This window comes from Xenopus tropicalis, chromosome 1 (genome assembly GCF_000004195.4).
Source record: "Xenopus tropicalis strain Nigerian chromosome 1, UCB_Xtro_10.0, whole genome shotgun sequence".
NCBI lineage: Eukaryota > Metazoa > Chordata > Amphibia > Anura > Pipidae > Xenopus > Xenopus tropicalis.
Window position 1 is genome coordinate 106,659,194 of NC_030677.2, and position 144,179 is coordinate 106,803,372.

At 37.3% G+C, this 144,179-nt stretch overlaps 1 protein-coding gene across 4 annotated transcripts; it reads left to right on the plus strand.

The window, feature by feature from the left end:
• The first annotated feature begins 10,438 nt into the window (after positions 1 to 10,438).
• On the plus strand, positions 10,439 to 99,921 carry crlf1 (cytokine receptor-like factor 1). 4 transcript variants are annotated; one of them, XM_031906295.1, is made up of 8 exons: positions 10,439 to 10,751; positions 59,336 to 59,614; positions 67,432 to 67,561; positions 68,530 to 68,699; positions 76,136 to 76,293; positions 77,986 to 78,154; positions 82,854 to 83,036; positions 98,794 to 99,921. In XM_031906295.1, the coding sequence occupies exons 1-8, from the start codon at positions 10,697 to 10,699 to the stop codon at positions 98,832 to 98,834; spliced, it is 1,185 nt and encodes a 394-aa protein (XP_031762155.1). In that variant the 5' UTR covers positions 10,439 to 10,696; the 3' UTR covers positions 98,835 to 99,921. The 4 variants fall into 4 exon arrangements, with proteins under 4 accessions (XP_031762155.1, XP_004915545.1, XP_002940253.2 ...); XM_004915488.3 differs by having other exon boundaries at positions 10,440 to 10,751; positions 98,757 to 99,921; XM_002940207.4 differs by having other exon boundaries at positions 10,440 to 10,751; positions 82,854 to 83,032; positions 98,757 to 99,921.
• The last annotated feature ends 44,258 nt before the right edge of the window (positions 99,922 to 144,179 follow it).

Here is a 144,179-nt window from a genome sequence, read left to right on the forward strand (position 1 = left end):
ATACAATGCAATACAAGAGCTGGTTGTCAGAATATACATATGAATGACTTGGCTTTATTATTACTGTTTGGAGAAAAAGTCCCTTTCGAAACTGAATTAAAATTTATCCACTGTCAGCACACTACTGACAGCAGAATCAAAATAAATAAGGCTGGAGCCAGAGAGAAGGGTTTCTTGAGGCACTGAAACACTGTAAGTATGTTTCCAAAAAGTACCCTAAGCGAGTGTCAACAGATGCCAAATAACTGCAAATGGTTTTCCCTGATGTAATCTTATTACTGACGCAATGCTGATGTTATAATGTTCATTGCTGAGTTATGCTTACAGTTGGGCCTCAAACTGATTTGAGATGGATTGCACCACAATGCTCTATCACTGTGATAAGGCCCATCAGCACTGACATCAATATTACGGACATGTAGGCACAATCACTTGGGTGGTAATTTTAGGAGGCAGGGGTTAGGGGGAAGCTGGTAGGAAGTGGGTTCGATAAATAACATAAACACATGTACTATGGAACATAACTGGATCAGCTATAATGGAGCTGGTTCTAGGCAGGGCAAGGGTTTAACAAAGGGTCTGATTAAATTAGTCAGGTTTTAATAATCACCTCAACCTTAGCCCTTCAGCTAGGAACCTTCCTATCAGCTAGGAACTTATTTGTTAGTACTGATAGGTAAAATAGAAATGTCTCACTTTTTGTGAATTACTTATGAAGAAAAAATGATAATGTAGGAGATGGCTAAGACATAAAAGAGGTATAGTACAATATATAGTCATCAGGACAATACATTGTGCAAATGCTGCATTGTGTGTATACTTGCAGTATTTGTTGCAATTTGTTGGTCTGTTCAAACTGGTACAAAAATAGAACCAAAACTTAAACTGTTAATGCATTCTTCTACTACTTTAGTTAGGTGATAAAACTAATTTACAAGAAATGGAACAGTCTTCCAATTCCCCACTACTCTCAATGTAGCAAGGTAGTAGAAATTTCAAGGTAATTGTAGTGAATATACATAAATTATAATATGCCCTTGGGGAAAACTGTTTATAACAACAAATTGCTTATACAGTGAACAAATTACTTATGAGGTGAAAAATGTCTCTGCCTACTTTCTCTACCCCTAGAACTAGATCCCCTTTTGTATTTTCCAAAAAGTTTTATTGCCCGCTGTGCCCTCTTCCAGGTTGTACTGATCATGGAACTCCAAGATGATTTCTAATATCCTCATATTTTACAATAGAATGCATTTTTTTTTATAATGCACAGGTTTCTGTGAATCATAGTTCATAAATTACATCACTAGGCATTGATTATAACTTATGATATCACTAAGCACAATTTATAAGGATATATTTATGAAATGCTGTATTATCAGCTCTTGTGTTACAATAATTATAATATTTTTTTTATTGCATTGAAAAATGCCTTTCTTGCAGATAATCAGACTCACTTAGGGCTAATCATCAATGCAGGAACCCTAAAGCCAGCACAATCACTTGTAACAGATGCAAGAATGCCCTGTAATTTACACTGGCCTTGAGCAAGTGATAAGTACTTGGCTCCCCAGTTCCTTGCTTCCTCCAGTGCTTCGGGTTGCTCTACCCTAATGTTCTCCCAACATGGAGGTAATATGATAGTCTGAACCCACCTGACCCTCAGGTTTTGTGCCTGTTTTCCACCCTTTGCATATTTCTGCCTGTTTCTAAATGAGGCTGCATATATTATATAAACGCATGTGGTATGTGGAAAAGTGCCTTTTGGTCTTGTTACTAAAACTGCAAAGCATTTCCTCCTTCAGTGTCTACTATGTAATTGTGACCATGCACCCATTTTGTAATGAAAGTCTGGAGTACAGAATCACCCTCGGGAGACCCTGAAGGTCACGTTAACAACATGAAAAGACGTGGCTTGTTCCCTGCAGGCTGGCAGTCAGCATAATGCTATCAAGTGAGTCCATATTTTAGCGCAAGGATTGTTACTGTGCTGTTGACCAGATCTGGCTGCTCCAAATCTTTGCATCTGCTGATGGGAATCATGCAACTTAGTTGTAACAGCTGTAAAACTGCAAAATGAACACCAGCATGTGGCTAGAAGTGGATAATTGTTCATTGCAGAGCTTCCCTTTATTGCCTGATAGTAACTAGCCTGATTGCCTCTGCAGCAGAGAATTTACTACAACTTATTCATGCTGTAAATGTGTATAACACTGAGTACATACACCTTGGGAAGATTTGGGTAGTATTCCACATAACCCCTGTAGTATTTAGGCCCCTGCTGTTTAGTTATGTCATACATCGCAATTTCATGGAGACATCTGAAAGTGCTCATAACTTTTTTTTTTAACTATCATTATTAATCAAAAAGAAAAGAATCACATGTAAAGTATTTGGAATTTTCCCTTTGATAGGGTTTACAGAAAGACTCCAAGATTGTGATATGCATTGAAATCATTAAATTGCCATTGAAACGTTAAAGGAGGAATGAATTTGAAAAGACCTCTGCCATTTCCTGACATCTTTTTAAAAAATTATTTTAGTAGTCCGTCTAAAATCAACTCAAGAATAAACAGACACAAATTGCAATGTCCCCCCCCCCCCACAAAGCAGTGTGTGTTTTCCAAAATGTCAGCATAATTTTGGGTGCACAATTACTAATGCAGACACAAATTAGCACCTTATGAATTAAAGCAGGTTCTACTTCTATATTATGCTTTAGCTAGAAAATATATTTGTAGGACACCAGTTATATTACTCTGTCTTCCCTGTGAGTCATGAATGACATGCAGGGAAGTTGCATGCCAGGGGATGGCCACATCCTCTCCATGTGCTGCCCAGGGCTGGAACTAGGTGTAGGCAGAAGAAACCTGTGCCACCTGCCAACCCTAAGTTACAGCTCTTCTTTAATTGTTTCCCCTACCACTCCTGCTTCTACTCCGACACCCCTGATTGTTATGGAAATAGTGGGACTGTATTGCTTGTGGGAATGCTCTAGAGCGAGAGAGATGGCGAGCACGGAGGGGCGTTGCAATCGGGTGCTTCATTGACAGGTTAGCCCACCATTGCTTCTGCCCCCCATTTCCTAATGCTATTTAGAACTTCTTACCCATAGGCAAGGGGGCAAAGTACCAACATATGGTGGCATTGCAATCTGCCATGAGAAAAATAAAGGGTGTCTCAGGACCAGCTTTTATATGGTTTATGAAAGTGTCCATATTCTCTTTAGTGTGATGTAAGATGAGAAAACAGGAATCTAGCTGTATGGCAGTTACTTTCATGGCAGCACTGCTCACCTTGCACCAGATATTTAATCCAGCTGAGGTGCAGAGTGCAGCTAGGATCCACAGGCAAGAGGTGGATAAATGAGCACTCAGGGGCATGGTTGCACCCCTTACTGCTCTCATGCTTGTGCCTGGGACTTTTGTAAAAGACCCTTCATGTTTGTATTTCTTCAGAATGCAAAACTTTTTGCCAGTGTCCAGTAGTAATTGCTTCTGCTGGCCCATTCTAGACATTCTAGAGATTATAGGTAAAATTTTAGGAAGATCTTAGCTGCCCTTAAAAAAAGACCTACTTCAAAAGTATAGTTTATAGTTTATAATGTCTCCTATGAGGAGCCATCTATTGGCAGCCTCTCTAAACACATGTTTTACCTGTCACCCCTGCAAAGATCTTTGGCAGATAGTAAATAGTGTACAGCAACTTGAGAGGTTGTAGGTATGTCCCTTAGCTGCTTGTCATTGCAGTAGGAGGCTAGGTATATTATATTTTTTTTTTGCATGAGATGCCCTACCATGGTTGCAGCCATTATATGACATCATAGCTGCAGTGGTAGGCTCAAGTGCTTGGTGAATGGTGCACTAGAGGTGGCATTTGTGCCTATTATTACAGCTAGCATTTTAGCCTTCTGCTTGATGCCTTAATGGTTAGAGATCTAATGAAACCCATTATCTATCATGGGGAGGCCATTTAAGGTGATATTTGGTCACTATTATTAAGGGGTAATGTATTTGGCTTCCAATTCTGCTTTGCACTAAGTGACCCTAGATCACCAGGTAGTTTGTGTGTCATGGTACATTGTATTAATGTTATAGGCCCAACCTCCAGAACCTTCAGGTGAAGCAAGATTCTAGTCAACTAAAGCATCAACATTAGCTGACTTGATTGGATGAACAGGGCCAAATGATGCTCATTAAAAAAAAAAAACACCCAAAAGTGGTATTATCATATTGTGTGGTATTATTGGTAGAAATGGGCAGCAAAATGGTTAATCACCAAAGATTAGAATGAATAAGATTTTCTACAAGCAGAATAGGGAATCCTGGACAGCACAAATAGGACAGGAGAGCATTAATCGCTAGGACACAGTAGTCTGACCCCTTGTTAGTTCCAGTCCTGACCTAATCCAGATCTTGTTATGTTTCTGAATATTCACCTACCTCTGGCAACATGTAGTTTGTTCCTAGGTTGTTTGTGCTATAATAGCCACAAATGGTACAACTAGCCATATTTGTTGATGAACTACTACTCCCGGCATGCCCTAACAATCCAATTCTGACATTTTTAAAATCATAATGTGTGTGTGTGGGGGGAAGGAGGGGCTGTGGTACCACTACTGTTCCAGGCAGCTTAATACTCTAAAACAGGTCACTATGGGCAAAATAATACATTAATAAGGTATGTGGTTACACGAGAGATAACAAGTAAAGGTGTCATCCAGACAAATTTCAACAGGAAGGATAAGAAGAAAGATTAGGGAGGAGGATTTTACCAGCTCTGTCATGTTACTTAACAGTCCTTAAGTCCCCCAAAAATTCCACTTATACATTCCAACTATCTGAGGAAAATCTTTCTCTTTCTCTCTTTAAAGGCGCTGTAAGCCTGCTTTTCTTACTGGTTGGTAAAGCATCAGAAAGATTTTCCAGAATACACTGCACTATATTATGCCCTAGATGTCGATCCAAACTTTTATTTAAATGGCACATTGGTATTTTAAAGAATAATTCGTCAAAATGTCAGACATTATAATGCACACGGTTCCAAAGGGTTTACTGCAAGGTAATCCCATCTGTACATCTTCATTAGTGCTTCGGGCTAGGATTACTTAACAGGAAAATACAACTTTCTGTAACTCGCTGCCAAAACAAAATGTAACCTGTATTTTGTACTTTATAGGTATTTGATCCTAACTAATGCTAAGGTATACAGCAGGGGTGTTGAACATAAAGCCTGCAGCCATACATTGCAGGCCCTCCCATTTTTTAATATTAAAATGCCCCTCCCCCATCAAGTGTGTTTGATGCCATAGTATATAAGATTTGCTTTGTAATTCTTATCGATTTGCCTCCCAGCAGGGGTGGTAGGGGGTTAACAACAGTTAACTAGAAAATGCTTGTGTTTTATTAGCTATAGTCTATAGCAAACTGATTATACACGGGCTAATATTGTCAGCTTGATTGGCCAACTCTGACCATGTTGGCAAATTGTTTTGTCATCACCAGATCATTCATGCCCTATGCACAATTAATCAGAACCAGAAAAGGCAATTATATCAGGTGTGACCCATTTTTCCTCCCTCCGTTCTAGCTTTAGGCCGATAAGTATGAGAGTATATCTGATTGGCCTATGTATGGCTACCATTACAAATAAATGGTTATTTCTTCCTTCATATATCATATCTAAATCTATGTATAAGCTGCATGGTCAGCAACCACCACACTTTCTGGCACACCACAGAAAAATTCAACAGCTCTCTGGTTCCAATTTATTTTAGGGCATATTTACAAACAACTGAAAGTTAGAATTCATCCCTTGATAACTATGCCCTTAAATACCGATACCCAAGTGAACAGAGGCTGTGGAATTTCCCTTGGTGGACTATGGTGAGCTCTGTTTTCACTCTTTGATAAGTAATAGAATAGAGAATAAATACAGAATAAAAGCAATAGGCACTGATACAAAAATAAGTCAATAGTAAATATTCTATTTTTTACTACTTTATAACCTGGTCTTTGCTGCAATAACCTTTTTTTAGCCATGAACATTGTTCTGCACAAGTATTCATTAATTAGTCATCCTATTCAAGGACATGCTTGTGTAATAAGGCATAATTGGCTGTACTGGACAGTAATAGTTTATAAGTGATTTCCAGTATTCAGTCAGCTGATTGTGGGAAGGGACAATGCCAAAGAATGTATCTGACATGAATCACAGGAAGCCAGGTCTGTAAATGCCACCCAAGCTCTGTTTTATCATGAGACAGCCAGACAATTTGGATGCCATTCTATGAATATATGCCCTATGCCATGTTCACTTAATCACACCATTTGTAATATTAAAAACATTTTAATTTCTTTACAAGAAGCCTACAGATGATATAGTCACCTAATTGTGTGTCCCCATAAGTGTGGCTGGTTATTTTCACCAATGGGCTTTAGCACTGAAACAATTTCTATGAAGACTACAAACACTCTTATCTTTTTACCCCCACTGATAAGGCTTTTTGAAGACTACTGGTGTCTGGTGTGTTTGAGATTACAGATTTTGTTTGGGAAATGAATGCTGGTTGTAACAACAGGAGTAAATGTATTTACAAGATCAGACTTGGAATTTGCAACGGGCTACTTTGTGCAGCCTCTGGGAACATATTAAACAACTTTGGAGGTCACAAGTTGTGTAACGTGTCTGCCATATGTTGACAATGAGATCATGACTGGAAGTCTTGTTTCACACCAAGAAGTACCTGTGTATTTTTGGACTGTTACATTGCTTTCTGTTCTTTGTAATAGCTGTTGGGTAAAGTCATTGTCATCCACTGGCATTAGACTTCTCCTACACGAGCAAATATACTTTATACAAAATACTCTATGATTTTGTCTCTTTATCCTAATAATTTGATTGTCATTACTTTTCAGTAAGTGAAACCTATCTGGTTAGGCATGTGAAGAATGTGTGTTTTAATGCCCAGACACAATTCCCTTTCCGACTGTATGTATGTATGTATGTATGTATAACTTTATTTATAAAGCGCCACAAGGGTACACAGCGCTGTACAATCTTACAGAATACAAAATTACACACAGGGAGGACAAGTGATATAATAAATAAATACAATAAATATATATATATATAAGTGCCATGTGGTATGAGACACAGTAGGAAGGAGGTCCCTGCCCCGTAGAGCTTACAATCTAAGTGGAAATATTTATTAATTATTTTGCTGAATGCAAACCCCATTACCTATTGATCCACAGACTGTGAGTGCTTTGGAACTTTAAGACCCATATAGTCTAAAATTCACCCCAGAATAGCAGATTTCCCTTGCTTGTTTACTTTAGGGTACCCCCACCCCAAGAAAAGTAAGAGAATGAGAATAAGTTAGAAAAGGATCCCATATTTTTTTTAATCACTCACAAATCATATACAGCGTTTTCCTCTGGCTAAGGAAAAGGGCCTGGGAGTTAGATCTAACTCAGGGTGTACAGGTATGGGATCCCCTATTTTTTTTCCCTGTAATAATAAAACAGTACCTTGTACTTGATCCCAAATAAGATATAATTAATTCTTATTGGAGGCAAAAGAAGCCTATTGGGTTTATACAATATTTAAATAATTTTTATCAGACTTAAGTGATGGGGATCCAAATTACGGAAAGATCCCTTATCCGGAGAACCCCAGGTCCCGAGCATTCTGGATAGCAGGTCCCATACCTGTATTTGCGTGAGATGACAGTGGTTCTTATTAATCTATCTGGATGAGTGAACCCAAACTCCTGAATTTCTTGAGGATTGTGCCTTTTGGGAAACAGCAATTTTCTTATATATTTCCTTCTAATCTTAAGCCTAGCAGATAGGGGATGTGGATCTGATTAACACAATAGTTATTGGGACATGGAGGTGTGGGTGCGATGCAAACACAAGATGGTACAAAGACCAACAATTTGCTGGTTTCTGCATGACTTCCTACTGCCTCAGGGGAACTGAACCAAATTATCTGAGCTAAAGAGGGAGGTGGGGTGTGAAGTATATAAGCAACAGGAATTTGCTGCTTAATAAACAGGCCCCCTAATCTCCCAATATCCTATAGCATATTACTATTAAACTGAACAACCTGAAATATTTTATTGCTTTGGGTTATAAGGATACAACCCACAAGAAAAAAATATGCCTTTTCTCTATTTCCTTGCTCTTTATTAATGGAAGCCCACATTTGATAATCTGGATCATTAGCTTGTAATGGCCCACAGAGCAAAGAGATTTAAATGGACACTTCCACTGTATTTTTATTGAAAGACACGCCTAGTGAAAAGTTACATACATGCCTTCTGCTACAGGTAAAACAGATAAGTCATGAATGAAAAGGGTAGTGGTGTATATTGTAGTTTTCCATTTAAAATTTAGACACACACACAAAAGAAATCACACAAAGAAAAAGTTATTTTCTTTATTTTAGGTAAGTGTTTGCTATTTTGTTTATGTTTTGTGAATTTTCATGATTTTACCATGAATTGTATACTCTCAAAATCCTATGGAAAGACACGTAAATATTGCATTTGGCAGTTTCTGAGAGGCAGAAAAGCACCCCAACTAAGCAAAAATAGTTTTTTTTATTTAAAAAGACTGATGGCAACACAAGAGAGCATAGCACATAACAACATTCAGTACTAATACCCAAAAAAATATTTTTTTATTTTTCCCAGAAACGAGAGCCTCAGTGTATGACTTAGAACCACAAGTAATAAAAAGTCATGAGCAGGGAGAATTTCAGTGTTTTGCCTTGTATTGATATTTTCTGCTTGGTATACACCACCTGGTGGTCACTGGCATTAGGTACTTTTGTTACTTTGAAGATTACTTTACTTTCCTATTCGGTTTATCATGGTCTTTCGAATACTGCAGCCCACTGCTGGATTGCTTGTTACGAGCAGATTATATAACCGACATTATGCTAATTTAAAGGGGCAGCAATACCAAAACAGAGGTTACTAGGAAAAGGGATCCTATAAATGTTAACAGATGTGTATGTAAATTTCTTATTACAACAGAATCTGAGAAACATTGTAGTTTACAAAAAGCAGAAGAAACACAAACATGATATACTAAGTTGCTCTATCTATCTATCTATCTATCTCTCGCGCTCTCTCTCTCTCTCTCTCTCTCTCTCTCTATCTATCTATCATCTATCTGTCTGTCTGTCTGTTTGTCTATCTATCTATCTATCTATCTATCTATCTATCATCTATCTATCTATCTCTCTCTCTATCAGATTAGGTCATACCTTGCAGAATTACAAAGTTTACCAAGTAGCTAATTTAATTTGTCGCAGCTCCAGTGGCAACAGTTAATACCTCTTTGCATTCAAGTTTAAATATCTCTGGCTTCTCTGCCTAATACCTAAACATTTTGCACTGTCACTTTATGCCAGGAATGTCTGTGCTGCTTTATTCCAGCCACTACACTTTCAGTGGCTGACTGAGGATTATGGGATCTCTAGCTCAACAGCAGCTGGGAGAGCACAAACGGCACACGTGTGCTCTGCATTATGTGCGTTGGTCGTTAAAGAGGTATAATAAAGTAGGTGTGACAGGTCTTCTCACTTACATTTCCTACAGGCTGGTGGCATTTCTATATCTACTAGTGGATACATGTGCAGGATTTTATTACGCAGAAATAGCAAATAAAAAAAAAAAGCTCATTATGGCTATATTTTTCAAGATATTATGCTAACGGCCACAAATGACTGTTTTTACTTCATGGTGGTGCTAACAGCATCTGTCTGCTATTTTTTGTTTAACTTTAGCAAAAATCAGATTGCAAATAAACTTCATGAATTGTACAGTAAAGGCCTAATAAGTGCTTTTTTCCCCTGGAGGTAAAAGTGCCTGAGCAGCGCTGAACTGACAGACCTGTTTCCAAAAAGCCCTTTTTGCTTTCTTATATTTAAGACTGGATAACACATTTCAAGTATTATTTTTCCTGGCTGAAAATGATGAATATTGGGGACTGCTTTTAACAAAGCAAACATCTTTTTTTTATTGATATTGAACAGGGTGCTAATATTACAAGCAAATTGGTAATGCATTTTAGGTAATGGCACATTACATTTTATATCAATAGTTTTTACATTAGGTCCTACTTTAATTTGAATGACATCACAGACCAAACTTTTGCCGGACTGGTAATATAGCAAGTGACCTCATTTTAACAAGTCTGATAATTTCTCACCATGACTCACATCTGTATGTTTTTTATGAAGCATGAGTAAAAGAAAAGCAAAAAAAAAAAAGAATAAAGCATTTGCAGGAAATGCAAACAGACAAAATGTGAAATAAAGGGGGTGTTATAAAGGGGCAGAGGAGGAAAAAGTGAAGGATCCCTTCTCAAGCTGTGTAGGGCTTGGTAATTTTGGTAACCCATGTGGGCGGGGAAATGAATCGGGCTACAGGCATATTTAGCTTGTCAGTTTTCAGTTGCTCAGACTTGCAAAAGGGTTTTCCTTAACCTGCAAGTTGTCTGTTTCCTTTATGCATGCTTGAGTTATTTCTCTTGTACGTATTAAAGGGGAAAAAAAGCCATATAGACAAGAGACACCCCTGCAGCAGTACCAGTGGAAAAAAATTCTAGAATTTACAAGAAACCAAGGTGGAATTTTTAAAAGTGCTCAAGTGGATTTAAAAAAAAAAAAAACCTGAAATATGATCGGTTTACTGCTCCTATGGATATGCACATTAATTGTGAACTCCTTGACTCGTAAGTAATCTTTAGTTTTCTCTTAGGTAATGCATGTGCAAGTTTGCCAGTAGTCTAAAAAGCAGTGGTACTGCCTGCTGCCTGCACACTCGTGTGAGACTCTCAGAGAGAAAGTTGATTGCTTTATGCTGCTGAGAGTTCCATAAAGATTTGGTCAGCATTTAGGCAGTGAAATAAAGAAGTTATGTGCGTGCAAATATGTTGAAGGACTCTCTCTCTTGTTTTTTTTTTTTCAAAGTAACTGCTTAAATCTGTTTGTTAAAATGCCTGCACTCATTTAACCAGCAATGCAAGCTCAGTGAAGAAAGCTGTTTTTCAACTTTATTTAGACTGTTAGAAAAATAAATAGGTTCACATACTGTCATCCTCCATTCTTCAAGGACTATAGCGCAGAAATCTCCAAATGTAAACATGAGCGGTTCTTCATTCAGTTGATTCTTTTCAACAAAAGCCTCCAAAAACAGAAAAGTTTGCAGGTATGTGGATTCAATCAGAAATCAAACAGCCACAAGCAGAAATCCTTCTGCAGGATGAATGAGACTTACAGATGCGAACGTCTTGCCTTTAAAGTAAAGCTGAAATAGATGCTGCCTAGTGTAGGAAAACATCAGAGGGCTAATGCTATGACTTTTCTTTGAAAAAAACAAAAGCATTGTGCGATCACGTGCACAAATAAAAAATGCAGTTTATTCTGTGTACAATTATGCTTTGGCAACTGGCATTCATATATTTGAGCAGGGGGATACACAAGGGGGTTTGAAAACTTTGTAGGCAGGCGAACATATGTTTTATTTTTTTTTTCGTTGTTGTTGAATACCTGATTCTGTATGTTTGCACGGAAACAGAAAATGTTTGTATTCCTCAGACTTTCAATGGGCGAACTGCACTATAATCTGATTGCCTGCAGCAGCACATTAGAAGCAGCATTAGGAAGCAAGGCAGAGGTCATAAAGCAAGGAGCGCTATTGAGGTATCTGGTACCTCTCTAGTTCTTAAAGCCAAAAAGATAAATTTACCCATGAATGCTTGTTAAAAGTCCTGGAACAGTGATTTAATACTGCCTATACATATATCAAATCTAAAACTAGCAATATTTAGGATATCTGCATTAATATACTAATGATGGTAATCACATTAGATCTGTTTGCAGAGATTCATTTGTTGGCAGAATAAAATGCTCACTTATAAAAAAAACAGCTTCCATGTATGCATATGTATGTAGATGTGTGTCCTGGCTTTTGCTGTATTTCACTACTTTACAGATAGGATGAATAAAACTAAAATAATGTTTGTGATTATAGTATTAGGATTAATACTTTTGGGACCGTATCTATGTGAAAACTATCCATATATACATTTCTATGTAGAGAATATATTCAATAAAAATAACATGCACCCCGCACAGTGCATCAAAAATCATGGTTCAAGATGCCTGGTCTGTAGTAATGCTAATTTACTCTATGTTGGCACTGTACTCATTTGTTTGAGTCATGTCAGAAGCCTCTGGCTCCAATAAGTGTCACTGACATGCTTTGTTAATATTGTCATGCACTATTAATTATGCCATCAGTTCTTAGTATTTTCCATTCTGTGCCAACAAGAACTATTTACTTACCCTGTATAGCTGCCTTGCATGACAAACACTTGGAGGTAGGGTAGGGACTCATTTGAAGAAGCAAAAGTATTAGATATGGCATATACACTCTGGTAGATAAAGTAGCCCTATGGGTTTCATGCCCTAGAATATTAAAACCTTTCAAACATACATTGGGGATACAGAGGGACAGAAGCGCAGTACGTAGAGGAGCACATAATAAGCCATGGGTGCATGCATGAATTTATATGAGCTATATACAGCCTTTGCCCTTAAACTAAAGTTTAATGTGCCCATTTTTACACAGATTCACGTTTGTGTGTCATTTAAAGTAAATAATGAAATGACTTAAACATTGATTCTTAATGAAGGATAATAGGGATAAAGAAGATTTATGAAATCCAATTAATGTTTTGGTCTCTAATGAGATTTGCTCTTCTTATTCTTGTTCTCTAAGCCACTGTGTTGCAAACCATAGAGTCCCCTTTTAATTTCTAAAGACCTGAGTATGTAATAATAATTGCCTGTGTTTATATATTATGCATGCGCAGCACGTAGTATAGTATGATTGAGTTCACTGTGATCTAAATATACGTATATTCATAATTATATGTGTGTGTTGATTTTACATATACGGATGTGCTGAATTTTCATGGGAATTTAGGTATAATAAAAGATATAATAAAATTATGAAACAAAATTTAACAATAACATGTTGGTGACTAAAAACATGACTCCAAGCAAAGCATAATACACCTGCTTCTTTCCAGATATGCTTTATTATGTATCTGTAAAGAGACGCATTTGACTGGTGACCCCTCAGCTGCCCCTAAAGCCAGAGACTGCATTATAGTGCTGGATATTCAAAAGCCAGACCTGGAAAAAATAACTAACAAACCTGAGTTAGGAGAATTTTCTTGCCTGCTACTCATCCCTTCTTTAATGTTAATATAGAGACCAAGTTGATATAGGTGACACTGTTGTCATTGTTTTTTCCTGTTAAATTCCTTCTGAAGTCTGTTTACCAGAGGCCACTTAAACCCAGTGGAAGGCAGAAATCGTTTCATAGCACGTAAAATGTTTGCGCTCTGCATAATGGCCCTTCATTCCGAAAAAAAGTAGAGCTGTTTTTCCATTTGTGTCTCTGCATTCCAGAATTAAGTGTGTTGACTTAACAGAGTTTCAGAATTCCTCTAATTATTGTGTGTATTTTATTTCAAAACTTTTTCTTTATGTTTTTAAGCCATTGGATTTGGGAAAACTGGACATTTACTGGTTATCTGAAACTCTATGTCCATAATCACATTATTAATCAGGGGTATACTTTCTGTTTGTTGTTGTTTGTTTGCTTTTTAACTTCATGCATGTGTCTACAAAAAATATCAAACGCTGATTTACTTGTGTGTCAGAAAATCTGTAGAAGTCCAGTCTGGAGAAAAAGTCTAGCGATGGCTGAAAATTATAGTGAAAATCCATTAAGGAAGGTACACCTGGGGTCATGTTCAAATGATTTTGTTAAAAACATCTTGTACTTGTTAAATCCATATCCTTATTTTAATGGTCACCATTTTACATCATTAAGAAACATAGACCAGAATTTTCATTATATAAAAACAGAAGTAAATGTGTTGGATAGAATGTCTATTCTTATTTATTAGGGGATATATTGTGTTTGTTTCTCAGCAACACTAACTCTCTCTCTCTTTTACACATTCCCACACAGACACTGTATATTGCTTTCAAATTCTAAGAAAATATATAGGCTTATTTATTATTTATGTCTAATTATATATCATCAATAAAGCAAAAAATGGTGATTAACAGAAATAATTTCAATATTCTTACACACTAACCCCAATATTGTAAGCCTCCACAGTAGTGATAATAACATACTTACGTGTGCACCTTAAATTGTATTCTACACACATACAATCACACACACCCGCACATATATATATATATATATATGCCCTCAGCAGGCACTGCAAATATTTATAACCTGATAGATAGTAAATTAAATGTACAAGTATAACATTCTCTTTTTTCCTCAATAATTATTTTAATAATTGATATTTCTCTTATTATCTTTGCTTTCTAGATATATACAATTAATGAGCTAGATGGTAGAGACAGATAAACCATGCACTTCACTGGGATACAGTTTCTACACCTTATCTATAACTAGCTATTACTAATGTAACTCATAAAGAAATGCCTGCTAAGAGAGCTATAATGATGAAGATGAATAAAGCTAAGCACGTGGTAAAATTCTAAACTATATGTGTATGTATGTATATGGGTTTTCTGATTAAGAGATGTTTCTGTAATTTGGATCACCATACCTTAAGTCTGCTAAAAATCATTTAAAATTATACCATTAGGATTGTTTTACCACCAATATGAATAAAAGCTGGTACTGTTATTATAAAAGGCTGGGAGATGAACTTCCTATCAATTGGAGCTTATAGATATAGATATATATAAACCTGATGAGCAAAAGTGGAACTGGCATGGAAACGTCTGTATAGCAAATTTTGTTTTTAATTGCTTTATAATTCACTGTGAGAGAAACCTTTTACTATCCTTAAACCTCAATGATTGGAATTAGACCTGATTCTAGCATATTTTCAAATGCAACATATCTAGCTCATACAACAACATTTTACCATTAAATACCACTTTGGTGTGTCTGCAGCTGCCCCATCAAGCACATGTGGTGATTTAAGGTTGACTTTACATTTATACATCATGTGCTCTCAATTATTTTTATTTATGTCTACCTTCTTTTTTAAACCCAGTGTTTTTGCTAAATAAAAGCACTTCTGCCTTTAACTGATAATCACTGTAATTCTACTAATTACATGTACAAGATCACTTTTCTTTTTGTTAAAAGTGGAGAAAGAAAAATATTTCTAGTTCATTTTGCATAAGGCATTTCTGAAGTTTTGATCTCATGTTGCTTTACTTCAGCTACAAGAATGTCCAGTAGCAGTTCTAACATAAAATAAGTAATATGTATTTCACACAAGTTATAATAATGTTATTTGTATTTTTAAAATTAGATTGGAAATATAACATCTAAAGAAGCTTATGTACAGAAATAAGTCATGGCCTTCACGTACTCTAAAATTATTTGGAGCTCAATTAAAAAGTAAAACCCCGTAATCCAAGTGATGACCATCTCCCATAGACTCAATTTTAGTCCAATAATTCAAATTTTTAAAGATGATATCCCTTTTTACCATAATAATAAAATAGTAACTTGTACTTGATCCCTACCAAGATATCAGTAATCCTATTGGATTATATAATGTTTTAGTAGACTTGGAGATTCAAATGATGGAAAGACCCCCTATCTGGGAAACCCCAGGTCCCAAGCATTCTAGATAACAGGTCCCTGTACTCAGTTTCAGTATTTTTTTGAATTTCTAAAAGTAGGAATATAATTGTTTCCCTTCACAAGGTCATTTTCTAGGTTCAGAATTCGTGGATTTTAATATTTTTGGTCCTCGGAGGTTGAGAACTTAATATTTATGGGGTTGACCAAGAAATTGGATTTCTGAAAACTGAGTATCTTAATTTTCACTTCAAGCATTCGGATTTTATTGATGTTGGCTTTAGATTGCCTGTTTAGCTACCCACTGGGAATCTGGCTTTTTTGAAGCTGTTACAGTTTCTTAAAGCATTTCTACAGCAATTATTTAATGGCATCATATTTGTCTTTTACATTGAAATATTTTTTTATGTGCACTTTGTAAATAATACATTTTTTTTCAAACATTTTCTCAAAACCTGGCATTGATCTGCAAAGAATGTTCATAATTTGGGATTACAAGGAAAATATATTTTGCACAAAATGTAGTATTTCTTTAATTTCTGCTTTTTAAAACGAAAGTCATACTTAGCAATGTACTATTTTGTGCTATTAATGCAAGCCGGACATTAACATAAACAATCTGTTTTACTTTTTTTTTTTTAAACCTTTTGTATTCATGTCATCAGTGTATCTACAAAAGCTAAAGTAAGTTTCCCCAAAGTATGTAATACTGTGACTATCACAGGAAGAGAAAGCAGTCATAATGAACTGTTTTACTTACACTTATGTCCTAATTTTCACTGCATTTGCATTCAGTCTTTATAAAATGCACATTATATATAGTGGTGAAAACATATCTGCATATTATAAGGGACCTCAAATAATATAGGCATTTCTGAAGCAAATTAAACTCAGTTTCTTCTTGGTGAATGTACACACCTACTAAAGCAACCAGCAGCTCAGCTGCACTGTATTCAAATAATAAAAATGCTTTCTGTATTGCAACATCATGTCTTGGGCCCATTAACTAGAATATCCAAATAAAACTGTCATGGTACATGACTGGAGTTCCTAGAATTAATCTAGTGCTGAGTTGTTGAACACAAACTCTTTTAAAGCTTAATAGTGACTGATAAGTACCTAGCTGAAATCTTCTTTACCAGAAGGGAAGGTACGTTTCCTGAAAGTGTGTTAAAAGTAAAATATGGGACAGAGACAAATATATCTGGCCTGGACACTAATCTTGTGTGTTTTTTCCAGCCAGCGCCACCTGATTCCATACTCCTTGTGATGTTTTTACAACTACCCATGCTTTCCATGCCAGTACAAATAACTTCTATATACTTCTCATTTAACTGTATTTTCATATGCATTTAAAAAACCTGTGCAAATCAAGAACTTGATACCGAGGATTACACAGCTTTATAGTTTCAGTAAAATGTTATAGCAGATAAATGAATTACCAGTATCTTCTGAAGCTTTCTTAAATACTCTGTATATTTGGTTTCTTTTTTGATCTCTTTGTTTTGGCAATAAATTAACATTTATTTTAGTGAATTCCATTAATATCTCTAGGTTGGTTAGGTCTGTTGGTAGTTTATATTTTGATATATAGTATCACTGACATTTCTGCTTAACTTCTTTGATTTAATAAATGAATGGTTCTTGCTTTAGTTTTACCTGTATTGGAAGTCTGTTGTCACAGATTGGGAACAGATTGGGTATCACATTTTTTGATCCATGAGGCATGTTCAGTTCTGAAGTTCAAAAGTAAAGGTGCAGATAATTAAAATCATTGTTAGGGCAAGAAGGATTCATAAAAAACTAACAGGGTGGTTTTTCCTTCTACTCATGCACATTAGGTGCCAGTTTATGCAACACCTGCACTGTTGGCAGTAGGCTTTGTAATGACATTTAGTTTCGTAATGTAAAATAATTGCAAAAATTGTTCACCTTGAATCCATCGCCACATAAGTAAAAAAAAGGTAAAAAAATAAATTCTCCAGGACACCAGGAAAATTGAGCAAGCATATACCATTCTCAAAGCAATGAGCACTTTTAATCAGCTTTAATTAAAGCAAAAATTGGCCCAAAGTATCTGAAACTGCTTGAATGACTTGCATGTGTATCGCCTGGCAAATGCTTCCACAAATGTTTGCAGGTGATTAACATGCAAGTCCATAGGGTGTTTTTGTGTTTCGTTGCTGTGTTTTTGAGCTACTCAAAAATACAGTGTTTAAAATGCATGAATAACCCATGTGCCATTGCCTTTAGTCTGCAATGTTAAGAGATTCAGCAGAGTTTCTAGAAGGTGGGATACATCTAAACACAAACAGCTGCTGTCTTTCTGGTAGGGCTTTTGGGGGCAGTTCATAAATATGTATTATCTAAGAACCTCAAAGAAAAAATGTTTAATGTACAAGACAGAAAGAAACAATGTCAAGTCAAATTAATGTCACCGGTCATTTGGAAGGGAGGTTTTACAATAAGAGAAGGAAAACACAACCCACATCATATATGTTCATGTTCCTAACACTTTATCTAAGTTTAAGCAATCTAATGGCCTGACTCTCTCTGTCTCTCTTCTGTCCACTGTCATGAGCACCTCCACAACTGCTTTACCACAGCAAAAAAAAAAAACTATATATTCAATATATTTTATTGTTATGTACAGAAATAACTATTCATACAGATGGTTTGAGAATATTTTATAAAGTTTAGGACCTGTCTGCAGAAATTTAAAGAAAATTAACCTAGCTGCTGCATTATGGGTCTTTATGGAGTGACGCTGAATATCACTGAAACGGACTGTATGGGAGATGACCTTCTCATAATTCAAAGCTTTTCAGATGGCAGATTTCCAGATATGGGTTTTCATACCTGTGTAAAATCTCCAAGCATCCTTGGCAAATATGTGATTTACTTATAACAGAAAGAAGGACAAGATTTTGAAATTGCTGAAATCCCTTAGACATTATTGACATCCTATAGACAATTGCATAAACACAATGACTAGGAAGTTAGAAAACTGGGTCACTGGCTGATGTTTACAAGTTAGTCATCAGAATTTATCCTGGCTCTTACTCAGAGCTGGTATCATGACCCAGAAGCATAGTGCATAATGGCAGCATCAGGATAAATGTTATGGTATGTAATGTAATATAAATACAGTTGATAGTTTCAGTTTTGCCAGTTTATAAAGGCATATCTCTATAATGAGAATCAAAAATTCTCTGGTGTAAAGGAAACGTCTAGCCCATTTGTTATTTTCAGATTGGGCTCCTTTATATGAGAGCAGATGTTGCATAAGAATTTCCTTTATTGCCTGTGTGATGAGCAGAGGAGAATAAAATAAATTCTAGCTGCCCTATTGCTTTTGCACATGAATTGCTCCTTTAGGAGTGATTTACACCTAGCTTTTTCTTTAATGAGTCACTTGATACGAATTTAGGTTATGCTGTACAGAATATAAAATAACAAAGCTGATTATTAAATCTCTACTGCCATCCAACACATTACTGGTACCAAACGCTGCAAGCAGCTACATCAAACAAGAAAAAGTGTGCTAGACTCACACTTAAATGGTGCATATATACATATAATGAGATAGCATCTAATTTATTGCATCCCCAAACAGACAGATCCATCTAACCAGAGCCTGCCTTATAGTGTAGGTGAAGCCCCTAAAATAAGGAAGCAACACACATTACAAAGCTTTCAATAATTCCTGTTATTTCAAATTATAGCTGCACTGTATTAGAGTATATTGATATATTAGAGTTTATTAATACACATTATTCTTGATACTGGGGTTGAGTTTTTTTCCTGGCACTTAAGAATAAATTAGTGCCTCATTAGCTGTTCCTTTCAATATACAGTAATCTCATAAACAGATCCACATGGTAAAGCAATCCGTTCTTGCTCATTTAATAGAATAACATTACTTTGTCCCTTATTAGAAATTATGTTTGTTTTGCTTTAGCAATGTCCCATACAAAGTAGTCTAGTTTAACACATCCTTGGTGTTAAAAGACATGTGGCTGTTATTAAGTCCCTCGGTTTGGGAAAAATGAGTGGGGAGGGGTCAAGGGAAGGGGATAAGGGCACTAGAGATAAACTGAGATGGATGTGCCATAAAACAAATAACAAAGTTACAAGTTTTTGGTACTGGAACACAAAGTCATTCTATTAATGTTGCAAAGTGGTAGCAACGGTTCGTTTTAGATGAGCTACTCCCAAAGTTATAACACTTATTAGTTTCCATGGGCCTGTCTGTATATACACAAGAAAAACTTTCCATCGCTAGAGCAGCTTTTCTTTTTTATCTAGTGCTACAGTAGATGAACTATGAACACCCTATGGATGCCTGTATCAGCAGATCTTCCCTTAAAAATCAAGCTGGTGGTTCCATCTGGTCTGATTTGAGGATATTCTGTAGAGCTGTAGAATTTACAGAATTAAATTTTAAATTAATCTTTCTATTTTTGCCAGAATGCAAATTTGCCTTATTCTGTAAAACTGTTGCGTGATATAGTGTGCACCCATGTCTGTTCATTTTGGACCTACTTGACATCACTAACGGCTGTTTCCTTCTTAGTCATTAACGTGCCAACCAATTTTATAGTCTCAAAAGACAGTTGCTTCAGACAGCCATAAATGTCAGGATTCCTAGGCTAATGCTGCTTTTAATGGCTGTCCTAATGAAAAAAATGTCATTTTCTCTTAAATGGAGAATGTCAGATCTGAGATAACATCAAGTTGTAAGCAGAGAAACTGTATTTTAAAAAACTTTTAAACCTTTTGGTTAGTCTGTTTTCAACATTTCTTCATTTGTCGATAAAACTGTTATAGATTTTACAGATAGCTCTTGAGTTTGCCATAATTATTTATATGATTGTGCTGTTTGTTCCATTCATTTAATTTAGCTATTGATCTTGGGTACCCTGGCACATATTCCTTGGGAGTACCTCATGCTCTGGCTGTATGAGTGGGGGTTTCACCTGGTATAAATAAGTTATAAATGTGGGGCACACTGGTGATATATTAAAGAAGACCTTTTTCTTGACAAAATATCCATTTGATAATTGGTCCATGAGTCAATAGATTCATCTCTATCTAGGGTTTTTAAGTGGTGGTAGTTTGTGAATTTTTGCTGTTTAACCAGAAATCATGTTTGTAGCATTCTTGCTCCGTACCAGATATTTGAGCAACATTAATTTGCCCAATCCCTATTGTGCTGGGCATACATTATAAGATTCACTCTTTTGGCGAGGTTGCCAAACAAGTCTCTTTTTTACTTAAAGCTGGCCAAACATTATAATATCCACTCCTTTGGCTATGTTGCTAATCAACATCTGGCAAATTTTTGGCCAGATATCAGTCAGGTAGGCCTGTCAGAGGGCCCCATAAAAGTGGCAGATTCAGTAGAGTGGCCCAGATTCAGCACAAATTGTTCTTTGCAGCAAACTCTTTCTCCTACATTAATCACTTGCTTTTTTCATATAATTTGTGTTTCTCACAATAACTGTACACCAATAACAGGGCTTTCTCTATCATCATGCCTGTTCTTTTTATGCTGGAAACTAATAGCAGTGACTGAAGCAAACACCTCTAACAAACATATCTTGCAATAGATCTGTCAATCAAAGTGACTGATTTACTGACTGATTGTTCTGCATTCAAGCATGGATAAAACTGGGCTATTAGCATCTCTCAAGGACTTAAACATTGCATTCTTCTTCTATCTGTATCAACATGTCTAGGTACGGATATAGCATTTTGTTGGAGTGTTTATTGTTATGCTTCAGAATTCAAGTCTGTATGTGCATGTTTTCAGAACAGTCTGTAAATATGAACAGGAGTTAAATGGAAAGTGTGGCAGTATTTATGTTTTTTCAAGAAGCATCTATGGTATTTCTTGTGCCATGCATTACAAGTCATATCCTTTTCTAAATAAGACAATATAAAATCATTGTGATAATAATTATTATTAATCATATGCTATTGCAGAAAACCTAAATGTCCCCATAGGACATTTATACCCCAGGTTTGCATTTCCACCAGGTGTATAGTTCTCCCACTTGTGTGGGTTCAGGGTATTGCATGCTGTATTTGTTGCCCCTCCTGTATTTAGAACATTCAGGAATCTTCTTCATAGTAGGTATAGTTGTATGCATTGGTTAGAAATGCCATGAAAAACATTTAGGAATTAAACTTGCAGCTTGGAAGGCAGGAGAAATTATGTAAAGTACTCATCTTGAACTATTCCATGAAATGTTTTCACTGGTGAGAGACTACCTCCATTTGGTTAACATTTTGGCGCTGTTTGCCCCTTTTTGGTGTTGATATTGCTTTGTGTGATGATGCAAAGAATTGATGTTATTACCACCAAAATAATGTTAACAATTTACTAAATAAGCAATATCAGTTTGAATCATAAGTCACCTACTATCATCACTTCTATTCAGTCATCAAACAAATAAGGAGCATTAGGAGCCTTCTCTTCATAGCTAAATGCTGCTGCTGATGACCAAAGATGAGGTTTGGGCGGAGTTGACAAGTGGGGGTTCGGGAGTACCCAGTCACTGAAGTCATTTAATCTTAACACAAATAGTATGAATCAGTAACAACCACTTTGGTAACTATTTATCACTCTCCACCCCCTAGCAGGGGAGAGGATGCAGTGATGTGAACAAAAAGTTATTTTACTCACTATTGGGGAATGTAAGAATAATAACAAAGGGAACAAATGTACTGCTAACATTTTCCATGGAGTGACCAATTTTCCTATTATTTAATATATTTAATATAGATTTTGCATGTCTACAAAATATTTAGTAACACATTTGCCAGCTGTAACAAAATTGCATCTCACAATTTTTAAACTGCTAAAAATGCACCTCCCTCAACTAGGGTGGTGCTAATAAACTGGAAAACATTAAATAAAACCAATATGGATTCATGCAGCTTAGTTACCATCAAGTACAAGGTACTGTTTCCTGTTCCTTTACAGAGGAAAAGGTAAAATGGACTTAATGGGACATGGCCTTTCAAATAATTTCCCTTCCTGCTTTCTGGATAATTGGATTCTGGATAACGGAGTCCATTTTAATAAATTAATTCTATTTTTTTTTATATGATTCCCCTTTTCTCTGTAATAAAAAATAAGAACTTGTACTTGATGGGAACTAAGCTTTATTAATCCATATTGGTGGCAAAAGAGTTTTTTTGGTTTCAGTTAATATTTTGGTTTGATTTAATGTTAGCAGATTTAAAATATGCTAAACCAAATTACAGAAAGATCCCTTATCCAGATAACTGCAGGTCTTAATCATTCCGGATAATAGATCCTTTAACTGTACCTCATATTTGTTTTTATTTCCTATACTAACGTTACAAGTGAAAATCATTATGTAAGTGGAAGAATGCTATGTTTTCTATTTGAATGTAACAATAGTATAAAACAACATCATTTTGCCATCTAAATGAATCCTGCTTTTCTACTTGAAGCAAGAGGCAAAATCACAATATGATGGGATACCCTGAAGATTTAACAATACTCGACTTTGGGGGAATCACTTTCATTTTAAGATGTATGGATTGCAATGTTTGTAATTTGTTAATAATTAAAATCCTCCCTTCAGATCTTCCTCAAATATAGTCCCATATAAAGTGATGTGCAGCATAAAAATAACCCAGCAGACTGGGTAGGCACCAGATTAGGAGTGTAAAATAGGGTGGGCACCCCTATTTCATTTACAGGATACATATAAAAAGACAAAAAAGTGCACAGCAGGTGCCAGGCACCAAGGTTGTCTGATCTACAGACAAATGTTACTGCCCATATGCTATGACCAGCTGCTTTTCTGTCTACAGCAGTTCCTATTTGCTATTCAGTGTTTTCCTGTGCAGTTCTTGAATGAATATTACTATAAGGTTTATTTCATTTTAGGTATTGCATTTACACGGTTCAACCAAAGATTTCCCACAGTGCAGTAAAATGTTACACTAAATATATCAGTTATATATTATGGGATTTTCAGAAGCCTATTTATCAAATAGTTTCACCCATTGATAAATATGTTTCTAAAAATCCCAGAGCAATGAATAGAAAGTGGGTGAATTTTTTCTGTTGTGAACTGTAATCTCACATTTTCATAAATCTGCCCCTAAATATATCAGTTATATATTAGTTATATTTAAAACCTCCTTATCCAGCATTCTCATATAAGAGAGCATTATGCAGGTAGAGAGAAATTTCACCACTGCTACACCAGTCTTAAAAATGTCTTCAAAATGCTTCCAGTTCTTGTACCATGTCTTTACTGAGACATCTATCCTGATGAACATGTGGCAGAAGCATCAAAATGTCAATTAAAAATGTGAAGCCTATATTATAGCAGTGGTATTTCTTTCTATGTTGAACTGTATTGTTGTCCATTGCAAGTTGCAGTAATCATCAGCAACTTGTAAAGGCACGCTAGCAAAAACAAAATGTCCTGCTCGTTTGAATTTGAACTATTGAATTCAGCCTTCTGTCACAATTTGCAACTGCAATGTGATCTGGCATGCAAAATCTACATTAGGTTATCTTTTTGCGTCAGGTTAACAGTATACACAGTATACGTATGTGTGGTTGTCAGCCATAGGGCGTTTGTAAAGAACTTTAATTGATGTGAAACTCCATGTCTATGTATGTGCAGGTTTAATCTTCCTTTGCTCACCTATGTTTTACTGCTTTGGTTATATAACCACCCTAGTACTCCAGCCCTAAAAAAAGCAGTCAGCTAAATTGCTGTTTGCACCTATACTGGAACCTAAGGGTGAAGACACACAGAGCTACTAGGAGCAGCTACTTGTAACGGCTACAGAAACAGACAATGCTGATCATTTACTGACAATTGTCTCTACGATTGTTTTAGCAGAGGCAATTCTCAGTATTGTCTATGGCAGGGTATTTTCTAGCATTTAGTAGCCATGGCAAGTAGCTGCTACTAAGTAGCTCCGTATGTCTTCACCCTAAGAGGCTGTAAGAGAACAAAAAGAGCATTTCAGGAAATCAGGGTATTGAGAATATTTTTTTCAATTTTTCTAGCAGAGTCAAGTGCTAGGAATCAAAATAATGTATGTATGAAATATACACTGTTCTGTGTTGCTACTTTGTAAACGCTTGCTTTTGATACTTTTAACCTAAAGGGATTGTTCATCTTTAAATTAACATCTGTATGATGTCAGTGACTTCAGTCTGAAAGCTGAACCACTGATGAACCACTGGTTACACACACACATATTTATATATTTATAAATAAGGGCACATTTATGTCTTCAAGTGCAATGAATAAAATACAAGTTCAAGCAAAATCGTAATGTTTGTTTCCCACAGTGCAGCTTTTTCCCAGAATTCTAGCATCATTCGTCTGCATCATTAGGTACAGCAGCGTTAGATTGGGGTTGAGTGGCACCAAGCGCAACTATACGGAAATGCAGGGAGTGCATTTTGACGAAATTACTTCAAATAAAAGTAGTTTTACACACAACTGACTATGGGGAAATTGTGGAGAATTAACAGTGTGTACATACAGATTTTTAGTTCAGAGCACATAACAAATTGTAGTGTACACACCACCAGCTCTTATTTAGAACCCATAGGTTTTAAACTGTGTACATGGAAGTGTCATCAGAGTTAACACTGACTGTGTGCACAGGTTTAAAAATTGATATAATACTAACATTTTTAGATGTTTAGTGACTAATCAACAAGCAACGTTAAAGACACTTTAGAAAGCATGTAATTTGTTCATGGCATTAGTTAAAGCTTTTAAGACTACACATACTGCATATGTTTTTATACCAGGTATAGATCTATCCATAGTATGGTCTGTGCAGTCTTAGTTTTAGAGAGCCCTCTCTTGCCCACAATTGGGTCATTATTGTTTTTTTTTTTCATAAACTGAGGAAGAAGGGAGATAAAACCATTGTGTGTCACAAGGATCCTCAAAGGTCTTGTTCTATCACTTGTCTTTCACACAAAAGCCGTTTAGGCAGCCTATAATATAGGCCTAAATTATATGGGAGAGGTTTTTGGAGAGGTCAGTTTGTATCAGTTTACCTGCTATATTTGCTGTTCTCTCTCTGAAACAATAATTGTGGCTTTACTGTTACCTCTAGCTGTTAACATTTGCTTTCCAGTTAACACCACATAGTACTGATGCTGTACTAAGCGTCTTCATAACCTTAGTGACCTACTGAATTATCCTGATATATATAAATATATAACAGGAACACACACTACGTTTAGGCTAAATTTTAGTGTAGATTTATGTGGACATCTGTACAGAGCAGAGTTTAAGAGCAATATCCTCATTTATACAGTTGATGATGGAGCTTAACCCCCAAAAAACTAGTACTGTCCAGATGTATGCCCTAAGGTTTAGTCTAAAGAGAATGTGTGTCCCTGTTATATGATTGTTGTCATTTTGTCAAACCTATGAAAAACATTCTATGACTCAGTCCTGGGAGTACTTTTGCTCAGCGACAGTAGAAGTATTAAGACAATGGCATATTAAATGTATTATTCCTTAGTAGTGACTATATTGTCCAATGCAGAGGGCCAGTTATCTCATATATTACATATATGCTGGTAGAATTTTATTTAAAACCAAGATGTCATACAAAGATATCTGTGGAGCCCTTGAGGGTCATAAAAATTGTTTGGAGTACTGGATGTGGCCAGCGGGCCCCCAATTTGTACTGGTGTAGGGTAAAAAATGACTTACCTATCGTGATAAACAACTTCCAGAATCTTTAGCAGTTATGTTTAAGGCAGGACATTCTTTAGGGAGGAATTCTCTATGGGGTGCTAAGTGCAAATTAATCAATGATATAAGACTGCAGGCAATAAGTTACTAAAAGATGTCAGAAATAAGAACTGTTGTATTTAATAAAGTCCACCCTAGAGCTTCATGATAATAATATATACGTAGGAAGCCGTCTGTGGTCTAGTCTTTTATCTCTACTGTATATTTGTCTGTTGGAACATAATTCATATAGTGAAAAAAGAAGTAGATCTTGTGTTGATTTGTGACTATTCCTAACACACGCTGGCAGATTTCAGCAGCATTCCAGATGCACAAAATGCATTTGATCCTTGTAAAGCGGTATTCCACTTGCATGTTCGTTTTGAAAAGTTTTCTCCCCCCGCGCTGTAAAATACTGGGTCTGGTTTCAACTCTCGATTTTCTTTTGTGTTTTATATACTTTAAATGCTGGTTCAGTGATAGCAAGTAAAAAAAAAGCAGTGATCTGCCAGTTCCTTCTCGATCCAACATGTGAGGGAAAAAAAAAAACAAAGACATTAATATATTGAAATAATTGGCCACATAACCACTGCTGCCAGATGGATTTGGGCAAGGAAGAATAATTTGCAGGAGTTGCAGGGCCTACAGAAATGAACCATTGAACTGAAATAGCTTAAACGTGTCTCTGCACCCCACCTGGGCTACGCAAACAGCAGAAGTGAGAACATGGGGCAACAAACAGTAAATTCCTCACCATTTGATCAGAAGGGCAGCACTTATGTCCATAGATGTGCTTTTGATTTTTTGATCTGTGACACAAGTCAAATTTTATGTTGCTGTGTGGAGACACAGGACAAATGTTATATGCATTTCTCATATATTTAATATGCTTCTAGATAGAGCTGTCTTTTTAGCCCTGGGCCTTGTCACAGCTAACGGGCAGGCAGAATCTCAGTTTGGAGCTTTTTCAATAAAACTGTATCGAGACTTAAGGACTAACATATTATTATTATTACTATTATTATTTTGTTATCAACAAATTCATGGACCAATGATAACAACAGAGTCTATGGGCAGAATGTAATAAAAATCCCAATCAGTGTGTAAAATGGCATTTTTGTGAATGTTTAGTGCTGCGGTATAATACTGTTTATTTGCAAATGCTTAACACCTGCTTGAAGATGGTGTAGAATTGGGTTAATAGGTTTTATTACATACATTGCTCATTTGAGCAAAAGAAAAAAATCACAATTGCAAACCTACTATCGCAAGTGGTATTTTTCTGTTGCGCAAACGCATTGCGACTGTTTTTCCCATTAGTGACATATATTACATCTCCCCATATATGGGTAGCTCAGTACATGGTTATATTAGAAGAAATGCTAGTCTGGATTCTGGTATTTGAGCCAAACAGGTACAGGTATGGGAAAGCTCAGAATTATGGGAATGCCATCTTTCACAGACTCCATTTTAATGAAATAATATAAAATTTTGAACCTTGAACTTGATCTCAACTAAGATATAATTACTCCTTATTGGAGGCAAAACAATTCTATTGGGTTTTATAAGGTATGGAGATGCTAATTGCAGAAAGAACCCTTATATGGAAAGCCCTAGGTCCCGAGCATTCCGAATATGACAGAATATGGAACGGTTTATTGCAGATTCCTCACTGATCTGAAATCAAGTCGAATTCTTAAAGTGTACAAAACAGAATACAATACAATATTCAGCTGATGGTTTCATTGCCATCACTAGCAGTAGGAAATAATATCAACCTTTTTAACGAGAGTCTTATTGGCAAGCTACTTCCCTGCTGCAGTAGGCCCAAAGAAACATTTGAGTTAATAACCTATATAATTTTTGGAAGTTAACAAGGAAAAGGTTTGTTTTCAGATCGTGATATGCCAACTGTATGAATAACTCCTCTTGCCTTATAGCAAACAAATGCATTCTAAGACTATGACTGTTTCCACCTCACCTACCATTATGTAACAGTGGCATTAGAAGTAGTCTCCTATACAACATTAGCACCCAAGCATCTAATGCTATTTAAGAAGCTGCAGTCTTCAATGATGTATCTATTGGCAACCCTTCCCCATAAGTTTTAGGAACCACTGAGTGCACCAATGGTACAGACAGTTCTGGCAGTCTCATTTTAGGCAGAAAGGGCAGTCTTCAGCCTAAAGTGCAGGAACTAGAGAAGGGAGAAGAAATACATTCAAGGAAACAGGACCGGGTCCTATCAAGGGGGGGTATAAGAAAAGTGAAATATTAAATTTCAGTTTCTGTCCATTAAATTTACATTTACCTTTCCACTAGTTAATGCAGAACGTTAACCAGTTATTTTTTTGCTATTTAAGGCAAACTAGGATACATATTCCCTTGACTTCATTAGCACTGCCATGCGTGGACCACTGTGTGACCTGGGACAGCAATTTCTCTGTGGTGTTTACAGACCTTGTCTTCATGCCACTAAAACCTCTTTTATATTTCCACAATGCCATAGAAATACCATGGAAAAAAAGATCTGTGCTATACACATGGAAATATGTCTAGTGTTTATGTTACCGAAATCAACCTTGGAGTCCTTTGTACACAGAAGTTCTTGGTTAGAATCTGGCTTAGATTTGTTCCACTCTACAGGGCACAAATGTAACCCTTTGCTTGTCACACAGGACATGAGCTTTTCAGTCAAGAATAAATAAGCTGGATGTTTTTAATATATAATACATACAAATATATATATATGTGTGTGTGTGTGTATGTGTTTAATCTTGCAAATTATAGCAAAAGGCACTTTATATTATATATATATTTTATGTTCTGCATTAAGAGCTTTTATGTTTGAAATTAATATAGAACTAATAAATAGAGTTAAGAATATTTGTGTGATGTGTTGTGATTTTTAGACATGCCAAATTTAAGATAGATTTGTAATATTAAAGATGATTTGAATTCTTTATACTGTAAAAAATGTGTGCTCAAATGGTATGTAAAAAGCAAATTGGTAATATGTAGTTAGTTTAGTATAGTATCATTGGTATACCATGTAGTTAGGAGATGATTTTTAATCTCTATGTGTTTATTCCTAGCTATTAATATTTTGATTGGATAGGCTATTTGTCACAAAAGTTCTCTTACCGCACTGTGCTTCTTCTACATCCTTTTTACCAAACCTATTGCATGTTTTATATATATATCTGTGACTGAGGTATTGCATACCTAGTAGAGAAGTCTACACAAAGGGGCACATTTGCTAATCCATGAACGGTCCAAATGTGTTTTTTTTCCGCAATGATCTGTATTTTCCGTGACTTTTTCGTCGCCGTCGCGAAAAAATCGGATTGTTGCACCGAGTACGAAAGTTTTGGATTCATTCAAGCTTCAGTATCATGACTTTCCTTGGCCAGGTTGGAGCTGCAGAGTGCCATTTATTCCTCTGTAAGGCTTCCAAAATCATGCAAAGTCGGAAAGGTTTTTCCGCCGTTTACGATCGTTCAATACGATAAAGTTACAACGACGACGAAATAGTCGCGCAAAATACGATAAAGTCACGAAAAATACAAAAAAGTTGCTACGGCGACGAAAAAGTTGCGAAATTTTCATTTCCAATCCGAATTTTTGCCATTCGGGATTCGAATTCGTGCTTTGGTAAATCTGCCCCAAAGTGTATTTAGGAAAAAATATATTTCTAAAAAATGAATGACATTTGTGCAATTAAAACAATTTTGTGCACACTATAAATTAACAATATATATGCTATGTTTTCAGGATTTTAATATCGAAACCCTTGTTATTAATACTGTACACTTGAGAAACAATACATTTGTGATGGTAAGGTGGGAATATGAATATTAAACTGAAAGACGCTGTCACTGTAGTCACTGTATGGTGTGTTGTTCTTAGATCCAGTCTAACTCATATATTTTGGAAACTCTTTCTAAACACATAAAAGGTTAAATGTTTGCTGGCATAAACAAGTGTTCCTGGGTGTAATCACTGACCTTTTATAAAAAGCGATGTGCATCTAGGGTTGTATTCAAAATATATTATGTCTATTTGATGAATTTTAATATGTTTCAATTATATAATACAAATAAAATGTTGCCCTTACTTTTCCCACCACCCAGAGAGATTAAGAAATCTAAACATGATAATGAGCAGTTCAATATACAGGTGGTTTCACTAGAAAAGATAATTCAATAAACTACCATCTCCTCCTCCAACTATTTTTCAAAGAGATGGGATCAAATGGACATGGTTTTAGTATGTATGTATATATTTATTTATATAGCAGTGTTTAAATACTCATTGCAGATTGCTGCAACTGTGGCCCCAAGATCACATTTCTCAGTTGTAAAGTCTATACATTGGTTTAACAAGCAAGGCAAAAAACACTAAATACAGCATTATGTTCTAGGCAGTCAGGTTAGCATCATTAGACACCATTTAATATGATGAATAGTAAATTAACAGTTCCCTGAATAGTGAAAATCAGTCACATGGTCCCATAAGTCATTCTTAAACAAACGGAAACAACAATACTGGGTCATAAAAGTAGAAGGGGGGTTGTTCACTAGACCTAACTATTTAAAGAAGCTCCATTGAGTGAAACAAAAGGTGCATACGTTTGTTTTGCCTAGTGGACCTGTGACCTACAACAGGGATGGACAACTGGAGGGTCTCCCGATATTGTTACGGTACAGCAACTCAGCTGTACCGCCAGAATCAACTGTGTCAAGACCTCTGTTCTGTGTTTTATCCAATTCTTTTAGGGCAAAACAGAATTAAACTGAATATTAGACCTAGTGGTAAAAATGTTAGGCAGAAAGTTAGTTAACAGACAATGAGGCATTAAGTGAACCCATTTTAAGCAAATAATTCTATTTTTTTCATGATTTCCTTTTTCTCTGTAAAAAGAAAACAGTACTTTATTTTTGATGGACACTAAGCTACATGAATCTATATTGGTGGCAAAACAATCCTATTAGGTTTAATTACTGTTGGGTCAGTAGGTAAAATATAGTGGTCCGAATTATGAAAAAAACTCTTAACCAGAAAATCGTAGCACCTAAGCATTCCAGATAATAGATCCCATATCTGTAGTAATATAGGGGGCTTCTGGTTTGAGCAGTTGTTAGAGCACAGTGGTAGTCAGTGTCTTTGTGGACTTTGTTATTAAGGATATAAATTCATTTGTGGGGCATACTGGTGCATGGCATGACATGGTGTTAAAGTGGTCATAAAAACTATATTCTATTTGCACTTTTTTAACACAGTGTTTTAAATATGCATAATTTCATATAATAATTTCACATAATTTCTTATGTAAACCTATGTTATATAACTAATTTCATTTGTCTGGGGGCACCTATTTATATGCCTATGTTAACGCTGTGCTAGCACAATGCATATGGCTATTTAACACAAAGCACTGTAAAGCAATATCTATATTGCACTTCTAAAAGTGGGATTAGTTAACTTTAGCATGAACAATATTATGTTTTGTATCTGGATAAACAATCTATTTATTTTTCTTAAATCACCATAAAGTAATATAGATCTTTAATCCCTGTATGTCCTCATGAATTGGATTTGTGCATTTGTACATTTTTGTAAAAAAATGTGGTCTTATTATAGTCACTATTAATTTGTTTATAAATATCATTGGTAAACAATAGATTTCTATGTTGGAATTGTTTAGTGACTTTGATCTGCCAGCAAGTTGTTTAGTTATATGTTATGAGTCACTTTCATTATGATCGGTAACGTCAGACTGGCCAACATAATATATTTGGTACATTTCACTAGACATGCATCATTAAGACTGAGTAAATCCCTAATCAGAATATGGCATTTAATAAACATCTGAGCCATGTGTTTTCTGTGCTCCATGTTAATGTACAAACTGAACTGGTTTTTGTTTAAATATTTTTCATTTCTGACTTCTACCTGGTAAATAAACCTGCTTTATGTACTAATCTGCACTTCGTCATCTCATTCATCATCTTAGCAGAGAGGCGGTATTCATTTATACATATATACATATATATATACACAAGTCATTTCAATTGAAAGTACTTGTGTAATGTGTAAATTAAATAGCAGGTTTTGTGCCTTTTACATAAGAAATCAAACTAAAGTTGTTACTGTAATGTTATAACAACTGGCTAGCAAGGACCTGTATCGGAGACTGACTTTCCCTATTCACTGCTGCCTTTAGCAGCTGCTTTTGCTTTTGGGTTTTAACTGTCTGCCGCTCCAGCGCTGTGTGGTCTTAAAGGAATATTGATAAATCAAAGCAATTAGTTTTTTTGGATTTAATTATAAATAAGTAATTTGAAGGAAAAGTTTGCCCTAAAAGTAACTTTTATTGATCTTCAGTGTTTTTTATTATAAAAATTATTTTGATTAGATCTTTGTTCTGTATCTCTTAAGTATAACATGTATACAGTTTAATACAGGGCTGTCCAACTGGAGGCCCGTGGGCCGAACTATGGTCCTCCAAAAGATTTTTACAGCCTACAGACTGCTCTTAGGCTCACAGACTTTACTGTATGACATCATTTTAATTGAATCCAGCCATTCAGCATGCTGTATGAGATAAAATTGGCCTACTAAATGTAATAAGTTGGGCAGCACTGGTTTAATAAATTTTACACTTTCACCACTGCATCCAAATTGTGGTGTGACCGGAATGTATTGCCAGACCGGGATATGAATAGGAGACAATCTACGAAGATATAATAGTAAAATAGTTACAGTGATAACCTGACCTTTACATGAATCTTTCTGGCTGAGGAGATTAGTTGCCTGATGATTAATCTCCGTTAGTGGTGCCAACTAAACTTCTCTGAATGCTGATTTACATTATTCCAGGTAGGAAAACATATGTTTAGCTTCAGCTTTCCAAAGACGCCTTGCGAGAAAAACGTTGGGTGACTGTGGAAAGCTGAAGCGATGCATATGTTTTCCTACCAGTGATTTACATTATTGCCAGTAGGAAAGCACTCAGGGGAGATTAGCACTGTGAGCACTGTTACAGGAGATTAATCGAAGGCTGACTAATCTCCTCATGTGATATTGCCCTTAGGCATATGGCACACTGGGAGATTTGTCACCCATTGTAGCTCAGATTGAATCACAACAGTCTCCCTTGCACTAAAGTAAATTATCCATGGGAAAAAATATTGTCGCCTGAGGCAGATTTAACCACAGGCAGCACATCACCAATGGGCCATAAGGGCAGTGGCACATGGGGATATTAGTCGGCCATGATAAATCTTCACTATTGTGGGCAACTAATCTTCCTAAAATGCCATCCCAATAATGTAAATCACCAGTGGGATGGCATAAGCGCTGCTTCGGATTTCCGAAGTCGCCAAAAGTTTTCTTGTGAGGCGACTTCGGGTGACCCAAGCAATGTGTTTACGATCCCACCAGCGATTTATATTCTTGCTGGTGGGATGGCATGTCACCCGCAATAGTGAAGATCTTGGGCAACTAATCTTCCCGTGTGCTACTGCCCTAAGCCTTAGGTTTCATGTTGAAAGACCAAATGTAAAGTTATTTATATTAACTAAAAGAAAATGTATTTAAATATATTAAATACTGACATTTAGGTGAAGTCATTTTACTACCAATCTATGCTGCTGGCAATAAATCTATAGAGTGCACTGAAATACATACCCTAGGTTCAGATTTGTATTATACAAGACCCTTCTCCTCTTATAACAGAATTAATTATCTCTGCTCATCATGCTTCGTCTCTTTTAAACCACGTCCCCTACATCTTGTTCAAACACTGTCTCCCACACTTGCTTCATAGCCTGGTGAAATATATATATATATTTATATTTCCCTTATAAGTTCTAACATTAATTTTCACTCAAGCCTCTTAAAGATTAGAGGTAAGGAGTGTAATAACAAAATCTGTTCTGTGTATTTTAACTCATAGCAACAATTTACTGATCTACTTATATAAAACACAGCTATATGGTTGCTATTAGTTACTACATGTCTTTGTGGGTTTTGGACCTTTCTTTCTTATGTTCTTTTCCTTTTGTATCATATTCCTCCAGAAGCAATATCATTTCAAAATGAATTGCTGAGTCTTATAAAAAATAGAATTTTAAGGCAGGCAATCTGGCTCCTTTTCACTGGGGGTTTGATTCATTAAAAAATTTAAATGTGATTTTTTTTTTGTAATAATTTCAGCAAAAGATCACTAGTATTTTCATTTTTCTCTGACTTTTTAAGATTTATAATTTACTTATTGTAATTAAAAAAAAAAGACTTTAAAATCTCCCATCCAGAACTTGTTGAGATGCTATTTTATTTATTTTTTCTGTTTATTTGCACCCGTTTTTACCAAAAAATGCAATCAAGATGAACTAGATAATTTTAATAAAGAGCAAAAACACAAAAAGAGGAAAAGTTGCAGTGGAGTTTTGTTATGATAAAATGAAAACCCTCAAAATTCGAATTTCAATAAATATGCCCTTTAGTCACAAAAATAACACTGAAAATAACTGAAATAACAAACAGAAATAAAGATAAAAAAAACAGCAGATGTACTTGGTGTAGATAGCGATACCATTTGTTGGATGCTGCAGATTTGAAATAGTTGCTGACTGCCAGCTCTGTTGACTTTACGTTCCCAGTTCCTTCTTTGATCCATGTTATTGGCAACACTCAGCCTGGCAAGAAAAAGAGGCCGGTGGTTTATGACATAAGAGTAGTGAACTTCCAGGATGGGGAAGCTCACCTTTGCATTAATGTTTAATATGTTACAGATGGATTCTAAACAACTTTTGAATGGTCTTTATTAATTTGCATGTTATTTTTAATGATGTAGCTTTTTCTATATCTTTCTAACCATCTGACTATGTGGCATCATTTTTTTGTTTATTCTGTTTATTTCCAGGCCCTTTACTATTCATCTTCCATTTCGAAAACTGCTGCTTGAGCTAGGGTAATTAACCCATAAAAGCCAGATAACAGTTTAAATTGCAAACCAGAGACCTTATGAAATAATTCAAAAACCACAAAAAAATGTAAATTTGTAGCCAAATGACAAAATGAATTCTGCTGTCTACGCCACTGAAAGTTAATTTGAAGGTGGACAACCTCTAGTAAGCACTACCTACCCTTTTTTACCTTAGTTCTTAAAAAAAATATACATTTATATTATTACAGGTATTGGATCTATTACCTGGAATGCTTGGGACCTGAAGTTTTTTTTGGGTAAGGGATCTTTCTGTAATTTTGATCACCATTCCTTAAGTCTGCTAAAAATAAATTGAATAGGATAAAAATAAAATAGGATCGTTTTGCCAACAATATGAATTCATGCAGCGTAGTTACCATCAAGTACAAGGCACTGTTTAATTATAATGGACAAAAATAAATTATTTTTAATATTAAAATTATTTGCTACAAATTGGATTAATGGGAGATGCCCTTCCTGTAGTTTAGAGCTAACAGTTTTCCAGATAAGGGATTCCATAGCTGTAATTTAATTCTGAACAACATTTTCCAAATTCTTCAGATCTAATGAACGTTGAGTGTTAAGAGCCCTATATATTTGTCTGGCAACGGAATATGTGTTGTAGTTTCTCAAACACAATTTAAAATGCATGTATAAAAAGTGATTACAGTGCATGAGATTATGAATATATTTTGTAGAAGCTGCTGGTTCTAAATAACAAAAATGAATTCACAAAGAAATATTCATGGTCCTTAGTTTGGCAAGCACTGCTGTAGATTACACTACTTGCATTACCCAGCATTTTATCTCTAAGTTGCCAATGAATATATAGAAAATAAATTAATAATAAAAATTACAATATTAATAGGCTTAGTTTCAGACAGGAGTCTTACAGAATTGTAAGTTTGAAGTTTAAGTTTTCTTGTCTTGTAACACATAGACACTAATTGACTAATAGCTTTTATTGTTCTAGTGCAGTATGTATGAAGTGAATGTTTGCTTAGATAGGACCACAGTCAGTGGAATGGGGGGGCACATGATTCCAATAAATTTTTCCTTTTATGAAACATATTGTAAATATGTACCTAAGTGCTACAAAACATTCAGTCATGTGTGCACATTCCCCCTTTAATGTCTAACAGGTTAATGAATACATAATCAACGACCGATGAGGGTTCTGTTAGGTCAATTCATGTATGAGAGGGTGATTTAGGCACCAAGCCTAGTATTCTAGTAGCCTATTGAATATTCGTTTTCAAACAGGTGACTAATATATCCTGCCAACTGATTGGTTGCTATTGGTTACTAGACCTGTTTCAAAGATAGCATTATCCCTAAAAGATTTGTGAGTTTTGTAGATAAGTGTAAACATATTCTGATGCGTGCAGAAGTACTGTAACCAAGATTTTAAAATACTGGACTTTACTGATTTCTTTTTTTCTTTCAAGGTTGCAGGCATCTTCTTCTGAAATAATCTAGTGCAGGGATGTCCAGTCATTAGCCTTTAACTGACGTTGACTACAAATCCTGGCACCCACAAACATCCCCCAATAACCTGTGCCACAGTTAAAAAAGGCTAGCTTGGCAATAGCATGTGCCAGGAATGGCTTTGGGGCACATACACATAGTTTACCTTGATTAGACAGTTTGCTAGCTAGTGTTTACAATGATGTATTTGGGATCAGTTACAAAACACTTTCTCTCGTATAAATTCCATCTCTGTGCCAAATTCTGCAATGGATGAATAGTTTTCATTAAATCTTAACAACAGTGAAGTGAGCGTTTCCAAATTAAGTTGATGCACGACACTGTAAGCCAAAAGCATCAACCCTGGATTGCCAAGAATCCATTTTTGGGGCTGATGGATCACATTAAGATGAAATCAAATGCAGATATACATGTACTTCCTTGGAATCAGTTTGGTTCTCAGTTATTTAGGGGCGGTTAATGGTGATTTACTATTATTGTGAGAACCTACATAAAATGTTTCAGATCACGCACCATATTTAGGCCAGATTTTCCACAGAATCCTCCACAACCCTGAAAGGGTGGTCAGACAGAACATGGATAAATCTCATTTATGTATCACTAATTTTTAGAGGCCAAAATGTGGAGCTCAATTGGTGCAAAACAACTGCTGCTTTTAACAAAACCCTTTGGGATTCATACAGTGGTAGGAATGTACCCTTCAGTGTGCTGTGATGATTATATAGCCATGGCTTGCTCCCCTTACTCTTTCTCCTTGTCATCAGCAGTATATAAACCCACTCAATGTCATCACTCTTGGGCTTAGTCACAAATTAGAATATGAAAATGTTTAACACTTGAAAACACAGATGAAAGACATCAGCATTAAAGCCACAAACAGCAGATTTACTGCAAGCTAAAATATGACAGCTTGTTTGAATGGTAGCACAGCTCAACTTATTATGGTAGATACCAACCTGCCACAGAAAAATGCCTTGTTTTATTTGAGGACATGGCACTTCTACATGCTTGAGAAGTTCAGGACCTAAGAGGATTAGCAGAAACACTGTTTATAAAGCTAAAGTTGCTTTTTGGTTTGCTACCTTGTTAAGCAAACATCAATAATTCAGCTGTTAGATCAGAATAACCCCTCAACATACCCTAAGGCAGGGATCCCCAACCTTTCTTAATCGTGAGCCACAGTCAAATGTAAAAAGAATTGGAGAGCAACACAAGCTTCATAAAAGTTCATGGATGTGCCAAATAAGGGCTAAGATTGGCTATTAGGCAGCCTCTATGCACACTATCAGCTTACAGGAGGCTTTATTTGGTAGGAAATTTTGTTTTTATTCAACCAAAACTTGCCCCCAAGTCAGGAATTCAAAAATAACTACCTGGTTTGGGGGGCACTCTGAGCAACATCCTAGGGGTTGGGGAGCAACATGTTGCCCCTGAGCCACTGGTTGGGGATCACTGCCCTAAGGGCTAAAGGCCATCCTTGACCTTGTTCTGTTCCTAATCACTACCCTATCAAACCTCCTGTCTGCTGTTGATATATGCAGCATATGCCGCAAAGCCTTAATTATTGCCACTGAGCATATGAACAAGGGCAATACAACTTGAAACAAGTATGCATGTTCTTCTTATTCTAGCCTATTCTAGTTTTCAAAAGATATGTGGCTATAACTATATATAGGACTCAAAACACCTGACACCTTCACCTGGAAATTTCATGTGACAGCAACATTGATGATACTTTGAAGAAAATAATAGGAAAGAGTTAACTATAGAATGAGGTTTATTTCTTCTCTGTGTCATGTTTGTAGGGAATAATGCTCAGCATGCTTGGTTGCCAACTGTCACTAAGTTGCATTGAGCATCTCAGAGAATTTTTCACATCAGAACATTTTGCAAACACAAGACATTTGTAGGTATAATTTCCATTTTGTATATGATGTATGGTGGGGGCAATAGACCCTAGAAATAATTTGCAATATTGGAAAACTTAATAAATATACACAGCTACAGCTTCACGTAGGACAGAAATACTTTGAGGGGCGTATTTACTAAGATTGAAGATAATTATCACCGGTGATGTTGCCCTAGCAACCAATCTTTGCTTTTGATTTTTAACTTGTAGGTAAATATTCAAATCTAACTGTTGATTGGTTGCTGTGGGCAACATCACCAGTGATATGTATCTCCAGTCTTAGTAAACACACCCCTAAGTCCCTTTTCCTATCTGTTTTTCATTCAAGGGATAGCATAGTATTTAAAGCTTAGATTTGAGGGAAATTTATCATTTTAAAGAAAGGAGTGGAACTTGAATCCTACCAGCTTGCTATAAGTTAGTAGGCAGATACCATAAAAGAACTTCATAATAAGCCAATGAAAACAGAGCTGCAGACACCAATAAGCTGCATTTAAAGGGAATGTTCTTGTGAGGTGTGTCAGAATACTCCTTTACATACACAAGGTATCATGGAAGCTTTGGAACATTGTTTCCAGTTCTGAAACCTAGGAAAAGACTATGCTTTTTGTAAATCAAGTGTGTGAATGAAAGGGTTAATTTAGTTTATACTCAGCAGATCTGCACAGAAATAAATCAGATTTCCATGATGATAAATAAGGGCACATGTGTGAGTATACAAGGTCAAGAGTTGTTATTTCTTGGACAGTTTTATGTGTACACTGCATGGTATGTTTCTATTTAATCCCAAAAATGTGCTATTTATTAGAGTTAACGTGTAATTCATCCTATCTTTTGTGTTGGACGAGGCAGACATTATCTTAAACACACAAATTCATTTATTATAGTTACATTTGGCGGCCCTTTAATGCACGTACTGTGGGATTCAGTTATTCTGGTGTGGCTAATTGAGTGAACATACGGCAGTAGGTTTAACCTTGTCACCACTACTGTAGTAGTTCTGTATCCTCAGGTACATCTATTCCATGCATTGTTTGGTCCCAGGATGGAAATGCTCCTTTCATATTGTTGAACTTTTTTACATATTTTTTTCATGATTTATTTAATAAACAATTCTATCTTCAAATGTAGATATATGGACTATGTATGGTATTATTTTAATAAATATTAAGCATTAGTTGTCTTTATGTGTAATGTATACTATGCATATTTTTCCATTGATTTCATCAATGGAGATGAGATATAAAAGATAACTTAAGAAAAGGACCCATTAGAACAAAGCTGTATCCATCCCTTGGAGGGCCTTTCTGGACTTTAATCTATACTGCTCTGATTAAATGATGGCACAAAGATATTTTTGGGAGGCAAAATGTTGTTATCTGCCTGTCACCTCTTTCCATAGAAATGTATGGGGAAATGCTGTGTCCATGGCAGACCTGGAACAGGTGGACCACTGCTCAGAAACGCCAAAGCATTTAAGCCCTAGGGATTTGCTCACTATTTGCGCAGTCATTTATTTAGACATGGTAGCACTGGAGAAAAACAAATGAACATTTTGTGAAAGTATTGACTCTCTGACTTTGTCATGTCTGGCAAATTGTGTACTTTGCGGTGTTGTTTGAGAAAATCCAGACAGCTGGTGGGGTCTTATTTATGCATGTGGCCTTTATAATAGGACTGGAATGAGCATAGACACCTTTATTCACCATTAAGTCTCAAGGATGAAAATAAATACAAATATCACTCTCTATTTATATAAAAAGAAAAACTACTGCACTCACAGGAATTTCTCAAAAAGAAAAGTGTATTATTTACAAAACTTCGAGCATCACCTGTGCTCTGAGTTCCCGTGAGTGCGGTATTTTTTACTTAATAATTTTCTTTATCTGCACTTGGGACAGTTGGCCCTACAGTTAAAGGTAGTGCTCCTCTTTGTTCTGCTTCAGAAGGAGGCAGGGTACAGTCCTGGGTACAGTCCAAACAAAGGAGTAGATCCAGTAGAAAAAGAAATCCGCACTCACAGGTCTTAGTAGAAGTTGGTATTGTTTTATTGTGGTGAGACTGATGCTTTGGCTACATCAGCAGCCTTTCTCAAACACACAATACACATTTAAACTGTTAGTGGCGGTAAGAGCAGTGAAAGAGCAGTGAAAGAGCAGTGAAAGAGCAGTATGCTCCATCGGGTAATCCTAAATAGAAAACTGACATTTTAAAATTAGGACCTTGCATAATCTGGTAGCACCCTGGTCATTCGCTCTGTTGGTGTGCTGAAAACCTATGGATTGTATATATATATATGTATATATAAGAGAGTCCACACGACAGCACCACACTCCAAAGATTTCTACCATGTAGCTGCCTCTGTGCATGGAATACCATATAGATACCGAATCAAACACAACCAGCACCAAAGGTCTTGTGCTTCAAACAACAACAACAGGTTGTACATGCAATTATAATACACTAATATTTATTTGAACCACAAGACCCTTGGTGCTGGTTGTGTTTGATTTGGTATATATATATATATATATATATATATTTGCTTGTAAACAGGCACTCACGTCAAAGATAGAATAGCGATGCCTGGGTGCAGTCCCAATGGGTTTAGGAAAAATAGCAAGTAAAGATGTCCCGCACTCACAGGTCTTAAGTGAAATAAAGGTGTTTATTCAATAGATGTGGATTGAATAAACACCTTTATTTCACTTAAGACCTGTGAGTGCGGGACATCTTTACTTGCTATATATATATATATATAAATATATATTCCAGTTTGGTAAGATTCTTTAATAGGTCACTTAATATGATATTAACTATCTGTTGGTTAAGTATTTATTCTCTGAGTATAGTTTTCCTTTAATAACCTCTTTTTGCCCCCTTATATTCTTGCCTTTAGTCTTCCATGCTTAAAGAGAAAGTCTTTCTAGAAAATATACTTTTACTATCTTATAAATAAATTGCTATTTTTTCATCAAATGTGAAATATTTTTTTCTTTTTTGCCTATAACTTTTCTCCACCGTGGATATTATATCCATTTTAGATAAATACTAGTAGCCGGAAGTGGATTGTTGAACTATAATTATTCTGATTTTTGTAAACCCTTCCGGTCCTTACCTATTTGTCTACTAGCCTTGTCAGTCAACTATTACCATAGGAAAAAAATATAAAAGAAACATGATGAGTAGTCTGAAAGTTATGACCTTCCCCTTGTTACATAGCCAGTTACTAATATCCTTTGTTTGATTGGACTCATATATATTTCTGAAGCATAATGGTCTTACCTGTCCTAATCCATTTTAGAATATATAAAATAGAATAGCTTAGTACAAAGATTAGGAAAAATAGAAAGTGTTCTGGCCAAGAATTTGTTAGAATATGCAGAAAAGGCTGCCAAAGCAAATGTCTTTTCTAATTCCACCAGATCAACATATATTTCATCGGAAAAAAAATAAATCTTGAGATAAAAAATAACAGTTTTCAATTTGTATATTTCACTCAACCCCACCCACACACTCACAACCACACAATTCATCTTGTTGAATGATAGAATAATGGACTTTCGCGGGCTGTGTGTTTCTATAGCCACCTGTGCATGGGATCTTTTTGCTACTGACATAGATTTGGCTTAGGCGTTAAGAAGTGTTCCAGCTCGACTGTAACTTCCCCAGAGATCTGCTTACTTAGATAAAACGTAAATAAAGTGCTGTAGCCTTGAACTGCCATCTTTTTCTAATGTTTCTGCTCTCCTGTACATGAACCATATTTTGCTAAAAATCATATCAAGGATTCTAAACCCCCCTGTTGGAATACAGTGACACTCTAACCGTATGCAATTCCTCAGAAGCAGAGAGGGCAATTGGGCAAGAGTTATATTTTATAGTCCTTCATTGTTGGACCGAAGTAGATTATTATTTGGAAATGTTTTTAATAAAAGACAATTAGTTGAAGGTGAGAAGGCAGAGAGATTTGCATTTTTCCAGGGGTGACGCTGACTTAAATTGAGTTCACTGTCAAATTCTTCTCTGACTTCTGTTGGCCTTTACTTGCCCATCATTCAGACTCACAATATAGGGACAGGCTGCAACAAGGCCCTGTACTTAGTGCCCACCCCATGGCAGACAGTAGTTGCAGATTGCAGCCAGATGCAAATGCTTTCTAGTTGAGTGCAAAGAGGTATGTTTTAGTGACCCCTAGTATACTTATTGTAATGTTTGTGCTCTCTGTTTGTATTTTACTGCATTGTTAAAATGTACTGCACTGTGTATACCCTATGGTCTCTACAAGCTCTACAATGTATAATTGTATGGCCGTTTAGGAATCCCTAGTTAGACCTTGTCCTATACTTTGTTATAGAGAGCCACAATTGCAGAATAAAAAGTGAAAAAGGAAAGGTACAGTGGAGCTGTAGAGAACAGAACTATCATGTGGGGAGCCAGAATGCTGCCTTCACTATATTATTGTGGTTTTGCTATTTCCACTAATTAAAGGAACGTGCAGTGATGAAAAGATAATGTATGAACTTTACTTTCTTTGAAAGTCAAATAATGAAAACGTATATGTGTTCTAGATGATCTCTTATTTGAAGCCTATGTGCAGGACCAATCATTTCAGATTATAATTGGGGAATCTTGGCAACTGGCCTTGCCTTATTATCATTCCTAACATCACCAACCAAAATGTAAAAAATATTCCTTTTGATTACTTCGAATCATCTGGAAGCAATTTTGCATTTGGCGTATCTTTACCTTTTCGCCTTACTAAAATCTGTTTTTCAAATCTCCTGTACTGCCAACTATTTCTTATGTTATGTACTTTTCCAGCTTTGGGGAAGGCCCTCACTGATTTTTATATGGGGTCTCTATATGTATGAAATAAAAACAGAGATGCAGAAAGCTATGAAATAGAAAAGTCCCCCAAATATGCAACAAAATAAAACACACACCTACATGCCCTTTTTAAACCCTTTACAGAAACTTGGGATGCTGGCACTTTGGTACCATATATGTCAGCTCCATATATTTTACCATGTGTGTCATGGAAAGGGTTACATGCTGCTACCAGAAATTGAAAGAAAAGATATATAGTATATTGTAGAATATGTCATATTCACCAGATGACAGATCATTCTAAGGAATGGTTAATCCAGAACACCTTTAATAATGTACTGCTTATACTTGAGTATAAGCCTAGTGTTTCAGCACCCAAAATGTGCTGAAAAAGTCAGTGCCATGGACTCTAGACTAGAACCCTCTCTCCTTTGTGTGCAAATTAGGCAACCAGACCCTCCAGTGCCCTGGCCTAGGCTCCCACTAGCAATACTTATTTCCCCTTACATCTCTGCTGCCAGTTTGCCAATGTGCAATGAGTGCGGGGTAGTACTCATATTGTTTTTGTTGACCTTCTTCTCCGCTTAAAGAGCTAGTTTACTGTTTTTCTTTGAAATAAATATTGAAAAACATATACCCCACTGATGCCTCAATTAATGTGATTTTATTGGTATTTATTTTGATTATTAAAACTTAGCAGTAGCTGCTGCATTTCCCGCCCTAGGCTTATACTCGAGTCAATACGTTTTTCCAGTTTTCTTAGGTAAAATTAGATACCTCGGCTTATATTCGGATCGAGTATATACGGCATATAATCTAGTAATTAGTAATAACCTATGTCTCTTCTTATTAATACTATGGGGCTGATTTACTAACCCACGAATCCGACCCGAATTGGAAAAGTTCCAACTTGAAAACGAACATTTTGCGACTTTTTCGTATGTTTTGCGATTTTTTCGGATTCTTTACGAATTTTTCGTTACCAATACGATTTTTGCGTAAAAACGCGAGTTTTTCGTATCCATTACGAAAGTTGCGCATTTTTCGTAGCGTTAAAACTTACGTGAAAAGTTGCGCATTTTTCGTAGCGTTAAAACTTAACGCTACGAAAAATGCGCAACTTTTTGCGTAAGTTTTAACGCTACGAAAAATGTGCAACTTTTTACGCAACTTTCGTAATGGATACGAAAACTCGTGTTTTTACGCAAAAATCGTATTGGTAACGAAAAATTCATAAAGAATCCGAAAAAATGGCAAAACATACGAAAAAATCACAAAATACCGATCATTACGAAAAAAACGCAATCGGACTCCATTCGACCCGTTCGTGGGTAAGTAAATCAGCCCCCTTGAGTCAGAGAAGCACTAAAAATTTTGATCTAATTTATACTCACTCTAATTATTATTTGCTACTTCATATGGATGCTTTTATTACTTTCCTACACTGGACAGAAGCCCTTTGCCTTCAGTGAAGGGCCAATGTCGTATCAGTGCCTCTGATGTAATTCTAGTGGCAGAACTGGATTCCAGAAATTTGCAACTTGTGCAGATGTTGGTGAACTTTTAGGGGGCTCTGAAGCTTGTAGTTTAACTGTATATGGAAGGCTGGAGGTTGTCAACTCCTGCTATAGGCTATCAAGTTATTAGTTTGTTTATTTTATTTAACCTGTAGCTAACCTGTAATTGCTTTTTTAAAAAAATAAATAAAAAATAGATGAGGAAACGTAGTCTGAGGAAAGTGGATCCCCTCTCATGTGCTCATGTGTAGTTCCATTGACACACATGGCACTGGCCTGTGTGGAGCTACACAAAGCAGATTTTGGCACAAAAAAGCATACATTTGCGTTTCTGCACCGATATCCACTCCACACTCCACACAGTCTGATACTGGAAAATGGAACTACAGGAAGGCGGGTTCCTCCAGCCTAGCCCTGTTTAGTTTAATGAAATCTTACATGCCTGAATCAGCATTTCTAGTACAGCCAATGTGGACCTGTAAGAACATAGTTGTTAGACTTGCCCTTTGGGCTCATTAGCAGTGCATGCTGTTTAATGATATCCTCACAGGTGCATGAGTAGGTGGATGGGAAGGGCTGGTCGTTCCACCTGTTCTGCTGTGTGGGTAACCACAGAACATCAACATGGTTATTTTAACATAGTATCACATTCTCAAAAGAAAGGATAAAAAATGACATTTACTTATGAGGCATCCCATACACGGAAAGGCTTGTTTAAAAATTCAAGTGCAATATCAGATACAAATTGACACATTTTTACCCACAATGAAGCATTTTCTCTAGAACTCCTGCAGATACCAACTACCTGTAAATACTGTGGCAATTTTGGCATAATGCACTAATGAGGACTTGGTGTGCAAGTTTTGGGGCAAGTTTATCTTATAATGGCATTAGAATGTGATTCACTGACCACAACTTCCCATTAAGGCAGCCCTGGAAGAAATACTTCCTCAAGGCAGGTGCTATATCCATGGCTTCCTTGTGTTTATGCCCCTTGTAATTTGCAGCTTGTGTGCCAGACTGACCAGACTGATCTGGGACACTGGTACAGTGGTACTGGTGCATAGGTGCTAGGACCTTTGTTCATAGGTGCCTTACAGCACAGTAAGATCAAAGTGCTCCACCACTTCCTTGCATGTTCTGGATGGTGTCTTTTTTTTACAACAAAAATCAGGACCTTATATGGGTATTTCACCTTTAAATTACCTTTTAGTATTTTATAGAATTGTCAGTCCTTAGCAACTTTTCAAATGATCTTCATTTTTTATTTTTTAAATTATTTACCTTCTTTTTCTGACTTTTTCTAGCTTTCAAAAGTAGGTCATTGACCCTGGCAGCCCATAAACGATTTATCTGCGAGGCTATACTCTTATTTTTATGGTTAGTTTTTATTACTTATCTTTCTATTCATATTCCAGTCTCTCATTCAAACCACTCCTGGTTGCTAGGTTACATTGGAGCCTAGCAACCAGATATCTGCTAAAATTCCAAACCGGAGAGGTGCAGAACAAAAAAAGCCAAATAATTGAAAAAATAAAAAATGAAGACCCACAGCAAATTTCCTTAGAATAGCACTCTCTACATTATACTAAAAGTTCATTTAAAGCTTACAAGATCCAACAAAACTGCCCCTTAATGTTTCTTGTAAATAGAATACTTTCTCAAGATTTCTCCAGCATTTGGAGTTGCAATACTAATAAAGGCTATGGTAAGCTTGAGCAGGGTCGGACTGGGCCGCCGGGACACCGGGAAAAGTCCCGGTGGGCCCCGGCCCTAGTGGGCCCCGGCGGCCCAGTCCGACCTTTGCCGGTGCTCCCCCTACTGACTGTTCCTCCCCTGACGCGTTCAATTTATACGCGCTTGGGGAGGACGTCGGGTGGGGGTCCTACGGGGGGGTTAGGGGGGCCCCTGGGGGGGTAGGAGACACGGCTGGCTGGGACACCTGCAGGGCCCCTGGGGTGGGAGCCCCGGTGGGCCCTGCACACCCCAGTCCGATCCTGACCTTGAGCAATGTGACAAAAATACAAAAGAGAAAATGTAAGCAAAAAATGTTCTGCCACATTTTTCATGCGTGAACTTCACTGGGACAATTTGCAAAGAATTTTTTAAATTTTGATAAATTTTTCCCTTTGGACTATACCTTAAAAGAGATTTTGTAGAAAGCATATTATTTTTATTTAAATATACATATGGTTTCATTTTGCTGAGCTTTTGGGGGCAGGTAATGAATATCTGTTATCTAACGTTTCATTGAACACTATAGGCTCTATTTAAGCAATAGATAAAAGATGGCTGATCACAGCAGAGCTGATAGCAAACACACTGCAATAAAAACAGGCTTGTACTTCAAAGAAATCATTGTTTACAACATAGAAAGAACTGGTATGTCAATTCAAATGAATATTTTTCATTTTTAGGTGTCCAGCGATGTAAACAGAGGGCTTTAGAAAGGATCACTGTAACTGAATGCTCTTTTATAACACTTTGTTATAATTATTGGTAGAATTTCACTAAGATGGCATGACAGAGTTCATGTTTTTCAGAGAAGGGACATGAAATGTAACCATTACACTTAAAAGGGCAGCATGCCCCCTTTTTCAACATGAGGTCTGTGAATAAGGTTTGGGCTGAACAAACCTTTTGCCTCTTGCTTGAATTAGAAAATAACTATGAATTTTGCACTAAAGAGGGCAAATTCTGAAATTGAAAGTAAAGTCACATTCTAATTCTTGCTCATACAAGCCCAATAAAAACAAACCAGCAGTCCACTAAGAAAGCAATTTATATAAATAAACCCTTCTCTTTACCAAGCTGCAGCGTGTTGGACTGTGAGATAAAGTGCAGCTCATTATATAGAAGCTGATTTATGTTGGTTATAAGAACTGGATGCAGAATGTCATTTTACTCATTTAGTGAAGAAATAACAAAAATCTTATATATCTCCTAATTACATATCAGCCAAAAAGCAATATTTTAGGGAGCATCATAAAGATGAAGATGTAAATACCTGGTGGCAAGGGTGAATATGCTCATATTGCTAAAGAATATTACTGGTAATAATATTGTTTGTATACTGTATATATATTTATATATATAGTGAATAAAGTACCTCCTTTTGTAAAATAAAAGAATATTATATATTGTATCACTGAGGTGTTCTGGCAAAAGGCATTTATACAGGCCATCAAACTCCGAGGTAACTTCTAATATCCTCATATTTCTCAACAGGGGGTACTTTATTTATTATAACATATACTGTACATGTTAGTAATGTGACAGAAATTATATCACTAAGCACCGATTATAACTGATGACATCACTAAGCACCGTTTATAAGGACAGAATTTACAGGATATTCATGGCTCTTGTGTATTTGAGATTGGTGGCAGGCTTTATTATGAATTGGATTTGGGATCATTTCTAATTCTAGGCCCAACTATAACGTCAGAGTGCCTTGTGTTTGCATTTTATTTAATATTTCATTATTTCAGCTGTCTAAAATGGATAAAACTCCATGCTGTCAAGGTTAATTTCATGTTGGAAAAAGAGATAATTGCCTTCGATTTAAGAAGACAATTATCCTAAAGGCAACCGAGTTTAAAGCGTTTCACTTCACAAGTGGCCTGTCCCAGTGACATGAAAATGGGAAACAGCAACAAGGGGAGAAGAGGCCTTCTTAAGGGTGAGGCCATTAAAGGAACAGTCTCCATGTGCATTTTGCATTGCCAAAATGACGTGTGATGTTTTACAGTGTTAAAGCTTTTGAACCTGTCAGACATATGGATGAACACTTCCAGGCTATTATTGCTTTGGTGTTAGGAAGAGATGTATTAATTACTGCCCAGGGCAGTCTGTTTTACAAAGCTGGAGTTCAAAGGGTAGTATACTGAATGCAGGCTGCAAAGTTTGAGAACTAGTCACTGAGTTAAAAACAAGGAAAAAATAATAGATCATAAAACCTGCTTCTTTCACTAAATCTTTTCACTTATTAGATATTTGTTTAGTGAAACACACTACATTCCGCTTTATATGTTACTAGCCTCTACAGCCGTGAGGTACCAAGAATCCATTTTAAGACTATGGGAAAACCACAAAAACATTAGGAGACACTGCATGCTGGTGGGACATTTTATGGCTTTACAGCAGTGTGTGCCGAGGAAAGATTGGTGCATTTGTTTTTTATTCTGCACAACTGAAGAACAAATTAGTGTCACATTTTGAATCCACTGTCATTATAGATGTCAAATAATCCCTTATCAATATAGTGATCTCCTAGCATTTCTGATATGTTATAATGAGTTTTTCTCCATATATAAAGAGACAAAACTGCAACAAATCTGAAAGAAAAAATATGCCATCTAAAAGCTGTCGAGATCATGTAGAAGTCAATGGTAGGTGTCCTTTTACAACTGGAAGATCGTTTTTTGCTTTGTGGTTTTAGTTTCATGGTTTTCCCATGCCATTTTTTGTTGCTTTTTTCCAAATCAGATCTTTTAATAAATGACTAAACATTTATGGTTTTTGTGCAAATGAGTTTAGTCGTGGTTTCAAAAACTCTAAAACCACAAGAATCCAACCCAAAAATCTACCCCTTAGTATGAAGTAAAATTATGTTAAAAAATATCCAGGATTGGATTATAATACTGGGTAACGTTGTCCATACACCTTTATGAACAGCTTGTTTGGCAAGGTCATCAAATGAGCAGATCTCAGCTTGATATAGCCACCTGTACTGGCTGAAATTGGAAGAGCCAAACGATTGTGGCAATGTGGGCCATAGGGTGAACACAGTAATAGCGAGCCTATGCTATCCTTATTCCAATTGGATTTGTAAACCTGTCCAATAGATATCTGTCCCATTTTTGAATAGGCTGTCTCACAGGACCCATACATTTAATCTACTGACTTGGTCTGTAAATAAAGAGAATTGTACTATCACATTTAAAAGTGACTTCTCTGACCTTAAAAGGTTACTTGAAATTAGAAATGAAAAAATAACTCTGTGGAAAGAGGAATATGCAGATACCATATTTTGAAGGACACTTGGTGTTCCTGCCAAACGAAATTACACTCCATATAGGGCAATTTCTCCACATGACTATTCCATTTCCAACGGTGACCTTGTCTTGTAAAATCAGGCTGCTTGAGGGTTTAACTGCTTTTGACTTTACATACACATACATATTCCAGTGTGACTTCTTTTCAGGAAAGTATTTAACACTGAGGGAATGACATGCTATCAAACTGAGCAAAAATCCAAAAGTAGAAAGAAAATTCTTATTTAAATGACACATAATTATATACGGTGATTGTACAAATTTAGCAACTAATTGATAAACTAAAACAAACATAGAAACTTTTCAAACAAGTGGTTTTAAGCAATTCTAACTTTAAAAATATTTTAGCCTAAATAATTAAAAGCCCCATGAGAATTATGGATTAAAAATGTATCAAATGGTAGAAACCTTGCCTGGAGCATTTAGATTTTATAGGTACATAACAATATAGGTACTTTAGAGGTCATTTACAAACTAGACCACAATGTCAGGGCTGTATTTAGGTCCAGTGCCACCCTAGAAACTGTGCCGAAATGCCCCCCTTTCATTGTGGAAGTGATTTCAAGTGCAGTGTGTGCATGACGTCACTTCTAATTTGCACACTAGTTTCTACTATTTAGGAATAGCTGCCGGTCTCTGCATTCTATTTTGTAAAGCAGAGACCTGCTGCTTTCTAGATAAATACTGCTGAGCGGTGAGGGAGAGAAGGCATATAGGATTTTTAATCCAGTGCTCAGTCCAGAGTGCAGCACATGAGTTGTGCCTCTAAGCACGCTAGCATTTGTGTCCCAGAGATCAGTAAATTACCCTCTTATCTATGATTGCCATTTATTACAATTAAGAGAACAGGTAAGTGCTGTGACAGACGGGGAGATTACACGCCATAAAACAAATCTGCCTTGTCGCAGGCGACTAATCTCCCCGAAATGCCATCCGACCGTCGAGAATGTAAATTGCCTGTGGGATGGCATACACAGCCCGACAATTTGCCGAAATCGCTGAAGTTGCCTTGAGAGGAAACTTTGGCAATTTCGCGCAGCATATGCCATCCCACCGGCGATTTACATCCTTGCCGGTGGGATGGCAGTTCAGGGAGATTAGGTGCCCACGACAAGGTAAATTTGTTGCGCAGGGAATATTTTCCCCTTCTGTCACAGCCCTAACTGAGAAGTAAAATCAGCCAACACAAAGTCCCCTGGAACACTGCTCAGGTCTCCTCTGCATATATACATGTTGATGAGTGTTTTGTGGTTTACGACATCAACCTCTATAAACTCAATTGCGAAATAATCATAGAATTTAACTAGGAATGGGAATGTCCCATTTCAGCTAGATGAGTTGCAGTCCTTAATATCTTCTATCACCATTTTCTAATGCAGTTGCAATACCCATCCTCTAATTTATCTCCTGATAGTTTCTATTTAGATCTATCTAAGTTTTAGTGGCTTCTGTTAGAGAAATGATATTACTAGTATCCAGCAAACAGCACAGAAGTTAACCGTAAGTCCTGACACTGGTTAACTTAATTTTGGGTTTGATTTAGTCCAGACAGGGTAGCAGTAACAAATACTGGGGTGTTTGGGCTCAAAGTAGAAGGTTGGTCTTCATGTGAAATAGTAGGTGCAAATGTAGAGTCTGATTGCCACTCTAAAATACAATATTAAGGTATGTAAGAAAAATTCACCTATATGTTACAGGTGTCTGGTGCTAGGTGGAACTCTTTGTCCTGGAAAAAGTGAATAAAATGCTGCACCTTCCACCCATTTCCTAGACCACACAATAAAGCTTAAAACGTGGGGCCTTTATTATCTTCTCATTTTAGAAAGAACCAGTCCTGTTGCTGGAGGCCAGCACAAACACTACACAAACACTCTAGTTCTAGTTCAAGTTCTTGGTTCCCTGTCAGCTAAACTCCCAACCACAGTGCTGAAAGTAAATAAGGAATGGCTTATACCAAATCTAAGACTCTAGAAGAATTACTCCCTATTTCACCAGACTCCCACATTTGGAAATGACATACAAGTATTACACAAAACAATGCAATTGGCTAATGGCCAGTTTCTATGTGTCTAGTCTGGGGGCCTATTTGCCACATATTACATAGGTTGGGCCCATGTATGGCCACTCTAAAATGTATTACTACTACATACTGTATATTATGACTTAAATAAATGAAAACCTTCATATACTTATAGGAATATATTGTACTGAATATAGTCAGATATAAGTCAGTATGTTATGGGAAAGACTCTCAAACACAAATATTTCTGGAAATGATTTGAAGAAAGTTAATGTAAATAGCTCTGGCTTTCAAATTTATGGGTTATTTTTTCCAGGATCTGACTCCAAGTTTAACGGATAAGCACATAGTTTTGCCAGATTTTCATTTTAGTGGTTGGTGCTGTCTTCTGGCTCCTGAACTATGGGTACAGTTCTTTTAGGTAAATGTACTGTATATGTTACATTGTAAAGTGGGAAAGGCAGGCAAATCTCCTAGCCTAGAACATTAATAAAGGCTTTGCAGAAATTAGTGGTTGTTTGGATTGATGACCCTTGCATTTGTAATCCTGTTGGCCTGCAATTACCCAGGAGATAAACAGGATGATAGCCCTTATGGTGTTTGCCCTTACTCATAGTATACAAAGATTTTGTCATTTTATTTAAAGGAGAGGGAAAGGTGAAATCACAGGGGTGTGGCAAATGCCAGACACCCCCCAGTGATTATAATCAATTACTTGATACTTTTGAATGAACAGCACATCACAATCTTCCAGTTTCTTATTTTTTTTTATTGGTGAGTGCACTTATGAGAACTTTATGCAAAAAGCTGGCCTTTCAACCTGAGTGTGCATGTGTTGGCCCAGGGGCATTAAAGATCGAAGAAGTAGATGATTGCTCCATGGTGCTCACTCAGAAGTGCCCTGGGCTGGTGCAATTTTCTAACAGGAGCAGCAGTCTGTGGTATCAGGTAATTGAATATTATCACTTACCCCCCAGTGATTTCATCTTTCCCTCTCATTTAATGTTTATATGCTGCCTGGCTGATTAAGAATATACATTTAGGCACTATTTACTATTGTGCCATGTAATTGCTTCTTCACGCAAGTGCCCAGTTACAATCCGCCCAAAAGATTGAAAAAGTCCAAGCAACTGCATTCAAAATCAGAAGGCCACAAAACTTAAGGTCAAGTGATATAATTAGAATAGCAACATGAGTATGCAACATGTGACCCTCCAGCTGCTACTTGTAGCATTTCCTTTTCAAACTGCTCTGGCTGCTAAAAGGTAATGGCGGATATAGTCCAATTAAAGTTAAAACCACCCATTTCCATTTTCTATAATGTAGATAGTTTATAGTTGAAAATTTAAAAGCTGCAGACATTGGTTGAGGCCAACAGATGGCAGGCTAAGGCAAGCAGCAACACTTTGCAAATTATTTTATGAAAACAAAAGACTTTTAAAATGAAAATGTTAAAAAAATAGAAAGTAATTAAGACCCTTCTTATTGTTCTGTAAACTAGTAATGGAAAACAATGGCAGAATAGGGGAGTATAGAAATGTTTCTGATTGATGCATCATAAACTTTTGTGCATATCTAAAGGGATTATTTACCTCAGTGTTAGAAATGCATTTTTTTATTTCAGTTTATTTACTTATTTGCAGCTCATGATGTTATTATGTTCCTTTGGATAATGCTTTTGTCTCTAAAGGCTAAAACATCATAGTTTGAGTTTGACCATCCTGAGTACTACAGTGAGTGATTACAAGCATAAGGGCCAAACTGTAAAAATGGAACTGTAAGATGGCTTATAAATGTCTATAAACTCAAATGCACAGAAAAAGGAGAGGGTCTTTCAGCTCAGGAAAGAGTATTGATTCTGATTGGAAGGTCCCTTCAAGGCATTGCAGAGGAAATGCAGCTGAGGAGTACATGCACATAGTATCTCCAGGGCTGATAGGGGACAATAATTCTCCTTGCATTATAGTCCTGGGGTTTTGAGAAGTTGTAGGAACCACATCTAGGGTAATGCTCCATAGCTTGCCTAATCTTACTTTCCCATCAACTGTTTTGTACGAAGATGGCTGGTACACGTTCTGTTTTATAAGGTGCTAAGAATGTCCTTTGTATCCTTAAGAGAAAGGAGAAAAGTGGTCAGTGACAGTGGTTTTGTTGGAGATAGCTAGTCTGTATCTGTGCATTTTAGTGGAGCATCGGTGCATGGGTGTTTGAGACAATGAAAAAGAAAGGAAAACTTAGTGTTCACATAAAAATATGGTTATGAAAACAGTGTGAGGAAGATGAAGAGTTACAGGAGAATTATGAATTGCCTCTTGTCCATGGTACTGAATTTTAAAAATTCTGTTTGTGTGGGTGGAGTGGGTGAGTCAGCCACAAAAGTCTAGACATATTAGTTTTTTTAAATTAATGCATTTACAAAAGTAAAGATTCCCTCTCTGAACTTACTTAAAGCCACTACTTGATTTATAACAATAATTTTTAGTTTTTAATTTTGGTCTTGCTTGGCATGAAGTCAAATAAATCCTTCTGTTTCTATTAAAAAAGGGAGTCTCTTGCAGCCCGTACACCTTCTCCCCACTTGTGCTAGTAATAATGAGTATTCTGCTGCTTCCCAGGCACTTGTAGCAGCTGATGTGGGTCGATGTTAAAGCAGGCAAGAGTGGTCTTAGCCCACCCACCCCCCAAGACATGTGCCTCTCCACCAACCAATAGTTCTGCCCCAGGGTCCCTGACCCAAAACCCAATACAGGCTTACACTTTATAAAGCCTTTTTATAGTTTGAGGTACCTCACACTTTCATTATACGTGTACTTATACCACTGTATTACTTTGCATAAATGTATCATTTAAATGAATCACTTCTAATAGAACAGTCAGTAGCACTGTTGAGGTACTTCACTCTCCTTCAAGTTAATTTAGTCCATTACGTTACTGAGCTGGCATTCTTTCAATTTAAGTTCATGTTCTAAAGCTGTTTAATGACTTTCCTAATATAGTCTACTGTATGCCTCCACTAAATATGTTTACTACTATTTTCCTACGTTCTAGTGGTTTAGCTAACGATGAAACTTTTTATGTGACAATAATATTTGTAAATCTTTTGCATCATAAAATGTCAATCTGGAACCACAGGAACTGTAGGCATTGCCTATATATCACATGCTGTGAGTTTATACCACTCTGACATGGGCTTTAGGAGCTGTCTGTGCTGCTGAGTCTTTGACGTTTGCTGGAAGGACCTCAAACCTCTCTACATTTGGCTAAACAATGTATATAACTACAACAAAATAAAATGCAGATTCCTTTCACTTAACATATCATTCAGAAAAGACAAATAATTAGCTGGCTACTTTCTAACATTTGTCTATTGTTGGTTATACATAATTTGAATAATCAACCACAAAATAACCCCATTTAAACCACAGCCTTGCTCTCTGTCTGCCAAAATGTGCGCTTTCCTCACAGAACATTAAGCTTGACAAGAAAAGATCAGAAGACAGTTGGAAATGTTTAATTTAAGATATATTTCAAGCTGTCAATCTTGTAATCATTTTACTGCCTGAGGCTGATATGATTTCAATGAAAAATAAATAGAGAGAGTGATTTAGAATTATTTTGTTCCAAACACTGGTCTCCAGCTCAAATTTATGCTATGCATGTTTTGTTCTAACAATGTAATAAAGGTGACCATAAACTGTATGACTGCTCTGGCTAAAATATAAGCCACTTTTTCCTGTAAGTTACTGACTTTATTAGTGGACATTAGAGATCTGCTTCCCTGGATTTTTTTTACACAGGCTTTTGCAAAGAATGTGTAGCAGAATGTGTAGCAGTAAGAATGACAACTATGACATCTAGTGATGCTAGCGTCATGTCTAGCACCACTAATAAAATCAGAAACGTAACCACCATGCTGCCTGCACAGAGCCACCATGCCCCCAACGGCTTAGAGTGATAGTCTGCAGGCCAGGGGTATGCAAGCTTTGGCATCACAGGTGTTGCAGAGCTACAGATGTCTGTCAGAAGGCAGATGGGAGTTGAAATTCTGTAACATCTATAGGGCCTGATTCACTAAAGGGCGATAAAACGTGCGCTATTTATAGCGTGCGGTAAAAATTTTATCGCATCTTAATTTCCGCTACTTTTCGCACGATTCACTATAAGCATAGTTGCGCTATTTTACGCGCAGTATTTCATGCAATATTTTTGTCGCGATAAATAGCGTGCGCGGTATTTTTCGCATGCACGCTATTTATCGCATGCGCTAATTGTTGCGCCATTACGTACATGACAATCGGCAGCATAAAACTGGCGACATTTTGCCCTGGGAGAGTACAGAATGCTAGAGAGGTGCTGTATAAATGTTTATTTGCAAAAAACCCCCCAAAAAACCAATAAAAATATAAGTAAGAAAAAAAAAGAAGTGCTAGAGTTATCACACTCGTCAGAAAATACGCTACGTACTAATTTTGAAAGATCCCCGAAACGGCAAAAATGTTGTGCGGGCAAAAAATTTGTTGCCCGCGACTATTATTTTTTGAAGCCTGTGTCAATTTTTGGACGTGCGGGAATTTTCAAAATTATACTTGAATAAATAGCACTGCAAAGTCCATATTTTATTGGCAAAAGCTCATTTACTGTACCTTTCTATAATTATTATACCTAGTAATTATTATTTTGTGCGACTAAATAGTTACCACTATTGTACTGTATAATATCGCGACTAAATATTTACCACTATTTCTCTGTATAGTTTGGCGACTAAATATTTACCACTATTGCACTGTATATTTTGGCGACTAAATATTTACCACTATTGTACTGTATATTTTGGCGACTAAATTTTTACCACTATTGTACTGTATAATAGTAGCGAAATTCCATACATGCCAAGACTTTAGTAAAATTTAGTAAAAAGACCCATACTTGAATAAATAACACTGTAAGTCCATATTTTATTGGCAAAAACTCATTTACTGTACTTTTCTATAATTTTTCGCCTGCCTGTAGTAGGTGTTAATTTTCGCATAGCCGAATGCGATATTTAGCGCGCCTAAGTTATAGGGAATCATGCGATCGTATTGTTTTCAGCACGGAAATTAACGCATGCGTTAAAACTAGCGAAAATGGCGACTTAACGCACGCGATAATACTATGGTGAATCGCGCGCTAATTATCGTGACTTATTTAACGCAAAAAAGCGTGCGATAATTTTTATCGCACTTTAGTGAATCGGGTCCATAGTATCTTATTGCAGCCAAAACCTTGTTCTACATGTGTGATTTTTATCGTTGTGTCTCAGTCATACCATGACTCTCTTTCCCTTATATTGAGCTTTGATCCATAGATTGTCAGCTATCTTCCATCACTTGTCCACTATCCCTCCTCAGTGGATTGCCTGCTCTTCTCTAAATGTTTAGATAACATTCGTTCTACTGTAAATGAAGTATACTACAGCATACAACATGATGCTAATTAGCCTTCCTATGCATAAGAATAGGGCAGATATATATAGAAATGTCAAGTACTAGAGTTTTGTATGTGTATTTTTCGTTTTTCTTTTAATAAAACTAAAAGATTATGCAGACCCAGTGCCTTCTGGAGGGGTCAGTGGAAGTCCTATTATTATGCTGTATCAATATAGGTGCATAACACATAAAGGGGCCATTTACCAATAACCTAGAAGTAAGTGCTACTGCTAAAGCCCAAAAATAAAGAAGCTTTGAGCCTACATATTTCTGTAGTTTTTAATAATGATATTAACTGAAACACCAGACCTCTACAAATGACTTGAGGACTAATTCAACTGCATTCTAGCTGCTTACAGAAAATCTATTTTTCTTATCATAATGTCAGTGTTTCTCATCAGATTTGTTTGTACACATTTTATTTATTTCTTTAGTTTTCTATATTATATATTTTTAAATATGGGCCCTTAAAGGACATGTAAACCCCACACACAAAAATCTAATCAGTGAACAGCCTCTTTGCAATCTTTCAATACCTGCCACACTGGTTGTCCAGAGGTTAATAGTAAGGCTGCAACATCCCCTTAATCACTTAGATTTCCTTCTCCTCCTGTAACTCACTCGGCCTCCTCCCTCTGGAATTTGCTTTGGCTGTTGGCTTGTGGGCATGCTCAGTTGTTCTAAGCTCAGATTACTAAACACGCCCCCCAGTCTAGCAGCCAGTAAAGAGATGGCATTGCTGGTTCCAATAGAAACTCAGCTCTAGCTGTCTACTTCAATTTTTTTCCCCTGAGCTCAGCTTTAATATTACAGTGCTCAAACAAAAACTTTTATCAAAGACAGTTGTGCCTGTGTGAGCCTGTATTCTTGATGAAATGTATGTTGAATAAGGGTCTGTGTGTGTATGCTGATTGCAGATTTAAATGTAACTGATTATGTATCAGAGGAAAAATGGCCACTGGGTGAAAGCTGCTATTTGCTTTAGGAAAATGTGATGGTGCTGGCAAACGGAGGGGAATGTATGCAGTACAAATGATGCCATTTGGGTGGGGGACACGTGCCCAACTGATATACATTGTAGGCAAATGTAGGCTTTACATGTCCTTTAAGTACACATAATTGTATTCTGCAAACAAATCATTGCCGGTATGGTATATTTCTGTGATGTAGAATTATGTTATAGTTTTTATGAATCTAAAAATGGAAAAATAAATGTTATTTTCATGCCTAGGTGAGAGATTGCGTCACCAACACCATCATTACTATAGCTCATTAATTGCCTAAACTTGTTAAATTTGACTTGCAAAATCTTAGAAGGCAAGACCCGTTTAATGATCAATATTATCCTTTTGAAGCTGAAGACAATTTGAAATTGTACCCTCTTTTCCTAAGAGATTAACTCTAATTGCAAAAATATCTGCAGCCATAATGATACATGGTAACACACTAAATATAATAAGCAGGGACTTAATGATTCTCACATATGACTTACACATACCCCATTAAATAACCAGGAAATATTCTTTATGCTTATTTAACCCTGCAGCTAGAATGCCTGAGTAGCATACCCACTAATTTCTCCTCATTTCCTCTGCAGATCCTGCTGTAATAATCCCACAAGACCCAACTCTAACAATAGGATCATCACTAACCGCATCTTGCTCTGTGGACCCAGATTTAAACCTGAAAGTTGAGGACCTGTTCTGGACCCTTAATGGGAGAAGGCTCCCAGCAGAGCTGTATAAGATACTCAACAGCACATCTTTAAGTGTGGTCTTGAATAACCTGAATGGATCCAAGCAGCAGTCAGGAGATAACCTGGTGTGTCACGGCAAAGACGGGAGAATCCTGGCGGGCTCATGTCTTTATGTTGGATGTATGTTTTTAATTCTCAGGCTTAGAAAACAGGGGCATGTATAACTGAATGGATGCCCAATTATGTATCACCGGTGGGTTAACATTACATTTTCGCCAAGACACAAATTCTAGACAAGAAGATATCAGTTGTTTTCAGGAATTTGTCATACTGCGTGTGCCAGAGTTTAGAGTTCTGGTATCAGCTTTACAGCATTACACTCTGGAGGTCCCTTCAGATATTTATACATTTCATACAGAAGATCATTTCTGACATTACCCTCTGTTTGACCCCCCCCACCCACAAATTGATATTTTAAGAAAATATATTAATCTTTTTTTCAAAGTATTATGGAAAAATGCATTGTAGATATTGCATTTCTAGAAGAATAATAAGAAGAAAAAGAAATTGCAACTTTGCAATATTGAATTGGCTTTATTTTGTCAAAATCAGTCTGACAAAATCATAGTTATTAAAAAAATGTCATTATGTAAATATCCCATAGTGAAACAAATTAATCTATATGCATCACATAGTCACCGGAACTTGCCTCACAAAACAAGTATGGGTGACTATGTGATGCACATGTTTAACCTCTGGTGATTAATCCTGATAAAAATATAACTCTCAATTCTGGATGTTTTGTTGCTTGTGCTGGAGGAGATTAAGTTCAGGTGACAAACTGTCCTGACTGCCATTACCCTTAGGGCAAAGTCACACATTGCATAGGGTCTGCTTTTCTTCAACTGTGTTTTGTAGACAGGTGGGGAGAAGCGGATCTGCGCTCATCACTGTAGCTGAACTCACTGTAGCTGCATTGATGGGCACAGCATCTGTTTGAGTGTAGTTACACGGAGCAGAGATCAGCTCACAAAAAGCAAAAGTACGTGTTACAAAATACAGGCAGATAGAAATGGGCCCTGTGTATTGTGTGACTTTAGCCTTAGGGTAAATGTAATCATTTGAGACATTATAGTATCTCTAATGTAGTACAGGTATGGGACCTGTTATCCAAAATGCTTGGGACCTGGATAATGGATCTTTCCTTAATTTGGATCTTCATAACTTAAGTCTGCTAAAAATCATTTTAATATTGAATAAACCCAAAGGCTTGTATTGCCTCCAATAAAGATTAATTATATCTAAGTTGGGATCAAGGACAAAGTACTGTTTTATTATTAAAGAGAAAAAGGAAATCATTTTTAAAAATTAGAATTGTTTGCTTATAATGGAGTCTATGGGAGATGGCCATTCCGTAATTTTGAGCTTTCTGGATAATGGGTATCCGGATAAGAGATCTCATACCTGTAACAAAAAGTGTCTCTAATGTACAGGCCTCGCTAATTTATTATAAAGCCTCTATCACCTATATAGTTTCGGCACTAAACAAAAGTAAATTAATTAAGTGATAACATCTTTTTCCCCACCATGCATTAACAAAAGGCTGGTATTCTGCTCTTAAGTGTGTAAATATCAATAAACAATAAGGTTTAAGGCATAAGCACATTCCTTCTCTGCACATTTCAATGTAATAACTTATGAGCAATGTGAAGACAATACAGGTCAGTCTGGCTTCTTCCAATAGTAAACAGAGGTTAATTACTTAAAGCAGAAGTTATCATCACCATACTAACTGACCCCTAGGTGGGGGTGGGCCCATTAGTCTAGGACTCTATAACGTAGAGTTTATGAAACAAAATCTTACATGAAGGGCTAGTACTGGCAAGGAATCTCACTTCTCAGTACATATTTCTAAGCAGCATAGGTTGTGTGAAATGAAATGGCTCTTGGGCATGAAGGGACCCTTCTTCTGCATACTGAATCTTATATTTTTGTTCTGGAAAAGGCCTCAAAAATAACTATGCTGTAGTGTAAGGGAAGAAAGTGTGGATCAGTTAGGGAAGCATGTATGTAAGGCCTTGTAATCCTACTGATTTGTGCCTAGTAATGGTGGATTTCTGGTGGCTTATCCATTGTCTTATTTTTGCTGTTAGAGAAATACCTAAAGTCAGTGTGCCTCCTGCTGTTGTGTTTAATGGCAAATGCCTGTAACAACTTGTACAGTTGGTTTCTGCCAAAAGATGACACTTTTTAAGGGAAACAAGCCACAGTGTCAACAGGTGGTTGCTCTTAAAGTCAATGAAAAGCAGCAATGACTAGTTTGTGCCTTTTTTTGCTGTAAAATCAGAGGACAAACCAGCAGATGTGACATTAGCTTAAAAGTGGCTAAACTGTAGGAATTAGGGTGACTACTATTTATAGAGATACTTTCTATACAAACCTGGTCAACAATTAATTTTACCCTGTTCATGTCAAAAGCATAAAAACTAAATACTAAGAAACTAAGAAACTCGCTTAGCCAAAAAAAAGCGAACAGAGAAAGATTTACTACAAAAACCTGACAAAAGTTTAAAATATGTAGGACATACTGTAATTCTAGAAATAGCACAATTACAAGAATGCAAAAATAACAAGACATCATAATTTATGCTGTGTTTTGGTCTGGGCTTCCATGCTCTCTCATGGCTATTTTAATAGGTTTCTCTGTATTTCATTGTTTGACAAAGCTCAAAGGGTTTAGCCATTAGGCCAATTACTTCAATAAGCAACAAATGGCAAGGTTAATGCCTACAATTATTTACTGCAGTAAAAGGTTCTCTTAAGATTTTCCATTAGCAACCACATGTAAAATAAACAGAATGTTTCAGGGAGAGGGATATTTATATTAGAAAACAAGTATGAGAGAACATATTGGAGCTGAACTATAGTATGGCTCTGGTTTAGTGTGAAGCCTTGTTGCAAAAACAACACTGGTGCAAAGATGCCCATACTGCATTAAAAGTCCATCCTCTTTGAAGTTAGGTGTTACAGCATTCACATCTGTTAATCACACCAAAGAATTGTGCAACGACTCTAACACCTATTGCTAAAATAATAACAGACGCAAGGATCAAATACATATAAATCTATGCATAAATCTGTGTATTAATGACATAAATGTAAAACTGCATTTTGTCTTCACATATGCATTTTTTGTTTTAAGATGACATATATCTCACAAAAGACTCAAAAAGAGAGAAAATAGACTTTTAGATAACATAAAATGCTACATCAATCAACTTACTCTAACCATCCAAGTATATTCAGTATTGCAAACCGTATCTAGTTCCACACTAGAACTCCCATTGACTGCTTTGGGCTTTTTATTGAAGACAGTGCAACAGTTCTGGAACCTGAACCTCTGAGCTATACTTATTAAATAAATGATAATGATGATGATTAAACAGTGATTACTATGACACAGCAAATATATATGTGTTTATAATGTTTGTCTCTTGTTTGTAGTACAGTCAAAATTTATTTTAGATATTTTTCCATAGAGTTGTGACTCTCTGTTGGGAAAAACAGGATATTTAAGGGGAGACCAATACAAAATAATGAATGAAGCATCATAACAATATCAGTTGCATTACATCAATATAAAGCTTTTCCCAGTCACCCTTGATATGCATAAAAGAACCATAACATTTATCTTTATTGTTTAAATCCAATATGGCATTTGGTGAAGTGGTGTTGATATACCCAATCATTCATGCAAATATTTCTTCTTTCTCGTTTGCATTTTACATGTGAGTGTGAGCTTCCATTTTGCTCTCCATGGGTTTAAGTTAAACAATGTAATTCATTCTTCAGGTGAAGCCAGTGAAGAAAACCTATGTCACAACAAACTATAGTAATATACAAACAAATGTATTATTATAGGGTAAGGGAAAAAAGAGAAGCTAAAGACTATTTGTTTTCCCCAAATATATCATATTCTAAACCCATAGTGCACGATACTAAAGTTTTCCCAAAATTATAGTACTAGTTTATGTTGTGGGTACATATATTTTTCTAAATTACATGAGGATTTGCTAAACTCAGTTAAGATATACTAAACTGCATATGTGAAGAGCTGAGAGAAAGCCAACCTTACATGTTGGACAAACTGCCAATAAGTGAAGTGCACAGAAATGACTCCACAGTGGTTATTGCGGAACTGAATGTCACATAACTGGTAATAACATACCATAAGGAAGTAACACATCATGCGATAAATTAATGTGTTAATATTTCCCAAAATATAAGCTTTTAGTCCACGTTACTGCTCTAATTGGCTTAGGATTTATTTGTCTTTGGCCTCTAAATGTATAGAATTTATTTTCATCATAATCATCATCATCATTATTTATTTATATAGCGCCAGTAATTTACACAGTGCTTCACAGCAAATTTAAACAAACAGGGATCCTAAAAAGTTTAACATATAAGGGTATATAGAGTAAGAATAGGATCAGAGGGCTCTGCTCCCAAGAGCTTACAATCTTTTTCTGAATACATTTCTCCTTGTCCTCTGTTGCCATAGTTGGGGAATGGACCCAAGCCTGCTTACTCAAGGGCAGAGGGGGGCGCCTCTTCTCTAACTGTTCCTTATTAAATGCAGTCGTTTTCATAAATGTAAGAAGTACTTAAAGGATATTTAGCAACATTTTCAGATGACTAATGGGCATTTAATGAGTACTATAAAAATGCCAGAAATAAAGGTATTTTATCAGGTCCTGTAAAGTTTTACATTTTAATAAAGATTTATAGGAATGAAAGCTCTCTTTATCCCTTTTTGTAAGGACAGTCCAAATCCACCAGAGCGCTGTGCAGAACCTGAAACAGAATCCAAGTTAAAAAAAGGCAACTATTAAACAGCACATAAAAAATGTATTTCCAATGAAGCCCAGTTTAACGAGACTAAGATTGATTTTCAAAACAGTAGCTTTTCTTGCTCCGAAGGAGTAAGAGCATTTCCAGTTCAAAGACACTTCATGAGTGCATATTCACTTGTAGTAGGGTGTCTAAAGAGATTTATGGAGAGAGATGCAAATTGCTGAGTATGCAAGGACAAAAAAGAAATGATATGGAAAAAGTATTATAGAAAGCATGGGTCGACCTGGATGCTGAAAGGCATCTGTGATTTATTATATATTTTAATAAAGAACAGTTTTTGCCTTTTTATGTCATAAATCTATCTAGAATTTCTCATAGAATATATTGGGTGTAATATCCTCAGCATACTGGTGCCTTAACAGGTGCAAGTACCGGCTTTTGTGCATTTTATGGTACACCACTATGTAATAAAAATGGCTCCACCTCATGGCACTTAGTGAAGTAATACTGTTCAAAAAACTCAGACGTGACTGCACACATATTTGCAGCCATTAGACCAAATAAGCCGTTGCCTGGTACAATCATTTGAGTGCTTCATGAAGCCATGATGCTAAGAATGTATTCTAATCCACCATTTATAAATATAAGCTGCTTACTAAGGCAATGTGTTGATCCCAAGCAGGTCTTTGGGGTCAGGGGCAAAATGTTGGGTTTCTTGCAGAGTATCAGTAGCCACTAATGTTTGAGCTTCTTTAGCTATCAGACAAAAGGGCTCATTTACATCTGTAGATGTAGTGAGCAATTTGCACTTTATCTCGCAGTGAGTTGTGCCTAAAACCACTTTCATCAAATGTGCTCTGCTCACTTTTGTATAGTGGCACTCAGCAGCAGTCAGTATTTCTTGCCTTCCATTCTGAATTCAGATCTGCTGCATCTATTGATGCACAGCACTTAGCGAACCCTAGCTCTTCTGTCACCTCCTGACTAGGTGGTAGCTCCAGGGATTCCTCAGCACCCTCTTTGAGTAGACACAGCACGCTTACACCTAAAGTATCAGAAACAGATGCCAAACAGTGAAATTGACTCCAGACAGACTGCGAAAATATTTGGCACAACTGTGTCTGATACATCGAAGTGCACGTGCAGTTGCATCTATTGATGATAAATCGGACACAGCGATGCTTGGTTTCTAGGCAAAAACTATGCATTGTGGGAAAAAACATGTCAATTGCGTCCAAAAATGATGTGAATGTGGCCCAAAGTTTTTTCCCCCTTGGCCACTGAAAATTAAGCCAGACAACTCAGATCTTGGCATAAAATCAATTTGCCACCTTAGGTGCAACATTAAAAGTTTATATTTTTCTTCCAGAAACAGAAATAACATAAACAAAAACCTGGTGCTAAATGTTGTTGCTGTGCCCAATATACCTGCATACCTACTACAGGTATGTGACCTGATATCCAGAATAAGGGGTCTTTCCATAATTTGGATCTCCATACAATCTACTAAAAATCATTTAAACATTAATTAAACCAACAGATTTTTGGTGTTTTTTTGTGTTTCCAATAATTAAATCGATATTAGTTGGTATCAAGTGCAAGGTGCTGTATTGTTATTATAGAAAAAAAGGAAATATGTTTTAACATTTTAAAAAATTTTGAACTATTTGAACAAAATGGAGTCTATGGGTTATAGTCCTTCTGTAATTCAGAGCTTTCTGGATAATGGGTTTCCAGATAACAGATCCTCTACCTGTACTATTCAAGAAAACCTTGCATGCTATAAAAAGCTCATCCCTCTGTTCAATTCAATTCTTATTCTTCCCAAACAAATGTGTACTGTTTAGTTATTCCTTGACTACTTTGCTTCTGCCTCTGGGCTATTCCATTAAAATAGGATGAGGAATGTTTAAGAACATCCATAGTGTGGAAAACCTTGTTGTACATACATTTATCCATATTCACAAATACACAGCAAGCAATCATAGAAGAATGCTGCTCTCGTAGAATGCTTTGACAGGAGATTAAAAATCATTCCACAGTCATTGTAAGACTCACCGACACTTCTTAATCTCTCATCTCAAATCCCTCTCTCATATAGTAACTATTAGGAACTTGGATTTTCTAACAAGTCTCAGCTTTCTAGTTCTTGTCAATGCAAAGTTGTGCTTTACCTGGGGCTACTTAGGTGGGGTGCATACAATATATATCTGTCATTATTTAATCCACATCTGTTCGCAACCACCAATATACCTAAAAAATGTATCTATTGAACTAAGTAAAATGTTTTTAATGCAATGCTCACTTCTAGCATATGATTTAATACTGATACTGAGTACTGGAGTGACTGAAATCTTAGCTGGGTTATAAATGCATTGGATGCATATAAAAATTATTGATGGAACAATGTGTTGGTGGCTGTCAACTGGTGTTAGGGAATCCTGGGATTGAATCTTATATCGTTTACCTTTGATCCTGTGTGAACCTTCCTGTGTTGCCTAATTAAATTTATGAGGGCTCATTTAGGACCAGCAACTGTGTGAATTGAAGCCATTTAATAATCTTCACACTTCTACATAGTTGTGTTTGGCGCTAGTATGTTCATCCCACCCCCTGTTCCAAACTGTGAACAAGTTTCTGTGAACAAGTAAACCCTGGAACTTTACAAGGTTCATACAATACAATTAATACATGCCGTCAAAATATGTCAATACATGCAGTGTACCTGAACCTAAAGAATCACAAGCAGATGTCATTTTGATGTAGAGTACCAGAAATGCTGCATTCCCAACACAGAAAATTTTCAAATGCAATAGCATTTCAATGGTAAAGTGCACCAGGTGCAACTCCCTCTTGTGGATGGCATTATGCTGGATTTATGGGAAAATGCTGCATTGTGGGTAATAAACATAGTAACACATGAATGAAATTCCAGTGTGCACACCACACTTGTGCTCCTAAATGATCGCTTTAGGGTTATGCCCTAACACAGCAAAGTTTCCCCTAACCCGCAAACCCATAGGACCAAAATGATTAGAATTTTCAATATTGTCTATATCTATATTTTGTATGTATCACATTTGTTTTACTTATTTTTTGCTAACAGGAATATTGTTGTATGTGGTTTTTATCTTTTGTAGTGCCCCCTGAAAAGCCAACCAATATTACCTGCTGGTCAAAGAATATGAAAGATCTAACCTGCAAATGGATTCCAGGAAGTGAAGGCGAGACATATCTGCACACAAACTACACATTGAAATACAAACTGAGGTATAATTCTAGGTGGAAATATAGGCTGGGTACAGACTAAATGCTTCTTTTTAGAGGTCATGCATATTTAAAGAATGTCTGTTATTAAATATGCATTTTATTTAATGTTTCACTCTCTCTATTGGCATGGAATATTGCTGTTGTCTGAATACAGGTATAGGACCCATTATCCAGAATGCTCGGGACCAAGGGTATTCCGGATAAGGGGTCTTTCTGTAATTTGGATCTCCATACCTTAAGTCTACTAAAAAATCAGTATCCAATAAGGATTATTAATATCTTAGTTGGGATCAATTACAAGGTACTGATTTTTTTCTACATAGAAAAAGGAAATCAGTTTTAAAATTCTGAATTATTTGATTAAAATGGAGTCTATGGGAGACGGGCTTTCCGTAATTCGGAGCTTTCTGGATAATGGGTTTCCGGATAAGGGGTCCGATACCTGTATAAGGTCTCTAATAGTTACTTCAAAACTGTGGTCACTTTGTGTTTTGCAACCAGCGTATCTTTATTCGCCAGGTCTTGGTATGGCCATGGCTTCATTCAGGTAGACTGTCAGCATTATTACTACAGTTTCACCTGTTGATCAGTTGAATTATTCACGAAATTTGAACTCTTCATGGCCCCCGTGGTTTGCAGCTGGCAAATCTCACGGTGCACAAAAAACATTGCCCTGTTTGCACAGATATTTTGATCTTGTGTTTCCTCTTTAGGACTTTTGTCTGCATTCTGCATGTATTTCTGATTTAAAACATGAATTAGACTTTTAATGTAATAACAGTATGGTTTAGGGTAAAATATAACTCACGGATATTTATTCATTTAGCATTTTCTTTAGGAATGTTTCTGAAGTCAAATAGGATTTTGATAGGGGTTGTGATGAAATATTCCGTAGCTAATCAAGTACCATAGTAAAAAGTATGAAATTCAGACCAGATGAAAGCTAATAGGAGCCTTATATTTTCCAGGTGGTACGGCAGAGATAATACATGTTTAGAATATCACACCATGGGGCCTTACTCCTGCCATATCCCAAAGGATCTTGCCCTCTTCACACCCTATGAGATTTGGGTGGAAGCTTCAAACAGACTTGGATCCACCACCTCTGACATAATAACCTTGGACATTCTTGATGTGGGTAAGATACATTGCAACATGTGCTTTTGACCTACTACAAGATAGCCTTGGGACGTATTTACTGTGCAAATTAGTTTACCTTGTAACCTTTTCCTTTTGGCTTTTGAATGTCAGAAGTTCATTCAGAATTTTTTTGAATGTACAAATATTTCAAAGGGTGCCTAAAAAAAACCTGTATTCAGGTTAAACAAATCATGTTGTTCTTTATACTGCCTCTGTATTCTACAAGGTACATGATGTGCAGTAAGTGTGAGAAGTACAGAGAATTTTATAATGGTGATGCATGTGACAATCTTTATTACATGATGGATTTTATTTATAGCTAAGTTTATTTATATTTTATTTGTTATATACAGTGGAGGAAATAATTATTTGACCCCTCACTGATTTTGTAAGTTTGTCCAATGACAAAGAAATGAAAAGTCTCAGAACAGTATCATTTCAATGGTAGGTTTATTTTAACAGTGGCAGATAGCACATCAAAAGGAAAATCGAAAAAATAACTTTAAATAAAAGATAGCAACTGATTTGCATTTCATTGAGTGAAATAAGTTTTTGAACCCTCTAACAAAAAAAGACTTAATACTTAGTGGAAAAACCCTTGTTTGCAAGCACAGAGGTCAAACGTTTCTTGTAATTGATGACCAAGTTTGCGCACATTTTAGGAGGAATGTTGGTCCACTCCTCTTTGCAGATCATCTCTAAATCCCTAAGGTTTCGAGGCTGTCTCTGTGCAACTCTGAGCTTGAGCTCCCTCCATAGGTTTTCTATTGGATTAAGGTCCGGAGACTGACTAGGCCACTCCATGACCTTAATGTGCTTCTTCTTGAGCCACTCCTTTGTTGCCTTTGCTGTATGTTTTGGGTCATTGTCGTGCTGGAACACCCATCCACGACCCATTTTCAGTTTCCTGACAGAGGGAAGGAGGTTGTCGTTCAGGATTTCACGATACATGGCTCCATCCATTTTCCCGTTAATGCGAATAAGTTGTCCTGTGCCCTTAGCAGAAGAACACCCCCAAAGCAAAATGTTTCCACCCCCATGCTGACGGTGGGGACGGTGTTTTGGGGGTCATAGGCAGCATTTTTCTTCCTCCAAACACAGCGAGTTGAGTTAATGCCAAAGAGCTCTATTTTGGTCTCATCAGACCACAGCACCTTCTCCCAGTCACTCACAGAATCATTCAGGTGTTCATTGGCAAACTTCAGACGGGCCTGCACATGTGCCTTCTTGAGCAGGGGGACCTTGCGAGCCCTGCAGGATTTTAATCCATTGCGGTGTAATGTGTTTCCAATGGTTTTCTTGGTGACTGTGGTCCCTGCTAATTTGAGGTCATTAACTAACTCCTCCCGTGTAGTTCTAGGATGCTTTTTCACCTTTCTCAGAATCATTGACACCCCACGAGGTGAGATCTTGCGTGGAGCCCCAGAGCGAGGTCGATTGATGGTCATTTTGTGCTCCTTCCATTTTCGAACAATCGCACCAACAGTTGTCACCTTCTCTCCCAGCTTCTTGCTAATGGTTTTGTAGCCCATTCCAGCCTTGTGCAGGTCTACAATTTTGTCTCTGACATCCTTGGACAGCTCTTTGGTCTTTCCCATGTTGGAGAGTTTGGAGTCTGCTTGATTGATTGATTCTGTGGACAGGTGTCTTTTATACAGGTGACTAGTTAAGACAGGTTGAGGTTGACTAATTGAGTAGAAGTGTCTAACCACTCTGTGGGAGCCAGAACTCTTAATGGTTGGTAGGGGTTCAAAAACTTATTTCACTCAATGAAATGCAAATCAGTTGCTATCTTTTATTTAAAGTTATTTTTTCGATTTTCCTTTTGATGTGCCATCTGCCACTGTTAAAATAAACCTACCATTGAAATGATACTGTTCTGAGACTTTTCATTTCTTTGTCATTGGACAAACTTACAAAATCAGTGAGGGGTCAAATTATTATTTCCTCCACTGTATAATTTATATTTATATCAGAAAAATAAGAGCAAAAAAACAGATGTAAAACAGAAGGTGAAATACAGTGAAATATTTATATAATATGATAAAAGAAATATATTGGAAAAAACGCCATTCATACCTAATGATATCACTTGGCTGTAAAGGCATGGGCATCAGGAGTATCAAATGCCCTGTTTGACTACAATAAGTGGAGGAGTAAGGAAACTTCCATATAGTTATATAGTTACATACATAGTTACATAGGGTTGAAAAAAGACCTGTGTCCATCAAGTTCAACCCATCCAAGTAAACCCAGCACACCTAACCCACACCTACCAATCTATACACTCACATACATAAACTATAAATACAACCACTAGTACTAACTGTAGATATTAGTATCACAATGGCCTTGGATATTCTGATTGATCAAGAACTCATCCAGGCCCCTCTTAAAGGCATTAACAGAATCTGACATTACCACATCACTAGGAAGGGCATTCCATAACCTCACTGCCCTCACCGTGAAAAACCACCTACGCTGCTTCAAATGGAAACTCCGTTCCTCTAATCTAAAGGGTTGACCTCTGGTGCGTTGATTGTTTTTATGGGAAAAAAGAACATCCCCCAACTGCCTATAATCCCCTCTAATGTACTTGTACAGAGTAATCATGTCCCCTCGCAAGCGCCTCTTTTCCAGAGAAAACAACCCCAACCTCGACAGTCTCACCTCATAGTTTAAATCTTCCATCCCCTTAACCAGTTTAGTTGCACGTCTCTGCACTCTCTCCAGCTCATTAATATCCTTCTTAAGGACTGGAGCCCAAAACTGCACTGCATACTCAAGGTGAGGCCTTACCAGGGACCTATAAAGGGGCAAAATTATGTTCTCATCCCTTGAGTCAATGCCCTTTTTTATACAAGACAGCACTTTATTTGCTTTAGTAGCCACAGAATGACACTGCCTGGAATTAGACAACTTGTTATCAACAAAAACCCCTAGATCCTTCTCCATTAAGGATACCCCCAACACACTACCATTCAGTAGATAGTTTGCGTTTATATTATTTCTACCAAAGTGCATAACTTTGCACTTATCAACATTGAACCTCATTTTCCAGTTTGCTGCCCAGTTATCTAATTTTGTCAAATAGCTCTGCAAAGCGGCAGCATCCTGCATGGAACTTATAGTTTTGCACAATTTAGTGTCATCAGCAAAAATAGAAACAGTACTGTCTATGCCCACCTCCAGGTCATTAATAAACAAGTTAAAAAGCAAAGGCCCAAGGACTGACCCCTGCGGTACTCCACTAACCACACTGGTCCAATTAGAAAATGTTCCATTTACCACCACTCTTTGTACTCTATCCTTCAGCCAGTTCTCTATCCAATTACAAATATTATGTTCTAGGCCAATATTCCTTAATTTGATCATTAACCTTCTGTGAGGTACTGTATCAAACGCTTTAGCAAAGTCCAAGTAGATGACATCAACTGCCATTCCAGCATCAAGGTTCCTACTCACCTCCTCATAAAAGGCAACTAAATTAGTCTGGCAAGATCTGTTACGCATAAAACCATGCTGGCACAAACTAATGGTATTGTGAACTGCAATGTATTCAAGTACCCTATCCCTTATTACCCCTTCCAAAAGTTTTCCTACTACTGATGTCAGACTAACAGGCCTATAGTTTTCAGGCTGAGAACGGGATCCCTTTTTAAATAACGGCACCACATTAGCAATCCGCCAGTCTCTTGGCACCATGCCAGACCTCAATGAATCCTGAAAAATTAAGTGAAGAGGTTTGGCAATCACAGCGCTCAGCTCATTTAATACCCTGGGATGAATCCCATCCGGCCCTGGACCTTTGTTTACCTTTACATGTTCAAGTCTCTTTTGAATTTCCTCCCGAGTGACCCATGCGTCAGTAGCTAAATTACTAGAACTGGGCATATTACAAGGGAAGCCTTCATTATCTGGCTCCTCAGATGTATAGACAGATGAAAAATAAGAGTTCAAAATTTCAGCTTTTTCCCCGTTTTCATCAACCAACGTACCCCCCCGTGATAATAAAGTTCCCACCCCTTCTTGCTTCATTTTTTTACTATTCACATAATTAAAAAATAATTTTGGATTCTTTTTACTCCTAGCTGCAATATCCCTTTCCATTTCTATTTTAGCTTGCTTGATAGCTTTTTTGCATGCTTTATTTGCTTCCTTGTACCTGATGAAAGTTTCCGCTGTCCCAGCTAACTTGAATGCCCTAAAAGCACGTTTTTTCTTACCAACCTCGACAATAACACTTTTATTCAGCCATAAAGGTTTCGCTTTGCGATGCCTCTCCTTGCTTACTAGGGGGATATACTGTTGTGTATACCTACAAAGCAATGTTTTAAAGATGTTCCATTTTCCTTCTGTGTCTAACCCCATGAAAAGCCTTTCCCAGTTGACACATTGCAGAGATGCCCTTATACTGGCAAAGTCTGCACGTCTAAAATTGAGCGTTTTAGTTACTCCCTTATAGCGCTGTCTCTGCAGCATTATCTCAAAGGAGACCATGTTGTGATCACTGTTCCCCAAATGCTCACCCACACAAATGTTAGAGATAAGTTCATTATTATTAGAAATCACCAGGTCCAAAATAGCTTCATTCCTAGTGGGTTCTTGAACTGCCTGAAATAAAAAGTTGTCATTTAGCATATTTACAAACCTACTAGCTTTTTCTGACTTAGCCACCCCATTACTCCAGTCAATGTCCGGATAATTAAAGTCCCCCATAACAACAACTTGACCCAGTTTTGAAGCCTCCTCCATTTGCAACAATAGCTGGGCCTCATCCCCCTCATCTATACGGGGTGGTTTATAGCATACACCAATGATCATTTTCTTTGTGACCTTCAGCCCTACTGAAATTTCTACCCAAAGAGATTCGACGTTTTCATTGGTAATGTCTTTATTACATGGCTTTAAGTCTGACTTTACGTAAAGACAAACCCCTCCACCCTTTTTAATCTCTCTGTCCCTCCTAAAAAGTGTATAACCATTTAAATTCACAGCCCAGTCGCATTTATCATCCCACCAGGTCTCAGTGATACCTATTAAATCATAATTTTCAATACATGCAATAGCTTGCAGCTCCCCTAATTTACCCGACAAGCTACGCGCATTAGCCAGCATGCAGCGGAGATTATTACTTCTCCCTCTGATGTTTACATTAGCTAAGGGAGAATTAGAGCTAAGGCAATTATGAGACTGCTTTCCTTGTAACGGAAGCTCCTTATCTGATAAACTATATGCCCCCCTCACTCCTCCCCCACAACCCTTTGCTAGTCCCCCTACCCCGTCTACACTAATTTTCCCATGGAATTCTAGCTCACCCACCCCCCCCTTGTCTAGTTTAAACACTCCTCCAACCTCTTAACCATTCTCTCCCCTAGCACAGCAGACCCCCTTCCATTGAGGTGCAATCCGTCAGGGCTGTATAGATTGTACCCCAAGGAAAAGTCAGCCCAGTGCTCTAGGAACCCAAACCCTTCCTTCCTACACCAAGACTTTAGCCACGCATTTAGCTCCCTAAGCTCCCGCTGTCTCCCTAAACTTGCACGTGGCACCGGCAAAATTTCCGAAAAAATGACATTGGAGGACCTTTGCCTAATCTTAGAGCCTAGATCCCTGAACTCACTCTTTAAAGTCCCCCACCTACCGTTCATTTTGTCGTTAGTACCGATATGTACCAAGACAGCCGGGTCATGCCCAGCCCCTCCCAATAATGTGTCAACCCGATCAACCACATGCCGAACCCTGGCACCAGGAAGACAGCAAACTGTCTGGTTGAAGCGATCCGCTCGACAGATTACCCTGTCCACTTTCCTAATGATCGAATCCCCTATAACCACCATCTGTTTAGGCCTAGCTCTGCTCTCCTCCCCACCACTACTAGTGAAACTGGTCTCCCGGCTGTTAGAGAGATCAGCCTCACCTAGAACCGCCAATCCAGAGTTCACACTCCCATCTTCTTCACACAATCTGGCAAATCTGTTGGGATGCGCAAACCCTGGAGCAGCCTCCCTTTTCCTTTTCCCCACACTAGATTTTCTAACTGTCACCCAGCTTACTGCCCTATCATCCTTTTGCTGCTCCCCTCCCCCCCTACTATCTGACCCCACTAGTTCTTGTTCAGTTAACAAGAGACCCCTCTCAAGATTGTTGATTGAACGCAGTGTTGCAACGTGTTCCTCTAGGACTCTAACGCGAGCCTCTAAAGTGGCAATTCGCTCACATCCACAACAGAGGTATGCACTTTGGAACTGTTGTTCCACAACTGCATACATGTGGCAGGCTGTGCACTGTGTCAGACCTTCAATGTTGCTACAACTCATACTCCCAGTTACAAGAACAGTTAAACAAAAAAAAAAAAAAAGGTGTAAGGACTTGTAGTAAATACCTTGTTTTACCTTATTTTTAACTCCCTTAGTGTTTAACTCCTGAGTTTATAACTCCACTTACAGAGCCCCCACTTCAAGAGCAATCACTTACAGAGCACCTAACACCAGAGCAAGCTCCACTGGAGTGCCTGTGGTTCTATTTATGCAGTCTGTAAAGGTGAACTAATCAAACCCCACCCTCCTCAAGCTGAGGGTAATTACAAGGGAATGTAACCTGCTGTAAGCCTATGGATCCCACAAACTTTGTAAATTAGCTTCAAAAACAACAATTACTTATGAAAAAAATAAATAAAACCCAACAGTAAAAAAACACAATGGTTTTGATAAAGTTAGTAAAGAATACTTATCCCTTTTTAGTTGAAATGAAAGCAAGTTGATTCAACCAGCCACCAGCCTGTTAGTAAGCATGATAGGCATTTTACCTCTCAGTAAAGATGTACTGTGGATCCCTCAGTTATATTACCGTAGGGGATCAATACGATCTACCACAGAAGGGATATTAATAAACTGAAAATGCAGAGAGACATAGAATTATGGTAGTAGGGATTTATATATACGTGTACAAAGAATCAAAGGGCAATGGCTCATAGAGCACCCATTGCCACCCATGTCATTTTCAGCTTATGGGTTGGTAGCAAAATGATGGATAACATATTTGCATTATCGATAATGGAAACCACGCTGAGCATTAAGAAGCTGTAATTGCTTGGCCCTCCATGTGGTATTGCCATAATGTGGTGATGGAAATTCACTGAAGGGCTGCCTTTGATGGATCACTGTATTTATTAATTTTAAATGAACTAGGTAACTATGCATGATGTTGGTTATTATTAGCCATATCGATATTGATAAAATTATGATAATATATAATAGAGCTATATGATGCTCTTAAACAGGAACCATAGAGATCCCTTTTAGAGCTGCACAAGGCCTCCAGCTGGACAACCTTGATTTAATGGATGTCAGATAATGTTATCTTACATTATTATTTTATTCCCATGTGCTCTTTTGCACTTTGTTATATGGTGTATTTGGCCTTTGATTACAGTGACCACAGACCCACCATCAGATGTCCATGTGAGTCGAGTTGGTGACTTAGAGGATCAGCTAAGTGTGCGCTGGAGTTCCCCACCCGCCCTAAAGGACTTTCTCTTTCAAGACAAATACCAAATTCGCTACAGAGTTGAAGACAGTACAGAATGGAAGGTATTGCATACTGTATTTGGTTTATCAGCTTTGTATTACTATTAGTTTTAAATTAATATTTGTGTCTTTTTCTACACGCGCATGAATTGAAATATAAAGAGTGATATTTTATTTAGGCAAATTGAAAAAAGCACTTATATCATCAAGAGGTAGTATATGCATTAGGATATAGCCTTGCATGAATTCTGAATTATCCACCTTAAAATGGTATAAAAGAACCAATATATTTTTGATATTTGCTGAGATAAAGAACATTCTAATACTGAAGCTATTTCGATTACAAGAGGTTAAGCTATGGATAACACAGTTTATAGTAAGTAAACTGGGCAGAAAAGGCATAGTTTATATAAATAGTAAAGTTAATCACTTTGTAAATGTTAGCCATTTTAAGCTGACAGTGTGCAAAGCAGTTTAGGCTTAGGGGCACATTTACTAACCCACGAACGGGCCGAATGCGTCCGATTGCGTTTTTTTCGTAATGATCGGTATTTTGCGATTTTTTCGGAAAAATGACGCAACTTTTTCGTTACTAATACGATTTGTGCGAAAAAACGCGAGTTTTTCGTAGCCATTCCGAAAGTTGCGCAAAATCTGGCGATTTTTCGTAGCGTTAAAACTTGCGCAAAAAGTTGTGCTTTTTTCGTAGCGTTAAAACTTGCGCGAAACGTTGCACCTTTTAAGTTTTAACGCTACGAAAAAGGCGCAACTTTTCGCTCAAGTTTTAACGCTACGAAAAAATCGGCAGATTTTGCGCAACTTTCGGAATGGCTACGAAAAACTCGCGTTTTTTCGCGCAAATCGTATTGGTAACGAAAAAGTCGTAAAGACGCCGAAAAAAATCGCAAAAAATATGAAAAAGTCGCAAAATGTTCGTTTTCAAATCGGAATTTTTCCAATTCGGTTCAGATTCATGTCTTAGTAAATGTGCCCCTTAGTGTGCAAAGCTAGGGGTAATGTTGGAGGCTTTCTTATGGTGGCCATACACAGGCTGACTCATACATACCCAATAGATAGGCCTGAAGGTCAAATTAATGGATATCATACAAGAAAGATAATGCTTGATATACAAGGACTGAAGGATTACCTGTCAAACAGAATGTGGACTTGCCATACATGCTCATATGGTAAAGCAGAATGGTTCAAACTGCTTGACAAAATCTGTCTGTGTATGGCTAACTGCAGTCATAACTGAGTTGAAAGGGAATAACATTACAATGTTAGGAAGAGTTATGTTTGTTACCTCCTTGCGTACTGGTCACAGGACCTAATGGTTTGTCTGATGTCTTACCTTGCATTAATTTGCCCATCTAAGGTGGCTAGCTGTCATGGTGCCTTGTTCACTCCTGTGAGGTTTTGGCAAGCATTCCATTTGCAAGAATGTTCTGCATACAGTTTCATGTGTTATCTAGTTTTAGACTGTTATTGTAATTTAATTAAATCGTTTATGGTAACTGTGGTGACAAAAGAAAATGGGTTGGCTAAGCTTACTACCAGCTGTCCAGAGGCTACCCTGTCAAACATTTATTAATTTTATTATACTGGCGTTCTTTGATTTATGGAGGAGCTGTTGGGTTTGCTAATAAGTTGTAAGAGTGATGATAATATTGGTTTTCAAAATAGAAGAAAATATACAATTGTTAAGTGGCAAAAAGATTAATAATAAAAACAGCCCGTGTTTAATGTATATTACAGGTGGTTGATGATGTGGGTAACCAGACCTCCTGCCGACTGGCTGGGCTGAAGCCAGGAACTGTGTATTTTGTCCAGGTCCGATGCAATCCATTTGGAATTTATGGATCTAAAAAGGCTGGAATATGGAGTGACTGGAGCAATCCAACTGCTGCCTCCACTCCAAGAAGCGGTGAGTTTGCTAGTTTTTCTATTTCACAAATACGATAAAGTTGCAATGGCGTACTAGTATCTGGAATTAATACAGATGCTATTTTAATTGCACTTATTATTATGACATCTTAAAGGAAAATTTTCAGTTATAGATATATGTTTCAAGAAAGGAATGCATTCAACACATACAAACTCCTGTGGTGACAAGTTATACATTTAGAGGTAATTTCACACAATGCTCAAACCCTAACAACCAAATTATTTGGCAAAGCTTTTTTCTTTGGACCTTTGTGCCGCAGTTTAGAAATGTATATGCCTCCTCTACAGAAGAATGTTAGAAATGCTGCACACTGGGGCAAAATACTTTTGAAATCATTTTTACATTGTCCTATGTATTAATATCAAAACCTAAGCCTCTTCTTTAAATGAACAAATGTAACCTATTCTAAAATCTTTTAAAGGGGGCTTAAGCAAACTGCATGGCCATTTTTGTAGCCACAACTGTAGAAACTCCAACAGGTTTTCTTTAAAACGTTGATCTATCTTTACACAATGGGGGGAATGCACAAAAATGTTGGTCGTAAAAATTACATATAAAAAATATTGTTTGTGCGCCAAATTATTTACAGACCAGTTTTCTGTCATTTTCCACCTCTACCCACAATTTTTAAAAAAATGATGTTTAAAAAGTCAGTGTGGCTATTGTGCACAACTTTTTTAAGAATTAGTCACCCCCCCACCAAAACAGAAATGTCAGCAGGGTAATTTGGTTTTAGAGGGCAATAACACTTTTGAAAATTTGCCAGTGCTACGACAAATCCATAAAACTATAAGACACCTTCTGTGAATTTGGCGACCAACACTTCGAGATATACTTACCCTTTTACACTTTTGTGAATTCCCTCCAACGAGTTTACAGCAGTTATTCTGCAACCCAATCTTTTAAAATGCCACAAGTTAAACCTTTGAAAGGACTTTTTCCTATAAACATATGGATATAAGCCTGAGCTGGCTCGAGACAAAATAGGATTATCATTTAAAGTTAATTCAAATACTATGGATCTTCTATATTCTGTTTTGAGGGACCTGCTGTATAAGGGGTTCTATTGTATGTAGAATCCCTGACTCGCTGTTAATTTCTAGTACCTGAAATACTGAATGTCTCTACTTCAGGTTCACCATGGATGACTTATAGAGGCTTTAGAGCATTAAAACAATAAAGAAATTCTTCACAGCTTTTTTGACTGCTTAGAGGGGAATTTTTTTATTAGTTTCCTTTATTTATACACAGAACACTGACCTGATGTTTCATGTCTGTATCATCATGTTCTACCTTCTCTGACATTTCGGTGTGACTAGATTAGATTTGGCTTGGTGACAGTAATATTGACAGAGACTCATATGGCGGCACGCTATCTTCAATTCTTTCAAAAATAGATGATGTTTGGAGCAGATAGGTTTGGGGATAGTTGGCCGTACACTTTATATTCTACAGACTGCTCCCTATCCTAGGCAGGAATGTCTTAACTATGTTCAGACACCTGGTGTTCTTGCAGAAAAGCCAATCCTTGAATATTATTTCCCAGTGGGGAAATACCTCTTGTTTTTTATACCTCATCTAGTGCCAGCAGATTTCAACAGCCCTCTGTTTCTTATTTATTAACTGATCTCAATGTTATTATTTTCCGGTTTTTATAATCCTGGATATAAACAGGATTTGAAGAAAACAGCTCTGCTAACTCCCAGGCCAACATGATTCAACAATAATATGAAATATATATATATGTGCATTTCAGTTGTTTATTTCCAAAATAAAGTTGCTGAAACAATTTAGAAAAATATTATTTTTGACCGACACCCTCAACAAGAAACATTGCAATTACATCACTTTCTTTCCTATGAGATGGAGAAGTTTTTCAACATGAGCAGAACAAATGTGTAAACTTTAGCTAATATAAATGAGCAGGAATTATGGAAATAATTATGCTTGTAACCTGAAGGCTTTTTTAATGGATAAAAATGTCTACTAGTGATTTAGAGAAATAAATAATATTGGATTCAGTTTAAACTATCACAAATATGTGTGCGACCCAGATCATATCCTCATTTCTTGCTTGACCTTTTTCTTATCAAACAAAATCCTTCATTTTATATGACCGATTTCAGTAAGCTCAGGGAAAATTAAAGGGCTTTGCATATACTTGAACACAATGGGGGTCATTTATCAACACTGGGCAAATTTGACCATGGGCAGTAATCCATGGCAACCAATCAAATTATTGCATTCATTGTTCTACCTGCAGCTGGCTGAAAAAAGCCAATCACTCAGTGGTTGCTATGGGTTACTGCCCATGGGCAAATTTGCCCAGTGTTGATAAATGAGCCCAAATGTGCTGTTACTTGTTAATTTCTGTACATTTTCTTCATGAGATCTAATAATATTTTGTATATAAGCAAGTGTCATTAAAGTAGTGGTTGTGGTAGTAGTGGTAGTAGTGATTTTCTTGACGTTTCGTAAATATTATGGGACAGATTCACTCTTCATTAGGTATAACTTATTCAAATATTCAAATGCCTTGCACTGCCCTGGACAGTTGTGGACCCACATTACCCAACATTTTTGTTTTCACCCTGAATAAGTATATTTGAATAAGTTATACCTAGGGGCACATTTACTAATCCACGAACGTCGTAATGGCTATGAAAAAGTCGCGACAATTCCCGAAATTTGTTATGGCTATGAAAAAGTTGCGACAATTCGCGCAAGTCGTACCGGTTACGAAAAAGTCGCGACAATTTACGGGAAAGTCGTAACGGCAACGAAAAAAACGCGAAAAATACAAAAAAGTCGCAAAATGTTCGTTTTCCAATCCGAATTTTTCTCATTCGGATTCGTGGATTAGTAAATCAGCCCCCTAGTGAAAAGCAAATCTGTCCCATAAAATTTGCAAAACGACGAAAAATTTGCGAAACGTATTTGTTGTGCAAGTTTTTTCCGCTAGCGTCTTTTTTGCTGCCCATGTCTTTTTTGGTCGCCCGCTTTTTTTTAGGTGCGCGCAGGTTTTTTTTTTACGCAACCACCAGCCTTTTTTTTACGCGTCCGCGCCCAATTTGATGTGCAACGGAATTTTTTCTGCGGCAAATTTTCATGGAAGTTTCCCAAAACAATACGCCAAAGGCGAATTGCGGAAATTCACTGCAAATCCATGCCTGCCGAAAAATCTGCTCATCACTAGTTATACCTAAACAATAGTAAAAGATAGACTTTAATAGTTTTGCTTCAGGAAACTGAAAAGAAGATATTGTAGTACAGGGGAACTATTGAGAAAATGAAAATGTAATATAAGCTTTTATTATAACCATTTTTACAATAATCAAGTTATTCTTCATTACCCCCATCTCAGCATTTGTCTCACATCATTCTCTTTTTTCATGCAGAAGTTGGGCTCAGATTTTGATTGACAGGCAGGTCTAATACAACTGTCAATCAAAATCTTACTCCATCTCCAGCATGAAAAGTGAAGAGCAACAGAGCAGCAGATGCTGAGAGTTTCTTAATTATTTAATAAATGGTACAGAATTTTTAATTTATTATATTTAGAATAAATTTTACTGTACCTTTAAATATCAAGATGGTGTGCCCTTCTTACATGCTACCATATCACCTGTAATATTTGGGTGGCCTTAAGGACCAATTTAGGTACCACTGGTCCTGCTCATGCAGCAACATTCCATAATATGTTCTTACTGAATTGTCCAAAGCACATGGGAATGACTAAGCTATGTATGAATGTATATTTTTATTTATATAAAGCTACTTCTGTATGCAGTGCTGTGCAGAAGAATCGTATTTCTTTGTATAGTCTATAAGCCCTTCCATCAGCTGCTTTCCCTTGTATTCACAAAGCACAGTGGCATTTACCAGCCAAAGCCACGGTTACTTAACATTATACCCTTGGTTCATTGGTAACTCAAAAGCACATTATCAAACAGAATAAAGACTCTGGACAAATTGCTGGAAACCAAGTCAAGGCAATGCAAAACCAGTTAAGGACACCCTCAGTTTGATATTTACACATTCATCTAATTTTGCTAGATAAAGGGGTCACCTTTAGTATAATGTAGACAATTTACATCATTGTTTGCTAAGGTCTAATTTACCCTTACAACCAGGCATAGTTTAAATGACAGCCTGGAATATAAATAGGAGAGGCCCTGAATATAAAGATAAGTATTAAAAAGCTAGCAAAACAAGATTGTAGCTGCTGTGGTCAGTGACCCCCCCCCCCCCATATTAAAGTTAAAAAGAGTAGAAGAGAATAGAAAATCATTTAAAGATTCTTAAAAAACAACCAAAATATAGAACGAAAAGCTGCTAAGAATAGGACATATTTAGTTTATAAAGCTGAACTATGCCTTTAAATACAAAAGGAGAAGAAATGTTCTTTGTCTGACCCACTTGTTCATATAATATACTAAAATATTCACTTTGTGGAAGGTGATGGGAATATCGCAGTAAAGTAGAGTTATAGTTGAATGTGCTTGATTGTTAATAATGAAGTAAAATATTGCACTTTTCCCCTTCTCTTCTTTCTTTTTCTCGTGGCGTCCCCGACTTGTAGTGAGACATGCATTGTGCATAAATTGTATTTTGTAGAAAATGAATAAACTACAAATGACAAAAAAATGAAAATATTGATTCTGGCTGTTCCCTACAGAAAGAATAACTGGGGTATGTGACCCAAAAAGTGGGGAGCAGAATTCCACACTGCGACGAGAGCTAAAGCAGTTCTTTGGTTGGGTCAAGAAACATGCTTATGGTTGCTCCAACCTCAGTATCAAGCTATATGACCAGTGGAGGGTGTGGCTGCAGAAATCACACAAAACACGGAACCAGGTAGGTAAGGCACTTTTTATACTTCATTTTTTTTACTTTAACGCTCCCAGATCTACATTAAGGATATTACAATAGGAAGGCTGTAATTCTGTAAAACTACTAGGAGGATTAAACAGAAAAGCTATCAGTGTTTGCAGCAGAGTAACGATAGGGTGCAGGGCCTCCCCACTCTGTGTATATGCTCGCACCTGCCTGTGGATATAGAGGAAGAAGACCTCACGGCCCAGGCCCCCTGTGACCCTGGTGTCTGCTTCCTCTATAGTTTTTGTGTTTGTCAATGATGCATATTGTCATTTTCAGGGATTTTGATGAAATACTTAACCCCTTTTATTATACTATTTACTATATATTTTTAAATAGTGTTAAGTGATATTCTGTCATAGGTCAGGTTCAGATTTTATACATTTATATAAAGTTTAAGAGTTGGCCATACTCATACTAATCAGAGCTGATTTTAGGGCCCATATACCACCCCCCCACTATGCGCTTAGAACTTTACCGTCGGGCATTAGGCAGGTTTATAAATCTGCTACAGCAGTTCTCCTATTTCTTCTGTCAGAAATGCCAGTCAGTCTTGCTCTTTGTGCAAGCAATCAGAACAGCAGTAACCATGTTGACCATACTGCATGTAGCCCTTGAGGTGAATAGTGAGCAACACCACCTCGAAGGGGCTGGATGGCACAATCCCCCTCGGTATCTAGCTAATACACATGGAATAAACGCAAGTGGTCTTTCTTTCTATTTCTTTGGCATATGACACTGGTTGGAAGGTACCAGGAGTATCCACTTGCACCTCACTGCTCTTTTTGGTACAACACTGCCATAATGCCACTTGTGACATCAGCATAACAAAAGGGTTCAGGGCTAAGCCACTTTTCTCAACTTAAAAGGATATTTTCTTAAATGACTGGGCAGAAAAGTTAAAAGTGGCAGGTTTCTCATACTTCTTCCTGGTAGGCACATCTACAGCATGTCAGCTGAATTTTGGATAGGGTCTGTGTAAACTTGTTGCTGCTGGGTCACAATAAATTGTAAATGAGAAGATTACAACTGGCAGTGGAGGCAGGCTGGCACAAAAATTAACAAACAACCTAAAAGTGTATGAGCACCATGGGGAGATTATCTTCTTCTACTTCTTCTTGCCCTGGGCCAACAAATCTACAGTAGAGTGAAAAAGTTTGCCTTTTTACTCTACTGCTCATGTGTACTCACTGAGAAGAAGGAAGAAGCAGAAGAAGATAGTTCCATAGTACTCGTAGTGAAGTCCCCAGGCCTGTGCAGTTTTTTGCTGACAGGAACACAGAGTATCTGGTAAGTGATAATAATCACTTGGGGAGTTCCCAGTTATTATAACTTTTCATTACTTTACAGAAACCTCTCTTTTTTAAAGGGGACCTGTCACCCTAAGAAATAACTCCAACTTATTTTCTATATTCTTAGTTGAGCAAAATAAACTTTACTTACTCTATATAAATGATATAAATCTTGTTTCCTTCCGTCTTGGAATTACTCGATCACAGCAAGCAGGCCAGCACCATTTTGTGGACACTGTTATGAAGGCAAGCTTTGTATCATGCCAAAATCTTGTTTCTGTGCCAGAATGGGGGACCAGATGCCCATGCCCATGCACTGGCTACACAATTAGATGATGAGGAGGAGAGAGGGGAAAAGTGAGATGTGACATCTACGTAGTGCTGAATGGAAAGCTAAATTTGTCTGCCCCGCCACTATGCCTAAGGCATAGAGGCGGGGCAGGCAATATATGATTGACAGCTGGGATTTTTAAATGCCTTTATAATGGGTTTGGATGTGTTAATATAAAAATTAATTTGGGTTTCATGTTTAATTTGAAAAGGACTTTTATTATACAGCTTTTTTATGCCTGGGTGACAGGTCCACTTTAAGTATGCACTTTTAAAAATTGTTCACAGGCATCAGTTTAATGCATATTTATTTAAGGGGAAATTTATAGTGATGAGGGAAATTTTTTTTTTGACGTGTGCCATTTTTTGTGTTTCGCAAATTCCGTGAATTTTCCGGGGAAGCGAAACAGGACAGATTCGCTCATCACTAAAAATCTTCACAAACAATAAAAAAATACAGTTTTGCTTAATGAAAAAATATAATTCTTAGCGGTTATCCAACAAACATTTTTTTAAATTGTTATATGTAAATTAAATTGCTATTGAAAGCCGTATCTTTCTGCTCAAACATTACAGCAGAATCCAGCTCTTCAGCCAAGATTCCCATGTTCATGTTCTATGATTATTGGACCTGTAAGAAGTGTATAACACACTGCAGGAATTTGAGTCTTGGCTGAAGAGAAATTACTTTTGCTACAATTCATTTCAAACCACAGGACAACCCATATATTCAACATACATGTACTGAATGCCTTTCAATACGAATAACATTTTAAAATAAAGTTAAAAGCTTTAAAAAACTGTGTATTGGAAAGTTTTATAAAAAAAAAAAAAAACTACCTAAAATGGGTTGTTCACCTTTAAATTAACTTTTTATATGATGTATTTGGAAACAATTTGTAATTGGTTTTCAGTTTTTATTATTTTGCAGTTATTTAGCTTTTTGTTCAGCAGCTCTTCTGTTTGGAATTTATCTAGATGCTAGGGTCTTATTTACTGTACCTTAGCAACCAGGCAGAGTGGAATATGAATAGAAGAAGGACTAAATAGAAAGATAAGGAATAAAAAGTAACAATAAAATTGTGGCCTCGAAGAGCAAAAATTTTTTGGCTAGCAGGGTCAGTGACCCCCATGTGAAAGCTGGAAAGATGTAGACAAGGGAGGCAAATAATTCAATTACTATAGAAAATAAATAATGAACCAATCACAAAGTTGGTAGGAATAGTACATTCTATGAGTTACTATAGGTTTTATTGTGTGTTAAATGAAAAGGGTTTAAACAGTGAAATACAAAAAAAGAGATCCTTTGTACTCACCCACATCAATTTATGAAATAACATTAATACATTTAGCAAAATTACTAAGAAAATAAGCAAAACGGGGATTGTTTCTGGTCTGGCTAGTCCCACACTCACTATAATATGTTTTTATTAAGAATTCAAGTATTTCTTTATGTAGTATATGACTGGAAAATGGTTACCCTTTTATTTGATGCTTCAGGGATCACCTGACAGAACAGACAATGTAATTTTACTTCCCTTTTTGTTCAAGAATGTGGGGCATCTGGGGTCTTTGTAAATGTCACCCTTATATCCTTTAAAGGAGAAGGAGAGGTAAAAACTAAGAAAGAAAACACTGCACTGAGTCCTCTATCAAAAGAAACACAGGATTTCTTGTCTCTTTTTTTGTAAATATGTTATTTGGGTATCTGACTTCCTCTCTCAAACAAATCCTTCATTTCTGGGGCCGGAGCCTGGGCAGTTCTCTCCTCTCTCCCCTCTCCTGCTCCTTCTCCCACCAGAATGCTAAGAACGCCCTCCCCCCTCCCTTAGAAATGTGTGATCTGAGCTATAATATCTACAGCTGCAGCAGGAAGCGACCTAAAATGGCAGTTGCTGTCTTAAATGGAAATAGCTTCTAGGGCTTTTTACTTACTTAGGTATGGCAATGCTTTCTGCAAAATAAATATAGAGTTCTAGGTGGCACTAATGTGGCGCATCTATTGGCAGTAAAATGCCAAAATGACTTTCCTTCTCCTTTAAACATTTACCATTCCTTTTCTATACAGCTCAAAATGAAAGAGAAGGAGATAGCATAGATTGTTTTATTAACAAAATTTGAGAGTGCTGAGTGTTGTTAGTATCTATGCTAAATTGTATACTTGGTTGGGGATGCCTTTTTAATCCATTTGTGAAAGGAATGTATTCCATTAGTTTAGTGTGTTTATGAATGAATATCTTTACTTATAGGGGGATTTATCAACTTTCAAGTTTGATTTTCTTTCACGATTCAAGTTTTTTCGTACTAAAAAAACTCAAATTTGAATTATGCTTCTTAAACTAAAATGTCTGTGCAAAAGTGCAAAAGACCCACAAACTTGAATGTAAAAAATTGCCATCTAAAAGCTTGCGAGATTCTATAGAAGTCAAGCCATATTTTCAAACAAAATTTTTTTGAGTTTGTAAACTCGAAAAATTTGAGGTATTCTAATTTTTTATTTAAGTTTTTTTTACATTTTCCTTTTTAATAATTAAGCGAGCATTTGATAAGCAAGTTTATTAAATTTAGAAAAACAAACTCGAATTTACAAACTCAAAAATTGATAAATAAGCCCAATAATGTTGTTAATAATACTACTAATTTATGTATGTGTGTATGATTAATATTATTCTTAACGGTGCTGCAGAGCAGATTTTAATACTGTAGTACTGAAACGAGCAATGCTTTAGTGACTGCCGTGGGACACTCTCTCTCTAAATAAAACCTCAAACTCTATATATTTTTATGACGTGAAATAAAATGTCATATTTAGAAAACCATTGCATGTACCTATATTTGTTGCTGTGGGAACCAGATGTTATGCCAAATTCACTGGGTTATTGCTGGTGAGAAGTGCCGTTTATGGTTGTGGGAGAGCTATTTCACCTTTTAAAAACGTCTTGTATATTTTCCTTTCAGATTTCTGATACATACCATGCTCTAATTGCTGCCTATAAACACATGAGGCCTTCTCAGAGATGAATACCCTACGATATACATGTTTTTATAAGACCATAAAGACCTGTGTTACTGGGATGTTAAGCAGTTACGCAATAACTCTTGTTTATATAATGCACTTTTCAGCGGTTAAAGGTGCCATCCCACGTCGCTGGCCAAACAAAAAGGCTTTTAATAAAGAATTTTTCGCTAATACAGTCCATCCCACTTTTTGGGGGGGAATTTAGTTTGTTAACTGACTAAGACAGTTTCCATGACTGGTCTTTTAATATTCAGTGGTTTGTTACTATAATGCAAACATGGAAGGTCGCCTCTTGAAAATTGTTAGAACGTTTCAGCAGCAAAACTTAAATTCTCAAAAATGTAAAAATACCAGATGTATTTTATTGATAACGATCAGTTCAGCGGATGCCATCTGGATGCCCTTGTTAGAATAAATAAAGCCAATGACTGACCCAGAATAATCTAAGGGATATTTGTGTGTTTGCATGTGTGCGCACAATATAAATCATATTACAGAGGGCTCACGCAGATGGTTTCTTTTTACTAAGGTTCAGGTTTATTATGACATCATTTGAGAAGATGTACTATAGATATCGGCATCAGTAAAGTGTGGTGCAAATTATGAGCAACCCGTTTCCTGCATTTTTTTCCCACCAGATAAAATGTATTTCAACATCTACCCTATCATTATTTCTGAATTTAAAAGTTCTCTTTTTCCTCTTTGGCATCTTGCTGAACTATCTGGCTGTAATGTTATTAGAAAGAGAAAATCCAAGATAGAAAGGTGTAGGTGTCATAAAGATCAAATAAGGATTACTTTACTGTAATGGCCAAGTTATAGAATTCCCAGCTGAGAGACTTATACATTTATATAATCACTTAATATTAAGTGATTCATAAATGGGGTTAGAACTTATCTGGATGGATGCATTCCAGACAGGAAAGGGCATTTACAGTATATTTAAAATTATTAAGCAAAATATGTTGTTAATGATTCAGGGCACTAAATGCTTGCCATTTTGAAGTTAGGAAAGAATTTATTTCTCCCTCAATTTAAGGGGGAAGAATTTATTTGTGCTGCGCTTGGGGAGGGTTCTGGAAAGGTTATACTTTGTCATGTTTATGATTTTTGCCAAGAGACAAAGTAAAACCATGTAAGACCAACCTTCTTGATTTGAAGAAAACTCTTCAAATGACTCTAATAGGGAATAAAGTAAGGATATACATCACCTTGGAATCTCATGACCATTTCCAATAATATAATTCATGAGTTAAATTACCATATAAAAGCCTAAGACCAATGGCAGAGTCTTTATATCCAGATGAAGAAATTTCAGTGTAGCTGTAATATGCTTAGAATTTGCAATAGTAGTGCATTTTTTTTATAACAGACAAGTTTAAATGAGTCATGCTTAGTATATTTAACATTTTCGTGTAGGTTATCATGAAAAAAACAGCTAGTATATCTGCTTTTTCTAGAGATAATTATTCAAAGGTTATTTTATCTGTTTTGTCTGTAGCTATTTCTTTAGATTTTAGATGGTGCAAAATAGGTAAGGATTTGAGGTACCGTGACAAAGTTACCAACATCAATGTTTCTTTTCAATAATGCATGTCCCAAGAGATGAGCTCTTTATTTTAGTGAACTGTAAAAGCTCTGGGAAAGAAATGTAAAAATGTTGATCTATACTGTATCTTACCATATGAACAAAGGAAAACAATACAACTGACGGGAAAAGCAAAATCTGTGGCCCTGGCCCTATGATATTTTTTGTGGGTACCATAAATTCTATGTATTTGGCACTGCAAGGATTAAAAGCAAACTATGTTATCTACAATAGATAAACTGCAGCCACCTGGGTACAGACGCTTTCAGGATATCTGGCAGTGTCAGACTGCTGATGCACTTTTATGACCCTATCCTTATATGCTAAAAATTGTCATTAATAATTAGCCTAATACTCCTTTAGCATTACAATTGTGTATATTGGAATTCCATACTATTTTAAAAATTTGGCATGACTGTGGTATCACAGGGAGCACAGAAGCAGTGAGGAGATAACTGTAGCTGTGTATAAATTATTAGGCCCTCTAATAGTCCCCTATTTGACACTTAATTATATGAAAATAATGTGCGTTAAATGTGGTTTCAGTAGAATCCTTTACAAAAACTGTCATTTGTTTAAAGGAATACTGTCATGGTAAAACATGTTTTTTTTTTTCAAAACAATCGGTTAATAGAGCTTCTCCAGCAGGTAGCAAGCTAACCACTCCATTACACCTGTATTGCTAAAAGCAGTAGATATCAGAATAGCATTCAATAGTAAGAAAGTCCGGCTTGGGACTCCTCCAATTACATGGGAGTATTGGAGTAGTGGCTATGTAAAAAGTGTAATTTAGAAATAAAAAGTACACCATAAAAATCATGACAGTATCCCTTTAAACAGAATAAACCTTGAGATATCATATGAAATCTGCAATGAGGCTTAACAAATCTGGCCATGTGACAGCTTTTACTTTGCTTTAATTATAGGAAATATAGTACTTTGTTTAATTAAGGTTGGCAAATCTTTTTGATGTAGACAAGGGAGGCAAATAATTCAATTACTATAGAAAATAAATAATGAACCAATCACAAAGTTGGTAGGAATAGTACATTCTATGAGTTACTATAGGTTTTATTGTGTGTTAAATGAAAAGGGTTTAAACAGTGAAATACAAAAAAAGAGATCCTTTGTACTCACCCACATCAATTTATGAAATAACATTAATACATTTAGCAAAATTACTAAGAAAATAAGCAAAACGGGGATTGTTTCTGGTCTGGCTAGTCCCACACTCACTATAATATGTTTTTATTAAGAATTCAAGTATTTCTTTATGTAGTATATGACTGGAAAATGGTTACCCTTTTATTTGATGCTTCAGGGATCACCTGACAGAACAGACAATGTAATTTTACTTCCCTTTTTGTTCAAGAATGTGGGGCATCTGGGGCCTTTGTAAATGTCACCCTTATATCCTTTAAAGGAGAAGGAGAGGTAAAAACTAAGAAAGAAAACACTGCACTGAGTCCTCTATCAAAAGAAACACAGGATTTCTTGTCTCTTTTTTTGTAAATATGTTATTTGGGTATCTGACTTCCTCTCTCAAACAAATCCTTCATTTCTGGGGCCGGAGCCTGGGCAGTTCTCTCCTCTCTCCCCTCTCCTGCTCCTTCTCCCACAAGAATGCTAAGAACGCCCTCCCCCCTCCCTTAGAAAAAAATAAAAATCCCCATAAAAATCATGACAGTATCCCTTTAAACAGAATAAACCTTGAGATATCATATGAAATCTGCAATGAGGCTTAACAAATCTGGCCATGTGACAGCTTTTACTTTGCTTTAATTATAGGAAATATAGTACTTTGTTTAATTAAGGTTGGCAAATCTTTTGAGCTTAATGTGTTTTCTGTGTCCCTTGCCATAATGTGAAGAATCTGGAATAGCAAAGAAGTTAGGAATATTTGATACTTTTCAAAGGACTCTAAGGACAATTTTTTTGTGATTAATGGCATGTTTTATTTCACAAGGCTAATTCAGGTTCTGTGTCACATTTGTTTAAAAATGCTCAGAAATTTAACACAAAATATATTCAGTATTTAGATGCAAAGCAGGAAAGAAAACTAAAGCAAAAATGTATTGGCATTACTAAAGATAAAAGCAGGAGGAGAGTAAAGAGCTTCAATACACCTATGGAACAGCAGACTCTATTCAAACCTTTGAGGGTAATTTAATATTTAACATGTATGTATGTATAACTTTATTTATAAAGCGCCACAAGGGTACACAGCGCTGTACAATCTTACAAAATACAAAATTACACACAGGGCAAGTGTTATAATAAATAAATATGATATATATATATATATATATATATATATATATATATATATATACAGTATATATAAGGAAGAGTGGAGCACACCCAATTCAGGTTCAAATGCCTTGGGTGCTGGCAAAAATGGGGAAATATAAGGACAGAGAGCCGCACACACAAGGACTTAGCAATTAGTGAAAAAGTTTTAATGAAAAAAATCCAACGTTTCGAGCACTAACTGTACTCTTCTTCAGGGACAAACCAGACCAAACAAAACTGGTTTGTCCCTGAAGAAGAGTACAGTTAGTGCTCGAAACGTTGGATTTTTTTCATTAAAACTTTTTCACTAATTGCTAAGTCCTTGTGTGTGCGGCTCTCTGTCCAGGTATGGGCATTTGCCCTTAAGCGCAGGACTAGGCAAAATAATGATTTAGTGTCCAGAAGGTAACAGCTGAGCTTTTTCTTAAAGAGAGTGGGTGAGTGTTCCCTACGGAGGGATTCAGGGATAGAGTTCCATAGGTAAGGAGCAGCAAGATAGAAAGATAGAAAGGTTTAAGACGAGAGAGCGCAGTGGGTGTGCATGGTGTATATAAAGTCCATACCCCCACCATTCTTTTGGGCCTATACATATAGATATTTGGTTTTATTTTACTGTACTTTATTTATATAGTACTGACATATATGGTATTACCCAATGCTTTGCTGAGATTGTTTATCATTCACTTCAGTCAGTCTGCCCCAGTGAAGCTTACAATCTAAGGTCCATAGCACATTCAAATACACTATCACCAATTTATTAGCAGCCAATTAACCTGACTATATAGTATAAGCTTGCTATCTGTTATCATAATATTATTTTCAAGTACTCAGGATTTTTAAATTAAACTTAACAAGCATGCCCTGGAAAGGATTGCACTTTTACTGGAAAGGTAATTTCTTCCACACTGAACATTGAATATGTTGAAATATTTGTCATGATCATGATGCTATTGTAGAGTTTATGGTCTTATATTTAGGTAGTAGTACACAGACAAAAATTAGAGTTTAGAAAGTTTACCATGAGATGTGGTCCAGTCTCACACACCCTAAGCAATTCTTTTATTCTCTCTAAGAGGATATTGTGATTTAGGAAGATGAAGCAGAGACCTAGATCTCTAATTAGGCAACTAGGAAAAACAGGTAGTGTTTGTATCATTCAAAATAGTTATCCTGCTGTAAAATGTTCAATATTAAGAGCATACAGGTATGACATATTTCTACATATATGTCCTTGCATGTGATCCAGATAATTATTTGGGATTAACAGTGTTAAATCAATTATAGGCAGTGCAATGTGTTTAAGTATTTCCATTATTTCTAATGAGGAGTCCTGGAAGGTAACTAGTAACATTCCATCCATTTCAAAAGGCTCTTAGGAGGGTTGACGCCTCTTGGCTTATCCGGCAATTAAAAAAAAAAAGTATTAATTTAGATACCATGAACCCTTAGTGTGGGAATGAACTGGTAATAGAACATCCACATCTGAATTTATCGGGCAACTGGGAGAAAGTGTTGGAGGAGTATAATGTAACGATGCCAAGAATAGAAGTCACAGTCGGTCATGACTTGCCCACATGGTGCTCTTAATAAAACTCTAATGCTTAAATAAAGCTTTAACACATAATAGCTGCTTTACATAATATCAACTTCTTCTGTTACATCTTTCTTCTGTTACATCTTTTAATTATTTCTCATTATTCCAGTTAACTAGTAAAGGCATAATTGCCTTTACTATAATAGGAGTTAAACAAGCATAGATTGTTAGAAAGATATAACTACCAGTAAGAGAATATTTTGGTGTTAATGCAGCAATAGTGATAGTGATACTGAGATGCTAGTTTATTCCATTCTCTTTGATCCCTGGTTAAGTTATGATCATTCATGTAAGTAATTGAAACCTCATTTTAACATGACTATCTAATCTGTATTTGCATCTAAATAGCCAGGGTTTTGTTTTACACCTTTAAGAAAAGTTTACCTTCGGACATCTGGAGTAAATAAAGTTTGTTTATAACACAGGGTAGCATATCAGCAATACCATTTCAAGTGATTGCACTGACAACATCATTGGGTTGACATCTGTAGACCTTAAACAGTTAAGATTACTTGTATGCCATTTTTAATAAACAGTTTATTGCAAGAAAATATAATGAATATAAATATAGGTCACTGCTTTGCTCATGTGGAAGTTTAAAAGATAGCAGATTGAAGGTAAACAAAGTTTCAGGTCCAGCATATTAAAGGAACTTAGCTCTGTGGTCTTAAGACTATATAATGTTTTATGATTGTATGATTGCTGCCACTGCAACTCCTCTACCACAGCTCTGATAACCCATATTGCCTTTCCACTACACTACAAGTAAACATAGATTGGCTTGAATGGTTATTTTGGCATCAGTTGTGATTTTTACTATACATTTTTCTGGAATATGCCTTGCATTTATTATTGCATTCTCTTTTCTAGTGTAATTATTGATAATGTATATGTACCTATGTTTTGCAAGTTAGCCTGGAACAAAATATTTGTACTTGGATAGGATAATGGCTGAAAGATAGATTACAAAGAGTGGGGATAAATGAAACATTTACTAATTAGACCAGTATTGTTAGTGGAGTACTTTAGGGATCTGCCCTCCACCCTTTACTTTTTAACTTGTTTATTATGGCCCTTGAAGTGGGCATTATAAGTACTGTCTATTTTTGCTGATGATACTAAATTGTACAAAACTATACATTTGATGCAGAATGCTGCCAACTTGCAGAGTGATTTGGTTACATTGGAGCAATATGCAGCAAAGAAGGTTGCAATTAGGTTATGCACTTTGGTAGAAATAATATAAACAACACTTGCACTAAATGGTAGTGTGTTGGGGGTATCCTTAATTAAGAAGGATTTTTTGTGGCTAACATGCTCTGTAACTCCAGGCAATGACATTCAGATGGTACTAAAGCAAATAAAGAAAATATAATTTGCCTCTTTATAGGTCCCTGGTAAGGCCTTGTCTTTAGTATATAGTGCAGATTTAGGCTCAAGTCTTTAAGAAGGATATTAGTGAGCTGGAGAGAGTGTAGAGACATACAACTAGACTGGTAAAATTATAACATTTAAATATGAATAAAACCCCATGAAGGCTGGGGTTGTTTTTTCTTGAGAAAAGGTGCTTGTAGGGGGACATTGTTCATTTTTACAAATACATTAGAGGACATTCCAGACAGAGAGGGGGGATCTTTTTTTCTCATAAAAAAAGATAAAAGAATGAGAGGCCACCCCTTTAGACTTGAGGAAATTAACTTTTATATAAAGCAGTGAATTTGGTTCGTCATGGTGAGGGCAGTGAGGTTGTGTAATGTCCCAATAGCTGATGATGTAATGGCAGATTCTATTAATGCTTTTAAAAGTGGCTTGGATGATTTTTGAACAAGCATAATATCCGAGGCTATAGTGATCTTAAAATCTACAGTATAGATATTGGTAACATAGTTTAGATAGTTTGCAGAAACATGCAAATTGCCACTTGTCCAGACTCTTGGTGCTTTCTAATAGCCTTTAGCATTATAATATAGGGTTTCATGATTCTCTCTATATATTTTACAATGGGGTGCATTATTCTATATTTATGTTACCCTTAATGAAAGCTACAGAGTGGAAAGTATGTTTCTAAATGCTGTAAGAATTTGTTAGTTTTATACCTCAGCTTTTTCTCAAAGACAACATAACTGTCAGTTTTAATCTTAGACTATTCGGGATCATAGAAGACTGTGAATGGAAATTGTTCCTGTAAGTGCTGAAATTATGTCTTAGACAAATTAAATGAGTACTTACTTTTATCAGCATGCTTCGATAACGATATTGCTCTACACCTGCATCTGTAGGCCAGATGGTTTAGACTAGACTATTTTTAGATTGAGATCTGGTTATCCTTCCTCTAATTGGTATTGATAAGGAACTTCCTGTGATTTTAAGATTTCAGTTCTTTTCAAGAAAAGTATTAACTGTTAAAACAGCAGCCTCGGGCAAGTAGATATACATATGTTTTTATTTATAATCTCCAATAATATTCTATGCAGAAAAGATACAATGAACCATAATAAACTCAGTTAAAACAGACAAAGCAAAATAAATGAATGCAACCGACAACAGCTTTTTGTAATTGAAAATGTAAGACAGTAGTTATCAGCACAGGATATTAAGGTTTCTATTAGAAACAGAGGCCTTGGACATTTCATCAAAAGGTGAAATGCTTGTGATGAGTGCTTTTTTCACAACTTAGCTCTAACAAATAATTAAAAGTATTTCCATACAGATCATATAGAACAGAAATGCAAACCTTGATTAATATACCTTTTCAAGAAAGAATCTTGGTATCCTTGAGAGGAAATATTCTAAGACACATAGGGAGGAATTCACAAAATAAAAGTGGAGATAGCTTTGCCAGATTTTCCACTATAAAATTTGAGTTAATGTCTCATCTCTCAGTTAATGGATGCAGCACCACATAAATACTATCAATTAGGTGTTGTCTCCTGCCCATAGTGCACCCAGAATGGCACCACACCACCATCTTTCACTATGTAACTTCTATTCCCATCAGTGACTCCCAGCGTGCATGCATTGTTTTTGGAACAGAAGGAGCACAGCTAAAAGTGCTACCCAACACTGCTGAAAGCTCTGTAATTCTGGACATGCTATGGGGACTTATGAAACTTTTGCACCGATTGTTTTCCAAAACCCCATGAATGTACTAATGAGCCCCTATACTGCCACGGAAAGCAGGGTGATTAGGGATTGGATGAAGTTATGGAAGAGCTAAACTGAGCTTTACTCTATTTTTAAAATGTCAGGGGAAAAGTAGTTTTTCTCTTTTTAAGAACATATTCACAAAAGTGTCTAAACTCTCCTTTACCAAAAAATGAAAAGTGGAGGTTGATTCAAAATTCTGGAGGATTTCTGTTTGTAAAAATAGGAAAATTGTGGTTACACCAGTTTTGACTATACTTTTATCTCCACTTCTATGATATGCCCCTAGAGTACCCAAGGTTGCAAGCTCATTGGCCCCAGGCAGGGATAGTTTTGATGGGGTATTTTGTACTTATATACATATAGGTTCTTCAGTAACCTGGTTGCAGAAATGTTTTCTATCTCTTCCTACAAAAAAGTTCTTCATTAATTCATTGGCTGTTTACAGTGGGTACTTGGTTTTATCACAAACATTATACTCCACACATTCCTCACATTATATACTTCCTATGCTAAAAATATTTATTCTGCAAACTGTCAGAATTGTTCTTCCTTCATTTTGACAGTTTATAAACTTTTAGTCAAATATAAACATCTCCACACTCCCCATCCTTCTGTCTCCCTATTACTGCCATTTATAAACTATTCTTCATAAATATTCAAATCATTCTGTAAAACAGAATCAGACGTGCATGCTCTTACCATTGCATCACACACATTATAACCCGTCTATCAGCACATTGTCACTATTCTGCACCTTCGTACCATTATATTCTGTACATGTTAAACTTATAATAATTTATGATTCTAACTATTCACTTGAATGGACTGAGGGCCTGTGTCCATGTTCATTGACTTCCTGCCGTATGGCCTTGCCAGATTCCCAGTGTTCCATTTTTTGAAACAAGAAAAACTCATGTCCCTAGCCATTTCCTGTCTATCAATAGTGCTGTGCTCCTCCAAAAGTTGTAGTTCCCAGCCTTCTGAACAAAAAAGTATAACACAGTGAGGCCTGGGTGGGCTCTGCTCATCAAGAGAGGTGTCAAAGTACATGATTTTTAAAATTCTCTGTTTTCCTTGGTGAAGTTCTATAAACCTTAGAAACATATAACATGAAAGCATAGTAAAAATATATTACATTTTGGTACTGTAAGTATATGAGCTCTGGCCTCTCTCCATAAGTCCTAAGGCATTTTAAATTTAATTTTTATCATCTCTTCATGTGCCTATAGTTCTATGTTCTGTATTTAGACTGACTAGGACATTTGTAGTGAGGAGACATACCTGTTTGTATGCAGTTTTGTTCTTTCAGTTTTTAAGTGTAATGGAAATCTTCAGATATTTAGACAGCAATTCCACTTCAGTCTCTATTGGCACACATAAACTTCAAGTTTTTATACTTGCTGTTAGTTCTGAAACCTATTTTCATGTGAACAATATAGACCTGTGTGTTTATTAATCCATACTGTGGAGTTTATAGAAGAAAATGATAATTGTGATCCTTCACCCAAACTTTGTTAGGCAGGGGACCACATTCACTGAAGACATTCCCACGGTGCTAGATAATTAAGACTTTTTTAAATGAAAAAATTTCCTTAAATAAAAGTCTTTGTGTTCAATTTAGTTTCTGTAAATGAGCAGTATTTTATATTATATATTTTATACACAAGAGCCATGAATATCCTGTAAATTATCCTTATAAGTGGAGCTTAGTGCTGTCATCAGTTATAATTGGTGCTTAGTGATATCATTTTCTGTCCCATGACTCAAAAAAAGTTGTGTATTATAATAAATAATGTACCTCCTGTTGTAAAATATGAGGGTATTAGAAGTCATCTTGGAGTTCCATGACCCCTATAAAAGCATATATGGACATCACAACTCCTCTGTGATTTATAATATCCCTATATTTTACAACAGGGGGTACATTATTCACTATATATTATATTAGTGTATTATTCATATTTTTTCTGCCCAGGAAACCTTATGTTTCTACATATTTGTATACATTCATATAAATGTGAGCTGCCATGATTGATTTGATAACTGTAACCTTATCCAAAATACTGATAATTGTTGGACAAATGTTAATAAAAAATGTGTAATGCTTGCTGGGATTAACGACGGAATAACTTTAACTAAGCTTCTCTTATACACACTTGGTTTTCCCAGCAACTAAAAAAAATTAAAATATCTATTGTTTTATTAATTAATTTATAAATGATTAGTTGAAAAATAATTATTCTTACACTGGTACTCAAGACAGATTAGTTTATATTAGTTTAGCAGTACAATTATTGAAGAAATGCAAAGAAGAGCTCATTATTATTGAGCTTTATAACTTATAAATAAAATCACTGGTATACAGAGTAGCAATATTAACTTCTATAGCAAATAAAGTCTCTACTGAAAAAGTACCTTGAAGATGTTTTCTATGCTTTCAGGTTCTACCAGGTGATAAGTTATAGCATCTTATTTCAGCCGAGAAAGAGAACACAAAGGAGGCGAAGCTGAAAGCTTAAAGCAAGATGGCAGTCAAACACAAGCACCGCCCTGGAGAAGACGTTTCACTGCATCTTTGGCAACCTGGCGAGGACCTTTGTTTGACAAAGACAGGCGAGCAAAAATGAAGTCACGCATTTTGACATAAATGTAAATAACATTCAGCTCCTGAATTCGTGGATTGAAGGTGACCAAATAATCTTGTGGAAGACTTTTTTTACTATGATTATTTTTCAGTGTTTTATTTGTTTTAAATTTTATTTTTTATTTAAATTTGTAAATTTAGAACAGTTTTGTAATGGCCGCAGTTGTACCGTCTATGTTTTTGTCTAGTATCTAAATGTTTTGTAAAGTTTGCTTTGAGTTTCCTTTTTATAATTCCTAATGTCCTAATGTGTTCGTGTTTTTTTAAGTTTACTCCCTCTTGTAAAATAATATTTTCTTTAAAATATAGGATATTTGTCCTACCAAAGTAGCTGTTTATGGGACTAAGCTCTTTCTTCATGGTATATATTTAATTGTTTTGCTTTTTAGATCACACTCCATTAATTAAACATTTGGTAGTTACTTGTGCAATTGAGGAGAAAAGCTTTAAGATAACAGTGTATTTTATCTGAATCTGCTTTTACAGGGCAAAGCATGTTTACTTGGAATATGGTAAAATGGGACTTTTAATTTCCAGTGATCTCAGTATTCTAATAATCTAATGGTCTACCACTAGCGCTGGCTAAAGTAAAACAGGAACAACATTGTGTAGAATATGCAATACAGTCTATTGAAATTTTGAGACGGTTTTACAGTAAAAAGGAATTGAAGCTCAAATTTTCCATCTCGGAAAATGTTTTTTTAATTGCCACTAAGTAAGATAGTTCTGTCACTGGAACTAAATTGTCTCATTTTTTTTGTTCTGACAGAGATTATTGCCTTGCCATCTCTACTGGGTGGTACTTAAAACTGCTTTGTACTTACAAATACAGTACTGTCAATGTGTAGCCATCTAGTTGTTGTGGAATTGCAAGTCCTACTATGTTGGAAGCTGCTGTTCAAACGCTGGATGGATACAGTGTTACCTTCTTAGGATAAATAGTAAAATTCTACATTCAGAAAGTGCTGTGGTTAGTTATTAAAGCCTGTTCATTAACAAGATAACACAAATGGAACCTGCACTTTATCCAATATCTACATTATGTGTTTCTCTGGCAATGCTCATCATTCAAACTCACAAGTAAGGGAGCACCAGCAGGCGCAGGATGCAAAGGAGCCCTGTACTTACTGCCTGCCCTGGCACACATTAACACCAAGGCTGTCTTGCACTCATCAAAACTGCACTTAGCACCTTGCTCCAGATTTTTTATCCAGACCACATGTGCAAGTGCATATGAAACGTGCACTAAGGGGTGAAATTTTGCATCAATTAATGTTCTAGAACTTGTCTTAATCATTTAGCCCCTGTGCAGACATTCATATTATAGCTATCAGTATACTCAAAGAATCATAACAAAAACCCAAGATGCTATTATAGCTGAACAAATACTAGGCAAAAATAATTGTTCTGCTTCTGAAATCCAAAATGAATGGAATTTTATCCACCTACAGCTCTTATTTGATCATTTAACCAAGCAAAACGCTATTAGAAAACAGCTTTGAAATATATAATGGGACCTCCGAGATCAGGCTTCTAGGATCAGAGCATTATGTTTTGATCTAAGTGTGTTTCTTCTAATGACTAAAGAAAGATCTGAATAAATTAAAATCACTGCAATTTGGAATTTGATTTTGATTAAATCGAACAATACAAATAGGGGTTGATTTACTAACCCACGAATCCGACCCGAATTGGAAAAGTTCCGACTTGAAAACGAACATTTTGCGACTTTTTCGTATGTTTTGCGATTTTTTCGGATTCTGTACGAATTTTTCGTTACCAATACGATTTTTGCGTAAAAACGCGAGTTTTTCGTATCCATTACGAAAGTTGCGTAAAAAGTTGCGCATTTTTCGTAGCGTTAAAACTGAGGCGAAAAGTTGCGCATTTTTCGTAGCGTTAAAACTTAACGCTACGAAAAATGCGCAACTTTTCGCGTAAGTTTTAACGCTACGCAAAATGCGCAACTTTTTACGCAACTTTCGTAATGGATAGGAAAACTCGCGTTTTTACGCAAAAATCGTATTGGATCCGAAAAATTCGTAAAGAATCCGAAAAAATCGCAAAACATACGAAAAAATCGCAAAGTACCGATCATTACGAAAAAAACGCAATCGGACTCCATTCGACCCGTTCGTGGGTAAGTAAATCAGCCCCATAGTGTACATTGTTTTCACCTAAAACTATAATAGCATTCTTAGGTGGTATCAACCTTTAACCATACAAGCAAACATTTACCTAGTAGCCCAACCAGTTTTACACAGCAGTGATTGTTTGTTTTGCATAAAAAATAAAATATATATTTTAAAGTACTACGAATTTGACTGTTTTTTTTCAACCAATCATTCCCTGGATGCTATATTTTTAGGGTTTTTTTTGGGTAACAGGTGGACAAATGGATAAAATCAGTGTTGCCCAAACATGACATACTGTAAGTCATGGCACAAGCCAATACACCATAGCAATCACATTATCATTGGGTGGTAAATATGCTTCTTGGATACTTGAAACAAGTCTATGTTAATTAAAGCATCTTCATTTAAACAGGCCCCATATACCCTAACTTTGAATTTTACCAAAATAAAATTGTGTGTATATAAAGTATACCTTTCAGTATTGTTTTTGCACCAAAACAGCCTGCTTTCATGACCATTAGTAGTATGAAAAATCATTCATCCACACTACTAATGTTAAGAGCTGAGTTGTTAGATATGCAGGTAAAAACAGAAATTCTTTACCTGTCTGAAGTTTTGGGCACCTTCAAAGGCACTCAATCAAAATTTTAAGTCCTGTCCAATCAACGAGACGACCAATATCCAAGGTCACCTGGTCTCCCACCGTATGAGCACCAATTTATATCAGTGCATATATGGCCACCTTTAGCCACACTAAGGGGCACATTTACTAACCCACGAACGGGCCGAATGCGTCCGATTGCGTTTTGTTCGTAATGATAGGTAATTTTGCGATATTTTTCGGCGTCTTTACGATTTTTTGCGTAAAAACGCGAGTTTTTCGGCGTCTTTACGATTTTTGCGTAAAAACGCGAGTTTTTCGGCGTCTTTACGAAAGTTGCGCAAAGTCGCGATTTTTTCGTAGCGTTAAAACTTGCGCGAAACGTTGCGCCTTTTAAGTTTTAACGCTACGAAGAAGGCGCGACTTTGCGCGCAAGTGTTAACGCTACGAAAAAATCGCGACTTTGCGCAACTTTCGTAAAGACGCCGAAAAACTCGCGTTTTTACGCAAAAATCGTAAAGACGCCGAAAAAATCGCAAAAAATACGAAAAAGTCGCAAAATGTTCGTTTCCAATCGGAATTTTTCCAATTCGGATTCAAAATCGTGTTTTAGTAAATCAGCCCCTAACTGTGTGTCAAGCCTGTTTAATCTGATAGACTCTAAAGGTCCCCATACACGGGCCGATAGTAGCTGCCGATATTGGTCCCTTGGACCGATTCGGCAGTTAATCGGCCCGTGTATGGGCAGAACCGAGCGGCCTGAAATTGGCCAGATGTCGATCGGCCAGGTTAGAAAATCCAGTCGGATCGGGGACCGCATCGGCTCGTTGATGCGGTCCCCGAACCGACTGCCCCATGGCCGCAAATGTAATTCGATCGTTTGGCCCCAGGGCCAAACGATCGGATTATTTTTTTTAGCTACTTGTTACCCGATATCGCCCACCCGTAGGTGCCTATTATAGCTGGCAAATACCTCAGAACACTGGTTGGAGGATCCTAACTATACATGACCCCACCTCTAAATTAATACAAATTCTGACAAATAGACTCTGGCTATAAATTTAAGGAGTATGCTCAATAAATGTAGTTGTATGAATATTTTTTTACCAGAAAAAGTGGCTAACACCATTGAAAGTACCACAGATCTTTGGTAATATTTAGTGCTACTACAATTGGAGGTGCAGTTCAACTACAAACAGATACCTATGCCCATATAGGCACATTTAGCATTTTCCAACCTGGGTGTGGAGATATTCACCAATGGAAGTAGGTACCTGTTTGTAGTTGAACATAATGGTTGGCCTACTGGCCTTCTGTATGGCACTGTATCAATGCTTAATCAAAGTCATTGTGCATCATATCCACTGCCACCCCAGAATCTAGGTTTCTGCTCACTTCCACACACATAATAGGCAATTAGATTATAATTAGTCTGGCATGATCTATTAAGCATAAACTTATACAATTATGAATACAACCTATTCAGTAATCTTATCCCTTATTACCCCCTCCAAAAATTTCTACCTCCGATGTCAAGCTAAATGGCCTAGTGTTTTTGAAGAAAAACCGTAATCCTCTAAACTACTACAATCAAATCTACTAGATTATATTGTCCAAAGAGGCACAGCAGAACTTTAATTGCTGCATGGGAAAATAAACAGTTGAAAACAGTCTACTGGCATAATTAATTTCAGAAGCTTGGTATGTTCTTGACTTGACTCCAAAGAGGGTTTCCCCTTATGCCACCTCCTAGATAATTATACACATTAGCAGCTGTTAAAGGAATTTCTTCTTCGTCAGGGTGACTAATGTAGTCTATATAATCTGTCATTATGCTATACTCCTTGCCAACACGAGCTGCGTTTATTGCAGCAGTCATTAGGATTCCTCCTTCAGGCACAGTTTTCCTATTATATTAATAAATATAATTTATGCCTTTAATGTGTGCTTACTTTATCTATAGCAACACTCCCTGAATCATTTCAGGCATGCCAAAAAGCAAGAAGTTGGTAAATGAATCAGTTATAACCTTCAGTCATGCACATGGGTCAAAAGTAATATCTAATTGACCTTTTTAGGGGAGATGACAAGACAGGTTGGCCAATAATAGTTATATGTTTTTTAATCAGAAAAGTCTATAGAAAAACACCGTGGGCTTGATTGTACCACACCTGATATATATTTCATAAAGTGATGATTTCTCTGTACATAAGTACCAGCAGCACCAGTGTTCAGAGATGTGGCCAACAGAGCACTGCCAACATGAGAGGTTCAGGAACGTAATAATAGCAGAGGAATACTGGTCATGTGGAATAAACAAGAGCTTTTTTGCCCCTCCTTAAAATAAGATTTTTGATTATTAATCTTGGTATCAGCATAATTTTCATTAGTGTCAAAATAAAGTGTGTTTAGAAGAGTATGAGAGTAAGAAGGGTGAGAACGTCAAGACATAAATGGGAGGGAACTATGTCAGCAAATTCTCCCTGTCTCTCAATTATTAGTCACCTGTAGACACAGGTGGAAGAAAGAGCTAAATTTAAAAATCCTTTGTTGAAAGGATGTAGTGTATTTACAATAAGTAGGGGACAAAGCTAGGGGACATATTTCACACCTTGGTTAATCCTGTAAACGGGCCTTTGAGAACGTATACTGTTATTTTCCTTATTAAAAACATGCTCTATAGTCTATACCAGGGGTGGGCAAACTACGGCCCGCGGGCCACATCCGGCCCGTCAGCCCTTTCAATCCGGCCCGCCGTCTCCGGCCCCCTTAAAAGAATGACGGGCCCTGATTGGTTGCGCCCCGTGCGTGTGCACAGCGTCAGCACGCACGGGGCGCAACCATATAAAAGAATGCACTGGGGAGCCGGGGAACAGAAGGACGGGACGGAGGAAGCAGCGGGTCGCTGGGGGGGAGCTGAGAGGCCCCATAATTTTTGATGGCAGCCCCGGGTGTAACGCTGTCCCGGCCCGGTCCGGCCCGTCTATTAGTTAATGTGGCCCCTGAGCCAAAAAGTTTGCCCACCCCTGGTCTATACTATCACTCCTATTAGACAACCTAGCTAAACTGCATGCATTATCTAACAGCCTTTTCCTCTTACACTGGTTGAAAGAGGCATGGGTTTTCAGCCCCAAATATGCACATTTGAGGGCGATATTGAGTTGAAGAAAGTGATGGATGGTTGGCGAGTGCTAATAAATGGACTGGATACATATGCATACATATATAAATATATACTTTCCTTCCCCTGACAAAGGTCCCTGTGGGGGACCGAAATGTTGAGATAATAAAACAGATACTTTCACCATATGTTAAATCCTGAGCGCTGACATCCTTCTCTTTTGTTATACATTTTGTCTTGCTCACGCACCCGGGTTATGATACTCTAATTGGTGTGAACCTACTGGACTGATCAGCACTCTCTATTGTAAAGAAGTTGTGATTTATTTTACATGGACCTTTCTCAAGGATCATATACGTATATATCTACTAAAATATATGCACATGTAGTGCAGTTTGTTTCTCTTGTCTGTACTATTACTGTATTATAAATATGTACAGTAGTGTGATGGTAAGTAGCAATATATAGCGTTAAGGAATTATGTCTTGCACTCTGTTGGGTTCATTATAGGCTTTCCCTCTTATTTCTACTCTACTCAGGTTCAGACAGGTTCAGAGGTTGCTTACTCAGCTGGGTGACCATCACATATATGGACCTAAGAACTGCAAAAGAAAAGTTATATGGAATATATACACAATGTATACACTTTCCCTATACTGAGGTTCCTATGTCTCTCTCCCTCCCTCTGTGAATTAATCCCAGCTGCTCTGCACTAATCGCCAGGTGCAACTAATTCATGTGACCTCCTAATAGAGATTCCTTAAATGTACCCTTTTGTGAAATTTTGACAATTCTTAGGTCCATATATCATCTGATGGTTACCCAGCTAGGTAAACAACCCCTGAACCTTGGTTCCTGTGCCTGACTGGACTTTACTCTTTGGGGTTATTGAAAGCTGGGTTACTTCAGTTCTGACCTTGGATTATTCCTGCCAAGCCAGTGAGCTTGATGATTTTTGTTTTTCCTTGCCTTTACCTACAGTATGCCTACATTCTGCTTTTGTTTTATTAAACTGTTCCTGTGCACAAGCATCCATTGTACTTGTTTACCAGTCTTTTCCATCCTAAGTCTTTACTAAAAACACTAGACCAGTAGTCACTGTGATTCTGTTGTGGCCCCTTGGCCCCCCTTATTTTATTACTATTAAGGGAGAATTTTCATTATATTTAACGTGACTTACTTAAATAGAATAGGGGTTCAATATTTGAATATTGATACATAGGTGAAAAATCAATGAGCTTAATATAAGGTCTTTTTTAACTAAAATGTTTACAATAGAGTACAAAGAAAAAGCATTGTTTGTTCCATTAACATAAGATATTTGTAAAGTGTATTTGTATTATGCTTAGGTTTTATTAGTAGGTTCTTACTTTGTAGTGTTAAAGAAAAATGGGAGAAGTTCAGTGGTTGTAAGTCCTTGAGCTATATCACTTAGATCTGAAGATAAAGGAAATAAAAGAGTTTTTAACTTTTCTAATGTGTTTTTGGGAAAAGCCACATTTTTATCCTGCTGTACCTCCAGATGCGTAAAATTAGTAATGTTATGGCAATAATTATACTAAGACAAAAAAATAGAAAGAGAGCAAATTAATTCATATTACAGATATGGTACCTGTAATCCAGAATGTTGGGGATCTGGGGTTTTCCGGATAAGAGATGTTTCTGTAATTTGAATCTCCATACCTTAAGTCTGCTAAAAATCATTTAAAAACTAAATAAACCCAATAAGTTTGTTTTACCTCCAATAAGGATGAATTATCTCTTAGTTGGGATCAAATATAAGGTAATTAGTGATGGGCGAAATGTTTCGCCAGGCATGGATTCGCAGCGAATTTACACGTTTCGCCATTGGCGGATTGTTTCGTGAAACGGATGAAAAAATTTGCAGCACGTCCAATTTTTTTTGGCGAACGTCATTTTCGCCGTTTCTCGGATCTTTTGAAAGATTCGCGAATTTTTCGGCGAAGCGAAACGGAACAGATTCGCTCATCACTAAAGGTAATGCTTTATAACAAAAAAAGGAAACCATTTTCAAAAACTAGAATTATATAATGGACACTATGGCAGATGGCCTTTCCTTAATTCAGAAATTTCTGGATAACTGGTTCCGAATAACAGATCCCATACCTGTACATTGAGATTAATTGTACTTTATGCAGGTCTGAAGATTTTGGAAGTTATCCAGTTTACTGAATTAATTTGTCCGAAGAACTTAAAATTCTCTGGATACATTTCTCATATATCAAGGCAAATTGGTTAAAATCAAAGTTTCACACAACTCACAGGAACATTTAAACAACATTTGACGATCAAAACAATTTAGGGGAAACCTATAAAAAAAGATTGGATAAGGCCAACCATTAATGAAGGCATCTGAATCCAATGGTAGAGAAGATAGAAAATGAATACAACAAAAAGTAAAGAGATAACAAAAGACATCTCAACAACCCTAGGTCCTACATTTTACAAGATGTATGACAGATAACACTAACATCAAATGAACAGAAATAATGGAATTATATTCTACTAAGGCAGGTGTTAAAAGAGGCAGCCTCCCATTCACAGTACAAACCTCCAGAAGTCTCTCTTTCAGAATAGCTGAAGAAGTAAAAGGTGAGAACGATGCTTCATGACAACTTCCCCCAAGTTTTCTGATCCATATTACCTGATGCACCAATGCCTGAAACTTTTCGCAGCTCCATGGTCAGCAATGTGCTAAATAACTTTTTCCTATTTTCTGTCTCATGAACTTATTCCTGATGCTCTGGGGCTCCAGGAGCCTAAAAGGTAGCGGAACAGAAAAACTAACTCAATTTAGCTACTTCTGATGACATGTAGTGTGGGTGGTTATATCAAAAAATATATCAAGAACTGTGATACCCTCCTTTTAATATTTATTCAGATCAGTGATGAATGCTATACTGGCATGTAGTTATCGTATGCATCTTATATAACTGGTTGTATATACTAACCTGATAATTTAATCCTTAATATGCAGTTTGGCAAACATTTTATTTGTCACAATAAAATTGCTGAGAAAATAGAAAAGAAAAACAAAACAATATGGAACAAGCTGTACAAAAAAGGACCATGCAAATTGTCCTTAATATTAGCTGTATGTGTCATTGACTGCGCCTATCCTCATTATTAGATGGGGTTACATGGGGTGGACAAATTTACTTGTGTAGCCCTAACCATATGACTGGGGCACAGCTGACAAAGTTACAATCTGCACACTTTTACACACAGTTCCTAGGTGCAAGGTAAGTTCTATGTTTTCTGTCTCTCTGGAAACACAGTAAGAAAAATAGGATTAGGTTCCTTTCTTAAGACCAGTTTGAATGTAAGTGTCCCCAAATTAATAACAATAATCATACAAATATCAGTTAATCAAATTAAAGGGTTTAAAGGGTGTTAATTTATAGTATACAGAGAGATAATTTTACACTTAATAGTAACCATTAGCATTCTCCAGTTGCAGATTGGTTCATTTGCTATAATCAGTATAAAACAAAGGTCATTAGCAATAACCTAATAAAGGACTGAGAATATGTGTGCGTGTGTTTATGTTACACTAAAATAAATCCAAATCAGCACAAATGCCACAGAACTAAATCCTTTTTAACAAAGGAATCAATTAACAAAATGTTACATTTTTATCAGAATGGTTGGATTTGCTTTCCACTCCTTTTCTTCCCTTTACTATTTGTATTTGAAGCAAATTTGACTGATTGGATGTGTGGTTTTAATTACCCTTCAAGAGTGCACAGAAACTATAAATACATTTCATATGGTTTGGATTACATGATATGTATAATGAAGGTACTGTTTATAAAACATTCAGTTAGAGGAAAACGAACTTGAAAAAGAATGTGACAGTATAGGGGAATGGAGAGTGCAGTCATCATGCTTGGTGCAATAATAAACTACTACGGTCCACACTGTATCTTATTTAGCCTTCCCTATTTTCCATACATATAATACACAAGAAAGCATGAGGGAGAAATATTGTATCACCTATTTTTAAATCAGAGTTACGTTGCTTCTTATATATAGTTTTATCTATCTATCTATCTATCTATCATCTATCTATCATCTGTCTATCTATCATCTATCTATCATCATCTATCTATCTATCATCTATCTATCATCTATCTATCATCATCTGTCTATCTATCTATCTATCTATCTATCTATCTATCTATCTATCTATCTATCATCTATCTATCTATCTATCTATCTATCATCTATCTTTTATCTGTCTATCTATCATCTATCTATCTATCATCTATCTATCATCATCTGTCTATCTATCTATCTATCTATCTATCTATCTATCTATCTATCATCTATCTATCTATCTATCTATCTATCTATCATCTATCTATCATCTGTCTATCTATCATCTATCTATCTATCTATCTATTATCTATCTATCATCTATCTATCATCTATCTATCATCATCTATGCCATGTACATTTTCATATATTTATAAAGCACCACAAAGATTTGCAGTGCAAAGGAATTGATACTACTTTTCACTTCAGAGAGGCAATATATCCCCTTCTTCAACATGAGTTCAATACATAGGGCTTATGTTGAACATACTTTTCCTATTATTTTAATCAAGAAAAACGTAATTTATTTGTTGTTTTTATTTTTTTTGCTAAACATTGCAAACAGGGATATTTAAGATTATCTATGTTTGGTTTTTGTAATGTAGATAAATAGATTCCTAGTATACAACCCCCTCCTTTCACCCTTTGTTAGCAGGAGTCCATTACAAGGATTTGCCACAAGGATCAAACATGGATTACCTTTAATCTGGTTGTTTAGCTTAAGAAATAACAAAACCTGTATTTTTCATGATTAAAATAATTGACACTACGTATCCCCTTTAAGTTGGCACAATTTTCCAGGAAAGAGTCCCCAGGTAATGATACCTCCAGAGGATTTCTGCCTTAAATGCAGACAACTGTGCTTTGAAAATCTCCTGTTTGTACCATAACTAGAGATTGCCCTATACTTGTTACAGATATTTCCTAGCACTTTGTCATTGTCTTTGAAAATATTTCCATGCAATTTTAAAATACTTTTCTCTGCATTTCCACACATTTATTGGTCACTGCCTAGGAGTCATGGTATGGCTACACTCTAAATTTCAGGTACAGACAGGATGTTACTGTCTTTGTAGCAGTCCATGTGGCAGCAGAAGGCTGTAAGAAGTGGAGATCTCTTTTTGTAGGCTAGACAGCCCTTGTTAGGAAAAGCAGAATTTGACACCATGCTGGAGTAAAGCTGCAAAGCATTCAGTTTAGAAAGATCAATCCTGCTTTGAAAAGTAGGTGGAATAAACAGATTAGTAAAGGCAAAGGAACAAGAGTAATGATGAAACTAGAGAACACCTTGTTTATTATTGCGGGCATAACTGCTGTGCAAAAGCCAGGTTATTTTCCTGTAATCTAATCATCTCTTTGACAGGTAAAGGCATTAGATTGCAGTAGAAAGTAGAAGATTTTCATCTCAAGAAGCTCATTGTGACTCAACTGCATCTCATAACGGTGATTCAACACCCAATCATCTGATCAATTGCTTTTGGTTACTAGACATGAGCGAACGTTTGGCCTTTTATTGCTTTTACCCTTCTATTCAATACTACGTATCACCCTAAAATACACTTTATTTTAACCTCAAATAAGGGACCAAAAACAAGATTATTCATTTCTTCTGTGGAAGACCCTAGTAGCGATGGGCGAAATGTTTCGCCAGGCATGGATTTGCGGTGAATTTCCGCGTTTCGCCATTAGCGGATTATTTCGCGAAACTGCTGAAAAAATTTTCTGCATGTCCAAAAATTGTCGCCGGCGTCAAAAAAGAATAGTCGCGGGCATCAAAAGAATAGCCATGCGACGAAATAATAGCCGCGGGTGACAAAAGAATAGCCATGCGACAAAATAATAGCCGTGCAACAAAATAATAGCCGCGGGCGACAAAAGAATAGTTGCGGGCGACAATTTTTTTTGTTGCACGACATTTTCACCGTTTTGTGAATTTTTTGCAGTTTCGCTGATCTTTTGAAAGATTCACGAATTTTTTGGTGAAGCGAAACAGAACAGATTCGCTCATCACTAGACCCTAGTAGTTAACTTTTAGGGGCACATTTACTAACCCACGAATCCGAATTGGAAAAATTCCGATTGGAAAACGAACATTTTGCGACTTTTTTGTATTTTTTGCGATTTTTTCGGCGCCTTTACGACTTTTCGGAAATTGTCGCAACTTTTTCGTTACCAATACGATTTGCGCGAAAAAACGCAAGTTTTTCGTAGCCATTACGATGCGCTCGTATCTTGTCGCGACTTTTTCTTATTGAGCACTAGTAAGCGGCAGGCGAAACTTTCAGACTTAGCCTGATTTTGGAAGCCTCCCATAGGACTCAATGGCACCCTGCAGCTCCAACCTGGCCCAAGAAAAGTCACCATACTGAAGCTTGAATGAATCCGAATCTTTCGTACTCGGCGCGAAGGCTACGAAAAAGTCGCAAGATTTTGCGCAACATTCGGAATGGCAACGAAAAAGTCGCGTCAATTTTCCGAAAAATCGCCAAATACCGATCATTACGAAAAAAATGCAATCGGACGCATTCGGCCCGTTTGTGAGTAAGTAAATGTGCCCCTTAGTGTTATATCTAAGCTCAGAAATCTAGTCTTGTATTTCAGTTTATCTGTTAAGGGTTTTTAGTTACTTACATCCTTACTTACCATAATATCCAAATATTAGCTGAAATGGATGAAAGGTATTCTTATTTTGTTTGTGAGCAAAACGTGAAGTATGACAACTGCTCATAAATATTTTAGCCACTTCAGAGATGGGTGTGCCAGTTTCCATGGTCTGGTGGATATTAACATAGACCATTTTGCTTCAAAATAATTTATTTTAATGTATTTTTGATGCGCCAGTATCATGAATATTTTGAACAATATAAAAAATGTTAATTCTTTTAATCTTGAATATGAAATTTTGTCCAAAACTTACTATTGGCTTTTAGTTTTTTGAAACAGACATGTTTGTTTCCTGATACTGCTAACAATAGGTCAAGGGATAGGTTATGAGAAAACTCCACCATGGAATTTACCATCATTACACCTCACCCAGAATACCATACAAGGCCTTCATCAGCCTTGTTGGCGGATTTGAATTTGGAAAGGTCTAGCTTCATAAACATTCTCTTTATTTAAAGATGAACACGTGGGAAGAGCCAAATTCTGTTAGGGAAAAAATATTAGATTTATTTTGGCCAGTGCAAGCGGAAATGATAATTAAACCCAGACATATTAGAAATGATGCTGCAATCAAGAACAAAATAAGCAGAAACACTGGGTGTAGCGCTAAAGTAAACTTTGCTGAAATTGGCCACCATATCACGGGCAGGTTAAAGTATCATGTCTTGCTGTTCACAGACATGCAACAATGGATTTCATTACAAAACAGACTATCCAAGACTGTCAAATCAAAGTTTCAAGACTGTCACCATGTTTAAATTAAAAAAGTACTGCCTCATCAAATTGTACATATTAAAATGTATTTATTATTGCTTCAGGTAAAACATACATTTCCATATATAAAAACAGAGCATTTCCACATGTGAAACAGCTGCTGAAGGGTCCTGGAAGTTTCCTTACGGTTATTAGCACCACAGCATTTTTTCTTCTTCTATTCCACCATGCCTAATTGCAAGGTGATAACAAAAAGGGGCAGATAGAGACAGACGGCTATGTCATCCATATTATAGAATCCCAGGTATACCCAGCAGTTTTTATGCTAAGGACATTAAGATATTTCCCCCCCATATGTAATAAAAGGCACTAAGTTTGCCCAGGACCCGTTATCCATAGCAACCAATGAGATGTTTGTTTTTAAACAGGTGACCAGTAAATACTACCTGCTGATTGGTTGGGTTGCTATGGGTTACTGCTTCTGGGCTAAATTTGTGGCTTTTATTACATAACGCCTTTCGTGTATTAAGCTACCAGAGAATGTCCTCCTCTTTAAGCAAAACAGGGACTGTATAGTGCAATATACTTCAAGCTGGCCAACTACACCAAAGTCATCCCTGGTCTGGCAAGTCCTACACTCACTTTTATGTGATTCAAGAATTCCACTGCTTCATTATACGTTTATCACTGGGACTACCTGCACCTTACTTGTTTCCAAGGTTAATCTTCCAAATGGTTGCCCTTTTATTGGCCACCACTGGAATCACCTGACTGGAGCTGGGAATGATTGGAGCTACAACATGAAGCTGGCCACGGCACATTTGTGCAGGCTGTGGAGAGAGACATCAGTAAACTAAAATGGCCACTTTGGCATAACATAATTTAACAAAATGTAAAAGGCTGCCTTATGTAAATTGAAAGCTGCTGCTTTAATTACTATGCAACCAGGCAGTGCTATAATGATAATGGGCACAGATGCATATAGGAGAGAAGCCTTGACACATATCACACACAGGCCCGTAGCTATTTTACTTTTACAAACTTTATCCCGTGTGTGACTGTTTTTGATATGTAAAATTTTGTAACACTGTTTTGTATTGACTCACTTATATGTATTAATGCCATTATGATAATATACTGTATATAATTCCAACTTTCTCTGCCTAACAATGTTTCTCCAGAAACAACTAAAATCTTCCTGTTTAATAATATGTATCAATAGAATCTCTGCATAGATTGTTCTTTCAGCTGAGACTTTTGCCTAACTCTTAACTACTGTTTAGCTAATCTTTACTCCATATAGCAGCTGTGTAGTTTTCTCAACATAAAGAAGCCAACCTCCTAATTTTAACCAGTAGTAATATAGTATATTCCCTCAGCTTCAATGCAAATGGTCATGTTATAACCTGTCTGTTAATTCTATTCCTTTTTTCCCAACCTCGACTTGTGATATGTTGCACCTTTGTTAGTAAATTAGCCCTTTTCATTTTTATAAATGTAGTTAAATTTATTTTTGTATCTTCTGGAACAAAATAACTTGGCTCACCCCAATTGCTCACTAGTGGAATCTCATTTTCATTCTGAGGGACTGTTGGCTTGTATTTCTGAAAACGATTTTCATAAACAACGTATTATTAATGAAATGGCTCTGTCAGTGTGTATTGGTCAAATGTGTGCTATTCATCATCACATCTAAGCTTTTCATCTAATGATTAGGGCCTACACTTTTGAGAAGGTTTAAACACCAACATTTGTTATAACTGATATGTTTGTTCAGTTTTTAACCTGGCAACCAACTGGATTAATGTGGCCAACAAAAGCCTTAGAATTTCTTCACTTTAAGCGTATGACATCATCTTTTTAATCATTTTTAATAGGTCCCAAGCCTCTAACATTTGAGTTTTGAAACTACTCTATGCTGACCCATTAAAAGGTAACACAACATACGCAGTAACTTATTAAAGGCACTCAAATAACTCATGCATGCTCAATATTTGTCAGGAAATTTTCTAAGCTGAGAATGTGCCTTATAAAATATATTGTTTTCATTATTGAAGTTAAATAAAGAACTGCATGTTTCTTATACTAACCTTATTATTATTATTATACATTTGCCTTTTAAGAGTTTTTTTTCACGCATTTCTGGTTCAGATAACCGTAGAAGTTGCTAAGGTTCATTTATTATATGGCACTCAGCATGCAACACCTCTGCACAGCCGCCCCTTTAGGTTTTGCTGGCAGTTTAGTTGCACTAACATAAGGTTACCAGGATGAAGTCAAAGGGCAGCTGTCCTGTTTCTGATTGGAAGATCTTCAGATTTTTCAGATGCTCTATTCATTGAAAAACGTAAACGATTTTTAAATTTTTTTTAATAAATCAATTGGCATTCGTAGTTTTAGAGAAAATAAGTTTTTTCAAAAACCTCTGAAACCACAAAAATGAGAATGTTGATAAATGGGCCTCTAACTTTCACATATTATATTTACAAAAATCCCATAGGAATGAATAGAAAGTGGGTGAATTTCACATTTTGATAAATCTGCCCATAACTTTCCTAAATTTTCCAGGTACAGGTATCGGAAACCCGTTATCCAGAAAGCTCCGAATTACGGAAAGCCTGTCTCCCATAGACTCCATTATAAGCAAATAATTCAGAATTTTAATAGGGATTTCCTTTTTCTATATAATAAAACCGTTCCTTGTAATTGATCCCAACTAAGATATAAATAATCCTTATTGAATGCAAAACAATCCTATTGGGGTTAATTAATGTTTTATTGATTTTTTAGTAGACTTAAGGTATTGAGATCCAAATTACGGAAAGACCCCTTATCCGGAATACCCTTGGTCCCGAGCATTCTGGATAATGGGTCCTATACCTGTACAATGTCTTATGCCATCTCATGCCTTGTCCACAGTAGTGAAACATTTGTGTTAATGTGGCAAAAATCGGAAAAATAATGATTTGTAATAAATGACGCTGCAGTACTTTAAATTCATTGGTGATTTACAAAATATTGGCAAAATATTTAATTGATCATGAATTTTCCACCTTGCAATCTTATGAATGTTTCATTCTTATGTGGTGCTATGAATATTTACCTTTGTATCGCTGTAAGTTTTTGATATATGCAATTTAAGAATCTCCGTTAAACTATACATATTTGGTACTGACATAGCAAATCAGAAAAAACAAAATGTTTTGCCTCCAAGTTAAAAAAAAACAAAAAACACACTTTTCAAAAACAGTTTGGCCTTTTGGAAAAATACAAAGTTCCACTGGAAAAACAGTAACATCTGCTACTGTTTTTACACAAATACAATCTTTTTTCATGTTTGTGTTATTCCCTAATTTATAAATAAATTTATAACAAGTTAAGACTTTATGCTTGAAGTAACACAAGTGCACATGATTATTTATCAAGTACATCATCAATTTAACAGAACTTCTCTCATATTAATATAGTTAGTAATAAACGGCAAATATAACAAATAATACATTAAAAAAAAAATCAACTGAATCAATTCATTCTTTTTTGCTATTCAAAGGTTGCCAAGTGAGAAATGTTATGTACGTTGCACTAATGTGTCTCAGTCTCTTTTTTTGTAATTTCCACTGTTCCTTTCCAAGTCCTGAAAAGAAGATACTTTTAAGCTTCCAGTGTCATGACCCATAAAAGTCTACTGTATTGTATTTTCATTAAAAGGGTTTGGGGCTCCTTTAGCCTAAATACTGCCTAAACACAGCACTTATTCTCTACCATAGAAAGCAGTGCAGCTTATTGTTTATTAACAAGGATAATAAGTTATAAATGTTATTAATCTTGTGTACTATTAAACCATTTACTATCTAAATAACTTCTTTGTAGCAGTGGTGGGGGCAATTTAGGGCACTGTAGGGATCTAGTGCCCATATTCTAGCACAGTGGTCCCCAACCAGTGGCTCATAAGCAACATGTTGCTCCCCAACCCATTGGATGTTGCTCTCAGTGCCCCCAAACCAGGTAGTTATTTTTTAATTCCTGACTTGGTGGCAAGTTTTCGTTAAGTAAAAACAAGATTTACTACCTAATAAAGCCTCCTGTAAGCTGATAGTGTGCATAGAGGCTGCCTAATAGCCAATCTTAGCCCTTATTTGGCACCTCCATGAACTTTTATGAAGCTTGTGTTGCTCTCCAAGTCTTTTTACATTTGACTGTGGCTCACGAGTAAGAAAGGTTGGGGACCCCTGTTCTAGCAGATAATAAACTGCTTCAAACAGAACAGTACTTATATAGTGATAAACAGAGGTCAGATGTTATTCATGGTTTCCTATACACCAAAAGGATGATGACTTGTTTTATGCAAAATAGTATTCTTGCTCCACATAATATTGTGTTTGAAGTTTTTAGTATTAAGCTACACAATTGGATTAGTTTTGACTCCACACCTCACATTTAAATTTAAAAGTTATTTACTCCTTTCTGGGATTCTACTCAACTAAATACTACTAGACTAAATACTACTAGACTATCATCGACAAAATATTTCCATGCTATACTATGCTATGCTATGTTTTATAGGTGGTGATCAGAATGAAAAGATACATGAGAGGTGTCATCCAGGCCCCCAGAAACCACCCCTTCTAACTGCTGGGCATAGGATGGCCTTGTCTAGTATAATTTGGAAGCATTTTATAACCAATATGTGATGTATAAGAGTGTGAACCCCAAGGCAAAGGTTATCCATTTCTGTAATCCATATATTGTCCAGTAACCAATTGACCCCCTCTGCATTTATTGGTACCCCAGCCTTCTCCTTAAGCCCCATGGCAGAGAGAACATGGGAAAAAGTAATCCGTGGGCCATCAAGGAGGTGCAGGCTTATAGGATAATGGATGGGAATTTGGTGGATCCCATGTGGGGTTTTAATATATAGGGCACTACTAGGATGGATCATAGCCATATGTCCATCAGAATTTTTTTCATTTGGGCCCCAAGCTGGTGAGCCAGGGATCCCCGTGCCTTGCAGCCCCGAAATAACCATCCTGGGGATGCCCACGTACCACCCACCTCCTTGCACTCCTGTACACTGTGCTGTATAAGGGCCAATGTCCAAGGTGCAAAGGGCAAAAAAGAGGGTGATTTAGCCTACTTTTTGAAATGCACCTTGCCCAGTAATTTGCAAATATCCTACAGACCTTTGTTGGAACTTTGACTTCAACTTGCATATGGGTGGTCACTGTTCCTCCAGCCCTTGTGCCTCTTGCTCACTTCCACTGCTTCAAAACCTGCAAAGAGAGAGAATAAATAGAGAGAATAAATTCAACTTGTGTTTCCTTTTCAAATCTCAACATCTCCTCACTGCTTCTACACCTCAAGGGTGATTTATCAATGTTTGAATTTGATTTTTCTTTCTCAATTTGCGTTTTTTACCTCTAAAACTCACAAAATTCGAATTATGGTACAAAAACTTGAATGTCTAATTGTTATTAAGTGAAAAGACCCAGAAACTCGAAAGAAAAACTTCAGCATTTTAAAGCTTGCAAGTTTATATAGAAGTCAGTGGGAGCTGTTTTAGACCAAGCCATGTTTTCATTTTTTTTATTCAAATGAGTTTTCCATATTCATAAATAAGCAAGCATTCATTTTATTTAAAAATGCAAGTTTAATTGAATTAGAAAAATTCACAAACTGATAAATAAGCCTGTATGACTGCCAGCACAGAGCTCTTCTTACCAGCTGTTACAGTTTCACCAAAAAGCGTGAAATTAATACCAGTTCATAAAGATACGGCATTAGTACTACTATCAGGCTTCTCCTTTGTTGTAAATGTCCAAGCTTTTGGTATACTATTCACAGCATTGTATAAAATAGTGTGTGCCCATTCTTCTGCTTCTGTACTTCTAAATGTGTATGGCAATTGTAACCTGGAGTAAAGTTCATTAAGGTATATTAGAAGAAACTTTTGTTAGTGTAGTAGATATCTTTCAGGAACTGGAATTGTTAGTAAAATTGCTCAAAGAACTTACATACCATATGCATACTAGCTACAATTTTTTTACACAGTTTATAATTATGGGCAAAGTCATTTTGACCAAGACAGTGCCTACCAAAACTCATAATGTAGCAGAGAGATCAATAGATAGAAGGGGAAGAGTTGGCAGAGATCAGGCCTGGGTTGGCTGGGTTTTTTCAGGTGTCCTGTCGGCCCAGTCTGACCTTGGATAGAGCAGAAAGAAATAACATGATGAATTTCCTAAATTGTAATTAGTGATTATTTTTTGTAAAAATTTAAAGTGTTCCGCTGAAAATATTTTGGAAATATTTATATTATCTTGGTTTCATAATCTAAATCCTGTGGCTGAAAATAATCATCTGGTCATTTTACATATTTTCAGAGATTCATAAAAATGTAATAACCAAAAAAAGGGACTTTTTAAACAGGAGTTTTACTTTTAAATTAAGCTTTATTGTGTTATAGATTGGACTTTTCTTGTCAACATTTCAACTGGCCGTCACCTAATTTTTTTTTAAGTTTCTGAATAATTTGGCTCCATGTTTTGCTGTTGCTAGGTGTGTGGAACTCTACTAAGCAGACAGTGATTAAAATGAAACTGAAGAGTTTCAAAACAAAAAGTCAATTAAAAAGTATTAACTACACAAAATATAAAAGCCAACTATAATTTGTCTTAGAACATAATTTGCTAAATGAATCTAAAAGTAAATGTTAAGGTTAACTACTGGGTGAATTATTTGTTTTTTTTTTTTTTACTATTAATGGTATTTCACTCAAAATATAATTAGGTGGATATATAAATATTCACTCTTTTTTACTGTTTATGTACAAGTGTAAAACAGTAGAAAGTATTTATCTTAAGTAGGCACATTGCTAGGTGTAATAAAAGGTGCAAAATCACACACATTCATATTCTATGCACTTTCGTCTATTTGTGTTCTACTGTAGGAGTGTCCTGTTCCATGCCTGTTGCACCTGGCACATCAAATACATGGTGCAGAACACAGGGGAGACCAATACTTGCCACCTGCCTTGAGCAAACCTATAGATGCACACTATTGCATGCAAAGAACAGCAAGCAATGGAGGGGCATGCAGGTGCATTATTCACTAAAGGGTGCAATCTTTCTACCTTTGGCATTGGGCACAAGCAAAATGTATGCCAATTTCTTTGATCTTTGAATTCACTAAGTATCTAAACCTTTTGGATCTTCCGAGTTAATAAATGTTGTCATGTTTAATTTCTTTACCATGCCTTTTTAAATTAACACATGATTTTTTTTAATAGAAATTAATTTATCTTTTTGTCTGTGACATAATACCAGCAGCCACTCCCTTCAAATCCATTTTGTACAGTACATATTTTATTATTTTTACATTTTTAATTAATATAATTAATGTTATCAATTTAATAAGCATTCCGTGAGAATGTTCTTCCCTAGTTGAATACAATATGAAAATGGCAGTTGGATTACTTCTTAGATATATTACTATGTATTACTACTTTTTGAAAAACTGACTATAATTTCTTGATAGAAAGTTATTCAACCCATTTTATAATAGATACTTGAATGCCTCCTATCTTGGCATTTTCTTTTCTCAATGCCCTTACTGTGAACATGCATAAAATACATACATACTAAAATGTCTTTATTTCTGTAGTTATTTAGTCATTTGAGGAATAAATGAATGATACTTTAGCCCCACCCCTTTACTAGTTTTAGTCTTATTTGTAAAGAATAGGATCAGTAAGTGGCTTGACAGAATATTAACACATACAACACTCAGGAATTGCAGAAATACAAAAATATTGCAGTATTTCACACTAGAAATGTTGCTACTTTACTGTTGTAATACTTTTATGCGCACAGTGACATTCATAATTAAGAACTAGCGCTCACCAAATCCAAGCTGAAGTCTACGTCAGCACAAAAAAGATGAAGGGAACCCCCCTGAAAGCTTGTGTGGTTTTCCTTCCACTGAGCTAATACAATGTATGTATGTATGTATAACTTTATTTATAAAGTACCACAAGGGTAAGCCACGCTGTACAATCTTATGTGTATGATTCTGTTTGGATAACCAAGAAATGAGATACCAACATTTTCCAATATAAGTTGTCCATTAAGTATGAATTTTGAGCATGGGTTGATAAGGACTGAATGGATTAAAGAACACTTTGCTAATTTTATGGCATAGAACCCTAGTACTCTAAAGGTCTAGAGCCTTAAACTGAAGTCAGTCTGTTCATCCACATCCATTCTAATGTTTCATTGTAGGAGATAAATATAATATAAATGCTATGAGAATAAATTATAGATTTTGCTTGAGACAATGTAGCCCTATAATCTCCAGTTTGATGCATTTGGGTGTCTATAAAAAGAACCATTTTAACCAAACGAGCAGTTTAGCAGGAACATATTAATTCTATATGGAAATGTGCTGTTTAACTACTGCTAAAGCCTATATCTGCTATCATTTTATAACATTGTATGGAAGCTTTTGCTTATCTTTTATAGAAGTGAATCAAAGATTTCTGCAGAAATTAGCTAAGAATACAGATGAAAATAAACAACATGTCAAATTCCCATTTTCGACATTGTACAAGAAGGTTCTTGTTTATTGATTAATTTCTGCATATTTACATTGTAATTTAGTAACACAAGCCAGTTCTGTGCGAATCATGTCAGTTTCAGCTGCAACTGATTAAAATAATATCTTCGGCTGCACAAAGAGTCCATGCATGTTATTGGTATCAGGAAACTATTCAAAACAGGTTGAGTTATGGAGAATGGGCTGCATTCCAGGACATTAAAAGAATCCCTAATGCAAGGAAACATCACTTTACAAAACACCCTACCACATGGAACAAAGGAACTGTTTTATTTTATGGGTTTTGCCTTCTAAAGTGGCTGGAAGGGGAGGGATTCTCTGGGGACAATTTGGAATGGTAAGGACCAAGAGCAATAGGAGCAAGGCCTGGCTTTATAAATATGACCACACATGCCTAGGGTGTGAAAATCTATCATTTTTGTCTGAAAGATCCTTATTGAACTGGAAAGATTATTGATATGAAAGAAAAAGAACCTGCATAAATTATTCTGTGCAGTGTTCAAGTAGATAGCATTAGTTCATCTAACATGATTTTCTTTTTTGTTTTTTGACATAGATGTTTTCACATTTAGCAACAAACTTATGATGGGAAGTAATTATACTCTCTGTTGGAGATCTTGGGTTCAGTTCCAACCAGAGCTTTGTGTGCTCATAGTTTGTATGTTTTCCCATGATTGAGTAGTTTTCTTCTGGGTGCTATGGTTTTCTCCCACATGCCAGAATATATAGGCAGGTTACAGGCTATGACTGTAAGCTTCTCTAGGGCAGGAACTGATGTAAATAATCAAACTTTTTTATCTGTAATTTGCTGAATATTCCGGTGGCACTATGTAAATAAAAAGAAATTCTTTGATAGAAATGCAGGATTATCTTGAAAGCTTTCTTCCCAAAAGGACAGATAAATCCTATCTCAGTGGCTCTGTCATCTCAACAATCATTGGGAAAATTCTTCACAAATTTCTCTGTATTCAAAACCCAGTTAGCATGTGCTGCTATGTCGTGTTTTAGGGATATACCAAATTTGGGAATTGGCTTGGAATTCAGCCTATTATAATTAAAATTATAGATTGGGTGCAGCTCTAATGTATTTATAAATATTAAAGTGATACTGACATGAAAAAATTACTTTTCAATTTATGAATCTACATAAAAAGTTACCTATAGGTCATGTTGATATTTTTTCACTGTTAGGGCTAGTTTTGTATGTAATTGTTGCTTGAATTTCCTAAACCTGACTGTTTTGCCAACCTGACTGTCCCTTCTCAGCCTGTCAGTTATAGCTTCTAATGCTAATGCACAAATATGGCTGCCCCCTCATAGAAGAACATGGGGGATCAGATAAGGAATGGAAAAGCATCAGGAAATACTTTTTTGGCAAAATTATAAAGCTCATGCAAAGACAATGTTATGATAGATGTAAAAAAGGTTTCATATCTGGTGTCAGTATCTCTTTGAGGGTGAAATGTTTCTTCATCCTTTATTAAAAGGTCCCCAAGTCTAAGTGGGAAATACCATTTTATATATAGTTGCATTGAAAAAGCTATGAAAATACCACTAAGCCAACAAGTGCCTTGCCTGCCAACTATTAAAAGTATCAGGCCTGAAAGCATGCCAGCAGAAGAGGGATTTTGGAAAGCTCCATATTTTCAAATTATTGAGATGAGTGGAAAGAACTGAATTAAACACCTCCACTATGGTTCCAGAGTTGGACTATATTAGGCACTGTTTTAGTGGTGCACTGTATCAATTGTTTCATAATAATAATAATAATATTGTTATCTCTGTTATGCAAATCTCTCTATATAAATAATGGTCTAGGGCAGTGATGTAACTGTACAGTGACTGTCCAAGACTTTACAGTGAACCCCCTAAATGCAGTAGAACACCTGCTAATTCTGCAGTCATTTAAAATGCTAAAATTTGGCTCTAGACAGCAACTCATCAGACAGACCCACTTAAGTCCTGGACCCTGATCCCCAAAGCCACCGAGTATCCTGTCTCTTTTGTCCCTATTGGTAGCCCCCCTTACTATGTTATCAGTTTCTGCAGATGCCGGATATACAGGATTGATATTAAACCTGAGAATTCTAAAAACCTCTGATCTATGGAGCTGAAGTGAGTAAAACTGCGCTTTCCTTAATTTACCTTGGACCAAATGGGTCAGTCTACAAAGATCAGATTAAAGGTTGCAGACACAGAGCTACTGGTAGCAGCTATTTTTTACGGATACAAAAACAGACAATGCTGGCAATTTACTGATAACTGTCTCAGTGGGTGTTTTAGCAGAGGCATTTCTTTGTATTGTCTTGGCAGGGCATTTTCTTGCATTTTGTAGCCATGAAAAAGTAGCTGCTACTAAGTAGCTCTGTGTCTCTTCGCTCTTAAAGTAGGTTCTTTACTTATTTTTATCTTTCACTTTATCAGTTTTATTATATGGTTTTAGAAGTCATCACAACATGATTGAACAAGTAGTACTTTTGGTATCCCAGCAGTATTTGTGCGTGTTATTTCATTTTGCCTTGATTTCAGCTTTGATATTATCCTTGATTTTAGTAAACAACATATTTAGTTCTATATGTAATATATGGTAGAGTTGCTGTCACATTTGCCTTTCTGTTATAGGATACTGTTTATACTAAGCTCAAAAGGCTTGAAATATGACCAGACCAACATTAAGGCAAAATCCAACTAGTATAAACTACTTTGATGATGTAATTAGGTCTCACCAGTTTACTCTAGGATTTCTACGTAGTATATAATGAAGCGCTTAAAAAGGCTATACAATAACAAGAAATGTTCCTAATAAGCAGTCCATAACATCCTATTAGCATTTAGCTTTTATTAGTTTAGGGTCATTTCTACTAATTTAAACAAACATTGGATCTAACATTCCTTTCTTTCTTTATTTCAGAGTCTGTCCCTGGGTTATTTTGCCCCAATATGCAGCTCACATATTACAAATCTGTCCCAGTAAACCCCAGACTTTAGCTGCTGGTATATCCACGTACTTCTAAAAAGAAACTACAAATAAAACTGCTATAAAAAATATATTGCTTCTGCTGCTCATTGCCGCAGGTTAAATAAGGTTAAATAATGCCAGTGTGTGTGTATGGATAAAGAATGGATAAAGAATTTTAGGAAGAAAAACTACCATAGGCTCCTGTAACAAAAGACAATAAGATACACAGTAGAAAGAGCAACATGACTGTGCTGCCCCAGCAGTTAATATTGTATATCATGTTTTTAAGTTAATGGGTTATATGTGTTTTCATTGTTATGCTGCCACCTAGTGACCAAGGTAGCATTACAACTTGTTTACTTCTAAGTCTGAATACCCTCCCATTCCCTTCCTTATGTGTGACGTCAGTTCCTCCCATCATGCCATTCATGTTCCTGCTTCCTATGTGTGAGGAGCTACTCCAGGGGTTGGGAAAGCATATTTCTTTTGACCTCCAGCATTTGTCTATCCACCCCCAACATTTGTTAACCCACACCAAATAAACAACCCTTTGTGGATCCCAAGTGTCTGGTGAGTTATGCTATCTGGCAAGATTGCCCACAGTGACTGTGCCCAGCTCCATACAGGCCCAGGGAGAGGGGTCTCAGGGGAAACTCAGCCATTATCACAGCAATTGGAGTCAGAATAGTCAAAAGAAATAGAATTCCATAACCTGCTGTCAGAGTGCCTGTTCCATCAAGTCTCCACTCACAGGCAAGCTGTTTATATTCAGTCTGCACCCAAGCTCAATGCAAGCTCACAACTCCCTGCATCACCTGATTATACAAGTGCAGTCTGTACCCTGTGAATATTAAGGTGCCGTATATCCTTTATAACTGTCCAAATACATTATCTGGGTCCTGCTATAACACTACTGCAGTTTGTCCTGCACGCCTACCACTGCTATAAGCTTCTTAAAGAGACAGTAACCTTTTTTCACCAAAAGTGCAAAATGTCCCAGCAAGGCTCTGTGCATTCATTTGCAGGTGAATCTGAGCAAGTACACCATGAACCAGAGCTCACAGACATCCAGGGAGAAAATCCCACGCATACTGCAGAGCAAAGCGTTAGATCCAAGCGTATAATAAAACCATCTCAAAAGTCTAGAGAAAACTATGAGGCTACAAGGGATGAGTTGTCAAGCAGTTTATCAGACCTATGGAATAGAACTGTACGCTGCATGTCAGTTCTTTCACATTCTAATAATGACGCAGCTGATTTAAGAGACTATAAATCGCTTATCTTCCACCTATGAGCGTTATCAGCGTCTGTCTACCAAGTATATTTCTTTCTTAAGGGACACTAATATAGTGGAATCCTCAGCAGAGCTGAGCAAAACTGAGGCCTTAGATCAAGAGAGAGACCTTCTGGTGCTAAGTGCTAAAGAGAAAGCAGAGCTCAGGATTGCACACCTGCAAGAGACCAGGTCTCACAGATCCACATCATCAAAGATTACATCAAGATCTTCTAAAACCTCTCACTCTAGGAAATCAGCACTGAGTGACAAGCTTATAGAGGCCCGCGCCAATGCAGAAGCAGCTAAGGTGCAAGTTTCCTTTGCTAAAAGAGAGGCAAGTCTGAGATGCAAGCTGAGGCTGCACGCCAGCAATCAGAGGCAGCAGCTGAGGCTGCACGCAAGCAAGCTGAGGCCGCACGCCAACAATCAGAGGCAGCAGCCGAGGCCGCACACAAGCAAGCTGAGGCCGCACGCCAACAATCAGAGGCAGCAGCTGAAGCCGCACGCAAGGAAGCTGAAGCTGCACGCAAGCAGGCTGAAGCTGCAACTGAGGCCGCACGCCAGCAAGCAGAAGCTGCCCGTAAAAAGGCAGAAATGGAAGCTGAATTAGAAATTCTTCAAATGGAGAAAGAAAAGGCTTCAGCTATTGCAAGGTTAAAGGTTCTTGAACAAGCACTGGGAGGAGTACATGATCAGGACTGCCTTATTCCAGCAGAGTCTGAAGATCCTGTGGAACGCACAAGTAAATATGTACTAAACCAGGATGCATCTAATGCCAAAGAACCAAGTTTGCAACGTCCAGGGACAACCCCTGCAACCCATAGTACAGGTCAGTCTCTTATACCTGTCACTTCTAATACCGCTGTTCCTTACAGTGCCCAACCTGCAGAGCTGCAAATGCCGGCACAGCAACGGGTCAGCCACACAGACATTGTCGCACAGCACAAAATACTGCCTCCTACCATCACTCAGGTGGACTGCAGCAGTAAGCTACAGCCAGCAAAGGCCTTAGAGACTAAACCACTGCTGAATGCTCATGCCACTTCATTCTATCCTGGTTCATCTCACCTTTATACGCCAGAAAGCTTATACAACCCCAGGGTTCCACAAGTTACTCAGGCACCAAAGAGTGAGAGATCAGACCTATCTGACTTCGCCAGGTATATGATACGTCGTGAGCTCATAAACATCAGTCTCTCAAGGTTTGACGATTGTCCAGAGAGTTACAGAGCCTGGAGATCAACCTTTAAAGCTGCTATTGCTGACCTAAATCTCACTGCCAAGGAGGAACTTGACTTACTTATTAAGTGGCTTGGTCCAGAGTCTGCTGATCGTGTAAAGAGACTTAGAGCTGTACATGTTGACTACCCAGATGCAGGCCTTGCTGCGGCCTGGGGAAGGCTTGAGCAAACCTACGGGAGCTCTGAAGCCATAGAAAATGCCTTGTTTAAGAGACTGCAAAACTTCCCAAAAATAACTAACAAAGACAATCGCAAGCTGCAAGAACTTAGTGACCTTCTGATGGAGCTAGAGTTAGCTAAGGCAGATCCTCGCCTGTCAGGACTCAGCTACTTGGACACTGCACATGGTGTAAACCCAGTAGTATTGAAGCTGCCTTATGGATTGCAAGAGAAATGGGCCACAACGGGCTCAAGGTACAAGAAACAATATAATGTATCTTTTCCTCCATTATCATATTTCTGCAAGTTCATCAGTGACTATGCCTGGACCAGGAATGATCCCAGTTTTAGCTTCAGTGAGCCTAACCCTCCTGCTTCATCATTTTCAAAGCACGACAATGCAGCTGCTAAACACAAAGAGTTGCGGAGAACAGTGTCAGTCAGAAAGACAGAAGTTCCTCCGACCACTGACAAATCTTCCTCTTTTGGGAAAACTGAGGATCCCAATCGTCAGTGCCCAATTCATAAGAAACCACACCCACTTAAAAAATGTCGTGGGTTCAGGGCAAAGTCTTTACAGGAGCGCAAGGAGATTCTCCAGAAGTGTGGGGTCTGCTATAAGTGCTGCGCTTCCTCAGACCATTTTGCAAAAGACTGTAAGACGGTTATTAAGTGTGCTGAGTGCAATAGTGACAAGCATGTTGCAGCAATGCATCCAACTCCTCCTCCTGATAATCTGCAGCCTCCAACCCCTGCCTCAACTCATGGCGGGGAGGAACAGGGGCATGTTCCAGCTTCACCAAAGATTTCAACTTCATGCACTGAAGTCTGCGGGGAAGGTTGCAGTGCCAAATGCTGTGCCAAGGTATGCCTAGTACAAGTATATCCTGAAGGACAACCAGAGAAGGCGATCAGGATTTATGCCATCCTTGATGACCAAAGCAACAGATCTCTTGCAAGACCACAGTTCTTTGAGATTTTCAACATCAAGGTAGATGCATCACCATATACCCTCAATACCTGTGCCGGTCGCATAGAGACTCTGGGCAGAAGGGCTAACGGGTATGTCATCTCTTCAATCAAAGGTAACATTCATCTACCTTTACCTACTTTAATTGAATGTGATGAAATCCCTAACAACAGGGAGGAGATTCCTACACCAGAAGCTGCATACTACCAACCCCACTTAAGGCACCTGGCCAACCAAATTCCTGCCATGGACAAAGATGCTGAAATCCTGCTCTTGTTGGGTAGAGACATTCTTAGGGTCCATAAGGTACGCCAGCAGTGCAATGGTCCTCATGATGCTCCCTATGCACAAAGACTTGACTTAGGCTGGGTAATAGTGGGTGATGTGTGCCTTGACAAAATGCACAGGCCATCTGAAGTAGACTCCTACAAAACTCATGTATTGAGAAGCGGACGCACTACTCACTTCAGACCATGCCCTCATCATTTTGAGGTGAAAGAGAATACTAAGGATATGATCCCAGCAACCAGTGTCACTCCTACTTCTTGTGATGACAGCTTTGGGATTACAGTTTTTCATACTACAAATGATGACAACAAAATTGCACCTTCCATTGAGGATAAAGAGTTCATCAGAATAATGGACAATGAATTCTTCAAGGACAATTCCAACAGTTGGGTTGCACCCTTACCATTCCGTACTACCAGAACCAAACTGCCAAACAATCGTGAGCAAGCCATTTCCAGATTTGCTTCACTACAGAGAACTCTTAAGAGCAAGCCTGAAATGAAAGACCACTTTGTCGCGTTTATGAAGAAAATATTTGAAAATGATCACGCAGAACCAGCTCCGCCACTACAAGAACATGATGAGTGTTGGTACCTACCTTCCTTTGGCGTGTATCACCCCCGCAAACCAAAACAAATCAGGGTGGTATTCGACTCAAGTGCCAAGTATTAAGGTATGTCGCTCAATGATGTTCTTCTTACTGGTCCCAACCTAACTAACAACCTAGTGGGAGTGCTCATGAGGTTCAGAAGGGAGCCAGTTGCAATCACAGCTGATATCCAGCAGATGTTCCATTGTTTTATCGTACGAGAGGATCACAGAAATTTCCTCAGATTCCTCTGGCACCACGACAATGACATCAACAGTGAAGTGATCGAATATCGCATGAAAGTGCATGTCTTTGGTAACAGTCCATCACCTGCTGTCGCAACATATGGCCTAAGAAGGACTGCTCGCGAAGGTGAAAATGAGCATGGTGCAGATGCACAGCATTTTGTAGAAAGAGACTTCTACGTGGATGACGGCCTAAAATCTTTACCAACAGATGAAGAGGCTATCGACCTGCTTAAGAGGACACAAAGCATGCTCTCTGAGGCCAACCTGAGACTCCATAAGATTGCTTCAAACAGCACTGCCGTAATGAAAGCCTTTCAAACTGATGATCATGCCACAGAATTTAAAGACTTAAATTTGGGAGTAGACAATCCACCCATTCAAAGAAGCCTTGGCTTAAGATGGGACTTGTTGAACGACACATTTGGTTTCCAGGTTACCACCACAGACAAACCGTTTACAAGGCGTGGTGTCCTGTCAGTAGTGAACAGCCTGTATGACCCACTGGGGTTTGTAGCACCCATCACCATACAAGGTAAATCTTTACTAAGACAGCTATCAGAGACTGTTAAAGATTGGGACACTCCTTTACCAACTGATAAACAATCAAAATGGGAGTCTTGGAAGCAATCTCTAAAGGACCTAGAGGAACTCCACATACCTAGGTGCTACACTTCAACTTCCCTTGCTGAAAGTCAGAGGAGAGAGATTCACATTTTCTCAGATGCATCTACTGAGGCCATAGCAGTTGTGGCCTACCTGAAGGTAAGAGACACCTGTGGTCAACCTCATATAGGTTTTCTGTTTGGCAAGGCTAAGTTAGCACCAAAACCTGAGCACACCATCCCAAGACTTGAACTTTGTGGAGCTGTGTTAGCAGTTGAGATTGCAGACTTTATTTTGTGTGAGCTGGATATTCACATTGATGCTGTTAAATTCTACACAGACAGTAAGGTTGTTCTAGGCTACATATACAATCAGACAAGACGCTTTTACGTGTATGTGAGCAATCGAGTAGAAAGAATCAGGAAATCTACCAAACCTGAACAGTGGCATTATGTACCATCTGAAATTAACCCTGCAGACCATGCCACCAGGCCAGTTTCCACAGCTATCTTTGCAGGTACTTCCTGGCTAATGGGTCCTGAATTCTTACTGGATCACTCAGAGGCTGCAACTACTGCAGATGTCTTCAGTCTCCTAGATCCTGACAGAGACCCCGAAATTCGACCTGAAGTTTCAACACTTGCTACAAGAGCTGAGCAAAGATTTAACTTAGGTTGTCAGCGCTTTGAACGCTTCTCCAAGTGGACAAGACTTGTACGCACAATTGCAAGGTTAGTTCATATTGCACACTGTTACCATACACAATCCAAGGATGCTAAGGCCTGTTGTGGCTGGCACTTATGCCACAAATCTCCCACTGCAGCAGATATTGCTCAAGGTGAGCGAATCATCATACGCTGTGTGCAACAGCATGTATTTTCTGCAGAAACCAGATACATTCTTAATAAGAAAAACATTTCCAAAAATAGTCCTATTGCCAACCTGAACCCAGTAATTGACAGTGATGGCATGTTAAGGGTTGGTGGCCGCTTGAACAAGGCCACAATACAAGGAAATGAGCAAAATCCTTTGATAATACCTGGTCACCATCACATTGCCACATTGCTTATTCGCCATCACCACGAGCAAGTCAAGCACCAAGGCAGACATTTTACTGAGGGTGCTATAAGAGCTGCAGGACTTTGGATTATTGGTGCAAAAAGACAAATAAGTAATGTGATTCTCAAGTGTATACAGTGCCGTAAACTAAGGGGGAAAATTCAACAACAACAGATGTCAGACTTGCCAGCTGACAGGTTGAGCACTGATCCTCCCTTCACTCATGTTGGCCTGGATGTCTTTGGGCCATGGACAGTTATGGCACGGAGGACTCGAGGTGGTGAAGCATGTATCAAACGGTGGGCAGTGTTGTTCACCTGCATGAGTGTGCGTGCAGTACACATTGAGGTCATAGAGTCTATGGATACCTCAAGCTTTATCAATGCTCTTAGGCGATTCCTTGCAATCAGAGGGCCAGTGAGACTGTTGAGATCAGACTGTGGGACTAACTTCACTGGAGCCTGCAGAGAGCTACAGTTTGACACTCAGCCTGTCAAAGACTATTTAGCCAGCAATGGTTGCACATGGATCTTCAATCCTCCTCATTCTTCCCACATGGGTGGATCTTGGGAAAGAATGATAGGCATCACACGTAGAATATTGGACTCCATGTTGATGGATTTGAATTCCACAAGGCTCACTCATGAGATCCTTACTACATTCCTTGCAGAAGTGTCTGCCATAATCAATTCAAGACCTCTAGTTCCAGTGTCTACAGATCCAGAATTTCCAGTCATCCTTACCCCAGCCACTCTTCTCACCCAGAAAATGGGGAATGCTCCTGTTCCACCTGGTGACTTTGCAGCTGGGAACCTCTACCAGAGTCAGTGGAAGCGTGTGCAACACCTGGCCAACTACTTCTGGAACAGATGGAAGAAGGAATACCTCACCCTTTTGCAAGGACGCAGAAAGTGGCAAAGACTGACTCCTAATCTACAAGTAGGAGACCTTATCCTACTAAAAGACCAACAAGCTCAGAGGATCGATTGGCCATTGGGACTTATTACAAAGATCATTCCCAGTGATGATGGTAAGGTACGTAAGGTGGAAGTGAGGGTTGCCAAGGATGGTACCACAAAGACTTTCAGTCGTCCCATCACTGAACTTATACTGCTCTTACCTTTTGAGCATTGAATTCTTAATGTGCTTGAAGTAAGAGACTTACATTAATACCCAAGGGAACCTGCTATGACATACAGTTTACAATGCCATGTTTGTTGCATTGCATGCTTGTTTCTCTTTTTTGTCTTCCAGGTCACAGGAAGGATCTTCAAGCAAAATTGCACTTATGTTTATTTTGCAATTTCATAACTACTGTAATGTTTATAATATAGTGGTACCAAAAGATACCAGACGGGGAGTGTGCTGCCCCAGCAGTTAATATTGTATATCATGTTTTTAAGTTAATGGGTTATATGTGTTTTCATTGTTATGCTGCCACCTAGTGACCAAGGTAGCATTACAACTTGTTTACTTCTAAGTCTGTATACCCTCCCATTCCCTTCCTTATGTGTGACGTCAGTTCCTCCCATCATGCCATTCATGTTCCTGCTTCCTATGTGTGAGGAGCTACTCCAGGGGTTGGGAAAGCATATTTCTTTTGACCTCCAGCATTTGTCTATCCACCCCCAACATTTGTTAACCCACACCAAATAAACAACCCTTTGTGGATCCCAAGTGTCTGGTGAGTTCTGCTATCTGGCAAGATTGCCCACAGTGACTGTGCCCAGCTCCATACAGGCCCAGGGAGAGGGGTCTCAGGGGAAACTCAGCCATTATCACAGCAATTGGAGTCAGAATAATGACCCTTAGAGATGGATCTGCTAAGAGACCCCTGGTTTTCTGAGCTGATCAAAGGGGCTGCTGAGTATCTTCTGCCAGTGTCTGCAGAAGAGGGAATATATTGAAAAAAGAGCAATAATAGCAAACACCAGGAGAGAAATAAGGGAGAAGTACAAATGTAAAAGGTAATAAGAATAGTAAAATTGGAGAAAGAGAGTGAGAATAGTGGAACACAAGAATAGGAGAGTGCAAAACAAAGGAAAAAAGGAAGATAATGAAAAAGAAAAGTGGTAGAAAAAGTAAGAGAGCAGCATGAACAGGGCTGCCATCAGAAATCACGGGGCCCATCACAAGAAAATTTTCTGGGCCCCCCTCCACCCACATCCTGCCCCCCCAATGGCCCCTCCCATTAGTAAAAAGGACACACAGACATTGGTAGCCAGGGCCCCATAAAACAGTGGTAGCCCGGGGCCCCATAAAACAGTGGTAGCCCGGGGCCCCCTAAAACATTAATAGCCAGCATCTCCCCAGCATCCTCCAGTTAACCCCCCTCCCTTGTCCTCCAGCTCCTCCGCCTCAGCATCCTTCAGCTCCCCCCAGCATGCTTCCCACTATCCTCCAGCTCCCACTTGCCCAAGCATCCTCCGGCTCCCCCTCTGCTCCCACCAGCATCCTCCAGCTCCCCCCAGTGACTTCCTGCGGTTCCCCCCTCTTGATATGTGCCCCAGCTCCCCCCAACATCTACACAGCTACCCCAGCATCCTCCAGCCCCCCCACCAGCGACTTCCTTCAGCTCCCTCCTCACCAGCGACTGCCTCCAGCCCCCCCAGCAACTTCCTCGAGCTCCCCCCCAACAGCAGCTTCCTCCAGCCCCCCCAGCAACTTCCTCAAGCCCCCCCAACAGCTACTTCCTCCAGCTCCCCCCCAACAGCAGCTTCCTTGAGCCCCCCCCAACAGCTACTTCCTCCAGCCCCCCCCCACACCCAGTGACTCTCTCCAGCTCCCTCCCAGTGGCTTCCTCCAGCTCCCCCACAGCAACTTTGTCCAGCCCCCCCCCCACACCCAGCGACTCCCTCCAGCTCTCATGCGACTTCCTCCAGCTCACCTTCCTCTTCCGCATCCTCGCGATCTGTGCCTGGCCCCCCGCTGATCTGCACCTTTCATATGGTTGCGCCCCGTGCGTATGGACGCACGGGGCACAACCAATCAAATTTCCCACTGGCCACCAATGACAGCCAGGGCCCGGAGTTCTTTAAAGGGAGCCCGAGCTAAAGAAAAACTGTGTCACGGCCGGGCCCCCTTTAAAGCGAGGATATCGTCCGGGCCCGGCACAACAGTACCCCCTGTGCCCCCCTGATGGCGGCCCTGAGCATGAATATGGAACACATAGGTGTGGGAGACTGGGAGTGGCCAAAGGAACAGAGGATCACAAAGGGGAAAAAAGGATAAAAAAGAACAAGAGAACAGAAAATGAAAGGATGGAATATGAACATAAAACAGGGAAAGCAGTGGAGGAAGAAATGGGACAATTTGAAAACGAAAGGGCTCATTTATAACTAAGGTTAAAATTGAAGTGAAAGTGCCCAGATTCAGGCTAATGGCACACTTGCTGATCTGCCGCTTTCTGCCTCCTCTAGCTGTGTGCACTAACAGATATGGGATTTGCCTCTAAGCTGTTGTAAGATAAACAAGTGTGAACATGCATACTTTATCATTTCTGCACTGAAATCCACTTTGTGAATGAATACAGGCTAAATTTGTAAATTTGTATCATTGCACAGATAGAGGGGGCAGAAGGCAGCATATTTAAGCCAAAGGAGCAAATGACCCATGTGACAGAAGCCTAATATCTTTGACACCGCTGAATGACATTACCTTTCCACAGATTTTCCATTTTGAGTTGGGTCAAACTCCTATGCCAGCATTGTTGAAGGTAACATAATTTCTCATAAGTAAAAGAGTTTTAACCCCCTCCTGTTGGTGTTAGCTATGAGCATACAGTGCTCCCCACAAATGACTACTTTCTAAACTAAGATCTGTAGTCCTGAAGTGAAGGGTGAAGACATTTGCACATGGATAGGAAACTGGCAACAAGATCAGGTACAGAGGGTGGTTGTTAATGGTACATTCTCTACTTCGAGTAAGGTTCTCAGTGGGGTCCCTCAGGGTTCTGTGCTCAGTACACTTTTATTGTTCATTAATCACTTAGGGAAGGTATGGTAAGTAATGTATCAGTGTTTGCAGATGACTCAAAACTCTGTAGCCCAATGAATCCATTCAGGTTGTGGCATCCTTGCAGCAGGATTTGACAAACTGGCAATCTGGGTGACTAGATGGCCTGGGATGTAAAAATATGCAAGCCACTCATACCCTTAATGGGACTGCACTAGGCAAATCCATAGTGGAAAAGAACCTTGGAGTCCTTGTAGATAATAAACTTGGCTATAGCAAGCAATGCCAGGCAGCAGCTGCAAGGGCAAACAAGGTTTTGAGCTGTATTAAAAGGGGCATAGATTCACAGGTGGAGGGCTTATCCTTTCACTTTACAGAGCAATGGTAAGGCCCCATCTAGAATATGCCATGCATTATTTCTCTACAGTGCTTAAATGGGACATGATTGAGTTAGAGAGAGTCCAGAAAAGGGCAATTAAGCTGGTAAAGGGTATGGAAAGTCTCAGTTATGAAGAAAGACTGGCCAAGTTGTGATTTATTTTAGTTTATTTTGGAGAAGAGGCACTTAAGGGGTGATATGATAACTATGTTTAAATATAAGGGGATCAATTTTTTTAATTTACCAGTAGATCCTTCCAAGGAACACAAGGGAACTTACTCCAATTATGAAAAAGAAGGTTCTGTCTGAATATTTGGGAAGGGTTTTTTACACTGAGAGCTGTAAAGTTGTAGAATTCCCTCCCTGAAGCAATCGTACTAACTGATACATTAGATACAGTAGCTTTAAGAAGGGATTGGATGGCTTTTTAGCAAGTGGTCCAGGGACTGGTCCAATTGTCATCTTGGAGTCAAATTAGAGAGGCTTCAGATGGAATTTTTAGCCTTCCTTTTGATAACTAGCAGTTAGACAGGTTATATATAGGCATATAAGATTTAACTTAATAGACGTGTGTCTTTTTTCAACCTAACTTATTATGTTAATATGTTATGTTCAAATATTTTCCAAACAATATTAATGCCACACCACTTTATTATTTATATTTAATATAGTTATATATAGTTAAATAGTTAAGTTGGGTTGAAAAAAAGACCAGAGTCCATCAAATTTAGCCCTACCAATTGAACCCAGCATACAGAAACCTATACTGATCTATCTATAAACTCACATACATAAACTACATATACCAACATATACTAACTGTAAGTACAAATATTAGGTTCCAGGCCAATATTCCTCAATTTTATCATTAATTTTCTGTGTAGTACTGTATCAAATGCTTAAATTTGGACAAAATCTGTTACACCTAAAACCATCCTGGCATAAATATATAAAACTATATAATAGTTCTTAAATTAACACATAATCAGGTTGGGAGGGTTTGCACTGCAGTTTCTTCCCTGCTGGCTGGCCCACCAGTGTGCTCAGATATTTATACCCTCAGGACCGTACCATCTGACACCAACCCCCAATACAGGGCAACCATCCCCTCACTGAAACCTGCAGAGGAACGCAGTCCAATTAGGCAGGCTCTTCGGCAGGTGAGACTTAACCCTTAACTGGTGATTCACCCTCTTATGCCCATGTAACCATAATTCCCTGCACATCATATTGTAGAATCCTGAGCGCAGTTGCGGTAATTTTGTTGAAATGGACCCAACTGCAAAGGAGCAGGACAATCATACTATGCACATTGCCCCCTGCAACCCCCATTCTGTGGAAAAATGCTTCTTCACCAAAAGGACATTTTGCTGCCAAATGACTGGACCTCTGTTTAAAGAAAAAGGAAAGGTAAAAACTAAGTAAGCTTTATCAGAAAGGTCTATGTAAATACACCCAGTTACACTCACAGAAATGCTCACAGAATCTTCTGTCAAAAGACACAGGATTTGTTGTCTCTTTGTTTTCCCGTGCCAGAGACACCCAGCTCTCTCCTCTCTCCTGCTCCCCCTCCTTCAAGAATGCTAAGAACTCCCTCCCCCCCTTAGGAATGTGTGATCTGAGCCAATCAGCAGGAAGCTTCCTCACAGTCTTACACACTGAGCATGTACACCAGTCTTGGTCTTGGTGCAGGAGCGAGGCATTGTGGGAATTTTCTTTACAGAGCTCAGTGGTTTTTTTCCTATGAGGCTTCTGATCATCTGAACGGGAGAAATATGGGGAGACTTAAGGGCGCTATTGAAAGAACTGAAGGTATGCCTGCAGCTTGAGATTAACTCTTTATACTAACATATCCAATTGTTGAATCTTGTGGCACATATATTCTCAGGACCCTTATATATTAATGTTGCTGCCTGCTTGTACAGGGTAATGTGGATTGATACACAACTTCAACATGAGTTGAACCTGAAGTTCAAGCAGCAGTACCACTGAAAATTGTTAATAAGAATAAAATACACAAAAGTCCTTAATATCTTCTTAATTATATCCTTTTAAATGGAGCTAAGTAATGTCATCAGTTATGATTGGTAATTAGTGATGTAATTTAATAATAAATAATGATCCCCTGTCATAAAATATGAGGAAATTAAAAGTCATCTCAGAGTTCCATGACTTATATAAAAGCACTCTGCCTTCAGCCTTGTCATTTTATATGGTAATGGAACTCCTCAGTGACTACTCCTCAGTTATAATATCCTTATATTTACAACAGGGGAGTACATTATTCAATATATATTATATGTGTGTAACACAGCAGTTGATATATAGTCCATTCAAGGCTGATGGCGAAAACAATAGTTTGTTTATTAGGTGGAGAATAACTTGGCCACTATAATATATATTTATAATATTTATATATTTTTTTGCTCTTGCCTTTTTGTCTATAATCAGTAATTAATGAGCCCTGTTAAGTGTTACATACAAACTGAAAGAAGAGGAATTGCAACAAAATGACACCAAACAGAGAGGCAGTGTGTTAGACTGATACATCAAAAGTCACTTGTATATAAAATTACTTCTCATGGAGAGTAAGAGAGAAAAGATCAAACCTTTGAAAATAAAGGATTTAGACAACCCCTCAGGGCTTATTGATTTGTAAAAAGATAACATAAAGTCCTTATGTATCTTTAGGTCACAGAGCTCCCTATGACTTCCCATACTATTATAATTTATGGCAGGTACCTTATTCCATTTACAAATCCTCAAGCTGTGCTACCTATTACCAGTGAATAAGCACTGGTCATATCCAGTCCATTACAAGGGTTTATTCCTGCAGGTTTATTATGCAAACTGCCCTCCCATAATCACAATTTTTCACTCAGTTAAGGCAAGTTCATGCACCTGTGTAATAATCATAATAATCTAGTATTATAGGGTTAACTCCATATATTAAGATATTTGTCAGGGACCTTCAGAACACACTTTTTAAGAGATTTCAAAACCTTTTTCCAGCTGAACCGGGTGTTAAAATCATTAAGTTTTATGAACCAGAGAAGAAATGCCAGTGGAATTTAGATGCAAATTGAAGAAAAGGCTCTTGTAAGTGATCCTGTGGTAATCTTCATGGACCTATTAAGGGAACCCCCAAAAGGCTTGCAAACAGAAATCCTGAATCCTAGCTATTATATCCTTGTTTCTTTCAGCTCAGCCTGATTATCTGGCAAACCAAATTATTTTTACATATTGGCCTATGTTTACTGTGCAGTACAATTTAATTAGCCACTTACCAGAACAGGAACACATTTCATGACCTTGTTTGCATTAAGGATAGAGTATGCTATAAAGATCTGCAAACGGCATGTAAAATGACCTCCTTTATTAATGAATATATGTGTGCATGGGGACAGCATATTGTATTGGCCCATAAATAATTGATGGGACGTATAGACATATCGTTAATTTATAGTGTATGTGGGAGATTGAATCTGTTCCTGATGTGTTGGGGAGGGCCTTAATGGTGCAAGTAGGGTACCAGAAAGTATGCATTCTCCATAATAAATTATGTCCTGGGTGGATTAAGAAAAGCACCTTGTTGCTCTCCTTTGTGGTACAAGCAGATGATCCATACTATACCTACAATGTATACACAAACACCTTATATGCAAAACTGGCCAAAATTCTGCTTACTTTGTTTCTGCTACTGCTAGAAATTTTTCAACACTGTTTTAAAAGCCCCTATATAAAGAATGCCATATTCTTAGGGCTGGGTACTATCTATGCTGCCATAATTATATGGTTCCACTCTGTTCTCTGTGTTTTTATTTTTGTCCACTGTCAACAAACCCCACAGCCAATGGACTACAGCCCACTACTCACTTCCTTTGTGTAAATGGATTATATCACTACAATAGGCCTATGAGTGCTAAAGCGGTGGTATACTACCAATGAACAGGACATTGTTGTTTCTTGAGGGCCAAATCTAAAAATTATACTAAAGTCACTTTCTATTTCCAGGCATGCAGAACAAGTTAAAAAGGAATCAGCAACCCACTAAAGGTGGCCATACATGAGCCGATGTCGCTAAGCGAGCGGATCTTCCCCCGATATCCCCACCTACGGGTGGGCGATATCGGGGAGCATTTCGGTAAAAAAAAAAATAATCCGATCGTTTGGCCCTGGGGCCAAACGATCGGATTATGTGGGCGGCAATGGGGCAGTCGGATCGGGGACCGCATCAACAAGCCGATGCGGTCCCCGATCCGACCGGATTTTCTAACCTGGCCGATCGAGATCTGCCCAATTTCAGGCCAGATATCGGTCGGCCAGGCCGCTCTGCTCTCCCCATACACGGGCCGATTAGCTGCCGAATCGGTCCAAGGGACCGATATCGGCAGCTATAGTCGGCCCGTGTATGGGGACCTTAAGACGTCTTTGCATAATGAGTAGCTCCTTGTATAAAAGGAAAACAGGCTGTAGCTGGAGAAAGGGAAGGATTTGCTTACTCTTATTGGGCTGCAGATTTTGTTTTTATCTTGCTTGGCAAGACAGGAAGTAAAATGTAACTTTACAATATTTTTAGTGCAACAAATAACAAAAACTATCACTAGCTGTAGGCTTGTGATCACGCACACAAGTGCAGTCTATGCATTCTGCATATACAAATAATGTGGCAAAATCTAATTTTACTACACATTGCCAGCAAATTTAGAGGGAATATTGGTTGTAATTAGTGATGGGCAAAATTGTTTACCAGGTCTCACTACTAAAAATAGGCCCATAGTCTCTGAAAAGTTGCACAGCTTCTCACCATGAAAAAATGCCTATTGATTTCAATTAATTTTTCAGCAAAGTGAAATGGAACAGATTTCCCATCACTAGTTGTAACCAAAAATGATGGCTAAGGTTTAATCACTTTAAGGTTTAATCACTTTAAGAGAGGGAAAACTAAGACAAGAGAATTAATTATACTTGAAATGAAGAACAAAGGTCATAAAGCCAGTGCTGGGCCTACAGCTGAAGGCAGCCAAGGCTAACCCCTACCCTTTACTGTTGAGTGTTAGTGACACCACGGCTCCCCCTCAGTGCTGGGAGACTTTTCGCTTGTTTTTGCAAACCAATTCCCCTTACAGCAGGCGCATCATTGAGCAGAGAGAGTGCACTGGGCTCAGAAAAGGCCCGGACCTAGAGTAATGCAGACTAAAGAAGTATGTGCCCAGTGCCCCCTTACCGTTGTACACTAGGCACCTGCCATTCTGCCTACATCTACATAAAGCATAATACTAATAAACACAAAAGTATAAAGATATATAAGAGAATGCATCACTGCTATTAATAGTAAAGATATTAGAAGGAACAGTGGAGTGCATTATATAGGAAATCCAGCTTCTCACATACTTACATTTCAGAGGAGAGGTCAATTAGTCAGGAACTTTTCTGTCTTAATCAGACAGGCAAAACTTCCCTTCCTCCGTTTACTATATTGAGATTTGTGCCTTATCATTTTTTATCACTTCTGAAGGTACAAAGTTCACTATTACAAGTATGGGACCTGTTATCCAGAATCCTCTGGATTTAGGGTTTTCCAGAAAGGGGTCTTTTCTGTAATCTGGATCACCATACTTTAATTATACTAAAAAATAATTTAAACATTAAGGGGGGATTACAAAAATCCAAAAAAGTTAAGGGAAAAATGCTAAACCATGACTTTTCCAAATTGTTGCATGAAAATCTCTACTTTTTTGTAATGTTGAACAAAAGCCAGTGTAAAAAGAGCCCGAAAATCTTCCAATAGTAAAAGGGACAGCAGCCTTTGATTTCTACATGATATCAACAGGTTTTAGCTGGCATATTTTTGCATTCAGAATTTATTGCATAATAAATCATCATAAATAAAGTTTTTTCTGCAACAAAATCATGTTTTTGGCATTAAAAAAAACCCCAAAAATGGAGTATTAGTAAATGCCCTCTACATAAACCAAATAGGATTGCTTCGCCTCCAGATAACAGATCCCATTCCCATGTATAAATGTGCTAAAAATGTGTTATCTATCTAATAATATTTATAAATGAGTAAACCACTATTAGATCTCAAACAAGTGCAGAAATTAATCACAAACTTTTGTGTGCGTTACTGTTTTTATAATGGTTGCATTAAATGTGCTGTATGTCAAATTATTAATTATCTGGCTTGACTTTTGTTGTTCTAAAATTCTGAGTTTGAACAACAGCAGAGCCAGTCTAAGTTGGGATTTGACCAGTACATGCCCTAGCTGTGTATCTCGTACCATTTAGCCATTAATGTACAGGTAGGATCTATTATCTGGGCCTGGGATTTTCCGGATAAGGGACCTTTCCATATTATGGATCACCATACATTAAGGCTGCTAAAAATCATTCAGTCATTAAATAAACCCAATAGAATTGTTTGCGCACCAATATGGATTTATGCAGCTTAGTTGAGATCAAGTATTACATACTGTCTTATTATTACAGCAAAAAAATAAATCATTTAAAAAATGATTTGCCTAAAATGGAGTCTTTGGGAGATGGCTTAACTGTAATTCAAAACTTTCTGGATAAGGGATCCAAATAGGTTTTCTACAAAAAACATATTTTAAGTCAAATGTGACATTCTTTGAGATACTGTTTGCACATGTGCTGTATGGGATGCTTGGTTTCATGGCTCCTGTTATATAAGCTTATTGGTATGGGCAACATCATGGTTCCTGATATTCATGCTGTACATGCATTCATATTTTTTCTAAAGTTTACAACTTTTGCGTATTTTCTGCGATATTTTCCTTAATTTGTGCAACTTTTTTGTACTTTTTTTGTACTTTGTACTTTGTCGCAACAAGTACAAAAGTTTCGGATTCATTCAAGCTTCTGCATCGTAACTTTCCTTGGGCCAGGTTGGAGCTGCAGAGTGCCATTGAGCCCTATGGGAGACTTTCCTTGGGCCAGGTTGGAGCTGCAGAGTGCCATTGAGCCCTATGGGAGACTTTCCTTGGGCCAGGTTGGAGCTGCAGAGTGCCATTGAGCCCTATGGGAGACTTTCCTTGGGCCGGGTTGGAGCTGCAGAGTGCCATTGAGCCCTATGGGAGACTTGCCTTGGGCCAGGTTGGAGCTGCAGAGTGCCATTGAGCCCTATGGGAGACTTTCCTTGGGCCAGGTTGGAGCTGCAGAGTGCCATTGAGCCCTATGGGAGACTTTCCTTGGGCCAGGTTGGAGCTGCAGAGTGCCATTGAGCCCTATGGGAGACTTTCCTTGGGCCAGGTTGGAGCTGCAGAGTGCCATTGAGCCCTATGGGAGACTTTCCTTGGGCCAGGTTGGAGCTGCAGAGTGCCATTGAGTCCTATGGGAGGCTTCCAAAATGCACTGAAGGTTTAACGTCAGAAAGGTTTTCCTGTCGTTTACGATAATTTGGATATGAAAATTTTGTGACTAACAGAACGCCATTCGCAGAATTTTCAATACGAAAATTTTGGAACTTTTGGATCGTAAGTACGAAATCTTCATATTCAAAAGAACAGAATTTACATGACTTTTGCAATCGTGATTCGGATTTGTACTTTAATGAATTTGCCCCATAGTGTCTTTTGTTACATAACCCCATAAGTGCTCTAATGATCAAAATAAAATGAGGTGTAAATCATTGTTTTAATACAACATTCTTGTGATAACAATGATATGGTAAAACATGATTTTAATATAACATTTGTATGATAACAATAATATGTTTTACACATGTGGATATGTTGACAAATCCAAATGCCTCCCCTGATGGGGAACCAGGTTGTGATTGCCTTCATCAGACCATGAGATTGTCTTATTAATTGTTTATGGCAGGGCATGCATTCTTGGTACAATACCTAATAGTTCTAGAGCAGATGTCAAGCTGAGCACTAAAAACGTCACAATATCTCTTAACGTTTGCCTGGACCATATTGTCTGTTATTGAAAACGGAAATCGAGATAATCCATCTGCAACACATTTCTAAGATCCGTGTTCAGGCCTGAAAAGTAAACTTCCAATAAACCGGGCACACCATCTGGCATTCCTCAATCAGACCCAAGTGTTATGCTGACTTGTAAACAGGCTTTGTGAGAGGCCAGCAATCAGTGTATGAAAGGAATCATCTGTTCTAGAAACAAGCACCCAAAACACTTTGCCTGAATTTGATGGCACAGTAACACAGCTAGTTTGGGTTGACTGTCAACTGTCCTTCAGGTTCAAGCACCTTCTAAACCAGAACACCTTTGATTGCTGGACTGCAGGATGTAACTTGAACAGTAGGTTCCTTATATATATTTAGCTAGATAGGCTTGAGTTATAGCAGCATCTACTCCTTAATTAAAAGCATGTGCTCTCTTGTCTGCTGGGATTGATCAAATGAATCCAAGAGTTTGCACATGTTATGCTTACAGCAATGTGGAAATAAACGCACATGGAGAATTGTTGTTTCGGAGGAATCAAGTTATCAGAGCAGTTTGTCTGTTGACATGTGGCATATCAAAATATCAAACTCTAATATTGCTTCTGCAGATGTTATGACAAATTAAAAGGAGATTAAATTGTATTTTATATGGATTTGAAAGACGTGTATAGCTAGGTATAAATTTAACAACATGAGTTTCTTTCTGGCATCCCCACCATACTAGCAGATTACAGCACAAGTCCTTGCTGGGACTTCCTTGTCTGATGGTAGCATTCCAATGTACAGAAAAGCATTTCAGAACTGTCAGCTTTGTGTCTCCTCTCCTCTCTTTTTTTCAGCTTTGGCTGAAATAAATGCTATATGCTGTGTTGATAGTAAGTGATTGCTAGGCAACTGTGCAGAAATTGCCAAGCTGCTCCAGGATGGTAACTGAAAATTTCTTATTTTATTGTAATTAAAAATAAACTATGGAGGGCCATTTTTGCTCTATTTGTCATATAGAGAAATGAACTGAGGGAAAATGAGGGAATAACTAGGAATGACACTGACTACAGCCCTGTTCATTTACATTTGTGATGTCTGTGATATCTCAGTAATGTATTGACACCTTTTCTGTAAAAAAATGCCAGCTCTTCTATATTTTTGTTCTTTTTTCCCCTATAATAACATTTGCATCAGCCATCATTTTTACTAGCTAGGCGGTAAAATGCCGGCCAGGTGGCAACTCTAATGAGGCCATTTACTAATGTTTGGGTTTTCTTCTCGATTCAGATTTTTAGTGCTAAAAAGTTGTGATTTTTTTTTTCGAGATTTACTATGCGACCAAATGGCTAAAAATCCAAATCTGACAATTTTTGGCACTGGCAGAGCCACCTTTCCTGCACCCAAACCAGCCAGCAGTGACTGCAGTGCACTTTAAATGAACAACTTATCATCAGAAACATATATATTAAATGTTGAACTTTCACCAATTGATAAATATGCTTATTAAAATCCCATAGGAATGAATATAGAGCGGGTAAATTTTTCTGTGGTCAGCATTAATCTCACCTTTTGATATATCTGCCCCTTAGATTTTCACATGTGCAGTACA

What these genes read in the sequence shown, in the direction of transcription:
- crlf1 (XM_031906295.1), top strand. Translation starts at nt 10,697, where the DNA reads ATGATCGGTTTACTGCTCCTATGGATATGCACATTAATTGTGAACTCC. An exon ending in AATTGTGAACTCCTTGACTC is followed by an intron (nt 10,752 to 59,335) that starts GTAAGTAATCTT and finishes TTTCCTCTGCAG; the next exon opens with ATCCTGCTGTAATAATCCCA. An exon ending in ACATTGAAATACAAACTGAG is followed by an intron (nt 67,562 to 68,529) that starts GTATAATTCTAG and finishes TATATTTTCCAG; the next exon opens with GTGGTACGGCAGAGATAATA.